General features: G+C 46.9%; 1 gene segment (V, D, J or C); it reads left to right on the forward strand.

The window, feature by feature from the left end:
* Nucleotides 1–16,070: 16,070 nt before the first annotated feature.
* Nucleotides 16,071–88,911, forward strand: LOC141253255 (T cell receptor delta constant-like). The segment is given in 3 exon segments: nucleotides 16,071–16,172; nucleotides 87,159–87,416; nucleotides 88,844–88,911. Coding segments are annotated over 3 exon segments (369 nt in total).
* Nucleotides 88,912–144,179: the final 55,268 nt, after the last annotated feature.

The raw sequence follows: 144,179 nt of genomic DNA on the forward strand, positions 1-144,179 counted from the left end.
ATGATGACAGAAGTTAGCATCTGCTATGTTTTCTTTTAATGCAAGTGTAAGTGTGCAGCCTGCCACCCACCCCCAGACTGCAATTCCATACTGCTAGCTTGCACTTGAAATGGGGCCTTTTAGTTTGGAGGAGGCCGAAGCTGGCCACTACCTCATGGCTGCTTCGGCAGCAAGGTATCCATACTCAGTCCCCAGCCGCCCATATTTGTCCTGGTGTGCCTTATACATAAGATTAAGCGTGTATACCAAAACATTACCTGTGCCCTCCCCAGTGCATTTAGTGGGAAGGAGAGCCTATTCCGCTGTAGTGTGTGCATGCCAAACCCCTGTTCATGGTACATGCGAAGATGCCTCCCACCTTGCACCTGTCGTTGCAGACTTGCAACTATCCCCAATCAAGTCCTTGTCCCAGGGAAGTGTTCACTTGTACCTCTCCCATTCCTTGCAATGCAAGCGCAAGTATGCAGCCTGCCACCCACCCACCCCCAGGCTGCAATACCATACTGCTTGCTTGCTTGCACTTTAAATTGGGCCTTTTAGGCATGTGGAGGCGGAATCTGGCCACCACGCCATGGCTGTGTCGGCGGCCTGGTATCCATACTCAGTCACCAGCCTCCTGGTGGCCGGGTGTCCCCGCTTGCTCCCCAGCCTTCAGGGGGTGGCCGGGTGTCCATACTCGGTCCCCAACCACCCCTATTTGTCCCGGTAACCTTTCCCACACTTTTCTTAGCCTGGCCTGCTTTAGGGCAGCATTGGCCGAGCCCACCGGACTATCAGACTCCTCCGGTGGGCCCTGGCTTCTCCATCAGGGGAGTTGAGAGTGCCAAGGTGAGGAGCATGATGAGGATGATAGAAGTTAGCATCTGCTTTGCTTTGTTGTAATGCAAGCGCATGTATGTAGTAGCGGCTAGACCTGAGGTGGTCAGCGTTTAGACGCATATCCTACCTCCTCCGAGGATTGCTGGATGTTTTCCTGTTACTATCCAAGTTCTATGACTCCCGTTAAAACAAAGCTTCAGGTGATAAATGATGGATGAGGTAGTGGCAAAGGAGAAAGAGCAGGAGGAACAGGGACAATTCACATCAATATCAGGCCAGTCAACCAGATATGTCTTGTAGGATATGTTTCTGTAACAAAAGGAGCGGTTCGGCTACACAGTTATAGGGCATACAGTGAGTGCAATGCCTACCAAAAATTTCGAGCCACTCCAATGCCCCTTGGAAATGACATGGAGGTCAGAGGGCGTTAACTAAACCTTTTTTTCCATTTATAGCAACTGGGTCTCCCGTGCACTGTTGGCCTAAGCAGTGAATGGAAGGCTTTCCAAAAATTATGAGGAACTGCATTGCCCCTTACAAGAGCCATGTGTGGCACCCAAGGGGTCTGGTCACCACAGTAATAGAGATATTACGTCGGAGAGCAAGTGGGAGGTTTCCTGGTCAGGATCCCTTAAACATGCAACATCCTCCTGCCCCAATCCTGGGAGGGGAGAATTCTGCCCTTATAAACTGGATCTGGGGCGGGGTTGAGTGAGTCAGAGAACAGTCAGAGTCAGAGTGAGAGCAAGGGAAAGTAACAGCAAGGAGCTCTGTAGGAGCTAGGAGCTAAAGACCAGGGGCTGGAAGCTGAGCAGAGCTCGCCCTGGCAGAAGACAATAGGAACCGGACACAGGAGTCCGAAGCTGTGAGGACTTATATATCCAGCAGCAGAAACCAGCCGGCAGGGGATTTCAGGTCCTCTGGCCATAGAAGCCCGGAGGCTCAGTCACAAGCAAGGGACCAGCACCGCCGTCGTGGAGCAGAGGCTAACAGAAGGCCCCAAGTCACCAGCCATACGGGTGAGCACTACACGGTACACTCAGGGACGTGGGCTACTTCTACCCGCTTACAGCAAGGTAGCCAGGAAGAGTGCAGACAGATGGGGAGGCCTACAACTCCACCTGGCCAGGGGAACTCCTGCTTGCTCACAGACTGACCAGGCCTCTTATGCTAGCCAGTACTCCCGGGAGGGTCTACCTTATAATCATCAGTAAAGACCCTGAACTGCACTGCAAAGACTCTGAGTCGTTCCTGCTGCGCTCGTGCACCATCATCCCCATCATCCACACTCACTGCCCTGAGGCTATACTCCTCCCGAGGGGAGTTATCCCATTCTATGCTGCGCACACAACACCAGCCTCAGCGGTCTGCCTCGCAGCGGTGGTACTCCCTGACCGCAATCCACGGGTGGCGCAGTCGGACAATTAACCTCAAAACCTAAGAAAGACTGCCACTGGTTTGACCAGCCTGAGCCACGGGACCGGGTCACCGCCACGGAGACTACAGACCCCAGAGACCCGGCACTGGGTATCCCACACACGTGTACACACGGCCCAGGGGGCGCGTCACATGCAGTACAGCATATTACAAACATAAGTCCCATTATTGGGGAGTGGGTGTCCCATGGTATTTGCTTATGCTTTCCAAGCAAAAGCTGACAAAAATTAGGACGGAGCAACTTGCAATGCCCCTTACAAGAGCCATGCAGTACAGCATATTACAAACATAAGTCCCATTATTGGGGAGTGGGTGTCCCATAGTATTTGCTTATGCTTTCCCAGCAAAAGCTGCCAAAAATTAGGACGGAGAAACTTGCAATGCCCCTTACAAGAGCCATGCAGTACAGCATATTACAAACATAAGTCCCATTATTTGGGAGTGGGTGTCCCATAGTATTTGCTTATGCTTTCCAAGCAAAAGCTGCCAAAAATTAGGACGGAGCAACTTGCAATGCCCCTTACAAGAGCCATGCAGTACAGCATATTACAAACATAAGTCCCATAATTGGGGAGTGGGTGTCCCATAGTATTTGCTCATGCTTTCCCAGCAAAAGCTGCCAAAAATTAGGACGGAGCAACTTTCAATGCCCCTTACAAGAGCCATGCAGTACAGCATATTACAAACATAAGTCCCATTATTGGGGAGTGGGTGTCCCATAGTATTTGCTTATGCTTTCCCAGCAAAAGCTGCCAAAAATTAGGACGGAGCAACTTGCAATGCCCCTTACAAGAGCCATGCAGTACAGCATATTACAAACATTAGTCCCATTATTGGGGAGTGGGTGTCCCATAGTATTTGCTTATGCTTTCCCAGCAAAAGCTGCCAAAAATTAGGACGGAGCAACTTGCAATGCCCCTTACAAGAGCCATGCAGTACAGCATATTACAAACAAGTCCCATTATTGGGGAGTGGGTGTCCCATAGTATTTGCTTATGCTTTCCCAGCAAAAGCTGCCAAAAATTAGGACGGAGCAACTTGCAATGCTCCTTACAAGAGCCATGCAGTACAGCATATTACAAACATAAGTCCCATTATTGGGGAGTGGGTGTCCCATGGTATTTGCTTATGCTTTCCCAGCAAAAGCTGCCAAAAATTAGGACGGAGCAACTTGCAATGCCCCTTACAAGAGCCATGCAGTACAGCATATTACAAACATAAGTCCCATTATTGGGGAGTGGGTGTCCCATAGTATTTGCTTATGCTTTCCAAGCAAAAGCTGCCAAAAATTAGGACGGAGCAACTTGCAATGCCCCTTACAAGAGCCATGCAGTACAGCATATTACAAACATAAGTCCCATTATTGGGGAGTGGGTGTCCCATAGTATTTGCTTATGCCTTGCAAGCAAAAGCTGCCAAAAATAAGGACGGAGGAACTTGCAATGCTGGCACCCTGGTGGTATAGTGGTGGTGGAGGCTGAGGATAAGGAGAAGAAAAGCACGCTCCGATAACACGCTAGCGGCAGGGCAGGCCAGGACCTCCAAGGCGTACAGAGCGAGTTCATTCCAGGTGTCCAGCTTGGATACCCAATAATTAAAAGGCACAGAGGAATCACGGAGGACGCTGGTACGATCGGCAAGGTACTCCCTCACCATCTTTTGAAACTTTCCACTCCTTGTGAGAGTACCCCGCGCCTCAGGGCCTGTAAGCTGGGCGGGTGTCAGAAAACTGTCCCAGAACGTTGACAGTGTTCCCCTGCCTCTGCTGGATTGGAGTTGCATCTCTCTCGCCTGTACGCCTTGGTTGGGCAATGAACTGTGACCTCTGCCGCTAGCGTGTTCAGATGGGAATTTTTTTAAGAGTTCTGCAGCAAGGGCCTTCTAGTATTGCCCCATTTTTGTAGACCTCTCCACCTCAGGAATAAGAGAGTGAAAGTTCTCCTTGTAGCGGGGGTCTACAAGTGTCACCAACCAGTAATGACTGTCACCCAACATTTTGACAACGCGAGGGTCACGGTTAAGGCAACGTAACATAAAGTCAGCCATGCGTGCCAGACTGGTAACGGGCAAGATTTCCGTGTCCTCACCAAGATGACGACTGACCATGCTCTCCTCCTCCTCTTCCTCCTCCCCCCTGTCCTCAGGCCACCCACGCTGAACCGACGGTATGACACTTGTACAGGTACTACCGTCTACAACGCATGATAGCAGCTCCTGTTCTTCCTCCTCCTCCTCCTCCTCCTCCTCCTCTCCCTCATTGTCCCCCAATGCACGTTGGGATGAGATGAGGCTGGGCTGTGTGTAATCGCCCGCTACGGCTTCTTGATCCATCTCATCATACTCTGGCTGCAATGCCTCCTCTTTAATTCTCTGCAGAGAGCGTTGCAAAAGACAGACAAGTGGGATGCTGACACTAATGATGGCATCATCGCCACTCACCATCTTGGTGTCCTCCTCAAATTTTGTCAGGATGGTACATATGTCAGACATCCAGGTCCACTCCTGAGGTCTTATGTTTGGAGTCTGACCTGAATATCGGCCTTGTTGCAGCTGGTACTCCACAACTGCTCTCTTCTGCTCACAAATCCTTTGCAACATGTGGAGGGTAGAGTTCAAACGTGTGGGGACATAACACACCAGTCGGTGTGCCGGAAGCTGCAAGCGCTGCTGCAACACAGCAAGGGCGGCGGAAGCTGTAGCCGACTTGCGAAAATGAGCTGACAGGCGGCGTACTTTCACGAGCAGATCTGGCAACTCGGGGTACGATTTAAGAAACCACTGAACCACGAGGTTAAGCACATGAGCCAGGCATGGTACGTGTGTGATCTCACCTCGCCTCAGAGCCGCCATCAGGTTACGGCCATTGTCACACACGACCATGCCGGGATGTAGGTTCAGCGGTCTCAGCCACAGATCTGCCTGCTCTTTCACAGCTGTCCACAACTCACAAGCAGTGTGAGGTTTATCACCTAAGCTTATGAGTTTCAGCACAGCCTGCTGCCGCTTGGCGGAGGCAGTACTGCAATGCTTCCAGCTTGTAACTGATGTGGTGATATCTGAGATGGAGGCTGAACATGAGGAGGAGGAGGAGGAGGATGCTCAGGAGCTGTACACTGTGGGGGCAACTCTGACTGACATAGGGCCCGCAATCCTCGGTGTGGGGAGGATGTGTTCCGTCCCAAGGTCTGACTGGGTCCCGGCTTCCACTATGTTTACCCAGTGTGCCGTCAGAGAGATGTACCGTCCCTGGCCACAAGCACTTGTCCACGTGTCCTTTGTCAGGTGGACTCTCCCAGTAACTGCGTTGTTGAGGGCATGGCAGATGCTTTGGGACACGTGCTTGTGTAGTGCGGGGATGGCACACCGGGCAAAATAGTGTCGGCTGGGGACCGAGTACCAAGGGACGGCCACCACCATAAGATTGCGGAAGGATTCCGTCTCCACCAGCCTAAAAGGCAGCATTTCCAATGCAAGCAGTCGTGAAATGTGCGAATTTAGGACTGTGGCCTGTGGGGCGTTAGCTGCGAATTTCCGCTTTCGTTCAAAGGTCTGGGATATGGACAATTGAACGCTGCGGTGGGACGTGGACATTGACGTTGATGCTGTTTCTTGAGAAACTGCCATAACAAGTGAAGACAGAGAGGAGGGGGCATCTTTACATGCAGTATGGACAGGTGATTGCCTTGCACACACAACAGGGGGTTCTATTGCACGCACAACAGTGGAAGAAGCAGTGGTGACACCCGCTGACACTGGTCGTGGACCCTGGGTTTCGCCCCACAAAGTCGGGTGCTTTGCTGCCATGTGCCTGATCATGCTGGTGGTAGTCAGGCTGGTAGTTTTGTCACCCCTGCTGATTCTGGCATGGCATGTGGAACATATGGCCTTTTTGGGGTTATCAGCAGAGTCTTTAAAAAAATTCCAGACTCTGGAAGACCTACCGCTTGTACTGGCAACGTCCCTCGTGTTGGTGTTACGGGGAACGGTTGCCTGCCTTCTGTCTGCGGCCACCACACTGCTTCTTCCTGCCTGTTGGGGTACTCTGCCTCCCTCCCCCTATGTGCTGCTGGCCTCACTCTGCATGTCCTCCTTCCACGTTGGGTTAGTTACTAGATCATCCACCACCTCCTCCTCTTCCACTTGCGCACCACGATCCTCCTCCTCACTTCCTGGCAATTGTGTCTCGTCATCGTCCACCTCTTGTGAAAGATTGCCAACGTCGACTTCCTGTGGCCGTGGCTGTTCAAATATTTGGGCATCGCAACATGGGATCTCCTCTTCCACCACTTCAAGCGTATCAGGCGAGGGGCCCAAATATGGAAATGGACCAGTGAACAGCTCTTCAGAGTGTCCAAGTGTGGGATCAGTTGCTGTCTGACGACACTCGGCATGGTGGGAGGAAGGAGCATCAGGGTGAGGAGGAGTATGCGGTCGAGACTCACGGCTACTAAGAGTTGACCGTGTGGAAGACAGACCGGAGGTGGTGGTGCCCAGGTAACTGGAAGTATTATCTGCTATCCAATTAATAACCTGTTCACACTGATTAGTTCTCAATACTGGTGTTGTTCTGTGCTTCCCTAGTAATTCGGTCAAGAAGTGGGAGCGAGAAGATGTGGCTGTTGGTTGTGGCACATTTTCACCTTGGCCACGGCCCCGTCCTCTGCACGAACCATCACCAGAACGTCCACTTCCACGTCCCTTGCCATGCGCCTTGCCCATTGTAAATGAAGTAAAATAGCTTACACTTGCACTAGTAGATTAGAACCGTGGAAGAGGAAAACCACAGTTATTGTTTACTGGGGTATACCACACTTTTTTAAATAGAGATATTTGCGGCTGAACAGTGAGCGACACACTCAAACTGCTTTTTTTTTAGATACCAAAGGCCCAAAACTGGATAGTACAGCGATTTGACCCGTGGAACTGCGAAACCACACTGGGATGTCGGGCCTACACAAGACTATTTTCAACAGATATATTTTTGTGTCACAACAGTCAGGAGACACTACTGTTTTTCTTTACGGAAAAAACTACCAAAAGCTGAATAATAGAGATTTTTTACCGTGGGATGGCAAAACCACAGTTATTGTTTACTGGGGTATACCACACTTTTTTAAATAGAGATATTTGCGGCTGAACAGTGAGCGACACACTCAAACTGCTTTTTTTTTAGATACCAAAGGCCCAAAATTGGATAGTACAGCGATTTGACCCGTGGAGCTGTGAAACCACACTGGGATGTCGGGCCTACACAAGACTATTTTCAAAAGATATATTTTTGTGTCACAACAGTCAGGAGACACTACTGTTTTTCTTTATGGAAAAAACTACCAAAACCTGAATAATAGAGATTTTTTACCGTGGGATGGCAAAACCACAGTTATTGTTTACTGGGGTATACCACACTTTTTTAAATAGAGATATTTGCGGCTGAACAGTGAGCGACACACTCAAACTGCTTTTTTTTTAGATACCAAAGGCCCAAAACTGGATAGTACAGCGATTTGACCTGTGGAACTGCGAAACCACACTGGGATGTCGGGCCTACACAAGACTATTTTCAACAGATATATTTTTGTGTCACAACAGTCAGGAGACACTACTGTTTTTCTTTACGGAAAAAGCTACCAAAACCTGAATAATAGAGATTTTTTACCGTGGGATGGCAAAACCACAGTTATTGTTTACTGGGGTATACCACACTTTTTTAAATAGAGATATTTGCGGCTGAACAGTGAGCGACACACTCAAACTGCTTTTTTTTAGATACCAAAGGCCCAAAACTGGATAGTACAGCGATTTGACCCGTGGAACTGCGAAACCACTCTGGGATGTCGGGCCTACACAAGACTATTTTCAACAGATATATTTTTGTGTCACAACAGTCAGGAGACACTGCTGTTTTTCTTTACGGAAAAAGCTACCAAAAGCTGAATAATAGAGATTTTTTACCGTGGGATGGCAAAACCACAGTTATTGTTTACTGGGGTATACCACACTTTTTTAAATAGAGATATTTGCGGCTGAACAGTGAGCGACACACTCAAACTGCTTTTTTTTAGATACCAAAGGCCCAAAACTGGATAGTACAGCGATTTGACCCGTGGAACTGCGAAACCACACTGGGATGTCGGGCCTACACAAGACTATTTTCAACAGATATATTTTTGTGTCACAACAGTCAGGAGACACTACTGTTTTTCTTTACGGAAAAAACTACCAAAACCTGAATAATAGAGATTTTTTACCGTGGGATGGCAAAACCACAGTTATTGTTTACTGAGGTATACCACACTTTTTTAAATAGAGATATTTGCGGCTGAACAGTGAGCGACACACTCAAACTGCTTTTTTTTTAGATACCAAAGGCCCAAAACTGGATAGTACAGCGATTTGACCCGTGGAACTGTGAAACCACACTGGGATGTCGGGCCTACACAAGACTATTTTCAACAGATATATTTTTGTGTCACAACAGTCAGGAGACACTACTGTTTTTCTTTAAGGAAAAAACGACCAAAAGCTGAATAATAGAGATTTTTTACCGTGGGATGGCAAAACCACAGTTATTGTTTACTGGGGTATACCACACTTTTTTAAATAGAGATATTTGCGGCTGAACAGTGAGCGACACACTCAAACTGCTTTTTTTAGATACCAAAGGCCCAAAACTGGATAGTACAGCGATTTGACCCGTGGAACTGCGAAACCACACTGGGATGTCGGGCCTACACAAGACTATTTTCAACAGATATATTTTTGTGTCACAACAGTCAGGAGACACTACTGTTTTTCTTTACGGAAAAAACGACCAAAAGCTGAATAATAGAGATTTTTTACCGTGGGATGGCAAAACCACAGTTATTGTTTACTGGGGTATACCACACTTTTTTAAATAGAGATATTTGCGGCTGAACAGTGAGCGACACACTCAAACTGCTTTTTTTTTAGATACCAAAGGCCCAAAACTGGATAGTACAGCGATTTGACCCGTGGAACTGCGAAACCACACTGGGATGTCGGGCCTACACAAGACTATTTTCAACAGATATATTTTTGTGTCACAACAGTCAGGAGACACTACTGTTTTTCTTTACGGAAAAAACTACCAAAAGCTGAATAATAGAGATTTTTTACCGTGGGATGGCAAAACCACAGTTATTGTTTACTGGGGTATACCACACTTTTTTAAATAGAGATATTTGCGGCTGAACAGTGAGCGACACACTCAAACTGCTTTTTTTTAGATACCAAAGGCCCAAAACTGGATAGTACAGCGATTTGACCCGTGGAACTGCGAAACCACACTGGGATGTTGGGCCTACACAAGACTATTTTCAACAGATATATTTTTGTGTCACAACAGTCAGGAGACACTACTGTTTTTCTTTACGGAAAAAATGACCAAAAGCTGAATAATAGAGATTTTTTTACCGTGGGATGGCAAAACCACAGTTATTGTTTACTGGGGTATACCACACTTTTTTAAATAGAGATATTTGCGGCTGAACAGTGAGCGACACACTCAAACTGCTTTTTTTTTAGATACCAAAGGCCCAAAACTGGATAGTACAGCGATTTGACCCGTGGAACTGCGAAACCACACTGGGATGTCGGGCCTACACAAGACTATTTTCAACAGATATATTTTTGTGTCACAACAGTCAGGAGACACTACTGTTTTTCTTTACGGAAAAAACTACCAAAACCTGAATAATAGAGATTTTTTACCGTGGGATGGCAAAACCACAGTTATTGTTTACTGGGGTATACCACACTTTTTTAAATAGAGATATTTGCGGCTGAACAGTGAGCGACACACTCAAACTGTTTTTTTTTTAGATACAAATGGCCCAAAATGGATAATACAGAGGTTTGAACCGTGGAAGTGCAAAACAACACTTCTGTTTCTCTAGCCTACACCAGACTATTTTCAACAGTTATATTTGTGTCTGAAAAATCAGAGACACGCTTTTTTTTTGGGGGGGGGGGCGACACACCAAAAGGTTAATAATATGGGTATTTGTACAGTGTGGAGGAGGAAAAAAAAAGGAGGATTTAGATGAAAAGAAAAGGATTTTTCCTGGCCCCCGACACCTGGTGCTAAGTCCAGAAATTTCAGCAACAGGAGCACACAGGACTGTAATGCAGCATTTGCTGGTATAACCACTGTGTCTCCTATACAGCCTGCCTGCCTGGTATCTGGAATGGATATTAGTCCTGAAAAGGACTGTTTGTTTGTTCTGGCAGCCTTTACAGACCCTACACTAACTATTTCGCAGTTTATATCTCTCCCTAAATCAGCAGCGCTGTCCCTACACTGTCTAATCCGGAGCGACTGTGTCCAAGATGGCGGCGCCCCGGTTTAAATACTCGAGGTTACGCTGTGCGGCCAGCCAATCACTGTAATGCCCACAACCAACATGGCTGTAGCATTACAGTGACTGGCTGGTAATCCCTGCATGTTTATTGGCTCTGTAAAGAGCGCCAAACATGCAGGGCGGAGACCCGAGCTCCCGCCCGAGTAACCCGGAAATGCTCGGTGCTCGCCGAACATCCCGAGTAGCGTTGAGCATGTTCGCTCAACACTAATATTTATACTAAAACCCAAAACAGACAAACACACAAGTACCTAAGTTATTAAAACCAATCTGATACTGATACACATCAGCACTGTAATTGCTGCTGTATCACTTTTGTACCTAGTTGTGGATGCCATTTCATTTTTGGAAAGCCCCTGATGTGACTAAACAGTGGAAACCTCCCAAAAGTGACCCAATTTTGGAAACTTGACTCCACAAGGAATGTATGTGTGTTGAGCGCCTTGAAACCCCAGGTGCTTCACAGAAATTTATAACGTTGAGCCGTGAAAATAAAAAATCTAATTTTCTCCACAAAAATGTTCATTTAGCCCCAAATTTTATTATTTTCACAAGAGTAACAGGAGAAAATGGAAGCCAAAATTTGTTGTGCAATTTCTCCTGAGTATACTGATATCCCATATGTGGGGGAAAACTACTGTTTGGGCACACGGCAGGGCTTGGAAGAAGTGATGTGTTGGAATGCAGACTTTGATAGAATGATATGCGGGTGTCATGTCGAATTGGAGAGCTTCTGATGTGCCTAAACAGAGGAGAACCCCCATGTAGCCTCGGTGTCTGTGCCTCCTGTCCGGCAGAGACGCCGATCCCCTTATCGCCGCGGCCCCTTGCCAATTTCTCCCGCGTCGCCGGCTGCCTCTCATGATGGACCTGACCGGGGTGCGCGCTCCGTGTGCAGATCCCCGGGCACTGTGCTTAGGGGGCACGCGTGTTCCATGTTTCTTAAAGTGCCGTCCTAAGATGTCCCCGGCCAATGGCTGGTGGACAGGTATTATTTAAGGCACCTCCCCTAACATGGAGGTGCCTGTACAACATGTTAGTTTGGTTCCTAAACTTCCTGTCAGTTCTCAGGTCCCGCTGCTGTCCACCAGCTTGTCTGTCAGCCGTGCCCGCCAGCCTATCTATCAGCAGAGCCCGTCAGCCTGTCTATCAGCTGTGCCCACCTGCCTGTCTATCAGCCGTGCCCGCCTACCTGTCTATCAGCCGTGCCCGCCTGTCTGTCTACCAGCCGTGCCTGCCTGTCTACCATCCGAGCCCGCCCGCCTGTCTACCATCCAAGCCCGCCTGCCTGTCTTCCAGCCGTGCTCCTCTGCTCGCCTATCCGGCGTGCCAGTCAGCACCTGCCATCAGTCGCGTGGGAGTCGCCTGCTCTCACACGAGGTCAGTCCCGGAGTAGCACCTGGTCGACCTTCCCGGTTCTTCTTTGGTTCTCGGAGTTGACTAGCCGCAGTAGAGCCAGCGTCGGTCCAGGTGAGCCCTAGTTACCCCCCTCCGGTCCCTCCTTGTACCATGGTAACGTGGTTCCACCACCTGGATTCGTAGCACCCCACAAGCAACCCTATATTGGAATTAATCTAGTGTTTCCTGGCATGTGAATTTTTTATAATGTAGTAGCATTAATGAGTAGTGTAGTGTACATCAGGTTGGCATACGTGGGTTCTGTAGAGTGCATTAGGTTGGCATATCTGAGTATTGTTGAGTGCATCAGGTTGGCATACGTGAGTAGTGTAGAGTGCATCAGGCTAGCATACATGAGTTGTGTAGTGTATAATCAAAAGATTAGGGCCTTGATCACTACCTCCTGGAACAGAAGGTACATACCGGTCTTGCCTGCACATCTTGATAGCACATAAGCATTCTACATTACCATCTGTATGATGTGCAGGGCCAGCTTATTGTAACACTCCTTGGTTTTTCCCATGGCACTGAACGGCTGGAGGACTTGATCAGAGAGATCGACTCCTCCCATGTTCTTGTTGTACTCCAGTACACAGTCTCATTTTGGGACCTGTGTAGAGGTACCTCATACAGTGGTGGGGGTGCTGCCATCACCATGCACAGTGGTCAAGAAAAGGACATCCCTCTCTTACCCATTCTGCTCTTAACCATTCTGAGGAGCTACCCAATTAGCATCTTAGGGATTCCTCTCTGATTTTTGCATACAGTACCGCATGCTGTGGTAGCTCACGCAGGGAGGGACTTGAAGAGTGGGATGCTGGTATAAAAGTTATCTATATAGAGGTGATAACCTTAATCCAGCAATGGGTGCACCAAATTCCACACAATTTTCCCACTCAAACTCAAGACAGGGAAACATTCAGGGGATTGAATCCGATTGTTCTTCCAGTCATAAACTCTAAACCAGTGGGTGTACCCTAAGGTACCCTCGCACAGCTTGTGTAGCACCCCAAGGGCTCGGTTGCTACTGAGGTATTGCACCTCAACCAGAGGTGTGATATCTCACTCTCAGGTAAGGATGGAGTGTGGATCAGGACCCCGACACCGGCATGCATTACACCACATTTCCGGGGGGCAGGGCGACCGATATGCTCCAAGCAGAGCATGACAGTCCCTGTCCCTGGCTGGAGTGGGGGGAGGGAACACCGAGGAAGGGGGGACCCTGTAGTGCAGGAGCAGGGAGGAAGCAGTTCCTGGGTGCACCTAGAGGGAGGTATGAAAGGTGGGCACCACTTTAGATCAGAGTTCAGTCCAGCTCAGTCTGAGCAGAAGTGACCGGGAGCAGAGGCTCTGCATGAGCTCTGCTCAAAAGGCAGGCCTAGTAACTGAGGCCCAAGCCTGGAGAGGAAGAGAAAGGAAGAGGAACGGAGAAGGCTCCAGGAACAAGGAACGAAGGGACCCCAGGGGTGTGGACCGGCTGGTAGCCACCATACGCCCGAATCTACCTGCGTGGAGGGGTCAGGCCAAAAGGGGAGACCGGTCCCCGAAACTAGTGGAGGCGGGGAACTACCCTCAGCTAGAAACCGGAGGCTGTGACATTTTATGTGGCGCAGCCCCTTGCCATACCCGTTAGGAAGGCACCACATAGGGTCAGGGAAACGGAGGCCAACGTTTGCCCGCCAAGGCCCGAGGCAGCCGGACAGAAGCGTGGTCACTGGTGGGGTATGAACGGCCAGAGAAAGGACACACAAAGGGGGTCCTGTGAAGCGCTCCAAAGTTATCTGGGAGTTGGCCGAGCCCCTCACCTGGTGAACACAGTACGACGTGGGATGTTATGACCAGCTGAAGTAAGTTGGAAAAAGAACTGTGAGTAAAGACCTTGGACTGCATTACAGAGACTCTGAGTCATTATTCCCGCGCACCACCATCCCCCATCATCTGCACTCACTGCCCCGAGGCTATACTTCTCCCGTGGGGAGTTATACTACACTCTTCTGCACCCATAACACCAGCCTCAGCGGTCTGCCCTGCAGCGGCGGTTCATCCTGACTGCAATCCACGGGTGGCGTAGTCGGACATTAGTATATAGAATGCCATTTAGTTTGACCACCCTGAGCCACGGGACCGGGTCACCGCCACGGTGACTACAACCCCCAGCATCTACAAAAAGGCCCGGTTCCGGGTTCCTCACGCGGCCCAGGGGGCGCATCACTTGTAGAGTTTCATTCCGTACCCTGCCCTCTTACTGGCCAGGTTTTGCCAGAATTTGAGCCACCCCTTAAAAAATGTATTATAGACTCATGCACACAGATGTCCCTTAGGGGATCATACTCCTCAGAAAACTTGTTGCTGTAGGTGATCAATGATTGTCTGAACTTTGAAAGGGTCATCTTGGGAAGGACATTGTGTATTATGACAGTAATGCAAAAATTTGTGGATTGCCTCAAATTGTTTACGGGTCATAGCCATGTAGAACAGTGGAGTGTTATACAAATTGTCAACACTCCAATATTGCCAAAGCTTTTGCTTCTTCATCAACCCCATGTGAAGGACAAGGCCCAAAATGTCATCTTTTCTACTGCGTCTAATCTTCAGGGGGGGGTGAAGTCCATACGGGGTCAGTAATGGTGGGCACTGGTTCATTTTCTTTCCTGGGGCATCCGCATGGGGATTCAGTGTCAGAGGAGGAGGAGGATGAAAAATAAAGGAAGGTGGCGCTTGATTGCTATAGGATGCACGCACAGATATGGTGCAAAAAGGGGATAAAAAAAAAATAGGTAGTAAAAACAAAATCCTTGCCAAAAGCGAACAGGGGTGCCAATCAGTGATGTGCATCTGATCAACGGCTCAGCAGCTGTAGTACGCACACATGGAAGTGGTGCAAAGAGGAGGGGATAAACAGGGACAAAAAAATAACTAAGTATTGAGATGAACTTTTGTAACTGACCAAATACTTATTTTCCACCAAAATTTTAAAAAAATTTCTTTGATCAAAAATAGAATTAATTATCACATACGGTAAATGCAATCAAGAGGAAAAAAAAGTAAAAACCCCAGATTTGTTGTTTTTCGGTCATTGCACCACCCTCAAAATATAAAACAAAAAGCAATCATAAGATCATCTGTACCGCAAATAGATATCAATGAAAAATGTCGCCAAGTAAAAAAAAATCATCTTAGAGGTTCATTGATGGTTCTCAAAAATTGTCAACACAAACCAAAAATATATTTTTTTACAAAGTTTTGAATTTTTTTTAGTTACTAAAATATAAAAAAAAATACACATTATGGTATCACCATAATCAAGTTGACCTGGATGATCATGTTGCCAAGTCCTTTTTTACCACACAATGAGCAATATAAAATAGAGATCCAAAAATATAATGGCAGAATTGCGGGGGGAGGGGGGTTTCACCATTTCACTCCACTTGGAATTTTTCCCCATTTTTCAGTGCATTATCTGGTAAAATGAATGCTAGCATTCAAAACTACAAAACCTCCAATAAAAATCAAACTGTTATTGCTATGTTGATGGAACCCCCCCCCCCAAAAAAAAAGTAAACAAAAAAAAAACATTGCCCCAGATGGAAGGTATTCACGGAAAACACCTTGAGGTTAGCCACTGAAAAACAAAAAAATGCTATCTTTTGCGGCGTAATCAAACTGACCTGGATGACTGTAGTGTCAAGTCTTGTTTTTAAAAACAAAACCCAAAAAACAATGGTGGAATTGTGTTTTTTGCACCTTTTCAACCCACATTTTTACGTTTTTCAGTTCATTGTATGGTGTCATTCAATGCTGCAAAAAACTGTACAGATCAAGCTCTGATATGACTAAGTTGATGGAAAAATAAAAAAAAGTTTGTGCTCTTGGGAAAAATGGAGGGAAAAAGCACGAAAACAAAAAAAATTGGCCAGTAGGGAAGGGGTTAAAGAGACAACTCACATAACCTCACCGTATATGCAAGTGAGAAATATAGAAGAGCGATTTTAGTCATGTGACTGTACAGGTACAAACGCTAGAGGTCACATATATGTATATAGGGAGAGCGAGAGAGAGAAAGAGAGAGGCCATACTGTGTAGTGACAGAAGAGATGAAGCTTATTCTCGGCAGCTTTCTTCTGCTCCAGTACTTGGGTAAGAGAACATGTGATGGGAGATATGATTATTATACAATCATTATTTCTCTATTTCTCTGTGATTTCAGGAGTCAGAGCTGAGGTTCAGCTTCTTCAGCCACAATCAGTATCTGCACAATATGGAGGACAAGTCCGGTTATCATGTATTGCTTCTGGATATGAGTTTACTGATTATCGGATTGTTTGGCTCAAACAGGTCCCAAGAAATCAGCCAGTGTATATGGGATATATAAGACCTAGAGATGGATATACTTATTTCACAGAATCATTTAGAAGAAGATTTAGTATGAGGACAGATAATAATAAGAACATGGCTTACCTGGATATAAGTGACGTTCAGTTGGAAGATGCTGCTGTTTATTACTGTGCTCGAGGCCCACAGTGATCATATTACTCATCATCCCATACTATTATCTCCTGTACATTGTATTCATCACTGCCACAAGACATCTGTGATGAGACAACAGGTGCCTGCTGCTCCAACCTTAACCCATTACCAACATCTGCCAAACATGTTCACGGGGTGAGCCCGCTCCACACCCGGCAGGTAATGGCCGTGACAAGGTCTGGACTGATCATCTAGCAATTCTGGCAATCCTTGCTGTGAGCCACTCACTCTGGTGACTCCCCTTTGATATTGTGAGAGGATGGGAGTAGCTCAGGAGCAGAAAAAGGAGACATGGTCTGAATTCCTATTTATCTGTAGCAGCAGCAGAAGAAAGATCTCTCTGGTTCTACCAGTCATTTAGTGAATTGGCAGTCAGGAGGACGAGCTGACTGAACTGGAAGCTGTCCTTCTTGTTTCAATGGCCGGTGAGTGAGAGAGTTCAAATAGAGCTTAAATAAAAAATATTCCAAAAGTGCATTACACATCTCTACGTGCACATGACAACCAATAGTTAAAGGGGTTGTCCGGTCAAAACCGATAAGTCTGCAGTCACTCTGTGTAACTGCAGACTTATGAATCCCCCCAGTGCAGGCACTGTGCGCTGCAGGGATTCGCTGGTTTCAAACCCGGGACCGGAGGGTATGAATGAGTTATACATACACCCGGACAGAGGGCACGGCCTTGCTCTCCATACACTTGTATTGAGCAAAGCTGCGCCCTCTAGTCAGACACGCTTACTGGCCATCCACATCACTAGATGGACATGGCCTCACCCAATACAAGTGAGGCCGTGCCCACTGGCCGGGGATATGTATAATTCATGCATACCCTCCGGGCCCGGGTCTGAAACCCGGCGGATCCTTGCAGCACACAGTGCGTGCACTGGGGGGATTCATAAGTCTGCAGTCACACAGAGTGACTGCAGACTTTTCAGATTTGACTGGACAACCCCTTTAAAAACTCGCCTGTGTTGGTCCAGACCACGTTGTGGAAATGGCCTCACAGCATTCCAAGCTAATTGGAATGCCTCATCTCCAACAACAACATAAGTGTAGCGCCGGCGTCCCTGCCCTCTGCTAGGCAGGGACGCTGTTCCCCTCACCCCTCTGCTCCGAGCCCGGCGTCCTCCTCCCGCTCTGCTGGCAGCGCGCGCTCCTTCCCGGCCACTGTGCTTAGGGCGCGCGCACTCCCTCCCTCTTAAAGGGGCCGCGCGCGCCGTCCTAAGGAGTCCCCGGCCAATGGCCGGAGGACTTCACCATATATAAGGCACCTCCTCCAAAATGGAGGTGCCCGAGCAATGTTGTTGCACTGTTCACTACTCTGCTTCAGCCCTCAGGTCCCGTTGCCAGTTACCTGCTAGATTCCTGCCAGTTTGCTGTCTGATTCCTGCCTGATATTCTGCTTACCTGCCTGCTAGCCTGAGGTCCGACGGTCTGCCTACCGACTCCTGTCAGTCTGTCTAAGGACCAGCTTGCCCGCTCACCTGGGAGCGCTCCTCTGCTACCTGCCTGCTAGCCTGAGGTCCGACGGTCTGCCCTCCAACTCCTGTCAGTCTGTCTATGGACCAGCTTGCCCGCTCACCTGGGAGCGCACACCTGTTACCTGCCTGCTAGCCTACCTGGAGGCTCCGCCGTCACGTGCTGTGACCACCTGCCATTCCAGAGACTCTCGCTTGCTCACCTGGGAGCACACATCTACCATCTGCCTGCTAGCCTACCTGGAGGCTCTGCCATCACAGGTCGTACCTACCCTTTACCCAGAGACTGCCCCGGTCACTTGCCGTGACCTCCTGCCCGTTCATCCAGAGACTGCCCCGGTCACTTTCCATGACCTCCTGCCCGTTCATCCAGAGACTGCCCCGGTCACTTGCCGTGACCTCCTGCCCGTTCATCCAGAGACTGCCCCGGTCACTTGCCGTGACCTCCAGCCCGTTCACTCAGAGACTGTCCCGGTCACCTGCCGTGACTGCCTGCCCGTCTTCCCTGGTCGCCACCCGCTCCCTTACAAGGACCACCCCCTTGTATAGTAGCTCAGAGGTTCCGCCTCCCAGACCCATTACAGTTTGCTCGGGCCATGGAACCCGGTGGCACCCAAGCTCCCTCACTCTCGGACCTGTGTCATGAACTGTCCCGTCAGAGGTCCCAACAGGAGTCCATCCTGGGTCACCTGCGGAATGTCAATACTCGCCTGGACACTCTGACTGCTCCACCAGCAACCACCGCCAGAGCCATGACTCGCAATCCGGCAGCTCAGCTGCCCACCAATACTATGGTATCCTACCCTGGACCCCGGCTTTCTGCACCTCCTCGCTTCGGAGGCGACTCCGCTCAGGCTCGGGGCTTTATAAATCAGTGCACCCTGCACTTTGAACTCCTGTCCCACCAGTTTAACTCCGACCGGGCCAAAATTGCCTTCATCATGTCCCATCTCACCGGGGAGGCCCTGGCCTGGCTAAATCCTCTATGGGAGAGAGGAGACCCCCTGGTGTCCGACTTGCCTGCCTTTCTCACGGCTTTCCGGAAAGTCTTCGACGAACCTGGACGGAAGACCTCATCCGCATCATCTCTGCTACGCCTCCATCAGGGAAGTCTCACCGTGGGCCAATATGCCATACGGTTCCGTACCCTTGCCTCGGAGCAGGCCTGGGATAACGACGCTCTGGTATCTGTCTTCTGGGAGGGTCTGTCCGGCAGTATTAAAGATGAACTTGCCGGTCGAGACATTCCTACCACTCTCGATGACCTAATAACTCTTGCCACCCGGATTGACCTACGGTTCCAGGAGCGTGCCAAAGAAGTCACCCGTGAGAGGAGGTTTCCACGTCTAGCTCCTACTTTTCAGAAATCCGTCACTCCCTCCGTTTCTCCCCAGGTACACTCTCCTGAGCCTATGCAGGTCGACCAGACCAAGATGGTCAAAACCCGTCAGGACTTACGCCATGCCGAGGGGAGCTGCTTCTACTGTGGCAGTAAGGAGCACCGGATCCGTACCTGCCCGGAGAGGTCAGGAAACGCCTGTGTCTAGGTTCGCTCAGAGAGGTCGACCTAGACAAGAATAAATCCTCTCCATCTCTGCTGCTGTCAGTCTCAATTATCTGCGGGGAGAATCGTTATTACGAACTAGTCCAACTTGACTCTGGAGCGGCCGGGAATCTTATTTCACAGGCCCTGGTAGAAAAATACCGCATTCCCACCAAACCTCTGGCTATACCATTATCTGTCGCTGCTGTGGATGGGGGCCTCTTACCACGTCCCATCCAACTCATCACCGAATCCGTAACTCTGCAGGTGGGAATGCTGCATTCTGAGAGCATCTCTTTTCATGTTCTGCCTGGACTCTCTCACGCCCTCTTACTAGGTCTACCTTGGCTCCAGAGACATGCACCCGTGCTTGACTGGCAGACCGGAGAAGTCCTTCGCTGGGGACAGGACTGTCATAAGACTTGTTTGGTTCCTGTTCATCCCGCCCGTCCTTCTCCTACCCCAACTAATCTACCTGGACTTCCGATTCCCTATTGGTCATTTGCTGATGTCTTTAATAAAAAGGAGGCAGAGACATTACCCCCTCATAGACCATACGACTGTCCTATCGACCTGTTACCCGGTAATACGCCTCCCCGTGGGCGTATTTACCCATTGTCCGCTGCTGAGACCCGGTCGATGTCCGAATATATTGAGGAGAATTTGGCCAGGGGATTCATCCGGAAATCTACCTCCCCGGCGGGAGCAGGCTTCTTTTTCGTAAAAAAGAAGGACGGCTCTCTCCGTCCCTCTATAGACTATAGAGGCCTTAACCAGATCACGGTGAAGAATAGTACCCCCTTCCGCTCATTCCAGAATTATTTGATCGTCTGAGGGGGGCTAGAATCTTCACCAAACTGGACCTCCGTGGGGCGTACAACCTGGTCCGTATCCGTCAAGGGGATGAATGGAAGACTGCATTCAACACCCGGGACGGCCACTATGAATATCTGGTAATGCCCTTTGGTCTCTGTAACGCTCCTGCCGTCTTTCAAGAGTTGGTCAATGACATCTTCCGGGACCTTCTCTACTCCTGCGTAGTGGTGTACCTGGACGACATCTTGGTCTTCTCTCCGGATCTCCAGACTCACCGGAGAGACGTTCGTCAGGTCCTGCTCAGGCTCAGGCAGAATCACCTCTTCGCTAAATATGAGAAGTGCCTCTTTGAGCAGACCTCGCTTCCGTTTTTGGGCTACATTATTTCTCAGACCGGCCTTCGAATGGATCCAGAAAAGCTGTCTGCCATCGAGAAATGGCCCCGACCGGAGGGGTTGAAGGCCATCCAGCGGTTCCTGGGCTTCGCCAACTACTACCGCCTCTTCATACCGCACTTCTCTTCCCGGACTGCCCCAATTTCCGTGCTCACCCGTAAGGGCACTAATCCCAGAGAGTGGCCGCCCGAAGCAGAGGAGGCCTTTCTTTCCTTAAAACAGGCCTTCTCTTCCGCCCCGGTGCTGCATCGCCCAGATGGCAACAAGCAGTTCTTCCTGGAGGTTGACGCCTCCTCCTCTGGAGCCGGAGCGGTACTTACCCAAAAATCATCTTCCGGGAGAATGGTAACTTGTGGCTTCTTCTCCAAACTCTTCTCCTCTTCTGAGCGCAACTATTCCATAGGAGATCGAGAGTTATTGGCCATCAAGCTGGCATTGGAGGAGTGGCGTTACCTGCTCGAAGGGGCTCTTCACCCGGTAATAATTTACACTGACCACAAGAACTTGGCTTACCTCCAGCATGCCCAGAGACTTAACCCGCGCCAAGCTCGGTGGTCCTTGTTTTTTGCTCGCTTTGATTTTATTCTTCATTTTCGCCCGGCTGACAAAAACATCAAGGCGGACGCCTTGTCCCGATCCTTTCTGGTGTCTGATCTCGAGGAGGAACCGAAACACATCATCGATCCCGCCAGAGTAATGCAGGTGGCTCCCGTGAGTCTAAATCGTCTCCCTCCCGGTAAGACGTTCGTATCAGTACCTGATCGGGAGAAGATCCTACACTGGGGTCACTCGTCTAAACTAGCTGGCCACGCCGGTCAGAAAAAGACCCTCCAGCTTATTACCCGGCACTACTGGTGGCCTACCCTGCACAAGGACGTGATAGACTTTGTTTCTGCCTGTGTGTCCTGCGCCCGCAACAAGGTTCCGAGACATCTGCCAGCCGGTCGCCTCCTTCCGCTCCCAGTACCTGCTGCCCCCTGGCAGCATATAGCAATGGACTTTATAACTGATCTCCCCGTCTCTGCCGGTTGTACGGTCATTTGGGTGGTCGCTGACCGCTTTTCCAAGATGGCTCATTTCGTTCCCCTGCCAGGCCTCCCGTCTGCACCCGAGCTGGCTAAAGACTTTATCCGCCACATCTTCCGTCTTCATGGCCTGCCCCTCCACATCATGTCGGATCGTGGGGTACAGTTCACCTCACGCTTCTGGAGAGCCACTTGAAAACTGCTAGACGTCACCCTGGACTTCTCCTCCGCTTACCACCCACAGTCTAATGGTCAAGTGGAGCGGATCAATCAGAACCTGACCAGTTACCTCCGGCACTTCGTTAATGCCCACCATTCAGACTGGGTGGATCTCCTGCCATGGGCCGAATTTTCTTACAACAATCACGAGAGCGAATCTTCCTCCAAATCCCCGTTTTTTGTTGTCTTCGGTCAGCATCCTCGGATCCCATTTCCCGTCTCCACCTCGGTGGACAATCCGGCTGCGGAATCTCTTGTTAACAAATTTTCCTCCATATGGGAGAGTACCCGATCCGCACTCCTTCTGTCATCCGAGCGTATGAAAAGACATGCTGACAAAAAACGCCTGGATCCTCCTCAATTCCGTCCAGGGGATAAGGTCTGGCTCTCGTCCAAGTATGTCCGGCTCAAGATTCCTTCCTATAAGTTAGGGCCTCGGTTCATCGGTCCTCTGGAGGTCATCAGTCAGATCAACCCGGTGGCCTATAAATTGAAACTCCCGGCCAACTTGCGGATCCCTAACTCCTTCCATGTATCTCTCCTCAAACCTGTGGTACTTAACTCTTTTTCCAAGTCTACAGGTACGCCTCCTGCTCCGGTTTCCGCTGAAAACGAGTTTGAGGTAGAGAACATTCTGGCCACCAAAAGGGTAAGAGGGAAGACCTTTTTTCTAGTAGATTAGAAGGGGTTTGGTCCTGAGGAGAGAACGTGGGAGCCCCGGGAGAACATCCATGCCCCTCTCATCCTAGCTAAATTTCTCTCTGGCCTAAGAAAGGGGGGGCCTAAAGGGGGGGTACTGTAGCGCCGGCGTCCCTACCCTCTGCTAGGCAGGGACGCTGTTCCCCTCACCCCTCTGCTCCGAGCCCGGCGTCCTCCTCCCGCTCTGCTGGCAGCGCGCGCTCCTTCCCGGCCACTGTGCTTAGGGCTGAAACCCGGCGGATCCTTGCAGCACACAGTGTGTGCACTGGGGGGATTCATAAGTCCGCAGTCACACAGAGTGACTGCAGACTTTTCAGATTTGACTGGACAACCCCTTTAAAAACTCACCTGTGTTGGTCCAGACCACGTTGTGGAAATGGCCTCACAGCATTCCAAGCTAATTGGAATGCCTCATCTCCAACAACAACATAAGTGTAGCGCCGGCGTCCCTGCCCTCTGCTAGGCAGGGACGCTGTTCCCCTCACCCCTCTGCTCCGAGCCCGGCGTCCTCCTCCCGCTCTGCTGGCAGCGCGCGCTCCTTCCCGGTCACTGTGCTTAGGGCGCGCGCGCGCTCCCTCCCTCTTAAAGGGGCCGCGCGTGCCGTCCTAAGGAGTCCCCGGCCAATGGCCGGAGGACTTCACCATATATAAGGCACCTCCTCCAAAATGGAGGTGCCCGAGCAATGTTGTTGCACTGTTCACTACTCTGCTTCAGCCCTCAGGTCCCGTTGCCAGTTACCTGCCAGATTCCTGCCAGTTTGCTGTCTGATTCCTGCCTGATATTCTGCTTACCTGCCTGCTAGCCTGAGGTCCGACGGTCTGCCTACCGACTCCTGTCAGTCTGTCTAAGGACCAGCTTGCCCGCTCACCTGGGAGCGCTCCTCTGCTACCTGCCTGCTAGCCTGAGGTCCGACGGTCTGCCCTCCAACTCCTGTCAGTCTGTCTATGGACCAGCTTGCCCGCTCACCTGGGAGCGCACACCTGTTACCTGCCTGCTAGCCTACCTGGAGGCTCCGCCGTCACGTGCTGTGACCACCTGCCATTCCAGAGACTCTCGCTTGCTCACCTGGGAGCACACATCTACCATCTGCCTGCTAGCCTACCTGGAGGCTCTGCCATCACAGGTCGTACCTACCCTTTACCCAGAGACTGCCCCGGTCACTTGCCGTGACCTCCTGCCCGTTCATCCAGAGACTGCCCCGGTCACTTGCCGTGACCTCCTGCCCGTTCATCCAGAGACTGCCCCGGTCACTTGCCGTGACCTCCTGCCCGTTCATCCAGAGACTGCCCCGGTCACTTGCCGTGACCTCCAGCCCGTTCACTCAGAGACTGTCCCGGTCACCTGCTGTGACTGCCTGCCCGTCTTCCCTGGTCGCCACCCGCTCCCTTACAAGGACCGCCCCCTTGTATAGTAGCTCAGAGGTTCCACCTCCCAGACCCGTTACAATAAGGAACAGAATGTAATGTTGAGCCAGGTAAGCATCGTGAGGGTGGGACACCCAATTGCTTGTTCCGAAGCCGCCGACCCATTATGGAAGAACAGAAAATGTGGGAATCTCCAGTTCTTCCATGGGCCCCAATATCCACAATTACAAACCTGTATGTGCTGTCGACCAAGGCCAACAGCACAACAGAAAAATATATTTTGTAATTGTAATATATGACCCTGAGTTCGGCGGCTTTTTCACTCGCATGTGTTTCCCATCCAGGGCTCTTATGCAGTTTGCAAACTGGCATCTTTCCTCAAAACCACGAGAAATGCATTCCCAGTCTTGAGGCCCGGGCTCTGGCATCACAGTAAGTTATAATTTGCTCCTGATCTCCTCACATGTTCTTCTAAAGATTCCGGAAATGGTGGACTTGCCCAGGGGGAACTCCAGGTGTAAGGCAGCAATGGACATGCCTGTAGACAGAAACCTATAGACTTTAAAGCAAAAAAATATACAAAATATTCTATATATCATTTATAAAGCTTATTGATAAAAATCGAAAATTGAAAGCTATTACTCATTATACAATATCTGCAAAAAAATAATTAAAATAATATGGGTAAGGACACGGCCCCACTATCAGTATTTGGTCAGTATTCGGTCAGTATTTTTTCTCAGGAGTGGGAGACAAAACCAGGAGTTGGTGATAAATGCAGATTTGGTGCACTGGTTTCTATTATACATTTTCTCTGATTGTTCCTCACCTGGTTTTGGCTCCCACTCCTGAGAAAAAATACTGACTGAATACTGACCAAATACTGAAAATAGGGCCGTTGCCTTAGGCTTATAATAAAATATGGGTAAAGTTTAACAATATTTTTAAAATCAACGTTATTTGCTGGTGTGGTGTTATCAGTTTTTAAACTTGCTCTTCTAGAATTCATTCTCACCCATAACTTTTTCCTATTTGGTGATCTATTTTTCCTACTACTCCAGGGGACAGCTATGGAGGTTGTCTGTGCACCATCATATGCTAATTTGTTCCTTTAGGCTGTGGGAGAGAAAAATCTTTATAACTGCACCAGCACCCCTTGTGGAGAAAGTGCAATATTGGGGCTGATACATTGATGACATTCTATCAGGGGTCCATGGAAGATCTGGATTAGTGTTGAGCCACCCCCGTAGTGTTCGAGTTCGGTTCGGTTCGTCGAACACCCTTGTGTTCGCCAAACTGTTCGTCTAAATGTTCGTCGAACACCTTCGAACACCGTTAAAACCAATGGCAGGCAAACAAAAACACATAGAAACACATAGAAAGCACCTTCAAAGGTGTCCAAAAGCTGACAAACTGCTCAGAAGACATAACTAACACATGGAAAAGTGACAAGTACATAGTCATGCGAAAAGAAAAGAGGTGGAGGAGTAAAAGGAGGGGGAGACACAGATATAGGCATGTCATGCCCTTCTAAAATCCAAAAAGTGAGAAGCCGACACGGCCAGTCCGTTCCTGCCCGTGCCACCTCCGTGTCGACGGGTTTGTGCCAGAGCCGCGGTGGACCCTGACGGCCAGCCCCCCTCTCCCAATACTGGTGCCTGTCCGCTGGTGGGTCGAGCGAGCCCCCTGTGGTGGAGGCAGGTCTAAGCTTTTTAATTTAAATTGTCTCTCTAATTTGAATGAATACACTTTAAATCCTTTTACAAGGATCTATTGGAGGGCAAGTCTCATGCCAGCAGCCGAGTAATTCCAGCTCCAGTAGCGTCCACTAAAGCTGCTGCAGTTAAAAAGCTTTTATAAGGATCAAGCTCGGTGGTCCACCGCAAGGCGTCCTACCGCCAGTCCCAGCCTCTATGCCTTGGGGTGCCTCCTGATGCTCTTCACTGAGTATCCCGGGGTCCCGAAGCATTTCCTTTGAAAAAATTAAGTGTCCAAACTACAGGTGGTGTAGCTTGCTTAACAGCTGGGATAATCCGCTGACTAGCAGACACTGCTACTAGGCACAAAGTATTTCCCGGGCTAGATGCAGTTAAAAATTTGTAATTAGATACACTCGTCGGATGCTGAGAAAGCATTCCATAGAGTCTCCTGGCACGCCATATATTATTCTCTTAAAAAGCTTGGGGTAGGGGTCTAGGGGACCCTTTTATAGCCAAAATCACGGCCCTGTATCGCAATAAGTCACCTAGGCTGAAGATAAATGGAACTGTAGCACCCCGAGGGCTCGGTTGCTACAGAGGTATTGCACCTCACCCAGAGGTGTGATATCTCACTCTCAAGTAAGGATGGATTGTGGATCAGGACCCCGACACCTGCATGCATTACACCACATTGCCGTGGGGCAGGGCGACCAATATGCCTCTGAGATGGGCACGACAGTCCCTGTCCCTGGCTGGAGTGGGGGGAGGGAACACTGAGGAAGGGGAACCCTGTAGTGCAGGAGCAGGGAGGAAGCAGTTCCTGGGTGCATTGAGAAGGAAGTATAAAAGGTGGGCACCATCTTAGTTCAGTGCAGAGAAGTCTGAGCAGAAGTGACAGGGAGCAGGGGCTCTGCATGAGCTCTGCTCCGGAGGCGGGCCTAGTAACAGAGGCCCAGGCCTGGAAGAGGGAGAAGGAAGGAAGAGGAGCGGAGAAGGCTCCAGGAACGAGGAACGAAGGGATCCCAGGGGTGCGGACGGGCGAGTCGCCACCGCACGCCCGAATCCACCTGCGTGGAGTGGTCAGGCCAAAGGGGGAGACCGGTCCCCGAAACTAGTGGAGGCGGGAAACGACCCTCAACTAGAAACCGGAGGCTGTGACATTTTATGTGGCGCAGCCCCTCGCTCCACCCACTAGGAAGGCACCACATAGGGTCAGGGAAACTGGCGCCAAGTTTACCAAGAGGAGGCCCGAGGCAGCCGGACAGAAGCGTTGGTAAGAAAGGCCAGACAAAGGACACACAAAGGGGGTCCTGTGAAGCGCTCCAAAGTTATCTGGGAGTTGTCTGAGCCCCTCACCTGGTAAGCACAGTACGACGTGGGCAGCCGTTACCTGCAGAAGTGGTCTGGATAATAAGAACTGTGAGTAAAGGACCTGGACTGCATCACTGACTCCGTGTCGTTACTGCTGCTGCCCTGCACCATCACCCCCATCCTCCGCATACACTGCCCTGAGGCTATACTCCTCCCGTGGGGAGTTATGCTATGCTCTGCTGCACCCACAACACCAGCCTCAGCGGTCTGCCCTGCAGCGGCGGTTCACTCTCACCGCAATCCACGGGTGGCGTAGTCGGACATTTAAACATCAAAACCACATAAATAGTTCCGCCACTGGTTTGACCGCCCTGAGCCACGGAACCGGGTCGCCGCCACGGAGACTACAACCACCAGCATCCACCAAAAAGGGTCCGGCTCCGGGTGTCCCAAGGCCCAGGGGGCGCGTCAGAACATTTTCATCACCTTTCATAATCACCAATGGGACAAGGCAGGGGTGTCCTCTGTCCCCTCTCTTATACATCCTAGTGACGGAGCACCTGCTCTCATCAATTCGCCATAACCCCAATATTAGGTGGATTGAGGTGGGAGGCACCGAGTACAAGTGCTCTCTATTTGCTGATGATGTCCTAGTATATATCACTCAATCACATATATCCATCCCTGCTGTTATGGCTGAAATAGATCACTTTGTTACATGGTCAAATTTTAAAATCAATGCAGCAAAGTCTGAGGCCCTCGATGTCTCCCTCCCAAAATCCATACAGGATTCCATCCAGTCCAACTTTCCCTTTGCCTGGCCCTCACAGGGTATCAAATACTTAGGAATTCCTATTCATAGAGACCTCTCCCGTCTATGTTATCTTAATTTTGGGCCCTTTATTGAACAACTCCATACAGACCCCGGTTGGCAAGTTAGAACTGTAAGATTCACTACGTGAACCACTGGTGTTTTGTGGAAAAGCACATGTACACTGTGTTCCAAATTATTATGCAAAAAGTGTTTAGGAGTGATAAGGGAAGAATTTGTTTGTTTGTCAGTTAAACTCATTGATGGTGATGTGTGTCAGGGCTCTTTATATCACTGTAAGCAATTGCAGACACCTGTGCTAATTAGTTTGGCAGGTGTGTCCAATGAAAGGCAAGACTACTTAAGAAGGCTGTCCCACATTATTAACCAGCCTACATTTTCTGCCAAAATGGGAAAGAAAAAGGATGTGTCGGCTGCTGAGAAGCAACAAATTGTGGAGTGTTTAGGTCAAGGCATGACTACAATCAACATTGTGCGATGATCAGGATGAAGTGTCTTGGCAATCAAGAAGTATGTAGCTGATTCACAGTACACACATGTGCGTGCTGATAAGGGCAAATTGAGGACTCTTTCCTACAGGCAATTACGTCAGGTTAAAAGAGCAGCGGCAAAAAAGCCTTGTCATAGCAGCAGACAAGTTTTTGAAGCTGCTGGTGCCTCCAACGTCCCCCGAACAACAAGATGCAGGGTCCTTCAGAGTTTTGCAGCTGTGCGTACGCCATCCTGTCGACCTCCTCTATCCACTTCACACAAGCAGAAACGGCTCCAGTGGGCCAAACATTACATGAAGACTGATTCAAACCTGTTTTGTTCACGGATGAGTGCCGTGCAACGCTCGATGGTCCAGATGGATGGAGTGGAGGATGGCTGGTTGATGGACACCCCACGCAAACACGGCTACAGCGCCAACAAGGAGGAGGTGGAGTAATGTTTTGGGCTGGAATCATGGGGAGAGAGATTGTCGGCCCCTTTAGGATCCCTGAAGGGGTAAAGATGAACTCCATAATGTATGTGGAGTTTCTCAAACAGCACTTCCTGCCATGGTTCAAGAAGAAGAACCGTGTATTCCACAGCAAGATCATTTTTATGCATGATAATGCACCGTCTCATGCTGCACATAACACATCTGCATCTCTGGCTGATATGGGCATAAAAGGGGACAAACTTATGCTGTGACCCCCATGCTCCCCTGACCTCTATCCCATTCAGAACCTCTGGAGCATCATCAAAAGCAGTGTCTATGATGGCGGGAGGCAGTTCACATCTAAGCAACAGCTCTGGGAGGGTATTCTGTCCTCATGCAAAACAATTGAAGCAGAAACCATCCAAAACCTGACAAATTCAATGGACGAGAGAGTTCAGAAGCTCCTTTCGAACAAGGGGTCCTATGTGCAAATGTAACATCACCTAGAATAAAGTTTTGAGTTGAAAACTGTTTGATTTCAGTTTCTAATAACCTGCTAATGCTTATAATTTCAAAAATGACCATTTTTTTGGTCTTTATTAAAATGAAAAGGTTGATCGAAGAGTGTGGGGGATCTAAGAGTGTGGCAACCCAGTAGTCAGGATTACTTCAAATTCTGACAATCTGAGGGTCATGTTGCTGGTAGTGCAGCAAGAAGGCACTTATGTGTCTTGCGCATCTCGGAGCCCCAAAATTATTTTCTGGGCTAGATGCAGCTAAAAATTATTATTAATTTTAAATCTGGTGGAGCTTAGTATAGATGGCCTAATAGAATCAGTACTGCACACTGCTGCAAAGCCGAAATTATTTTAAAGCCAAGATACAGATAAACATGATTAGTAATTTTAAATCTGGTGGAGCTTAGTATAGATGGCCTATTAGAATCAGTGCTGCACACTGCTACAAAGCCCAAATTATTTTCCAGCCAAGATACAGATAAACATGATTAGTAATTTGAAAGCTTAAAACGGTTGGTGAGGTGATTTTAACCAATCATCAAGCTTTAACTCTCCCCAGGATGACACAGGGGTAGAAAAGTCGTTTCGGATCCATGATTTCTTCATCTTTATGAACGTGAGTCTGTCTACATTATCAGTGGAGAGCCGCGTGCGCTTATCTGTCAGCACACCACCAGCAGCGCTGAACACACGTTCAGACAGAACGCTGGCTGCGGGGCATGACAAAATCTCCAAGGCGTAAGTGGCTAGCTCCGGCCATTTATCCAGATTGGAATCCCAAAAAGAGCAAGGGTCCAGTGACACAGTCATGGCTTCAATGTTTACTTGGAGATACTCCTGTACCATCGTCTCTAGGCGTTGACTATGTGTCAGACTTCTTGTCTCCTGTGGCCTTGCAAAGGATGGGCTAAAAAAGTGGTGAAATGATTCCGCAAAATTGATGTTACCAGCAGATACTGTGTTTCTGTTACGGTTTGAGTGCCGAACACTCGACGGTCCCACGGTTGGCAAGTTGGAACTGTGAGATTCACTACGTGCACCACTGGTGTTTTGTGGAAAAGCACATGTAAAATTCTGCAACAGTCTCTGCTGATACTCCTGCATGCGTGCATCCCTTTCTATGGCAGGAATAATTTCTGCAAATTTACTTTTGTACCGGGGATCTAACAGTGTGGCAACCCAGTAGTCAGGATTATTTCTAATTCTCACAATTCGAGGGTCATGTTGCAGGTAGTGCAGCAAGAAGGCACTCATGTGTCTTGCGCATCCAGGAGCACCAAGTCCCTGTTGTGTTGGTGGCGAGGTAACAATCATGCTTCCTTCCTCTGTCCTCTCCCCCCAACCTCGCACAACAGAAATGTGATCAAGGTCTCCCTCATCTGATGAGTCTTCCATCAGTTCGTCCTCCACTTCTTCCTGGGCTTCCGCACCTTCCTCACTAGTTTGGCTGCTACCATGCGCCCTGGTAAAACCATCTCCTCCACCCTCACATGCCTGCCGCCTTGGTGCTGCCGACCGTCTGGACCTTGCAGATGTTAGCCCTTCCGCATACAACTCCTCCTCCTCTACTTCCTCCACCTCCTCTTGTGCCACCACCTGACTCCGAATTCTGTTTAACATGTGCTCCAGCATGTAAATCACCGGAATAGTCATGCTGATAATGGCATCGTCAGCACTAAACATCTTCGTCGCCATTTCAAAACTGTGCAGAAGGGTGCATAGGTCCCTGATCTGAGACCACTCCTCCAGCGTGATTTGCCCCACCTCTGGATCTCGTTGGCCCAGGCTATACATCAGAACATATTGCACCAGGGCTTGTCGGTGCTGCCACCATCGCTGCAACATGTGCAGAGTTGAATTCCACCGGGTAGGCACATCGCATTTTAGCCGGTGAAGTGGCAGGCCCAATGACTTCTGTAGAGATGTAAGTCGCTGAGCTGTGGGATGCGAACGGCGGAAGGGAGCACACAGTGACCGTGCCCTCTGCAGAAGGCCATCTAGTCCGGGATAGTGGTCTAAAAATTGCTGGACAACCAGGTTCAACACGTGAGCCATACAAGGCACGTGTGTGACATTGCCCCGGCGAAGGGCCGCACCCAGGTTTGCAGCATTGTCACACACGGCCTTCCCTGGTTTCAGGTCCAGTGGAGACAACCATTCATGAAATTGGTTCTCCAGAGCTGACCACAACTCCTCAGCTGTGTGACTCACATTTCCCAGACATTTCAAAGTAAAAACCGCCTGATGACGTTGAGCCCTACTGCCAGCATAGTAAGGAGGTGTGCAGGATCCCTTCTGCGCAGTTAGAAAGCTTGTGGCATGACCAGACAGGCTTTGGGTGCAGGTGGAGGACCGAGAGGAGGTTGAGGAGGCAGAAGCAGTGGAGGAACTTTGAGATAAAGAGGATTGACGCACAACTTGTGGGGACGGCAAGACTAGGACAGCAGCCGCTTGTCCTGCTGTCACCATAGTTACCCAGTGCCCAATCAGCGACATGTAACGCCCCTGTCCATGCCTACTCGTCCAAGTGTCTGTGGTGAAATGCACCCTGTCACACACAGAGTTTCTCAAAGAAGCGGTGATGTTGTGTGCGACACGCTGGTGGAGCGCAGGCACACCTTTCTTTGAGAAGTAGTGCCGACTGGGCATCTGGTACTGGGGCACTGCGACGGACATAAGGTCTCGAAAATCCTCTGTGTCCACCAGGTGGTAAGGCAGCATTTCTGTAGCCAAGAGCTTGCAGATGGTGAAATTCAACCTCTTAGCTTTCTCATGGCTAGGAGGAAATGGTCTTTTACTTGTCCACATCTGAGGGACCAAGGGCTGGCTATTGTGCTTAGACGGGGTTGATAAGGGTGTCCCCGGCAAACTGCCGGTCTGTGAGGAAGATGCAGGCGGACATGTTAGGTTGCCTTGATCCAAAGGTGGTGCTATCGATGTCGGACAGCGCTCAGCACCAGCTGGTGTTACCACCTCCAAAGAAAATGATGACCTGCCAATCACGCTGGCTGTTGCGGGTAAAGAGGTGGCAGGTCTGCGTCCCAAAACAGGTGTGACTGCTGTCCCCCCAGTCACAGAGGATGAAGAGGCCGCAGATGCACAAGATATGGCAGACGGTGGTTGGCCCGGTCGGCTAGGCCGCATTGTAGCACAGTGAGCTTCCCACTGCAACTTATGCTTCATGTCCTTGTGCCGGTTCATGCATGAAGTACTCAAACTATGTATTTTTTGGCCTCTACTTAGCTTTTGCTGATAAATGTTACAGATAACACGAGTTGGGTCATCTTTATCGATCTGAAAAAATGCCCAGGCTATGCAAGGCTTAGCACCCATGCGACCTGAAGAGCCACCACGACTTGTGGTGAGAGGCAGAGTTGTGTTTGAGGATGCAGTTGTTGACGTGCTTCCAGTACTACGTCTCTGTCCAGGAAGGCGCAACCTGACCTTGTCATCACTAGCATTCTCCTCCACCTCCTCTGCTGACCTCATCTCTTGGCTGACTGTGGGTTGACAGTAAGTGGGATCTCCAACCTCATCATCATCACCCTGTGCGTTATCACACCCGTCGTCCTCAGAGCCAACCTGTTCCTGCCCTGACAAAAAACTAAAGTTGTCGCTCCAATCAGGTATTTGAGTCTCATCATCGTCTTCCTCATTGTCTCCACCAACATGAGTTACAGTTTGGGAATGAGGGTCTACATTATGGTCAGAACCTTCAGCGTCTGGTCCTGGATCCGACTCATAAAGATTCTGGGCATCAGTGCAGATCATTTCCTCGTCTGGATTCACAGAAGCACTGGAGCCGACCTCTGATTCCCAGGCTATAGTATGAGTAAACAGCTCTGCAGACTCAACCATCTGTTCTACCCAGGGGCGGACACAGACTGTAGTGGGCCCCTGTGCAAGAAATTTTGGGGGGCCCCCCCTGCCCTTCATAAGGCAACAAAGTTATGTAAACATAACCCCCCATGTGCATCTCTCACCCCCCCATGTGCAGCTCTCATCCCACCCATGTGCAGCTCTCACCCCCCGTGCATCTCTCATCCCCCCCATGTGCATCTCTCATCCCCCCCATGTGCATCTCTCATCCCCCTCCGTGCATCTCTCATCCCCCCCATGTGCATCTCTCATCCCCCCCATGTGCATCTCTCATCCCCCCCCATGTGCATCTCTCATCCCCCCCCATGTGCATCTCTCATCCCCCCCCATGTGCATCTCTCATCCCCCCCCATGTGCATCTCTCATCCCCCCCCATGTGCATCTCTGATTCCCCCCACTCCTAGTTAATTAATTGTATTTAAAAAAAATAAAACTTGTTATACTTACCCCCATGCAATCCCTGCAGAATCCTGGCGCTCGTCCACGTCGCTGCCACCAGGTTCTCCTGACGTTCGGCCATGTGACGGCGCCACATACATAGCCATCAGCTTTTGTTTTGGCCAAAAGATTTTTAAAGCCGCCACCACGATAAGGTAGACTCTTCTGGGCGGGCCCTACTCTAACCTATTAAAATTTTCTTAAAATATCCAATACTCTTTTTAGATATATTTTTATTTAGTTTTCTTTAAGGGAATGTGTCATATACATTTTTTTTTTAAATGACCAATAATACCACATACAGGGAATACCGCCACACCATGACCAGACCACATATTACCACAACATAGTGACCGAATAATACCACACAGAAGGGAGAAAAACTGCCACACCATGACCAGACCACATATTACCACTACATTACTAATATTACCACCACATTACTAATATTACCATAAGTGTCATTATACACGGGAGCTCTATACATGGTATGTATAACGTAAGTGTCCAGGTAATCTAGTGATCACCAGTGAAATTATACACAGGAGCTCTGTATATAGTGTCAGTGTACAGGTAATACAGTGACATTATACACAGGAGCTCTGTATATAGTGTACAGGTAATACAGTGATCATCAGTGACATTATACACAGGAGCTCTGTATATAGTGTCAGTGTACAGGTAATACAGGGATCACCAGTGACATTATACACAGGAGCTCTGTATATAGTGTCAGTGTACAGGTAATACAGTGATCACCAGTGAAATTATACACAGGAGCTCTGTATATAGTGTCAGTGTACAGGTAATACAGTGATCACCAGTGACATTATACACAGGAGCTCTGTATATAGTGTCAGTGTACAGGTAATACAGTGATCACCAGTGACATTATACACAGTGTACATGTAATAGACTGACTCACCGGTGACGTCTCTAGGTGAAGTCCTTCATCTTCGCTTTTCTCCTTCATCCAGCACAGACCGCCATCACTCGTCTCTGCATAAAATAACACAGTTATCTAGAGCACATTCCCCAACTTCTACATTACGCAGCTGAATACAGACGTGCATCCACCATCAATATATGGTTAGTTATTAGGCAACCTACCATTCCAAATATAAATTGTAATCCACCACTGTGCCCCCATTAACTGTAAATAGGCACTTAATATATAATTTAATTAGAACCTCTACTCTTTCCGCCAATTTGTTACCAGTCACACTCCTGCATCCGCAACGCCCCCTACTCTATACTTCCTGCTCCCCGCATTCAATATTTACATGCACCCCCTGCCCCAATTCATTATATCATGTCCGTGCTCTCCCCACCCCATCATCATTTATCATTTACTCTCCCCCACCCCACATTCGTTATGTGCCCCTCTCTCATCCCCCTCCCCCACATGTGCCCCTCTCTCATCCCCCTCCCCCACATGTGCCCCTCTCTCATCCCCCTCCCCCACATGTGCCCCTCTCTCATCCCCCTCCCCCACATGTGCCCCTCTCTCATCCCCCTCCCCCACATGTGCCCCTCTCTCATCCCCCTCCCCCACATGTGCCCCTCTCTCATCCCCCTCCCCCACATGTGCCCCTCTCTCATCCCCCTCCCCCACATGTGCCCCTCTCTCATCCCCCTCCCCCACATGTGCCCCTCTCTCATCCCCCTCCCCCACATGTGCCCCTCTCTCATCCCCCTCCCCCACATGTGCCCCTCTCTCATCCCCCTCCCCCACATGTGCCCCTCTCTCATCCCCCTCCCCCACATGTGCCCCTCTCTCATCCCCCTCCCCCACATGTGCCCCTCTCTCATCCCCCTCCACCACATGTGCATCTCCCATCTCATCCCCCTCCACCACATGTGCATCTCCCATCTCCCCTCCCCCACACACATGTGCATCTCCCATCTCCCCCCCCACCACACACATGTGCATCTCCCATCTCCCCCCCACACACACATGTGCATCTCCCATCTCCCCCCCACACACACATGTGCATCTCCCATCTCCCCCCCACACACACATGTGCATCTCCCATCTCCCCCCCACACACATGTGCATCTCCCATCTCCCCCCCACACACATGTGCATCTCCCATCTCCCCCCCCACACACATGTGCATCTCCCATCTCCCCCCCACACACACACGTGCATCTCCCATCTCCCCCCCCCACACACACACGTGCATCTCCCATCTCCCCCCCCCACACACACACATGTGCATCTCCCATCTCCCCCCCCACACACACACATGTGCATCTCCCATCTCCCCCCCCCACACACACACATGTGCATCTCCCATCTCCCCCCCCACACACACACATGTGCATCTCCCATCTCCCCCCCCCCACACACACACATGTGCATCTCCCATCTCCCCCCCCACACACACACATGTGCATCTCCCATCTCCCCCCCCACACACACACATGTGCATCTCCCATCTCCCCCCCCACACACACACATGTGCATCTCCCATCTCCCCCCCCACACACACACATGTGCATCTCCCATCTCCCCCCCCACACACACACACATGTGCATCTCCCATCTCCCCCCCCCACACACACACACACATGTGCATCTCCCATCTCCCCCCCCACACACACATACACACACACACACACACATGTGCTTCTCCCATCTCTCCACTCCTAGTTAATTGTATTTTAAAAAAAATAAAACTTGTTATACTTACCCCCATGCGATCCCTGCAGAATCCTGGCGCTCGTCCAAATCGCTGACAGCAGGTTCTCCTGACTTCCGGCCATGTGACGGCACCGTCACATGACCGGAAGTCAGGGGAATCATCAAGGCGCTGCTGCAACAGCGCAGCTCAGCGCTGAAATGTCCCGGACCCGGCGCATAGCATGGGGCCCCGGAGAGAGACGCACAAGAGGGGGGCCCCCGAGGGGGCCCCTACCGGCCGGGCCCCATACTGGAGTCAGGGCAGTCATGCCCTGATGGCGGCCCTGCTGGAGGCTGGAGGGGCCCCCTCTCCCTCGGGGCCCCCGTTCAATGAACCGGCTGCACGGGCGGTAGTTCCGCCCCTGGTTCTACCTCATACTCAGACGGGCAGCTGGAGATTTGGGAGCTGTGAGGAAGCAAGTGCGATTGGGGTGACACCTTTGAGGACTGGAGTATTTGTGATGTTAAAGTTGATGTGGAGGAGAGCCCACTTAAAGGAGCACTTGATATCCGTTGAAGCACCTGCTGTTTTTGTGCCTCATCTGGAATTTGTAGCGATTGGCGTGGCCGTAAGAAAGGGATCTTATCACATTGTCCGCTAAAAGAAGTAGACATTTTAGTTTGGCTGGAAGATGGTCTTTCTTCTGCAGATGTTACAGTTGCTTTAACACCTACCCCACGGACACAACCATTTTTCCCCTTCCCAACACGCCTATTCCCCTTTCCACCAGCAGCAGGCCCTTTTCCACTCTTTTTGGTGGTTAACTAATTCACAACTCTGGAGTTGTTTGCACAAAAAAACAATGGATGGGAACCGAGCAGAGCTGAGTGGCCAAACTGTGGTATTAGGCCAAAACTATTAGCTGGGTTAGATGCAGAAAAAAATTATATTCAATTTGCAACCTGATGGAGGTCAGTATAGATGGACTAATAGACTAAGTCCCACACACTGCTAGAAGCCCAAATATTTTTTCAGAGCTAGATGCAGAAAAAAAAATTTAATTTGCAACCTGATGGAGATCAGTATAGATGGACTAATAGACCAAGTCCCACACACTGCTAGAAGGCCAAATATTTTTTCAGAGCTAGATGCAGAAAAAAATTATATTCAATTTGCAACCTGATGGAGGTCAGTATAGATGGACTAATAGAACAAGTCCCACACACTGCTAGAAGCCCAAATATTTTTTCAGAGCTAGATGAAGAAAAAAATTATTTTTAATTTGCAACCTGATGGAGGTCAGTATAGATGGACTAATAGACCAAGTCCCACACACTGCTAGAAGCCCAAATATTTTTTCAGAGCTAGATGCAGAAAAAAAATATATTCAATTTGCAACCTGATGGAGGTCAGTATAGATGGACTAATAGACCAAGTCCCACACACTGCTAGAAGCCCAAATATTTTTTCAGAGCTAGATGCAGAAAAAAATTATATTCAATTTGCAACCTGATGGAGGTCAGTATAGATGGACTAATAGACCAAGTCCCACACACTGCTAGAAGCCCAAATATTTTTTCAGAGCTAGATGCAGAAAAAAATGATATTCAATTTGCAACCTGATGGAGGTCAGTATAGATGGACTAATAGAACAAGTCCCACACACTGCTAGAAGCCCAAATATTTTTTCAGAGCTAGATGCAGATAAAAATTATTTTTAATTTGCAACCTGATGGAGGTCAGTATAGATGGACTAATAGACCAAGTCCCACACACTGCTAGAAGCCCAAATATTTTTTCAGAGCTAGATGCAGATAAAAATTATTTTTAATTTGCAACCTGATGGAGGTCAGTATAGATGGACTAATAGAACAAGTCCCACACACTGTTAGAAGCCCAAATATTTTTTCAGAGCTAGATGCAGAAAAAAAATATATTCAATTTGCAACCTTATGGAGGTCAGTATAGATGGACTAATAGAATGATGCTATCTATGCCCAAAAGGTTTTACTTCACTAGGTGCAGTAAAAAAATTGGTATTCTATACACAGGTGGTGTAGCTTGCAACATAGATAGGCTACTCCACTGACTAACACACTCTGCAATAGGCCAAAAAGGATTAGCTTTGCTAGATTTAGCCAAATGCTGTGAAAAAAACTTGCACAGCACTGGCACAGACCTGCCTGGCAAAAGCTGATAGGAACTGATGTAACTTAGTCCTGAAAAGGACTGCAATTACAATTAGTCTTTACTCCCAACCTATCTATTTAAGAGCACAGACCTGCCTGATAAAAGTCGTAGGAAATGCTGTAACCTAGTCCTTAAAAGGACTGCAATCAGAACTCTTCCCTACTCCCAAGCTATCTGTAGATTTGTGCGAAAATTGGCTTTAAATTAACAAGGTATAGCGCACACAGCAACAGCGGTGCCGTCTAACACGCAGCTGCAGCAGTGAGAAAATGGTGGCGACGGGGAAAATGGCTGGGTCTTATAGGGCAAGGACATGTGACATACACTGCCAATGACACATGCCCTTGCTTGTGTGAAAAAAAGCAGTTCGCTCCGTGTGTGCTCTGCTGATAGGCTGACAGATTGCATCTCCCCACTATAAATGCGGGAAAGAGAAAAAAAAATGGAGATCTTCATTATTCCTGCAGAGATCCATCCCCTGCCCCTCCCCCCGCCCCGCTGAACACTCAAACTGCGTATTAACATTAATTTTCAGCATTACTGAGAAAAAATCCAGTTATGATTTTGGTGCACGAACAGTTATCAAACATAGCCTCGAACAGCCAAATTTTTTTCAAATTGTTCGTGTTCGCCGAACGGCTCGAACACCGCCCAAAACAGCTCGAATTTGAGATTGGCGAACAGTTCGAGTCGAACAACGCTCATCTCTAATCTGGATACCTTCATGAAAAATGTAAATGATAATACATCGATCTCTGACTTACATACAAAGCTGGAAGATCTAACATGGAATTCCTTGACAAAAGACTATCAACCTGGGTTCAATCCATACAGATGTTTTTCGTAAACCCACATCGACCAATACCCTGTTACATGCCTCATCGGCACACCAACATAGTTTCATTAGAGGCATCCCAGTGGAACAATTTCTGTGGATGCACAGAATTTGCTTGGACAAAAGGTTCTTTGAAAAACAGTATAGTGACCTCAAGAGAAGATTCCAAGAAAGAGGGTACTCATCAAGGACTATTTAAGGAGGTTACTTGAGAGCGAAGAACACGAATAGACAACAGGCTCTAACTACTAAGAGATTTCAAATACCTAAGAAAGACAAAGTAAGATTTATCTGACTCGCCCTAGTTAAACTCAGCACTCCCGGGCTGAAGTACATTTTATAAAACAGTAACAATAGGAAATATAAGCAATACTAAAACAATCTTCCCTTTATGGGAGGCACCAATCTTAAACGTTACATTACAAAACAGTTACAGAGTGTCCTCAGAATCCAAGTCTCTTATGGTGAGGTTCCCAAGAAGGATGTCCATCTCACAAAGTAGAGTACTTTGTTGGTTTTGAGGGACCTGTCCTAAACCCTCTACGCAGGCCCTGGGGTGGCTGCAGGGCATGAAGATCCCGAGTTGGACCTCCAAGAGAGCCACTCCAGACAGGTTTTCCTTCTGAGATCACCTAAAGGGCACTCCAGGGAGCGCAATTATATACAATAAAAGTTTTTGGGCTGCACACAGTCCTCAGACAATTAATTCAGTAGATTTCAAGTTAAAATGATTCAATTTAATACCCCAGGGGTAACTATCTACACTTTCAGCAATTTTGATCATCTACTGTGTGTACCTAGCAGGAGGTTTACCTCTTGTGCTGCGTACTGATCTGCGTAGTGCTGTGGTTGGTGGAGTGTCAGTGTCTGTATCCTCAGTTACTCTATCAGTGCTACGTGTAAGCATGTTGTAAAACTGCCTTAACCTCTCTCTTGGACTGGCAAGTCTACCATTGGCTGGGCCTTCTTGCTCTGCTCCTGCCAGGGATCCTTCATCCAGGGATACTTCTTGAGCTGGCTCTTCTGCAGCACTTACAGGTACAACTTGCTGTGGAGGGTTTTCTGGCTGTTCATAGAATTGGAGTACTGGAATGATTATTGCACCTCCTATTTGAGGCCAATCCGCTGGGATGTCTCCTAGGTCAGTGTGGATCACTGTTTCTTTAGGTTCTTCCTGGTTTGTGAGAGGCACTTTTTCTTGGGTTTTCAGTAAGTCTGGACACAACTTTAGGTGGTCCCTGGACACTGTTGTAGATGTTTTTTCTCCATCTCGACTGATTATACAAGTCTTTTTGTTGTCAAACCTTGACAGTAACACAGTGTAGGGGTCTTTTTCACACTGGTCATCAAGTTTGTGGTTGCGTCTTTTCCTTTTTAGTACTATTTCCCCTGGTGTGAAAGGTTCTGCTCGTGCATTTTTGTTGCAGTGCATTTCCTGTTTTTCTCTCACCCGAGCAAGACTGTCCTTGACACAAGCTTGTACCCTTCTGTACTGCTCTTGTCTGGTCTTGTCCCAGTCCTCAGTGGTCATATCAGCTTCAGGTTCAACAACACCAAGCTCCAGATCCATGGCCAGCTTTCCTGGCCTTGCCCGCATGAGATATACAGGAGTGCAATTGGTGGAACTGACTGGTATATGATTGTACAGATCCACTAGGTCTGGTAGTAGGTCTGGCCACTGGTTTCTCTCCTCAAGTGGTATGGTCTTTAGCAGGTCGATGATGATGTTGTTCATCTTTTCGCAGAGACCGTTTGTTTGTGGGTGGTAAGGCGTAGTTCTTATCTTTTTACACCCGTAGAGATGGCAGAACTCCTTGAACAACTCAGCCTCAAAGGCCGGGCCCTGGTCCGTCAGCACCTGCTCAGGGTAGCCATGGGGTCTGCAGAAATACGCTTGGAACGTTTTTGCTACTGTCTCTGCCGTCAGGTCTTTGACGGGGGCGACCACCAGAAAACGTGAGTAGTGATCTACCATGGTCAGAGCATAGGAGTACCCTGACCTGCTGGGGGAGAGCTTGACATGGTCCAGGGCCACGATCTCCAGGGGCCGAGTCATCTTGATGGGCTGCAGAGGTGCCTTCTGGCTGCTGAAGTCTTTCCTTCTTAGGCCGCAGGTTCCACAGTCCCGGCACCACCTTTCAATGGAGCTGCACATTCCTACCCAGTAGAATCGACATTTCAGCAGGGTCTCTAGCTTTTTCCAGCCAAAGTGCCCTGCTTGATCGTGGTAAGCTTCTAATACCATCTGGATTTCTGTCTTCGGGACCACTATCTGCCATACCATCTCATGGGTTCTTGGATTAACGTACCTCCGGCACAGCTTCTCACGGTAGATAAACAGCCGGCTTCTCTCGTTCCACAGCTGCTTTGCTTGCAGAGACGTATCTTTCTCCAAGGAGGCACCTTCTTGGGTTATCAGCTGTTTGATGCGGCTGACAACCGGGTCACTGTCCTGGGTCTCTTTCCAGCTGTGGTGAGGAAGGGGGTTTAATGTCTTTCCACGCTGCTTCCTGGAGGCTCGTTGCTCGTGGATCATCCCACTCCGGTGAAAGGCAGGTAGCTCTATCTCTTCCAGGTCATCCACTTCTTCTTCTGTGTCTGACTGGTGAGGCATCCTAGACAGGGCATCGGCGTTGGCGTTCTTGCGGCCTGCCCGGTGTTTGATTGTAAATTGGTAGTTTGACAGCCGAGCCATCCATCGTTGTTCCAGAGCCCCCAACTTAGTTGTTTCAAGATGGGTCAAGGGGTTGTTATCAGTAAAGGCAGTGAACTTGCTGGAAGCCAGATAGTGCTTGAATCTTTCAGTGATGGCCCAGACTAAGGCCAGGAACTCCAACTTGAAACTGCTATAGTTCTCTGGGTTCCTCTCAGTCGGACGGAGCTTCCTGCTTGTGTATGCGATGACTTTCTCTTGCCCATTCTGCTTCTGACTTAAGACAGCGCCCAGGCCTTCGTTGCTGGCATCCATATATGGCAGGATCTCCTTCATCTCCTGAAATGACTCTGCTTGCTCCTTACCCCAGTGGAATGGAGGGTTTTTGCCTTTGGGGGACTGCCCTACCAGGAGGTCTTGCAGAGGAGCTGCTTTCTTTGTGCAGTCCTTTACGAACCTCCAGTAGTATCCTACTAGTCCCAAGAACTGACGCACCTCCTTGAGGTTCTTCGGCTCCGGCCACTTCTGGATGGCTGTGACTTTCTCCGGGTCTGGTGCTACGCCTTCAGGACTGAAAATGTGCCCCAGGTACTGTACCTTTCTCTTGAGCAGGTGGCACTTTGAGGGCTTCAACTTCATCCCGTACCGGGACAGTGACTCAAATACCTCAGCCAGGTGTTTCAAGTGGTCCTCGTACGTTCTGGAGTACACAATTACATCGTCCAGGTAAAGTAACACAGTCTCGAAGTTGCGGTGTCCCAGGCAGCACTCCATCAATCTCTGGAACGTTCCGGGGGCATTGCAGAGTCCAAACGGCATACTATTGAACTCGCAGAGTCCCATCGGGGTGGTGAAGGCCGTCTTCTCCCGATCCTCCTCAGCCACAGCTACTTGCCAGTATTCACTAGTGAGGTCAAGGGTGGAAAAGTAATTTGCAGACTTCAAGGCAGCTAGGGACTCCTCTATGCGTGGTAAAGGGTACGCATCTTTATGTGTAATGCGATTTACTTGACGGTAATCTACACACATTCTCATGCTCCCATCCTTTTTCATAACCAGCACTAGGGGAGCCGCCCAGGGACTACAACTATCCCTTATCACTCCCGCCTTCCTCATGTCATGCAGCATTTCTTTTGCCTTCTGGTAGTGAGTTGGGGGTATAGGCCTATAACGTTCTTTGATTGGGGAATGGTTGCCTGTGGGGATATGATGTTGAACCCCCTTAACCCTCCCGAAATCTAGTGGATGTTTACTGAACACCTGCGAGTACTCTTGAACCACCCGGTGTACACCCTGTTTTTGATGGGCAGGAGTGGTGTCTGTCCCAACATGGAGCTGTTGACACCAATCCTCCACCTGGGTTGCAGGGTCATTATCCTCTACTTCATCTGGTGAGGTTAAGGACTCCGCCTCATGGATGCAGTTATTATTGACAGCATGTAATTTTGCAACAGTGGCATAACGTGGCAGTCTGACCTCATCTTCCCCTAAGTTGAGAAGACGGACGGGCACCCTCCCATTACGTACATCTACCACTCCCCTGGCGGTTAAGAGCGTGGGTCTCTGCTCGGAGCAAAGGGGTTCTACTACCGCCAGGTAGCTATGTCCTCTAAGACCTATGGCAGCTCTACACCAGATGAGCATTTCACTCATTGGGGGGATGGCAATGGGTGTGGGGTCTGTTACCCTCACGTTACCGATTTCACCATCTGTTAGCCTTACTTGCAGTTGATACATCAGGACTCGGATCTCCCTTTGCAGTGCCCTTCTCTATCCTGGTCTGGCAGTGTCAGCTACCTGTTGGAGTAAGAACACAACCTCTCCCAAACAGTTACCAACAATGTTAGTGCCAAGTACCATATACGGATTAGTGTCATCAGGATTGGTCTCTACTACAATTAGTCCCTGGTCCTTCAGCTCCACTCTCCCCACCTTTACAGTCACATTCTTAACCCCGATTAGGTTAAGGGGGAGTCCATTTGAGGCATATACAGTCAAATTTGGAGCTGGCGGACGTAGGTCGTCCATGGACCAGAACCTCTTGTAGAGAACGTCAGGCATGATGGTTACCTGAGATCCTGTGTCCAGCAGGGCATGCGTCGGGATCCCGTCCAGTACAATGGACAGGAAAGGTCTTCCTCCGACGAACCTGTTGTACCAGTCTGATGGGCCTGGTGAGTCTACTCCTGGGTGTCGGCCCTCGGACCCAGGGTTTTCTCGTTTAAAGGACACTTCTGGGCGAGGTGTCCGATCTTGCGGCAGCGGTAGCAGGTCGGGTCCCTCGGTGGACGGCGCTGGTCACTGGTCCTCGACGAGGGCGGTCTTGGCCTCCTCCTCCTGCGCATCCAGGGGACATCCTCAGGGCTATCGGCTAGCAGGATCTTCCCTCCTTCCTCGGGCTCCGTCCGCAGCTGCAGGGCACGCAGCACGGTGGTCAGAGTTTTGCTCAACTGACGCACCTCAGAGCGCAGACTGTCCAGTTCTTTAGGGGACGTTGATGGGACTTTAACTTCAGCAGCCACTGGGGATAAGGTGGGTGTAGCAGGCACTGGAGTAGCCCCACCCTGGTAACGTTGGATGGCAGTCCTTTTACAGCCATGTCCTTAAGATTGTCAAAGGTGTCATCCGGATGATCCAGGGACCACCAACGCACAGTCCTGCTCTCCTCTGGAGACTTCAGTCCCCGGACAAACTATTCCTTCAGCATTTTGTTCTCATTCTCAATGCTGGTTGGACTAACCTGGTTCAGAGCCCGCAGGGCCCCTTGGAGACGCCAGGCGTAGTCCCGAACATTGTCCTCTGGTTGCTGGGAGCAGCTGAAGAACCTCATCCGGAGGTCCGCCTCAGTAAGGTCCTCAAATACAGTCTGTAGTTTTTGGAATATTGCGGACACTGACTCCTGGTCTGCGGCCGACCATGTTTCCACTTCCTGTTCCGCAGCACCGGTCAGTTGTCCTAATACAACGGTGACTCTTTGTTTGCCTGTCATGGAGTACATGTCTAAGATACCACATATCTTCCGTTTGAATCCAGACAGGGTATCTGGTTTGCCGTCGTACTGGGGGAGCCACTTTGCTCCAGGAATGTATGGTAGTCATGGGAATGACGGGTGTTACAGGCGCTGCTGGTGGAGCAGCGGCTTCGGCCTGCTCATCATCGGGCGCGGGTTGAATTTCAGGGACGTTGACCGGTAGGTCGGCGTTCTGCTGTTCGTCGGACATCCTAGCACCCCCTAGTTAACCGTGGCCTACCTTCTGGTTTTTCTTCCGGTAGGCTGCAGCTCCGCAGGCGACGGTCATCTTCAGGACCTTGCGTCGCTTGCGTCCTACGTCAGCGCGTTCAGCGACGCTCCTTACAGGACCTGGTTCTTCTTGGTTTGACGTCGAAGCGTGGGGCGTGTCCGGGACTTCGCGCTCTTTTGCAGGTATGCCCCTAATTTTCCCGCAGTTACGCCCTTCTTCTCGCTCAGCGCCCAACAATGGCGGCAACCTTCACCACAACTTTATGTACACAGTTCAGAATAAAGGTGCACAGTACCCGGTGGCAACGGGCATAACACGGCGTCGTTGCAGCGGGCACGCAATCCTGTTCGTGACGCCAAGTAGGAGATGACTCACCCAGGGGAATGGGGATGGCTCGGTACCCGGGCCTTTAGCCTGGCCTTTAGGGATGTCGCGGTGGTCGGCTCCCGGGCCTGTACCCTGGGCCGCTCCTTTAAAAGGGGTTAATAGGTATTTGTGAAATTAGTTAAAGTTATAAGAGTTCGTGACGCCACCTGTGGCTTCTGGTGAGAATCACCAGCGCTGCGCAGTCCACTGAGGCCGGTGATAAGGCAGCTGGATGGTATAGCTCCCCACAGGTGGAGCTAGGCCTCAGGGCAGTGTATGAACGGGGAAAGCAGGACGAAGAGACCCCGCCGGGTCAGAGCAAGAACAGGGACAGACACGATAGTCACTTCAGTACCTTTTACTGATGGAAATTCAGGCACTCCCCGGAGCACTGTAGGGTGAAGGGTGTATGTCCGGATCCTCCCCAATGAGCGGGTTTTGGTCCTTCTGTTTCTTGATTCTGCGTAGTAAGTTTCTGACCTGCCTGGAGCTAGGCTTAACTTTGTCTCTGTCCTGCGCTGGCTGACCTTGTGGTAGGGCCTTCTGTTGGATTACACGCTCCCGACTTACGGGGCCTATGTGCCTCCTGGCTCTGATACGTATCAGCACTTTAGCGATCCTGGGACTTGTAGTTCTCCAGGGATTCCGGTTTTATCTTACTGGGTCATGGAGATCCCGGTAAGCTTCGGACCCGGTGTCCGGTAACTGCTTCTTCGGGGTGAGCTAGTTAAGCTCCTCTGGCCCCTATGAACTAACTCTACTCGCCTTCGGCCTACTTGGGCCCTCAATAGGCTACTCACACTAACGGCAGCTTGCCGCACTTCACCGATCTTATGGCGCCGGCACACCTAAAGCTCACTTCACTGAGCTGCGACTCAACCGGGCTCAACTCTGTATTCAGGCTTGCACTAACTGAACTCTCCAGAGGAATTGCTGAGTCACGGAGCTCCACTGCAGACTGACCTGTTTCTGCATCTTGCTCTGCAGGAACTAAACTGCCTGGCTCCACCTTCCCTATTTAAATCCCTAACGGGCTCCCTCTGGTGGTCTGAGGTGGTTATGGTGAATGGTTATGGGGACCTCTTGTGGAGGAATCCATCAATACACCCTTCTAGGATTTGTGATACCAAGCACAGCTGGGCTTCACATATCTATTTATATAACTCCAGATGGAAGGAGGTACAAGAGATTTTATCTCGACATTGGATGGTGTTGCAATTGGATCAGGTTATATCAAATTACCTATCCTCATGACCGGCCATCACCTATAGACGCTCACAGAATTGCTGTGACATTCTGGTTCACAGTCATTACCAAAAGAAAACCTCTAACACCTTTGGTTCCAAGGGCCCTACATTAAGATGTCGATCTTGCGGTACTTGCATAGCATGTCCAAATATTGAAAGGAGTACCACATTTACGGACTCAACAGGACAAAAGACGTATAAAATTCTTCATACTGTCACATGCACAACAACGGCAGTAATATACTGTGTAGCCTGCCCTTGTAATCTACAATACATCGGACTCACCTCAAGAGAAGTACGACGCACAATAAGAGAACATGTTTTGGATATTAAAGCAGCCCGATCAACATGCCTACATATAACTAGTTGCACTATGGCAGTTTCTTTTAGTTACAGAGCTATACATTCATGTATTGAATGCAGTATGTAGTGTTGAGCGAGCATGCTCGACACTGCTTGGTACTCGCCCGAGCATCTCACAACTCGGGATGCTCGGCGAGCACCGAGCATTTCCGGGTTAATAGGGCGGGAGCTCGGGTCTCCGCCCAGCATGTTTGGCGCTCTTTTCAAAGCCAATGAACATGCAGGGATTGCGAGCCAGTCACTGTAATGCCGCAGCCTTGTTGATTGTGGGCATTACAGTGATTGGCTGGCCGCACAGCGTCACCTCGAGTATTTAAAACCTGGCGCCGCCATCTTGGACACAGTCGCTCCGGATCAGACGGTGTAGGGAGAGTGCTGCTGAGTGAGGGAGAGATTTATACTGCGAAATAGGTAGTGTAGGGTCTCTAACGCCTGCAAAATCAAACAAACAGTCCTTCTCAGGACTAATATCCATCCCAGATATCAGGCAGGCAGGCAGGCTGTAAAGGAGACGCAGTGGTTATACCAACAAACACTGCATTACAGTTCTGTGTGCTGCTTTTCAAATTGCGAGACTTAGCCCCAGGTCTCAGGGGCCAGGAAAAATCCTTTTTTTTTCATCTAAATCCTCTTTTTTTTTTTCTTTCCCTCAGTCAGACTGTACTAATACCCATCTTATTAACCTTTTGGTATTCCCCCCCCAGAAAAACTGAGTGTGTCTGTGAGTGTTCAGACACAAATATATCGGTTTAAAAGATTCTGGTGTAGGCCAGATAACTAGAACTGTGGTTTTGCAGTTCCACGGTTTAAATCTCTGCATTATCCACTTTTTTGCCTTTTTTCAATAAAAAAAACATTTTGAGTGCCTCGCTGACTGTTCAGACACAAATATATCTGTTTAAAAGATTCTGGTGTAGGCCAGATAACTAGAACTGTGGTTTTCCTCTTCCACGGTTCACATCTGGGTGTAATCCACCTTTTTGCATAAAAAAAACATTTTGAGTGTCTCGCTGACTGTTCAGACACAAATCGATCTGATTAAAAGAGTCTGGTCTAGTCCAGATAACTAGAACTGTGGTTTTGCAGTTCCACGGTTCAAATCTCTGTATTATCCACTTATTTGCCTTTTTTCAATAAAAAAAAACATTTTGAGTGTCTCGCTGACTGTTCAGACACAAATATATCTGTTTAAAAGATTCTGGTGTAGGCCAGATAACTAGAACTGTGGTTTTCCTCTTCCACGGTTCACATCTGGGTGTAATCCACCTTTTTGCATAAAAAAAACATTTTGAGTGTGTCACTGACTGTTCAGACCCAAATCTATCTGTTTAAAAGAGTCTGGTGTAGGCCAGATAACTAGAAATGTGGTTTTGCAGTTCCACGGTTCAAATCTCTGTATTATCCACTTTTTTGCCTTTTTTCAATAAAAAAAAACATTTTGAGCGTCTCGCTGACTGTTCAGACATAAATTTATCTGTTTAAAAGAGTCTGGTGTAGGCCAGATAACTAGAACTGTGGTTTTCCTCTTCCACAGTTCAAATCTCTGTATTATCCACTTATTTGCCTTTTTTCAATAAAAAAAAACATTTTGAGTGTCTCGCTGACTGTTCAGACACAAATATATCTGTTTAAAAGATTCTGGTCTAGGCCAGATAACTAGAACTGTGGTTTTCCTCTTCCACGGTTCAAATCTGGGTGTAATCCATCTTTTTGCATAAAAAAAACATTTTGAGTGTCTCGCTGACTGTTCAGACACAAACATATCTGTTTAAAAGAGTCTGGTGTAGACCAGATAACTAGAACTGTGGTTTTGCAGTTCCACGGTTCAGATCTCTGTATTATCCACTTTTTTACCTTTTTTCAATAAAGAAAAACATTTTGAGTGTCTCGCTGACTGTTCAGACACAAATATATCTGTTTAAAAGATTCTGGTGTAGGCCAGATAACTAAAACTGTGGTTTTCCTCTTCCACGGTTCAAATCTGGGTGTAATACACCTTTTTGCATAAAAAAAACATTTTGAGTGTCTCGCTGACTGTTCAGACACAAATATATCTGTTTAATAGAGTCTGGTGTAGGCCAGATAACTAAAACTGTGGTTTTCCTCTTCCACGGTTCAAATCTGGGTGTAATCCACCTTTTTGCATAAAAAAAAGCATTTTGAGTGTCTCGCTGACTGTTCAGACACAAATATTTCTGTTTAAAAGAGTCTGGTGAAGGCCAGATAACTAGAACTGTGGTTTTCCTCTTCCACAGTTCAAATCTGTGTATTATCCACTTTTTTTGCCTTTTTTCAATAAAAAAAAACATTTTGAGTGTCTCGCTGACTGTTCAGACACAAATATATCTGTTTAAAAGATTCTGGTGTAGGCCAGATAACTAGAACTGTGGTTTTCCTCTTCCACGGTTAAAATCTCTGTGTAATCCACCTTTTTGCATAAAAAAAAACATTTTGAGTGTCTCACTGACTATTCAGACACAAATATATCTGTTTAAAAGATTCTGGTGTAGGCCAGATAACTAGAACTGTGGTTTTCCTCTTCCACGGTTCAAATCTCTGTGTAATCCACCTTTTTGCATAAAAAAAAAAACATTTTGAGTGTCTTGCTGACTGTTCAGACACAAATATATCTGTTTAAAAGAGTCTGGTGTAGGCCAGATAACTAGAACTGTGGTTTTGTAGTTCCACGGTTCAAATCTCTGTATTATCCACGTTATTGCCTTTTTGCATAAAAAAAAAACATTTTGAGTGTCTTGCTGACTGTTCAGACACAAATATATCTGTTTAAAAGAGTCTGGTGTAGGCCAGATAACTAGAACTGTGGTTTTGTAGTTCCACGGTTCAAATCTCTGTATTATCCACGTTATTGCCTTTTTTCAATAAAAAAAAACATTTTGAGTGTCTCGCTGACTGTTCAGACACAAATACAGTACAGACCAAAAGTTTGGATTCACCTTCTCATTTAAAGTTTTTTCTGTATTTTCATGACTATGAAAATTGTACATTCACACTGAAGGCATCAAAACTATGAATTAACACATATGGAATTATATACTTAGCAAAAAAGTGTGAAACAACTGAAAATATGTCTTATATTCTAGGTTCTTCAAAGTAGCCACCTTTTGCTTTGATGACTGCTTTGCACACTCTTGGCATTCTCTTGATGAGCTTCAAGAGGTAGTCACTGGAAATGGTTTTCACTTCACAGGTGTGCCCTGTCAGCTTTAATATGTGGGATTTCTTGCCTTATAATTGGGGTTGGGACCATCAGTTGTGTTGTGCAGAAGTCTGGTGGATTCACAGCTGATAGTCCTACTGAATAGACTGTTAGAATTTGTATTATGGCAAGAGAAAAGCATCTAAGTAAAGAAAAACGAGTGGCCATCATTACTTTAAGAAATGAAGGTCAGTCAGTCTGAAAAAATTGGGCAAACTTTGAAAGTGTCCCCAAGTGCAGTTGCAAAAACCATCAAGCGCTACAAAGAAACTGGCTCACATGAGGACCACCCCAGGAAAGGAAGACCAAGAGTCACCTCTGCTTCTGAGGATAAGTTTATCCGAGTCACCAGCCTCAGAAATCGCAGGTTAACAGCAGCTCAGATTAGAGACCAGGTCAATGCCACACAGAGTTCTAGCAGCAGACTCATCTCTTCAACAACTGTTAAGAGGAGACTTTGTGCAGCAGGCCTTCATGGTAAAATGGCTGCTAGGAAACCACTGCTAAGGACAGGCAACAAGCAGAAGAGACTTGTTTGGGCTAAAGAACACAAGGAATGGACATTAGACCAGTGGAAATCTGTGCTTTGGTCTGATGAGTCCAAATTTGAGATCTTTGGTTCCAACCACCATGTCTTTGTGCGACGCAGAAAAGGTGAACGGATGGACTCTACATGCCTGGTTCCCACCGTGAAGCAAGGAGAAGGAGGTGTGATGGTGTGGGGGTGCTTTGCTGGTGACACTGTTGGGGATATATTCAAAATTGAAGGCATACTGAACCAGCATGGCTACCACAGCATCTTGCAGCAGCATGCTATTCTATCCGGTTTGCGTTTAGTTGGACCATCATTTATTTTTCAACAGGACAATGACCCCAAACACACCTCCAGGCTGTGTAAGGGCTATTTGATCAAGAAGGAGAGTGATGGGTTGCTACGCCAGATGACCTGGCCTCCACAGTCACCAGACCTGAACCCAATCGAGATGGTTTGGCGTGAGCTGGACCGCAGAGTGAAGGCAAAAGGGTCAACAAGTGCTAAGCATCTCTGAGAACTACTTCAAGATTGTTGGAAGACCATTTCTGGTGACTACTTCTTGAAGCTCATCAAGAGAATGCCAAGAGTGTGCAAAGCAGTCATCAAAGCAAAAGGTGGCTACTTTGATGAACCTAGAATATAAGACATATTGTCAGTTGTTTCACACTTTTTTGTTAAGTATATAATTCCACATGTGTTAATTCATAGTTTTGATGCCTTCAGTGTGAATGTACAATTTTCTTAGTCATGAAAATACAGAAAAATCTTTAAATGAGAAGGTGTGTCCAAACTTTTGGTCTGAACTATATATATATATATATATATATATATATACAGTTATATGAAAAAGTTTGGGCACCCCTATTAATCTTAAGCTTAATGTTTTATAAAAATTGGTGGTTTTGCAACAGCTATTTCAGTTTGATATATGTAATAACTGTTGGACACAGTAATGTTTCTGCCTTGAAATGAGGTTTATTGTACTAACAGAAAATGTGCAATCTGCATTCAAACAAAATTTGACAGGTGCATAAGTATGGGCACCTCACCAGAAAAGTGACATTAATATTTAGTAGTTCCTCCTTTTGCAAAAATAACAGCCTCTAGTCGCTTCCTGTAGCTTTTAATGATTTCCTGGATCCTGGATGAAGGTATTTTTGACCATTCCACTTTGCAAAACAATTCCAGTTCAGTTAAGTTTGATGGTCGCCGAGCATGGACAGCACTCTTCAAATGATCCCACAGATGTTCAATGATATTGAGGTCTGGGGACTGGGATGGCCATTCCAGAACATTGTAATTGTTCCTCTGCATGAATGCCAGAGTAGATTTGGAGCGGTGTTTTGGATCATTGTCTTGCTGAAAGATCCATCCCCTGCGTAACTTCAACTTTGTCACTGATTCTTGAACATTATTGTCAAGAATCTGCTGATACTGAGGGAATCCATGTGCCCCTCAACTTTAACAAGATTCCCGGCGCCGGCATTGGCCACACAGCCCCAAAGCATGATGGAACCTCCACCAAATTTTACTGTGGGTAGCAAGTGTTTTTCTTGGAATGCTGTTTATTTGCCGCCATGCATAACGCCTTTTTGTATGATCAAACAACTCAATCTTGGTTTCATCAGTCCACAGGACCTTCTTCCAAAAAGAAATTGGCTTCTCCAAATGTGCTTTCGCATACCTCAGCCGACTCTGTTTGTGGCGTGCTTGCAGAAACGGCTTCTTTCGCATCACTCTCCCATACAGCTTCTCCTTGTGCAAAGTGCATTGTATAGTTGACCGATGCACAGTGACACCATCTGCAGCAAGTTGATGCTGCAGCTCTCTGGAGGTGGTCTGAGGATTGTCCTTGATTGATCTCACCATTCTTCTTCTCTGCCTTTCTGATGTTTTTCTTGGCCTGCCACTTCTGGCCTTGACAAGAACTGTCCCTGTGTTCTTCCATTTCCTTACTATGTTCCTCACAGTGGAAACTGACAGGTTAAATCTCTGAGACAGCTTTTTGTTTCCTTCCCCTGAACAACTATGTTGAATAATCTTTGTTTTCAGATCATTTGACAGTTGTTTTGAGGAGCCCATGATGCCACTCTTCAGAGGAGATTCAAACAGGAGAACAACTTGCAAGTGGCCACTTTAAGTAGATTTTCTCATGATTGCATACACCTGGCTATGAAGTTCAAAGCTCAATGAGGTTACAAAACCAAAAAAAGTGCTTTAGTAAGTCAGTAAAAAGTAGGTAGGAGTATTTAAAACAAGAAAATGATAAGGGTGCCCATACTTATGCACCTGTCAAATTTTGTTTGAATGCAGATTGCACATTTTCAGTTAGTACAATAAATCTCATTTCAAGGCAGAAACATTACTGTGTCCAACAGTTATTACATATATCAAACTGAAATAGCTGTTGCAAAAACACCAATTTTAATAAAACATTAAACTTAAGATTAATAGGGGTGCCCAAACTTTTTCATATAACTGTATATATATATATATATATATATAATATTCTATATCCTGTTCCAGTGTTGTATATTAAAAGTTTTAAACTTTGTTTGGTGTGGGTATTTCAAAAATATGTGACATTGTTTCATGATGTAGCCCTTAAAACATTGCAAAAATTAAGGGATTAAAAGAGCACAATAGTGCTCAATTTTAATGATTTAAAGAGTATTGCAAAGAAAACAGAGACAGAAACATTGTGAAATAAATGATACTACAAAATACAAGACGAGGATACACAGATAGAAAAACAGACAAAGTAAAATATAATTTGCAAAAGCAAACATACCTTAGGATGACGAGAAGACGTTCTTCAGCAGAAATACATTTCGGCATTTTGGTATTGGTGTATGTAAGCCCAGGTCATAGGTCCTCTGACAGAATGATAAATGTGGGGATGGTTATGCAACAATGGCAAAAAAATTGTTAGAATGTAACGGGGGGCAGGGTGGTAGTCAGTGGCGAGGGATGCTAGGTTTTCTTCACCCCGGCCCGCTACAGAAATATGAGGACTTACTTGTCCCTCGGTTTGTGTAGTGTGCTGTACTCTGTGGGAGTCTTTACTCACTTTCATCCTTGGTTTCTACAGATCCAGTTCTTCTGACCCCTTTTAGTGAGAGACGACACAGTTCTTAAAAACATCAGAGTCACTTTACTTGCACGGCCTTGGGAACACAGGATTAGTGTTGAGCCACCCCCGTAGTGTTCGGGTTCGGTTCAGTTCGTCGAACACCGGGATATTCGTGGAACTGTTCGTCGAACACCTTAGAACACTGTCGAACACCATTAAAACCAATGGCAGGCAAACAAAAACACATAGAAAACACCTTCAAAGGTGTCCAAAAGCTGACAAACTGCTCAGAAGACACTGTCTTTAAAAAAGCTGGCCGGCAATTCAGCATCCGTTCCCGACAATTTAGAACAGAAAGAATAGAGCATCACACATAGATTAGATAGATAGAAACATGTCAGTTACATATATAAGAAGTACAGTGACAGTGTTGGTTACTGTACTTGTCATTTAGTGTTAAAGAATTTATTAAAAAAAATAATAGTGTTTTCATGCACCGTCTCTTTAAAAAAGCCGGTCGGCAATTCAGCATCTGTACCCGACAATTTATAACAGACAGAATAGAGCTTCACACGTAGATTAGATAGATAGAAACATGTCAGTTACATATATAAGAAGTACAGTGACAGTGTTGTTCAATATACAATCGCTGAAAGTGTCCTCTTGTGTGTTTTTGTGAGATGAGTGGATGAACCCACAATCTGCGCCGCCTCCTCGGATCCATTATTATTGGGTACCATTCACCAAATTGGCGAGACAGCAGCCAATGTACACTGCTCAAAAAAATAAAGGGAATACTTAAACAACAGAATATAACGCCAAGTAAATCAAACTTCTGTGAAATCAAACTGTCCACTTAGGAAGCAACACTGATTGACAATCAATTTCACATGCTGTTGTGCAAATGGAATAGACAATAGATGGAAATTATTGGCAATTATCAAGACACTCTCAATAAAGAAGTGGTTCTGCAGGTGAGGACCACAGACCACATCTCAGTACCAATGCTTTCTGGCTGATGTTTTGGTCACTTTTGAATGTTGGTTGTACGTTCACACTCTTGGTAGCGTGAGATGGACTCTACAACCCACAGAAGTTGCTCGGGTAGTGCAGCTCATCCAGGATGGCACATCAATGCGAGCTGTGGCAAGAAGGTTTGCTGTGTCTGTCAGCGTAGTGTTCAGAGGCTGGAGGCGCTACCAGGAGACAGGCCAGTACACCAGGAGACGTGGAGGGGGCCGTAGGAGAGCAACAACCCAGCAGCTGGACCACTACCTCCGCCTTTGTGCAAGGAGGAACAGGTGGAACACTGCCAGAGCCCTGCAAAATGACCTCCAGCGGGTCACAAATGTGCATGTGTCTGCACAAACGGTTAGAAACCGACTCCATGAGGGTGGTATAAGGGCCCAACGTCCACAGATGGGGGTTGTGCTCACAGCCCAACACCGGGCAGGACGCTTGGCATTTGCCACAGAACACCAGGATTGGCAAAGTCGCCACTGGCGCCCTGTGCTCTTCACAGATGAAAGCAGGTTCACACTGAGCACATGTGACAGACGTGACAGAGTCTGGAGATGCCGTGGAGAGCGATCTGCTGCCTGCAACATCCTTCAGCATGACCGGTTTGGCAGTGGGTCAGTAATGGTGTGGGATGGCATTCTTTGGAGGGCCGCACAGCCCTCCATGTGCTCGCCAGAGGTAGCCTGACTGCCATTAGGTACCGAGATGAGATCCTCAGACCCCTTGTGAGAACATATGCTGCTGCGGTTGGCCCTGGGTTCCTCCTAATGCAGGACAATGCCAGACCTTATGTGGCTGGAGTGTGTCAGCAGTTCCTGCAAGATGAAGGCATTGAAGCTATGGACTGGCCCGCCCATTCCCCAGACCTGAATTCGATTGAGCACATCTGGGACATCATGTCTCGCTCCATCCACCAACGTCACGTTGCACCACAGACTGTCCAGGAGTTGGAGGATGCTTTAGTCCAGGTCTGGGAGGAGCTCGCTCAGACTGGTGTTTAGTCAATGTATAACTCGGACGAGTGTAATCCGATGTTTCATCAGATAGCACTCCCTCCAATGTTATACTATGGAACTATGCCAACTAGCGTTTATTTTCTGATGCCGAGTCGGCATGCAAAAAAAATCGCTGCATGCTGTGATTGGCAGCATATCTCACACAGCGCACACCCATTCAAGTCAATGGGTGCATGCAAAACATCAGACTGCACTCGGATGTCATCCGAGAGCAGTCCAATATATGCTGAAACAGGTAATGGAGAAGTTGGAGAAATTTCTTTCTCAATCTCCTCTGCACCTGTGCAGCAATTGTCTCATGCGAGAGGATCGGAGCACAGTGTACTGACACTCGGCTCACGCTTGTAGCAGCGTTTAAACCGAGTGTCATAAAAAAAGTGTTTTTTATGTATTATAAATAAAGCTTTTTTTATTTTTATATATCTTGTAAGCTGAATATTTTGCGTTTTCAGACAGACATGCAGTGGCATGTTTTCTGAGCTTACCCACTGAGTAAATCAACTTTGGAAAGGGTGAGCTGGGTTATTCTGTTTATTTGAACTTTTAGTACTCGTGTATTGCAGTGCATGTGACCTGTCCGTTGCTCAATGACAGTCTGTTAGACTCTGTTTATAGCAGGGTCTAACAGGCCACCGTACCCTGGGGTCATCAGATGACTTTGAGGAGCAATGGCAACTATCGGCACCCACGATGATGATCGCAGGGGTGATAGTCTTAAAGGGGATGTTTTACCCCCCATTTAACCACATGAAAGCTACTGTCACTAATGACAGCAGTATTTATGGGGTTAATCGGCCTCAACTGGTTCAAAAAACAGTCGGGGCCAATGCCACAGGATGTTAGCTGTCATATACAGCTGTCTCCCACAGGACTTTCACCCTTTTGGGGCACTATACAATTTTATCTTAGTGCTATGAAAAAGCGGCACTGAAGAATAAGGCTCCTTACCGAAAAGGTGTATCAGCGGTCATTAAGGTAATAAATATGGTATCAAGATGTTTTACAACTGTTTTTTAACATCCCGAAATTTTGCTTGTTTTTCCTGCACTTCCACCAAAGTCTGGGTAAATGGAGACGATGGAGATGACGAGCATTTCACTGGATACATTCTCTGCTCTTAAAATTGAGTAGTTTGATAACAAATGGTCTATGTGGAGCCCCTAGTGGCACAGTGCAGGTGGGGACTCCATGCACCTGTAATATAGGAAAGAGACAGAATAGCATGTCCTGGGTATGTTGTTTCTGGGAAAGGAACACCTTATTGAGCTATTTTGAAAACAAAGGACACCAGAAAGTTTGGTGACATTTTTCTTCAAAACTAGGGAAGAAATGTCTGTTGGTAAATTTTATAAAAGGTTTGCAGTCTCAATAAACAGAATTGCCATGCTCACATCAGTGTACATATCTATTCTCTGAGCTCACCTTTAAGAAAAAAAAAACACTCCCCTAATTTGGCGTACCTGCTGATCCTGTAGTCTGACTCCGAGTTAGAACCGATTCGCAAGTAGCTAATGGAGTTGAAGAAAGTAAAACTAAAAGACTGGTCATGTATGCTGGGAAACAGTGGAACAAGGGAAGAGAAATAAGACCTGTGGACCCAGAAACACTGCAGTGTTGGAACTGTGGGGTGAATGAACATCACGCCAGACAGTGAGACATCGCCAAAAAGGAGTGGACTGATTTTCTGCCCCCCAAGCCAGAGAAAATCGTCAATCCAGTAACAAATGTACATCCTGTTTTTGTCCACGCGGGCGCTATCTTACCTTTTCCACGATCATAACAATGCCGGTAGAAAACGGAAAAGCTGACGTAGGGCGACTCCCTGTCCCTCGGGTAATGATTAAAGATGGAACCACCCCTCAGTGTTTAGTATCCCCTAAACCCAATTATGACAACACAGCATTTAATCTTAATTATCCAGACATCTATTTTCAGTAGGTCAGGAGACATTGTCATATTCTCTGAATGTTGACACATGAGTTGATGTTTGTTGTAACTTATTGTCTGTTATCTCTGGAGGACAGGGACGCAGGGTCATTGAACAATGATGTTTGCTAATATGCTGATTACATTTTGTACCAGGCCAGCTAGTTTGTTGACCTGCAGATCAGAGGAGGACAAACTATAGGTAGATAGATTTAATACTCAGACAGTGAAAGTTAAACTCATCTCGCCTGCCCCCTGACCTGCGGATGATGACATGAAGCACAGGTGTGGACACTCTCTTTCTGAGAGAGAGACTCTTCAGAACAGCAGCTAGGACCCATGGTTCCATAAAGAGGGACACAGATTGGGATTCTATAGGATACCAGCTTAAGTTACCATGGCCCTGGCTGGAGGAATACAGATTTGCTCCATTGACTATTACAGAACTCATGGATATGTTCAAAGAAGCCAGGTTGGGATCATCTGGTCACCTGGCCCCATGGAAATGTTTGGGGAAGCCATGTTCAGATCTTCTAGTCTCCTGGTCCCATGGATATGTTTTGGGTAGCCAGGTTGGGATCCTCCGGTCTCGTGGCCCCATGGATATGCTCGGTGAAGCCAGGTTGGGACCATCTGGTCACCTGGTCACGTGATTCAATGGACTGTCAGCTTCCTAAGATTGTTGTTACCTCCTTTCGATGGCTACCCGCCAAAATTGGGGTGCCACTGGTGGGGGTAGTCAGCCCTGGAAGCCACGGGTGTATGAGAAGTGACAGACAGTCGCCCTGCAGTTGGTTGCTGGAGATCTTTACGTTTGGCATTACAGACATCTTCTTAGATGAGAGGCTGTCTCTAGGACCTAGCGGCTACCTCCCTCTGGTAATTAGCTCCCTGGCCTGGGTGTATATATACCTGGTGTGTCTGAGAGGGAGGTGATGGCTATATTCATTTCTACTTTTGAAGGCTTAGCAAGAGTAGTACTTTTTCCTCTCTGGAGCTTGAGACTGAGTTCGCATTTGTCTGGAGTCGTCTAAAGCTAAGCATTCTCCCCCTGTTTGTCTACCCTTGTTGTCTATAGAGTTTAGTGGTTTAGTGGAAATCGACTAGTGTTCATCTCCTCCCATCCCTAGCCTTAGCCATACGCCAGGGAAAGACAGGGCGAGGCACGCGTGCGGCGATTGCTGAAGAGGCAATATAGGGAAGGTAGTTGAGACAGGGTGACACTAGACCATTAGACCAGACTAGGAGGTCTCCACTTCCCCCTTTCCCTAGTGTCTGGGCTCCCTTCCCCTCTTCCCTCTGTGTTGCACTAAGTCTTTCCCACACCTGGCTTGACAGCCCGAGAGTCACAGCTGCTCATTAGCTGCTGCCTGGTGAGTAAGCGGAAGAGAGTGAGACTCTGTAATTCTGCATCATCTTGGGTATTTGCTGGTACTGTTCTATAAGTTATTGTATGCTGGTGGTTCAATAAATTATTGCCACACTGTTTTACCCTCACCCTGCGTTGCCTGAGTAGTGTTCTGCCCACGGGAAAAGAGAGCGGATGTTCAGTGGTATGAGCCCTGGTCCATGTGTTTTTTTGAAAGACAGCTGGGCCAGCGGATGAGAGCAACCACTGACCCCTGTGTCGCCATGCCAATCAAGTCAATGGCCCTGGCTGAGGATATGAGTGAATATATCCAGACAAGAGCCCTGACAGAAAAGACATCCCCTTGTAACAACCTCTTGTACCCAGTTAAGATAAAAGCACCCAAAGGTTCGCCTGATACTTACCAAGTTACAAATTATACTCTATCAAAAGTACCCGCAGCAATACCTAGTTTGGAGCTCTGGAACCCTGAAAATGGGACATGGCTGCCTAGTCTTGAATATATGAAACAGGGAGGGAAAGAGAGGGAGAGTCAGCTCACCGGAATGCAGTCTGTAATTCCTCTGTCCAGAGATCCTTGCAGGGAGTCGCCCTGGCTCGGGTAGGTGCAATGAAGAGAAAAGTTGAAAATCTCCAGCGTAGGATAAAATTAAAACATAGTAATTTATTGAGTCCAAATTAAAAAAAAATTCTTTGAGTTCATCCGAGAAATACAAGCATCACATAAATCTGCTCCAATGAGGAATTACATCAGTCAAATCGACGCGTTTCAACACAGACGAGTCTTATTCATGATCTATAGTCAAAAAGAGGCAACTCGCATTTATAAGGTGTTACGCTCGCACCCAGAAAACTGGCGTGAGTGTGATTAGTGATCCCACTGTACCATGAACCGAGGATTGCCTGGAGGGGCGTAACTAAGTATCAACCCGATCCGACCAAGGTCGCATGGCGACTCAGTCGACTCCGTGAACCAAGGAGGAACCGAGCAGAGGGACCAGGTGCTACTCCAGGTCAGACCCCGGTCACAGCTGTTGACCCACACCGGGGAATGCAGGAACAGGCAGGTTACACTGGCATACAGGCAGGTGGGTATTGGCAGGCACGGCTGGTATGCAGACAGGTGGGTACTGGCTAGTACGACTGGTATGCAGACAGGTGGGTACTGGCAAGTACGGCTGGTATGCAGACAGGTGGGCACTGGCAAGCACGGCTGGTATGCAGACAGGTGGGCACTGGCAAGCACGGCTGGTATGCAGACAGGTGGCCACTGGCAAGCACGGCTGGTGTGCAGACAGGGAGGTACTAGCAGGTTGGAGCGCAGGCTGGATAGGGTCCATAGGGTCCAGTACAGACTGGGAGACAGGTACAGAGCCGCAGATGCGGTAGACAAGCAGAGTAAAGTGAAACCGCCGGAGCGGAGGAGAAGGCAGAGCAGAGAGGAACTGCTGGTGCGCTGAGCAAGCAGAGCGGAGCAAAAACCGCAGGTGCGGTGGGCAAGGTAGAGCAGAGCGGAACCGCCGGAGCGGTGGACAAGGTAGAGCAGAGAGGAACCGCCGGAGCGGTGGACAAGGCAGTGCAGAGCGAAACCGCAGGTGTGGTGGACAAGGCAGAGCAGAGCGAAACCACAGGTGCGGTGGACAAGGCAGAGCAGAGCGAAACTGCAGGTGCGGTGGACAAGGCAGAGAAGAGCGAAACCGCAGGTGCGGTGGACAAGGCAGAGCAGAGCGGAACCACCGGAGTGGTAGGCAAGGCAGAGCAGAGAGAAGCCGCCGGAGTGGTGGGTAAGGCAGAGCAGAGGGAAGCCGCCGGAGCGGTGGGCAAGTCAGAGCAGAGAGAAACCGCTGGCGCGGTGAGCAAGGCAGAGCAGAGAGAAGCCGCTGGAGCGGTGGGCAAGTCAGAGCAGAGAGAAGCCGCCGGAGCGGTGGGTAAGGAAGAGCAGAGGGAAGCTGCCGGAGCGGTGGGCAAGTCAGAGCAGAGAGAAACCGCTGGCGCGGTGAGCAAGCACAGCCGAACAGGGCTGAAGGTGCAGGCAGAGAGGACAGGGCTCTGTTCACATGGAACAGACTGGAAAATACAGGAAGATGGCTAGAACACAGGAGGAAGATACGGAGGAAGGGAAAAGGGACAAGCAGAACCAGATACACACAAGATACTTACTATGAAGTAGCGAGTGGACACAAAACTCACAAACAGAAGTACAGAGACAACGAGTTGGAGTTAGGTGCAGGTTCAGATACTGCAGGAAAAGGGAAGGTACGGACATAGAGACAAACAGGTAACAGGCTAGGATACAATTCAGACAGGAACTGCTACTGCAATGAGATACAAGAACGAGCCTGGGTATGCAGCCCCCAGGGTGGCAGAAACAGACAAGATAACAGGCCTGGGTATGCGGTCCCCAGGGTGTCAGAAACAGACAAGATACAAGACAAGACCTGGCAACTCAGAGGCAGAGAGCACACTGATAGTTAGTGTTGCTCAGGCACCTCCTTCTGGGTGGAGGGGGTTTAAATATCGAGTGACTCACAGCAATAGGCTGGAGACGCATTAGGGGTGTGCCCACAGCAGCTATAAGAATCAGGAAGTAACCGGGCCACCACCCTAAGCAGTCAGTCAAGAGACATGCACACAGCATGAACTGGAGCAAGGTTTGCAGGCTGGACTGACAGGTAAGATTGCGGTCTTGCATAGTGGGAGGTGGTGCACTATGCAAGCACGCCGCCAGGGATGTTACATAAGGTTAGTAAGTCACCATCCAGAAACAGGTGCCCTCATTAGTGAATGAAATAACAAGCTGTCTAAATGGGAGGAAAAGGGTTAAAATCAGCAACACAGTTAGAAGGAAATGTAAGGAATGTGAGCTCCATAAGAAAAGAGAACTGATAAAAACAATTGCCAGAAAACCAAATCATGAATTAACTAACATCAATTGTACTGTAGAATTAAATCCTGGCGAGTGTTTAAACCATAAGGGATACGGGTTTGTAATTTAAAAATTCAAAAACTCTGTCTATTCAGAATTTTTCTCTTGAGGTCACCACCTCTGACGGGTCTAAAAACTTTTTCTATACCCATGTATTTTAGATATCGACTATCTCCCCCATGTTTAGCGGCAAAGTGCTTTGAAACCGCAGAGATATTAGTCGCAGAGGTGCTAGTAGTGTCAGAAATATGTCTACGAATGCATTTTTTAAGAGGACCTGTAGTACATCCTACATATTGGATTTTACATATCACACATTCTATTAAATAAACCGCAGAAGTTTATTGCAGTTTAGGAAACTCTTAATAGAATATTCACGCCCATTGGTTGAAGATACGAAGGCTGGGGAAACATTTGCATAATTGCAGGACTTACAAATATCATGACCACATCTAAAAAAGCCTTTTGTAGATAACCATGTGCCTGTATTATTGGCAGGTAATGATTTATCCACATAATGCTGGGTGAAAGAATATTACCCAAAGTACAGGCTTTTTTAGCTACAAATCTTATATCCGTGTTCTGTAAAATTTGTGCCAGTTTAATATCATGATTCAGCATAGGAAGGAATCTTTTTTAATAATCGAAACTATTTTATGGAATTCAGTACTATATTGTGTGGAGAATGTAATATAATCATGTTATACTCCATAAGTTCTGCTCCATTCTTATTTTTCTTGTTATTTTTATATTTATCCTTGTTCTTATTAATAGTTCTATTAGTATTCAAAAGATCATCCCTTTTCATGTTATCCACAATTGCCTCAGCTCGTAGGAGAGTCCATTCTGGGTAACCATGTTCTCTCAGTCTGTTTTTCGTGGTGTGGAGTTCAGCTTCATATAAATCTCTAGTTGTGCAGTTTCTCTTCATCCTGACCAGTTCGCCGACGGGGATGTTCTTAATTGTCTGCATGGGATGACAGGAATGTGCTTCCAAAATAGAGTTAGATTCTGATGGTTTTCTATAGGTCATTGTAAAAACCTTGTTGTAGTAATTATCACCTCTCAGGGTTATATCCAAAAAAATAATTGTTGTTTCAGCAGAGAAATGAGTGAATTTTAAGTTAGAATTGTTGTCATTGATGTAAGACATAAAATTAATTATTTCTGTTTCCCCTCCGTTCCAAATCAGTATTGTATCGTCTATGTAGCGTCCATAAAAAACTATATGCTCTGAAAAACGATTGCTATCAGTAAAAATATATTCTTCTTCCCATATGGCCACTTCTATATTAGCTAAAGAGGGGGAGAATTTCCCCCCCATACTCACACCTTGCTTTTGTAGATAAAATAATTTATCAAAAGTAAAATAATTATGATTTAACAGAAAAGTGACAGCCATAGTAATAAATTGTTCAATAGCAATCGAATATGTACTGTATTTATATAGAAACATTTCTAAGCATTTGGTCGCTATATTATGTGGAATTGTAGGATATAAACTGACAATATCACAGCTAGGCCATCTATATTGGGATTTCCATGATTGATTAGAAAGCGCATTGAGAATTGATTTGGTATCCTTCATGTGACCGGGGATAAAACTAATAAGAGGCTGTAGATAATGATCTACCCATTTTCCCAGCCTTTCCAACATTGAGCCTATGCCTGATATAATTGGCCTAAAAAGTGGGGGAAAGACCCCCTTATGGACTTTCGGAAGAGCATGGTAAATAGGGATTATGTATATATTTAGGCGCAACAGACACCAAACTTTCTGAATATCTTTACGTGGAAAATACAATAATCCCTATTTACCATGCTCTTCCGAAAGCGGCCGCCCCACCAGCAGGGGTCGTGACTCCTTTACTACCCATGGCCCTGCCGTATATCCCTGGAGCGAAATGACTTCCCCAGTATGATGGCAAACCAGACACCCTGTCTGGGTTCAAGAGAAAAATATGCGGTGTACTGGACATGTATTCTATAACTGGCAAGCAGAGAGCCACTGTTGTAATAGGAAAATTGACTGGTGCTGCAGAGCGGGAAGCTAAAGCTTGGCCGGCCGCAGATCAGGAGTCAGTATCCATCATATTTAAGAAGCTCCAAGCTGTCTTTGAGGACCGCACTGAGACAGACCTCCGGATGAGGTTCTACCATTGCTCTCAGAAACCTGAGGACAGTGTCCGGGACTAGGCGCTGCGGGCCCTGAAACAGGTTAGTCCAGCCAGCATACATGATGAAAATAAAATGCTGATGGAGCAATTCATCCGGGGGTTGAGGTCCCAGGAGGAGAGCAGAACTGTACGGTGGTGGGCCTTAGATCATCCAGATGCCACCTTTGACACCCTTAAGGACATGGCTATAAAGGGTCTGCAGCCCCTGGAAACAACAGATACTGCTATCCAACGTTACCAGGGTGGGGCCACACCAGTGCCCGCAGCACCCACTGCTCCTTCATTGACGGCTGAAACAAAGATGCAAACAGTGTCCCCTAGCGAGCTGGACAGCCTGCGCTCTGAAGTGCGTCAGCTGAGTAAAACCTTGGCCACTGTCCTGAGCACCCTGCAGCTGCAAACGGAGCCTGAGCCGGAGGGAAGGATCCTACTCGCCGATAGCCCTGAGGATGTCCCCTGGATGAGGAGAAGGAGGACAATGCCACCCCATAGGAGGACAATGCCACCCCGGAGGAGGACAACGCCACCCCGTGGGAGGACCAACGACCAACGTCGCCCTCTAGGAGACTTCATCTGCCACCGTTGCCACAAGGCAGGCCACACAGCGCGGAACTGCCCTTTAAACGAGAAAACCCTGGGGCCGAGGGCCGACACCCAGGAGTAGACCAACCAGGCCCATCAAACTGGTACCATCGGTTCGTGGGCAGAAGACCTTTCCTGTCCATTGTGCCGGATGGCATCGCAACACCTGCCCTGCTGGACACTGGATCTCAGGTAACCATCATGCCTGATGTCCTCTACAAAAGGTTCTGGTCCAGAGACAAACTTCACCCGCCAGATCCAAACCTTTCCATGTATGCCTCCAATAGCCTTCCCCTTAACCTAGTCGGGGTTAAGAATGTGGCAGTAAAGGTGGGAAGAGTGGAACTGAAGGACCAGGGACTAATTGTAGTAGAGACTAACCCTGGTGATACAGACTTGTACATGATACTTGGTACTAATGTTGTTGGTAACTGTTTGGGAGAAGTGTTATTCTTGCTTCAACAGATGGCTGACACCGCCAAGCCAGGGCAGAGGAGGGTGCTCCAGAAAGAGATCCGAGCCCTTATGTACCAGCAACAGGTAAAGCTATCAGGTGGAGAAATTGGTAATGTACGGGTGACAGACCCAATACCCATTGTGATTCCCCCAATGAGTGAAATGCTGATTTGGTGTAGAGCAGTAATAGGTCTAAGAGGACAGTAGAGCCCATTAGCTCAGAGCACAGACCTACACTCTTAACTGCCAGAGGGGTAGTTGATGTACGCAATGGGAGGGTACCCGTCCGTCTCCTAAATTACGGGGAGGAAGAGGTTAAGCTGCCATGATACGCCACGGTTGCCAGATTGTATTCTGTGGATAACAACGCCATACACACAGTAGAGTCCTCGACCTCGTCAGACACAGTGGAGGGTAATGACTCAGAAACCCAGGTGGGGGATTGGTGTCAACAGCTCCATGTGGGGACTGACGCCACTCCTATCCATCAAAAACAAGGTGTACACAGGATGGTCCAGGAATATGAACAGGTATTCAGCAAACACCCACTTGATTTTGGGAGGATTAAAGGGGTACAACACCATATACCCACAGGTGACCATCCACCCATCAAAGAACGTTACAGGCCCATACCACCAGCACACAACCAGAAAGCTAAGGAAATGTTGCAGGACATGAAGAAAGCAGGGGTAATAAGAGATAGCTGTAGCCCCTGGGCAGCTCCCTTGGTCCTGGTCAGGAAAAAGGATGGGAGCATGAGGATGTGTGTAGATTACAGACAGGTAAATCGCATAACACATAAAGATGCATACCCTTTTCCCCGTATAGAGGAATCCCTGGCTGCACTAAAGTCTGCAAATTACTTCTCTACCCTTGACCTCACTAGTGGGTACTGGCAAGTAGCAGTTGCTGAGGAGGACCGGGAGAAGACAGCCTTCACTACCCCGATGGGACTCTGCGAGTTCAACAGTATGCCTTTCGGACTCTGCAATGCCCCTGGAACGTTCCAGAGATTGATGGAGTGCTGTTTGGGACACCGTAATTTCCGAGACCGAGCTGCTATACCTGGATGACATGATAGTGTACTACAAGACGTATGAGGACCATTTGAAGCACCTGGCGGAGGTATTTGATTTGTTATCCCGGTATGGAATGAAATTGAAGCCTTCCAAGTGCCACCTGCTCAAACAGAAGGTTCACTACCTGGGGCACATCGTCAATCCAGAAGGAGTAGCACCAGACACGGAGAAGGTCACTGCCACCCAGAAATGGCCAGAACCGAAGAATCTCAAGGAGGTGCATCAGTTCCTGGGACTGGTCGGGTATTACCGGAGATTTGTCAAGGACTACACCAAGAAGGTAGCGCCTTTGCAAAATCTCCTGGTAGGACAGTCCAACAGAGGCAAACCCCCCCCCCTTCCAGTGGGGTAAAGAACAGGCTGAGTCCTTTGCAGTGATGAAAGAGATCCTGACTTGCGAAGAAATCCTGGCCTACCCTGACTACAGCCAACCTTTCCTGCTGTACACTGATGCCAGCAACAAGGGGCTAGGAGCTGTGTTGAGTCAGAAGCAGCATGGCAAAGAGAAGGTGATAGCCTATGCCAGCAGGAAGCTTCATCCTACCGAGAGGAATCCAGAAAACTATAGCTCCTTCAAGTTGGAGCTCCTGGCCTTGGTCTGGGCCATTACTGAACGATTCAAGCACTACCTAGCTTCCACTAAGTTCACAGCCTATACTGACAACAACCCCTTGACACATCTAGAGACAGCCAAATTGGGAGCCTTCGAACAGCGTACTATCAGTTCACCATCAAGTACCGGGCAGGCCACAAGAATGCCAACACTGATGCCCTATCCAGAATGCCTCACCAGTCTGACACTGAAGAAGAAGTGGATGACCTGGAGGAGATTGAGCTACCTGCCTTCCACAGAAATGGGATGGTCCACGAGCAGCGCACCTCCAGGAGGTATCGTGGTAAGACACTAAACCCTTTACCTCATCACAGTTGGAAGGAGACCCAGGACAGTGACCCGGTTGTCAGCCGTATCAATGAACTGATAACCCAGGAAGGTTCCTCCCTGGAGAAGGACGCTCCTCCACAAGCCAAGCAACTGTGGAATGAGAGAAGCCGGCTGTTCATCTATAGGGAGAAGCTGTGCCGGAGGTATGTCAACCCTAGGACCCATGAGATGGTATGGCAGATCATAGTACACAGGACAGACATCCAGATGGTGTTGGAGGCCTACCACGATCAAGCAGGGCACTTTGGCTGCAAGAAACTGGAAACCCTCCTGAAGAGTCGGTTTTATTGGGTTGGAATGCAGAGTTCCATAGAGAGGTGGTGCCGGGATTGCGGACCCTGTAGCCTTAGAAGAAAAGACTACAGCAGCCAGAAGGCACCCCTGCAGCCCATTAAGACAACTCGACCCTTAGAGATCATTGCCCTGGATCACGTCAAGCTGTCACCCAGCAGGTCAGGATACTCCTATTCCCTGACCATGGTGGATCACTACTCCCGATTCCTGGTGGTGGCTCCCGTCAAGGATCTGACGGCAGAAACTGCAGCAAGGACGTTTCAACCATACTTCTGCAGGCCCCAAGGATACCCGGATAAGGTGCTGACAGATCAAGGCCCTGCCTTTGAAGCCGAGCTGTTCAAAGAGTTTTGCCATCTGTACGGGTGTAAGAAGATTCGGACTACGCCGTACCACCCTCAAACCAATGGTCTATGTGAAAAGATGAACAATATCGTCATAGACCTGCTGAAGACCTTACCTCTCGAAGAAAGGAATCAGTGGCCAGACAAATTACCTGACCTGGTAGATCTGTACAATCACATACCTGTGAATGCCACCAATTGTACTCCAGCGTACCTCATTAGAGCAAGACCTGGAAAGTTGCCCATGGACCTGGAGAATGGAGTGGTAGAGCCAGAAGCAGATATGTCCACTGAAGACTGGGATACAAATCGACAGGAGCAGTACAAGAGAGTACAGGCCTGTGTGGAAGATAGTCTAAATAGGGCGAGGGATAAGCAGGAAGCACAGTACAAGAGTGCACCAGCAGAACCCTTAACACCTGGAGAAGTTGTGCTGAAGAGAAAGAGAAGAAGTCACAAGCTCGATGACCAGTGGGAAAGAGAGCCTTACACTGTGTTGGATTCCAGGTTCGACAATAGAAAAACCTGTTTAATCAGTAAAGATGGAGGTAAGACAACTGTAACAGTCTCAAGAGACCACTTGAAGTTGTGCCCAGGTCTGTTGAAGCCACAGGAAGAAGTACCTCTTATAGTGCCTGAAGAACCCAAAGAAGATGTACTCCATACTGTCTTAGGAGATTTCCCGGCAGATTGGCCTCAACTGGATGGAGCTGTAATAATACCTGTGATACACTTCTACCAACAGCCAGAAGACCCTCCACTGCAAGTAAGACCTGTAAGTGCCCCAGAAGAGCCTGCTCAGGAAGAATCCCCGGAAGAAGGATCACCGGAAGAAGCAGAGCCGGAAGGCCCAGTAAACAGTGTACTTGCCAGTCCCATCGAGAGGTTAAGACAGTTCTACAATTTGCCCACACGTAGATCTGACAGGGTAGCAGAAAGTGCAAACACAGACATCAACAACACCCCAATACTACGTAGATCAACACGCAGTACAAAAGGTCAGATCCCTGCCAGGTACAAGGAATAAGTTAGAAATGCCTGCGGTGTAAATAGTTACCCAGTTGGGTATTGCATGTTGTCATTATTAACTATGTAAACTGAAAATATATGTGCATTTAGTTACCTGTCAGGGTACAAAGACTTATAGGCTGAGGACTGTGAGCAGCCAAAAACTGTCTTGTAAATAGTTGCACTCATAAGAAGTGCCCCCGTGATTAGACCACAGAACAAAAACCCGTTTGGCGTGGCCAAAGACTTGGTCCAGCACCTGGATCACTTATGCCCTGTAGCCACGCCCAGGGCCTACGTTGAGGGTTTTCAGGCGGGTCCCTCATGTTCTTTCTTCGGTGAAATGGACACCAGGTTATGGGACTTACTGTAACTTTATTATTATTATTATTATTGTTATTATACTTGTTATTATTGTTATTGTTGTTAACCTGTTACAAAATGCTTTAGTCCAGGAGTACTGAATTGTACTAGGGGGGAATGTGGAGCCCTGCTGCAAACGGGTGCCACAGAACCCAGAAGGGTGCATGGATGGACTTCTCCACAAGAGGCCCTCACACATTCACAATTCTCCACCCTACTACCTCATACCAGCAGAGGGAGCCCGTTAGGGACATATATATGGAGGGTGGAGTTAGGCAGGAGAGATTAGTCAGATAGTGTGCTGGCACTTAGACCAGTGAAGACGCAGCACGCTGGCTGCTGTGCTTAGGCGAGCCAAAGCCTACAGCACGAGTTGAGTATTGAGGGCCCTGAGTGTGGCCGAAGGCGAGAGGAAAGAAGAAGTAACGAGGGGGCAGAGGAGCGTAGCAGGCTCACCCCGAACTATACACCGGACACCGGGTCCGCGCCTACAGGGTCCCTTTATACCCAGTAGGGACCACCGGATACGTGGAGGACTACAAGTCCCAGGTCTACCAACGCTGACTACAGTACCAGGGTTAGGAGTCACGGAGGGCCCAGCATCCAGGGAGAGTGATCTCCAAGAGAAGGCCCTACCACCAGGTCAGCAGGTGCAAGAGAGAGGGAGACAGTAATCAAGCCAGGCCTAGCTCCAGGCAGGTCAGAAGCTTAGCAAGTGAAGGCAACGGATCAGGAGGCCCTACACCCGCTCACTGGGGAGAAGTTCAGAAGTGCACCCTTCGTACCGAGTACCATGGACCATACCTGCAACTACATCAGTAAAGGTACCAAAGCGAACCCCCGTGTGAGTGTCTGTCATTTCTCCCTGAACCGTTCTGGCCGTCTCTCGCTTGTTCCACCATCTTTCCCCCCTGCACTACAACGCCCAGCGCAACCAACATCCCTACACTGCCCTGGAGCTAGCTCTTCCTGTGGAGAGCCATACCATCCCTGCAGCAGTAACATCAGCTTCAGAGGACTGCTCCGCAGTGGCGGCGGATCCATATAGCCGCATACCACAGGTGGCGTCACAAACTCTTATAATCTCCTGTAAATATTTCCCCTTTTGTTGACCGCCCTGGGCCACGGACCGGGCCAGCCACCGTGACATCGCCCGTCAGAATACATAGGCCCGGCTGCCGAGTACCCCACGGCTCTGGGGGCGCGTCATATGTAAAATCCAATATGTAGGATGTACTACAGGTCCTCTTAAAAAACGCATTCGCAGACATATTTCTGACACTACTAGCACCTCTGCGACTAATATCTCTGCGGTTTCAAAGCATTTTGCCGCTAAACACGGGGGAGATACTCGATATCTAAAATACATGGGTATAGAAAAAGTTTTTAAACCCGTCAGAGGTGATGACCTCAGGAGAAAAATTCTGAATAGACAGAGTTTTTGGATTTTTAAATTACAAACCCGTATCCCTTATGGTTTAAACACTCAGCAGGATTTAATTCTACAGTACAATTGATGTTAGTGAATTCATGATTTGGTTTTCTGGCTATTGTTCTTATCAGTTCTCTTTTCCTATGGAGCTCACATTCCTTACATTTCCTTCTAGCTGTGTTGTTGATTTTAACCCTTTTCCTCCCATTTAGACAGCTTGTTATTTCATTCACTAATGAGGGCACCTGTTTCTGGATGGTGGCTTACTAACCTTATATATGTGAGTTGCCTCTTTTTGACTATAGATCATGAGTAAGACTCGTCTGAGTTGAAACGCGTCGATTTGACTGATGTAATTCCTCACTGGAGCAGATTGATGTGATGCTTGTATTTCTCGGATGAACTCAAAGAATTTTTTTTTATCTTGGACTCAATAAATTACTATGTTTTAACTTTATCCTACGCTGGAGATTTTCCTCTTTTCCCTTGTCTTGAATGGAGCAGAGATTCTCATGTTCAACCTCTGCTCCATTCATTGTCCATGAAACTGCGTAGCAATTAGACCAGCTTGGTTATTTCCCACAATCCCATTAACAATAAATGGAGTAGAGCCTGAGCATGTGCACTTCCATTCCATTTAAGATGGGGAAGAAGAGCCCCTTTCTTGGCTTTCCTGAGAGAATAACTTGTGATTTGGGGAACAACACTTTAATTATTTTGTTATTTCTTCATAAATAAGATCCTGTATGCCCCTTATTAAGTTAGCAGCTGTTTGTACCATTTATAACACCAGGAAATTTTTTCTATGAACTGGTGTCCAGAACGGAACTGTAGGTTCCACGTCACACTAACACTTTGTAAAGTGGTAATATTACATCCATTTCCTGCAAGTCCTCTCCTCTTTTAATACCTGACAATATCCTACTAGCCTTGGAAATTCTTGATGGACATTATATGCCATAATTAAGCCTGTGAGTGACAAGAACATCCAGTTCCTTCTCTACAAGTGGATCTATGTTTTGCTTCCTTAAAACATGAATTCTGCAGATTATTAATAACCAAATGCAGAACTTTACATTTATATATGTTGAATCTATTTTTATAAGTGGATTCCCAAACACCTGATGTGTCCAAAAGCCTATTAACATCCACTAGACAATACTGTACCAGAGAGCTTTGTCTCATCTGGAAAAATATAAAAAGTGATGATAATCCTGTCTTTCTTATTATAGGAGGATGTCCAACCCAGTGCAATTTTTCAGCAAGCACCATTAGGATCCAGACTTCTTGGCTGTACGGGACCCAGAAATTCATGATAGTTGCCTTGTTCACAGGCACCCCTCTGTCTACTCCTCTTATCCCCTTTTCTTATGAATCAGGTTAATTCCACAACTTCTCCATGGCACTGGCTATCACTCATAAAATTATTTTCTAAGGAAAATGAAAAGGAGGACAAAAGTGCTAAGGTAGCATTATTAGTCAATAGGATATTTCCATGGGATGATATATCATATTTTATTATTCAAAACTAACTGATTTTGTTGGTTTTATTACTATCGGGACTAGATTTATGAGATTCGATGTTGATCCATGGATTTAGTCTCCTAATATGGGACAATCAGCATCTGCCTCAAAGAGGTCTTTGACTTTCTCTTGACCAACATGGTTAAATTATAGGCTGTACTTGAAGGACATGTGTCTTTTTTCAACCTTTTCAACCATGTATCTATGTGTCTAATATTCAGAAACCTACAAATGACATTACTGGGATGATACATCATGACTACATGAATTCACATGAAAGACTCTGGATGTACTGGAGTTTCCCTTTATTGGTTAATACAGTAAGACTGTGGTTTCTTTACATTGCTGAATGTGTAAGAGAGTTCGAACTATTCAATTATTATAAAGCCTGAAAGTAAACACAAAATACTCTTCTATCAGATGCCGGATCACTTTAGGTAAGTTATTTAGATTCTATATAAGAAACTGTGTTCAGTGGTTCTCTGCTTTCATCATTGTGGGATATTGGTAGTTATATATGTAAAAGTAAGTTGTTAGGTGATTAAAAGGAAACATTTTGCTATTTTTTATTAAGGCACCTGTATGTGGTTTGTAATTTAACATATGTAGGTGTCTTACAGTGCAGCTAATATAGTAGGAAGAAAGACACAGGGCATTTAGTCCAACATTGTAGCTGTGCTTCCTTCTACTATCGAGGCCAAGTAATGCCGTCATCTCCATCAGTCCGGCATTGAACATTAGTTGGATGCATCCACAGATGCAAGCAGCAGACTCTCCTGTATCTGTGTATATGCTGAATGCATTCTAGTGTTGTTCTTCACATGTCCAAACATAGATGGAAAGCGTAAAATTGATAAATCACGTGACTGTCGCCATCTTGCATCCTATGAATGCAGAAACTGCCAGTGCTTACGTTGCTGATACCTGGGCAGCAGAGAGACTTCCATTTCAGAGCTAAAGTGAGGTATAAAGTCTGTGTTAGTGGTCTAATTTTTCAATATGTATTATACATTATATTAAATTATTTTTTTAAAGACTAAATATATTTTGGATAAATTTTATAGTCTAAAAATCCTATAAACAGTCAATATATATGAGCTTTCTAGGAAGAAGTTTCTGAATGGGTTTATTTCACAGTGTATTTGGGACCCCACAGTGATTAAAACATAGCTGTCACCTGTACAAAAATTATGAACTTCAAATGTCCCAAAATGAAAAAAATGTAATTAAATATAAAATACCCAGATAATCAGATCACTTACAGTATATATGTTCTATCCATCATAGAATGATATTAATTACCAAAGCTGAAAGAAATTACATAAAAATTATTCTATTCATAACTATAAGGCTGAGTTCACACGATGCGTTTTTCATGCGTTTCCGCGGCGTTTTTGCAGTTGCGGAAACGCCGCGGAAACGCATGGTAGAAGGGCAGCAATGTTCCCCAATTGAAATCCGCATGTGCTGTGCCCATGATGCGGATTTTTCTGCAGCGTAAACGCTGCGGTCAAAAATCCGCAGCATGTCAATTAATTTTGCGGAAACGCTGCTCTTTTGCCGCCATTGACTTGCATTAGACCGCATGGAATCCGCATCACTGTATATGTTGATGCGCTTTTCATGCGGTCTAATGTGCGGATGGTACCCGGGTGTGGATGAGAGGACTCTCATTCAGACCCAGGTACCATTAAAAAAAAAAGAATAAAATAAAAAATATATATATTCTCACCTTCTGACGGCCCGCGCTGCGTCCTGCTGGCTTCCCGGGCACTTCGCGGTTGAATGAAGGACCTTCGCTGACGTCAGAGTCATGTGACCGGGTCACGTGACGCTGACGTCGGAAGGTCCTAAAGTCTTCACTGCCGGCAGCCGGGACCGATGAAGCAGGACACCGGGGGCCATCAGAGGGTAAAGTATAGATTTATTTTTTATTTTTTGACATTCACACACTATATAAATCCATGCCGGTTGCATGGATTTATATAGTGTAAAGTTGACAAGCACTTTCCAAGTGATGCTAAAATCGCTTGGGAAGCGCTTGTCAACCCGCATGCGGAAATGAAAGTGAAGACCGCTTCATTTCCGCATGTCCCTGGCAGGAAACCGCATGTACAATCCGCATGCGTTTTTTCCTGCCAGAGAGATGCAGAAACGCTCAGGAAAAAATCCTGAGCATTTCTGCATCGTGTGCACAAACCCTAAAGATTATATTTTAAGAGGCACGTATATCATTATATAATGTTGTTTTTGCCGTAGTTACAGTAAATGTTGTCATTTCTATTCACGCTCATTGTACACTTTTCCCACACAAGAAAATGCCGATCTTTATGTATTAATTTTTCTCTAGAAGTAATGTAGGTTTTATTACAGTGAATGTACACTGTGTATAATTATTATTGGGAACGAGAAGGTCTAATTTTTGGATCTGGAACAAGACTTGATGTCCTGACTAGAGATGAGCGGTGTTCGACTAGAACTGTTCGCCAATCTCAAATTCGAGCTGTTTTGGGTGGTGTTCGAGTTGTTCGACGAACCCGAACGATTTGCAAAAAATTCGGCTGTTCGAGGTTATGTTCGATAACTGTTCGTGCACCAAAAGCGTGTCCTGCATGTCTGGCGCTATTTAGAGCACCAATCATGCAGGGATTGTCTGCCACTCACTGTAATGCCACAGCCATGGTGGTTGTGGCATTACAGTGATTGCCCAAAACGATGGGAACAGTGCTCACAGTGAAACATGAAAAGCCGGCAATTCAGCAGCGGCATACACCGGTACCCGACAATTTAGAACCGAAAGAATAGAGCTTCACACATAGATTAGATAGATAGAAACATGTCAGTCACACATATAAGAAGCACAGTGACAGTGTTGCTTACTGTACTTGTCATTTAGTGTAAAGGATTTATCAAAAAAAATAATAGTGTTTTCATGCACCGTCTCTTTAAAAAAGCCGGCTGGCAATTCAGCATCTGTACCCGACAATTTAGAATAGAAGGAATAGAGAATCACACATAGATTAGATAGATATAAACATGTCAGCCACATATATATGAAGTACTGTGACAGTGTTGCTTACTGTACTTGTCATTTACTGCAAAGGATTTATTAAAAAAAATAATAGTGTTTTCATGCACCGTCTCTTTAAAAAAGCCGGCCGGCAATTCAGCATCTGTACCCGACAATTTATAACAGACAGAATAGAGCTTCACACATAGATTAGATAGATAGAAACATGTCAGTCACATATATAATAAGTACAGTGAAAGTGTTGGTTACTGTACTTGTCATTTAGTATTAAAATAAAGGATTTATTATTAAAAAAAATTGGCGTGGGGTTCCCCGTAATTTTAGTCTCTAGCGGAGGTTAAGCAGACAGCTGGGGCAGATGTTTGAAGCCTGGGAAGGGGGTAATACCCACGGAGCTTCCCAGGCTACTAATATCAGCCCCCAGCTGAATACCTAGCCTTTACTAGCTATTAAAATGGAGGACCCCCCCCAAAAAAATGACGTGGGGTCCCCCCTAATTTAATAGCTAGCAAAGGCTAGGCAGACAGCTGGGGGCTGATATTAATAGCCCAGGAAGGGAGCCATGAATATTGGCCCCCTCCCAGGCTAGAAACACCAGCCGTCAGCCGCCCCAGAAATGGCGCATCCATAGGATGCGCCAATTCTGGCACTTAGCCTCGCTCTTCCACGCTGCCCTGGTGCGGTGGCAGGGGGTAATAGGGTTGGGGTTGATGTCAGCTTATAATGCCAGCTGACATCAAGCCCAGGTTAGTAATGGAGAGGCGTCTATAAGACACCCCCATTACTAACCCCATAGTCAAAGTTAAAAGAAAACACAAACACCCAGAATAAAGTCCTTTAATTGAAATAAAGACACATTCCTTTATTGTTATAAATTAAACCATACTTACTGTCACGCCCATTCCAGCTGAAGCCAACGATCTCCTGCAATAAAAGAAAAATAATAAAGCAACCTCATCCTTACCTTTCCATGGTTCCCACGACAGCTTCAGCTCTGCTACATCGAGATAACAGGCTGGACCGCAGCAGAACGCTGCCATCCAGCCTGTCATCCCGCAGACACTGAGAAGCGCAGGCATGCTTGCGCTCTGCAGTGTCTGGCTGTGACGGCATAAAGATGAGACGAGTTCATGTCCAATGAACTCGGCGCACCTCATGCACGTCACTGACAGCGTGGGAGAATTCTCCTGCACTCAGCACTTCAGCGTGAGAATTCTCCCACGCTGTCAGTGACGTGCATGAGGTCAGCTGAGTTCATTGGACATGAATGAGCTCACCTCATGCACGTCACTGACAGCGTGGGAGAATTCTCACGCTGTAGCGCTGAGTGCAGGAGAATTTTCCCACGCTGTCAGTGACGTGCATGAGGTGAGCTGAGATCATTGGACATGAATGAGCTCACCTCATGCACGTCACTGACAGCGTGGGAAAATTCTCCTGCACTCAGCGCTTCAGCGTGAGAATTTTCCCACGCTGTCAGTGACGTGCATGAGGTGAGCTCATTCATGTCCAATGAACTCAGCTGACCTCATGTACGTCACTGACAGCGTGGGAGAATTTTCACGCTGAAGTGCTGAGAGCAGGAGAATTCTCCCACGCTGTCAGTGACGTGCATGAGGTGCGCCGAGTTCATTGGACATGAGCTTGTCTCATCTTTATGCCGTCACAGCGAGACACTGAGGAGCGCAAGCATGCCTGCGCTTCTGAGTGTCCGCGGGATGACAGGCTGGATGGCAGCGTTCTGCTGCGGTCCAGCCTGTCATCTCGATGTAGCAGAGCTGAAGCTGTCGTGGGAACCATGGAAAGGTAAGGATGAGGTTGCTTAATTATTTTACTTTTATTGCAGAAGACATTGGCTTCAGCTGGAATGGGCGTGACGGTAAGTATGGTTTAATTTAGAACAATAAAGAATTGTGTGTTTATTTCAATTAAAGGACTTTATTCTGGGTGTTGTGTTTTTTTAAATACTTTACTAGAAATTCATGGTGGTCATGTCTAATATTGGCGTGACCCCATGAATTTCGGGCTTAGGGCCAGCTGATAATGCCAAGCTGGCCTTAACCCCTTTATTACCCAGTGAGCCACCGCACCAGGGCCCTGGATGAGTTGGGTACAGCGCCAGAAGATGGCGCTTCTATGAACGCGCCATTTTCTGGGGCGGCTGCGGACTGCAATTTGCAGCGGGTGGGGCCCAGAAAGCTTGGGCCTCCCTGCGCTGCGGATTCCAGCTCCCAGCTGCCTAGTTGTACCTGGCTGGGCACAAAAATAGGGCGAAGCCCCACGCATTTTTTTTTTAAATTATTTCATGAAATTCATGGAATAATTAAGAAAAAAAGGGCTTCCCTATATTGTTGTGTCCAACCAGGTACAAATAGGCAGCTGGTGGTTGGGGGCAGCCCGTCCCTGCCTGCTGTACCTGGCTGGACACAAATATAGTGCGAAGCCCCACGTCAATTTTTTTTTAATTATTTCATGAAATAATTTTTTTAAAAAAGGGCTTCCCTATATTGTTGTGTCTGGCCAGGTACAAATAGGCAGCTGGTGGTTGGGGGCAGCCCGTTCCTGCCTGCTGTACCTGACTGGACACAAATATAGGGCGAAGCCCCACGTCAATTTTTTTTTAATTATTTCAGGAAATTCATGAAATAATGAAAAAAAAATTGATGTGGGGCTTCGCCCTATATTTGTGTCCAGTCAGGTACAGCAGGCAGGAACGGGCTGCTCCCAACCACCAGCTGCCTATTTGTACCTAGCCGGACACAACAATATAGGGAAGCCCTTTTTTTCTTAATTATTCCATGAATTTCATGAATTTAAAAAAAAAATACGTGGAGCTTCGCCCTATTTTTGTGTCCAGCCAGGTACAACTAGGCAGCTGGGGGCTGGAATCTGCAGCGCAGGGAGGCCCAAGCTTTCTGGGCCCCACCCGCTGCAAATTGCAGTCCGCAGCCGTCCCGGAAAATGGCGCGTTCATAGAAGCGCCATCTTCTGGCGCTGTACCCAACTCATCCAGGGCCCTGGTGCGGTGGCTCACTGGGTAATAAAGGGGTTAAGGCCAGCTTGGCATTATCAGCTGGCCCTAAGCCCGAAATTCATGGGGTCACGCCAATATTAGACATGACCACCATGAATTTCTAGTAAAGTATTTAAAAAAAACACAAACACCCAGAAAAAAGTCCTTTAATTGAAATAAACACACAATTCTTTATTGTTCTAAATTAAACCATACTTACCGCCACGCCCATTCCAGCTGAAGCCAATGATCTCCTGCAATAAAAGTAAAATAATAAAGCAACATCATCCTTACCTTTCCATGGCTCCCACGACAGCTTCAGCTCTGCTACATCGAGATGACAGGCTGGACCGCAGCAGAACGCTGCCATCCAGCCTGTCATCCCGCAGACACTGAGAAGCGCAGGCTTGCTTGCGCTACTCAGTGTCTGGCTGTGACGGCATCCAGATGAGCCGAGGTCATGTCCAATGAACTCGGCTCACCTCATGCACGTCACTGACAGCGTGGGAAAATTCTCACGCTGAAGCGCTGAGTGCAGGAGAATTTTCCCACGCTGTCAGTGACGTACATGAGGTGAGCCGAGTTCATTGGACATGACCTCGGCTCATCTGGATGCCGTCACAGCCAGACACTGAGTAGCGCAAGCATGCCTGCGCTTCTCAGTGTCTGCGGGATGACAGGCTGGATGGCAGCGTTCTGCAGGTCCAGCCTGTCATCTCGATGTAGCAGAGCTGAAGCTGTCCTGGGAACCATGGAAAGGTAAGGATGAGGTTGCTTTATTATTTTTCTTTTATTGCAGGAGATCGTTGGCTTCAGCTGGAATGGGCGTGATGGTAAGTATGGTTTAATTTAGAACAATAAAGAATTGTGTCTTTATTTCAATTAAAGGACTTTATTCTGGGTGTTTGTGGTTTTTTTTTTAACTTTGACTATGGGGTTAGTAATGGGGGTGTCTTATAGACGCCTCTCCATTACTAACCTGGGCTTGATGTCAGCTGGCATTATAAGCTGACATCAACCCCAACCCTATTACCCCCTGCCACCACACCAGGGCAGCGTGGAAGAGTGAGGCTAAGTGCCAGAATTGGCGCATCCTATGGATGCGCCATTTCTGGGGCGGCTGACGGCTGGTGTTTCTAGCCTGGGAGGGGGCCAATATTCATGGCTCCCTTCCTGGGCTATTAATATCAGCCCCCAGCTGTCTGCCTAGCCTTTGCTAGCTATTAAATTAGGGGGGACCCCACGTCATTTTTTGGGGGGGGTCCTCCATTTTAATAGCTAGTAAAGGCTAGGTATTCAGCTGGGGGCTGATATTAGTAGCCTGGGAAGCTCCGTGGGTATTACACCCTTCCCAGGCTTCAAACATCTGCCCCAGCTGTCTGCTTAACCTCCGCTAGAGACTAAAATTACGGGGAACCCCACGCCAATTTTTTTTAATAATAAATCCTTTATTTTAATACTAAATGACAAGTACAGTAACCAACACTGTCACTGTACTTATTATATATGTGACTGACATGTTTCTATCTATCTAATCTATGTGTGATTCTCTATTCCTTCTATTCTAAATTGTCGGGTACAGATGCTGAATTGCCGGCCGGCTTTTTTAAAGAGACGGTGCATGAAAACACTATTATTTTTTTTAATAAATCCTTTGCAGTAAATGACAAGTACAGTAAGCAACACTGTCACAGTACTTCATATATATGTGACTGACATGTTTCTATCTATCTAATCTATGTGTGAAGCTCTATTCTGTCTGTTATAAATTGTCGGGTACCGCTGCTGAATTGCCGGCCGGCTTTTTTAAAGAGACGGTGCACGAAAACACTATTATATTTTTTAATAAATCCTTTACACTAAATGACAAGTACAGTAAGCAACACTGTCACTGTATTTCGTATATATGTGGCTGACATGTTTCTATCTATCTAATCTATGTGTGATTCTCTATTCCTTCTATTCTAAATTGTCGGGTACAGATGCTGAATTGCCAGCCGGCTTTTTTAAAGAGACGGTGCATGAAAACACTATTATTTTTTTTAATAAATCCTTTGCAGTAAATGACAAGTACAGTAAGCAACACTGTCACAGTACTTCATATATATGTGACTGACATGTTTCTATCTATCTAATCTATGTGTGAAGCTCTATTCTGTCTGTTATAAATTGTCGGGTACCGCTGCTGAATTGCCGGCCGGCTTTTTTAAAGAGACGGTGCACCAAAACACTATTATATTTTTTAATAAATCCTTTACACTAAATGACAAGTACAGTAAGCAACACTGTCACTGTACTTCATATATATGTGACTGACATGTTTCTATCTATCTAATCTATGTGTGATTCTCTATTCCTTCTATTCTAAATTGTCGGGTACCGGTGTATGCCGCTGCTGAATTGCCGGCCGGCTTTTTTAAAGAAAGCGTCTTCTGAGCAGTTTGTCAGCTTTTGGACACCTTTGAAGGTGTTTTCTATGTGTTCCTATGTGTTTTTGTTTGCCTGCCATTGGTTTTAACCGTGTTCGACGGTGTTCTAAGGTGTTCGACGAACAGTTCGACGAACAGTTCCTCGAACATCCCGGTGTTCGACGAACCGAACCGAACCCGAACACTACGGGGGTGGCTCAACACTAGTCCTGACAAGTAAGTTTAGAAAACAAACATTATGCGCATACAGATTTATCTTCTATGTCCATCGCTTTCAGAACATTTTTGGAAAATCTGGGAAGATTTTATTTACTACAAGTTTTTCAGTAGTTGAGTGATTGAGGTTTACATCCATTTTGAATGTTATAAGCAGTAATCGACTTTAGTAGACCTAATTATGAGTCTTTAATATAGATTTTATTAGGAATATTTGTTGTTTAAGTTGAACTATTAACATTTTTAGGTATAATTTTAATATTATTAAACTATAAATATGCTACAAATTACATAAAAATGTCGGCTACAGGAAAGAAAATGTATTCATTATTTAAAAAAAATATTATAAATGTCTAATTTTTCATGACCCACAACCCCTCATTAATGTGCCAACTTTTGTAGAATATGTTACGTTTTTATAGCGCATTCAGAGAGCCATAACTTTTTGATCTTTCCATCAACATAGCTCTTTGAGGGCTTGTGTTTGTTAGATGAGTGATATTTTTAAATGACACCATATTGGGTGCATGTAACATCTAAATTAACTTTTATTAACTTTTTGGGGAATGGAATTAAAACACCGCATTTTGGCCATTCCGTTTTGATTTTTAAATTTACACCTTTTACCATTTAGAATGAATAATGTGAATAATTAAAGCTATACAGTATGAATAGTTGCACAGTTTATTAATGTTTTATTACTTTTGCATAATAACACCACAGTTCAAGAAAAAATTGATTTTATGATGCGACATCATTGTAAATGTATGTGGGTTCGTCATTTGCAGGGTGAGTTATAATATTTAATAAAACCATTTTGATAAATATAGAAGTTTTTTTTCTATTTCAAGGGGGAAAAATGTAATTTTACTGATTTTTTCTTCTACTTTGCCCATGCTTAAATGTAATGTTAAAGGTATTAAATGGGTCATAACATTAACCCCTTCCCGTCATGGTGAATTTAAATTTTCCAGTTTTGTTTTTTCTTCCGCCTCCTCCAAGAACCATAACTTTTTTATGGGAAAAAAAAATCAAAGTGCTGTGAAATTGCAAAAATAAATTCTGCAATTGTTTTCATGGCATTCATTCATTCTATGGTTAAAATTATGTAGTAATTTGATTCTTCAGGTCAGTGCGATTATGGTGATATACCAAACATGCATTTTTAGTGGGGGGTTTTTTGAGGGTTTTTTTTCAGTTGTTTTTTTTTAAAAAATTGGAAATTCATAAAAAAAAAATTACTTGTGTTGCCATTTTCTGAGACCCACAACATTTTCATTTTTCAGTCACTGAAGCTGAGTGAGGTCTTATTTTTTTGCCCTAAATTGACCGTTTTATTGTTATTTTTTAATTTCCTTCATGTTTTTAAAAATGTTATTTTTTACTTTATAGTCCCCTAAAGGAACTTGAAAACTACAATTGGCTGATAGTTTGTACAACAATCACAGCTTCATTTGAAGACCAGGAAGGTCGTGACAGGCATGGAAGCAATCCGCAGATGAACGTCTGTCATGGAAACTTATCGGCATCTTGTGATCATATCAAAGGGGTGCTAATAGACAGTTAGAACAGCGCACCTCCAGACCATGCTCTGTAAATGCCAATGTCAGAGATTGACAGCAGCATTTAACAGGTTAACAGCAGCGGGCAGAGCTCTACTCCACTCGCAATTGATAGAGCCAGATGATGACTGAGAAATACAGCCATCATCTGCCAGGATAGATTCAAGCTAAGTTTCAGTACACCATAAGTCAGGAAGTGGTTAACAAAGCAGAAAATGGATTTATCTTCTTTTTACTATTGATTCTTTAAAATATTTTTTTATAATCTTTCATTTAACCCCTTCCTGAAGTAGATAATTTTTCATTTTCACCTTCCATTCATCCATAAGTCACAACTTTTCTATTTTTGCATCTGCATAGCCATATCAGGGCTTGTTTTTTTGTAGAGCCAGTTGTGGTTTTGAATGACACCATTTGTTTGCTATGTAGTGTTCTGAAAAAAAGGGAAAAAAATTCAAGTGCACACAACTGGTGAAAACATAACACAATTTTTTTTTGGGGGGATGGGGTTCATATTTACAGTAGTCATTATGCAATAAATATGCCCTGGAAACATGATTTTTCAAGATAGAACTTGTATGTTTTTGTGTTTTTTTTTCATATTTTAGTAGTTAAAAAAATCAGAACTTTGAAAAAAAAATAATTTGGTTTCTGTCACTACTTTCTGAAACCTGTAACGGTTCATATTTCCGTCAATGTACAAGGGTTTATTTTTTGCATGGTAAGCTGTTATTTTTATAGGTATCATTTTTAGAAATCACTTTGATCACTTTTTATTGCATTTTTGGAGGGAGCAGCGGTGACCGAGAAATAGAAATTCTGGCGTTTCTGTTTTATTTTTTTCAATTAATTTTATATTTTCATAGATCAGACTTTTATGGACAAGTACAATTATGTTTTTTTTAATTCTTTATTTTTTGGATTTGGAAAAGGAGGGTGATTCAAACATTTATGTTACTATTTTTTTAAATATTTTTTAATTATTTTTTATTTTATTACTTTACACTATTTTTTAGGATTTGAGCCTGCGATCATTTAATCACTTGCACAATATACTGCAACACTTCAGTATGGACTTCATGGAACTATAAAGATGGTGGTGATGTGCTCAATAGACCTACATGACAACCCATCGGCACCTCGTAACTGGACTGTGGGGGATGATGGGCAGCGGAACAGAAGTCCCACTGGCACCGACCCACTTTAATGCCCTGTAAAAAACTTACAGTAGTATTTAAGTGGTTAAACAGCAGCGATCAGAGCTGACTTGGAGGCAGGCGTTGACTGTATAACATTGCACTGTATGGAGCCACAAACCCGTAGCTAATGTAGGATGCACATAAACGTCCTAAGTCGGGATGGGGTAAAATGTTTTTTTAATAGCCTCAGTACAGAACTTCACAATGTGCTATGCTGATCATATGTATAATGGTTTTGTATACTCAGGTTACCAAAGTATTAGTGCCTGTAAGTGGCAATCTGTTAGGCTATGCATTATTTTACGGGACATTTTTTAGACACCCATAGCTGCCATAGCAATTTTCAATCTTTCATAGGGTAACAGAACCCCCTCCATCACCATCTAAGGGGCTAATTCGGCACTGGCATCCTACTGGGTGCTGCTATGACTTTTTTACAAGACTCAGCAGCACTAACAGGCTCAGACACACTGGATATTGAGTCATCATTTATAAATATGGATGAAGAATTGTCAGGAGACTTCCTCAATATTTAGAGTCATTGAGCAGTCCACAAGTGGTTAGTATTCATATTATTTTTAATTTCAGTCAATGATACATATACATTGATCTGCAATATTGATACTAGCAAGTATAGTAAATAGTATGAGAAATATGGGGTGGGATATACAGCAATCTGAACAACATTGACAAGGTTCAAATTGTGATGGCCAAATGACATAGTGAGAACTTCTCCATAATTACAGTTCTTGTAGGTTCTCAGCATGCAGTGGTGGGTAGAGACCAAAGTGGTCCAACCAGTGCTAAGGTCATGGACATTATTGAGCATAGAGAGTGAAGACTGGTATGTTTGGTCATATTCCACACATGGTTTTCATGTTATGTCTGATCTGTATATATAGCTGTATACTTTGGCAATATACAAGGAATTACATATTCATTCCACTGTAAATTAGGAGAATGGCAAAAAAAGATTTCATATTTCACTGACATTTTCTTACATTCTTGCAAACAGACAATTAAGTTTTTACATGATATGTATCTGTCTTCCAATATGACACTAAATATAATTTGAATAAAAGCTAAGCAGCCACTTTATAGGAAGTCTCAGACGGCCATAACACGACTGCAACACCCAGAGAGGGGTATGGGAATTGTAGCAATAATATGGTCTATAACGACAGCAATATCAAGGCATCAGAATAGGTCTATTGTATAATTTCATGCACAGTACAGTTTCAAAAGTCTACAAAAAAAAAAAATTGTAAGCTGACTTTATTTTCTAATCTAAATTCATAAAAATGAATTTTGCTAAGCTATTTTGCAGCATACTAATGGTGCATTTTCTCCTGCCTACTGCAGCAGTTAAATGATCAATGATCGGCTATACGCAAGCTGATCGGTGATCAGTTGCTAGCCTGTTTAGACAGACTGATCAGAATTTTATGCACACAGAATGATTGTTAATATGATCGTTCTGTGCGCATAGAATTATTACTATTTATTATTATAGCACCATTTATTCCATGGCGATATACATGTGAAAAAGGGGGTATACATAGCAAAAACAATTACAATAATCTTGAACAATACAAGTCAACGACTGGTACAGGAGGAGAGAGGACCCTGCTCGCGAGGGCTCGCAATCTACAAGAATATTATAATTTTCGGCAGCACATCTCTTGTTTAAACAGGATGATGTGCTACTGACGCGCCCCTGGGCCTGTGTCGCGCTGCGTTGCGCACGCGGGAGCTTACCCGGAGCCGGATCTCTTGAGGGTTGTAGTCTCGTGGCGGTGATCCGGTCCGTGCCCAGGGAGTCAGACTAAGTGGCGGTCTATGGCAGTAGATGTTAACTTGATCGACTACGCCACCCGTTGAGTGCGGCTTTGAAGCCGCCGCTGCAGAACAGTCCACTGAGGCCAGGTGTATGAGAATGTGCAGCGTGGTGGTATAACCCCCAACGGGAGGGGTATGGCCTCAGGGCAGCAGGGATAGATGATGGGGGTGATGGTGGTACACGAGCGCAACAAAGACAACTCGGAGTCTTGGTGGTGCAGTTCAGGGTCTTTACTCACGGTTACTCGGTTACTGCTCCAGGCCACCGCTGCAGAGGTGGCCGCCTGTGTCGCGCTGTGCTCACCAGGTGAGGGGCTCGGTTAACTCCCAGGTCTTTCTGGAGTGCTTTGCAGGACCCCCTTTATGTCCCCTGTCTCTGGTCTTCAACCCTAGTGACCACGCTTATGTCCAGCTGCCTCGGACCTTCTTGGTGGGCAAACGTTGGCCTGCGTTTCCCAGGTCCTAGGTGGTGCCTTTCTAGCGGGTGTGGTGAGGGGCTGCTCCACATGTAATGTCGCAGCCTCCGGTTCTTAGTTGAGGGTAGTTTCTCTCCTCCACTAATTTGGGATCCGGTTCCCATCTTCTTGACCTGACCCCCCTACTCAGGTAGCGGCGGGCGTGTGGTGGCTACCAGCCAGTCCACACCCCTGGGGTCCCCTCTGTCCTTCCTGGAGCCCAGTCTGCTCCTCTTCCTCCTCCAGGCTCAGGCCTCCTGACAGGGCCTGCCTGTGGAGCAGAACCCATAAAGCAGCTCTGCTCCCTGTCTTCTCCTCTCTCAACTCACTCCCTTTCCAAGATGGTGCCTCCCTTTATACTCCTGTACAGAGTGCACCCAGGATCTACTTCCCCCACGCACACACTACCGGGTTCCCTTCTCTAGGTGTTCCCTCCCCCCACTCCAGCCAGGGACATGCTCACTCGTGCCTGCATAACTAATGGGAGCACCGTCGAGCTGTCCCCCGGAAATGTGGTGTAGTGCATGTGGGTGTTAGGGTCCTGAGCCACACTCCATCCTTACCTGGAAGTGAGATATCGCACATCTGGGTGAGATGCAATACCTCTGTAGCAACCGAACCCTCGGGGTGCTACATTACCAATAATGATGACTGTAATGCTGGCATAAACAATTTAATCATCCAATGAATGAGCATTTTTTACATTTGTCAATTGAATGCCTCCTAGTTTACATAAGTTAATCAGTAAACGAGTGTTCTGACAAATGTTCTGACCATTATCAGCTCATCTAAAGAAGCCTTAGGTTGTCAGATTGTTTCTGGGTGACCATAGGGAATAAGGCATGCTGTAGTTAGTGTACATCCATGTTGTTTTGTATGTTACTAAAATTATTATTGTCCAACTTTGATGTTTCTGATATTCCAGGTAACAAGCCTACTACTCCTCCTGAAGAAGTGTTTGAGCTAAAAGCTAAAGGAGATGTCTCCTCCATCGCCTGCTTGGCAAAAGATTTCTACCCCAAGGATATTGAATTTTATGTTAATAAAACCAAACAAGAAAATGTTCACACAATCTTATCCAAGGATGGATTGTACAGTGCGGTCAGTGTTCAGAATGGGAAGTATGAGGACTTTACATGTGAGGTCAAACAGCCTCAAAACTTGACAACTGTAAAGGCAAAAGGTGATAATATGTTTTACTCTTTTTTTGACATGGTTTTCAGAGTAACTGGAATTATTCATATTCTTTGATATGTTTTAGTCTGCATTTACATTTCTTTGCTGTTTTTGAAGGCAAAAATAATTTGCTCTTTGAATCAAAAATACTGAAGCCTCCACAAAAATTTAACAAACTTCATTCTAAGTCAATGTACACTGTTAGGTCCATTGTAAGTGAAAAAAAATTACAAATTTTACAAATTTTACAAATTGTAAAGCAATTCCTGTCTAGTCTATATTGAACATCTTTGAATAGGTCTGCACAGTTTGATGCTGCAAGTTTTCCTTCTCTACTATGCTATAAAATGGGACATAGCTACAAATACAATTTTCAGGTCCAGTCAATAACAATATCATTGTTTTTTTACATTGTACACCATGCTGGAAAATTAGTATAAATTTTGTAAAAAAAAAAAAATTCAAATGTATATAGGTCCATTTGAATGGATGTGAGGTTACTTTGCTCTAAGAAACAATGCAGCACCTTTTCACTTAACTATTACCAACAAGGAGAAAAAGGCGATCAAAAAAGTCCTTATGAACTATATCATATAAAAATAGAAACTTTATTAAATAGACAAAAGGTTCAAAAGTGTATGTTACAAGTGTAGAGACAAATGACACGGAACCCATGTACAGATGCAAACAGGACCTGCGGTCCACCCAGAAAGTGCCTGGTTATGTCAAACTACAAGTAAAAAGACAATTAGAGTTAATAATTTTAAGCACCCATGATCCAAACCTCTGCATACTTGCACCTATTAAAAACAGTACACCTGTGAATAATATTAGCATAATGTGCAGGGTCCATATATACCTTTAGTAAGGGGATCTTGGGATAATGCAGCTTGCTGGGTTGGTGCATGTCCGCCCCAACGCACGTTTCGGCGAGCCTTCGTCATTATACTAACTTTTCACTTAACTGTACTTCAAAGAGTATTATATAACTTGGACATTTTCTACAACTCAAATATTCTATTACTTCACTCCATCCCACTTTTGCCATAAGGTGAGATGAACATCTCGCCTCAGGCAGCGGTTTGAGGTGACTCTCAGAGGATGGCGTTTTGTTGCCCTCTGGGAGCAGGACCTTCAGCTCCATAACATGCTGCCTTTACATCAGACGCCATGTCCATCATTACAGATTCCCTTTAAAATGGGACAGCTTCAAATGCAACAGAACTTATCAACCTAATACAGAGACCATCTCTTAGGGAAGAAAATGTAGCATGGTTTTCCAACAATATGCTTCCATACTGTTATACAATGCCTTTTATTTTAGATTCCTAACTACTATGTACAGTAAATGCTTGATAAATTATCACAAATTACAAGACAATAGTCACAGAAACACTAAAATAAAAGATCACTAAACTGTTTCCTTCAATGCAGGTACTAATAATCAAGCTGAAGAGGAGACAGACAGCAGATGTGAGAGAACAGATATCTCTCGTAAGTGATGTGTTTTAAGCAATATGTTACTTCTGTTCTGGGAACTATTGGGGAATACACTGAAGGCAGTAATAGCTGTTGCCTCAGTATGATGGCACTTGTCCATATGCTTTATTATCGTATACCGTCAATATGGTCATCATGGGGCACTCTGGTGGACTTTGTGTGTCCATGCATTATATGGATATTTCATGCGAATGACTGCCATCCCGTGCTACTTTGCCAATTGTGCATGCCCAGGATACAATTGTTCCTATAACACCATTAAAGGGTATATCCAGGACTTTAAAAAAAATGTGCCTAAGTGCTAACAGGCTGATAGTTGCTACCTACCTGCCTGTTGTGCCCAGCGCCATCCTCTGCCCGCACAGAGTGGTCACAGACTTCCACAGACGTCACATCAACGAAGCAGCAGTTTGTCTTCCTGTTGACAGGGTGGGACTACTGGTATCATGCTGATTGACAGCTGGCTCTCTGCCACCTAATTGGGGGAAGCCAGCTGTCAATCAGCATGATGCCAGTAGTCCCGCACTGTCAACAGGAAGAGAAACTGCTGCTCTGTTGACAGGGAGCAGCTGAATCTCTGGTAGGAGCAGTCAATGACTTTTTTTTTAAAGTACAAGATAGCCTCTTTAATGACACTCATGCTTTATTTAGTTAGTGTTTTTTTGTACTTAAAGGGAACCTGTCACCAGTTTAGTGACATAAAGTATCAAGCAAAAGGGTGAAATTGTCTTGAACTTTTGACTTTCAGGCTCCATATCTCACCTTCCACTACTGCTTTGAACGTAAGACTACCATCATTTTATAGACAATCATCTTGGCTATCTCATACATAAATTTGAGTTGCAACTATTTAGCATATAATTAGTTATGCAGATTCGTGTCATGTCACTGCATTGTTACTGTTTTGCTCCTAAAAATCTAAATTCACATTTTTATTATTTTGTTGGTATTTTGAAAATCCACCTTTGGCTTTCAACACTTCCTGAATCCTTTGGGGCATACTCTCGATCAGATTCAAGCATGTGTCAACCGACATCTGATCCCAGGTCTCTTTTATATGTTCCCAAAGTTGGTGCATACTGGTGAACTCACTTGGGTATGTATACAGTTTTTTCTTCAATTCTACGCACAAGTGTTCAATTCGGTGGAGGTCTGGGGACTGTGGAGGCCAATCCAGCACCTCTACTTCATTGTCATTGAACCATTTCTTCGCCAATCTTGACGTATGCTTTGGGTCGTTGTCCAGCTGGAAAACTATGTCGTCCTTTCCATACCCATAGTACTCGGAGTTTACAAAGTAATTTGTCTTGTAGGAAACTCACATATAGCTCAGCATTGAGACCGCCATATATCCTGGTCAAGTATCCAATGCCTTTGGCTGTGAAACAACCCCATATCATCAGGTTTCCTTCACCAAACTTGACAGTTCATTCAATTTCTCCATCCGTTAGCCCCTTTTTTCTTTGTTTCTTCCAGACTCATTTGCACCCATCAGAGCCTAGTCTATTGACGTTTGTCTCATCGCTCCAAATCACTCGTTTCCAATCTTCTACTGTCCACTTTTTGTACTTTTTTGCAAACTCGAGTCGACACTTGTTATGACGATATTGAAGTCGAGGCTTCTTCACCTTTTTTTGAGCCACCATTCAAGACTTGTGTAACATGCATTGCATGGTGCTTGCTTGGATGTCTGTGATCTCACTATTACAATGCATACGAGTCACCTCCACTACTGTGCTGGTCGCACCAGAACTAATAAACCTTGTGATGAGCCAACTTGTTGGCTCTAATATTTTGCCTGGATATCCACCTCTTGGTTTTTGAATGGATGGACGGACTTCATTTCATATTATTCCAACTGTCATGGCACTCACGTGATGCAGTTTGGCAATTTTTGGGGCCGAGAGACCCCTATCGACCCCCCTTCTTCATGGCTGCTCCTTCATTCAAACAAGTAACTTTTTGCTTGGGAATCAACCTAATACACATTGAGCTATTAGAAAATGTGAAAACAGGTTGTAATTTCTAGTATACAGAAAGAAAAAGATTTTTCCATCATCAGGAGAAAAATAGTAACAATACAGTGACATGACAAGAATCTGAATAACTAATCATATGCTAAATAATTGTAAGTCAAATTTATGTATGAGATAGCCAAGATGAAGATCAATAAAATGATGGTAGTCTCACGTTCAAAGCAGTAGTGGATGATGAGATATGGAGCCTGAAAGTCAAAAGTTCAAAACATTGTTACCCTTTTGCTCTTCACTGTAGCAGCTAAAAATATCACCTTATTTAGCGTCTGCGCTGCATTCCCTAAATCCTTATATAACCTCTAACTCTCCCTGTATAACCCCAAAAAAAACATTTTAATGTCTCCCCCTGCTGTATGGCTGCTTTGATTTACATGGGTGATGCCTCCTGCATCATCCAAATAGCCGGGTGAAATCCCACGCTTGCGCAAAGAAATCGCCGACTCCTGCCTGCACACTATGCTCTGACCTACTGCCCTTCTGCGGGCAGAGCAAGAAACATCGGTGCACATGCGCTCAGGAATGGGCGCAAAATACTTCCGGTACGTGAGCCGGAAAGACATGTGCCAGAACATGTGCACTTCTGTTTTTCGGCTTTACCCGCAGTTGGGCAAAGCATACTGCGCAGGGACGAGCCAGCTATTTCTCTGTGAAAGCGCGGGATTCTTATTATGATCTGCTACAAGAACTAAGGAAAGATAGGAAAACTGTCCCTACAATAGGACTAAGCTGATTCCCTACGATGCAGCGGGCAACCTGTTCCTTGTGAACAGACTTGCCTTCGTCCTCAGCTAGTCTGAACGCAGACCTATAGATATAAGGGAGGGGTCCTTAAAAGTAGTAAAGACTGGGACAAAATTGGACACATCCTAGCAGAAGTTGTAGTGGAGCAAAAAGACAAACAGACAAAAATACTTAGAGGTCCAAGGACCAAGCAAACTATAGGGATAGGTACAAAGCACCTGGCTAGATTAAGAGTCAAAGTAACACTGAAGTCCAGCAAAGACAGAAGGGTGGAGCTGAAATAAATATGCAGCAGATCACGTGACCACAAAATAGAAAAAAAAACTAACAGGAGGGTTCTAACAGTACCCCCTCTTCTCTGAGGATCCTCCGGATCCTCCAGGCCCAGGCCTATCAGGAAACCTCCTGTGAAATGCTCTGATAAGTCTAGGAGCAGAGACATCATCTGCCCTTACCCAGGAGTTATCCTCAGGACCGAAACCTTTCCAAGCGACGAGATACTGCAATCTCCCTCTATACCTTCTGGAATTCAGGATACGAGAAATTTCATATTCACCGTCTTTCATCACCGGAGGAACTGTGACAGTGCCATCCCTATCCGATACATCAGCTTTTTTCAACAAGGAAACATGAAACACCGGATTAATCTTCCAGGAGGAGGGAACCTCCAGAGGGCAAAGCAATCCCGCAGCAGGAGCATGTGAAGCCTTTGATCTAGCACACACCGTACATTGACGTACCCATTTAATGATTTCCTTCTGCCACCCAGGCCACCAAAAACTGCGACCTACCAGTCTCTTAGTCTCAGAAATTCCTGGATGACCTGCCAACCAAGACTCATGATACTCCACAAACAACTCTCTCCTAAAGGTTCTAGGTACAAACAACCTCCCATGGGGAGTGTTAGATGGGGCATCCTCCTGGGCTTTCAGAATCCCATCTTCCAAAACGGAGTCTAATGCTGCTATCACAACTCCTTCCTGTAAAATGCTCTCCTCCTCCTCGGTACCAACCATGGGAGAAAAGCTGCAAGATAAAGCATCAGCTTTAACATTCTTAGTACCCGGGATGTAAGTAACAGAAAAATTAAACCGCGAAAAAAAAAGTGCCCACCTAGCCTGACGGGCATTCAAGCACTTGGCAGCATCTAGATAGATCAGATTCTTATGATCAGTGAAAACCTGAACGGGAAATTTAGCACCCTCCAAGAAATGACGCCAATGTTCAAATGCGAGTTTGATAGCCAGCAATTCCCGATTACCAACATCGTAATTAAGTTCGGTTTCAGAAAATTTTTTCGAAAAAAAAGCACAGGGATGAACCCCATCATTGTTCTCCTGAGACAAAACCGCACCGACCCCCACCGAAGAAGCATCAACCTCGATCAAAAAAGGCTTGGTCTCATCATGCTGCATAAGGATGAGGGCAGAACTGAACCTCTCCTTGAGATACACAAAAGCTTCAATGGCCTCAGTAGTCCACTGGACCGTATTCGCACCTTTCCTGGTGAGATCGGTCAGCGGCTTAACAATTATAGAAAAATTCTTAATGAATTTTCTGTAATAATTGGCAAAACCCAAAAATCTCTGTATCGATTTTAAACCAATAGGCCTAGGCCATTCCTGCACAGCCTGAACCTTCACCGGGTCCATCTCAAAGCCCTCGCTGGAGATAATGTAGCCCAAAAAACTAATTCTCTGCACAGCGAACTCACATTTCTCCAGCTTAGCAAAAAGTGAATTGTCACTTAATAACTGCAATACCGCACGTACGCTCTGCCAATGAGACTCCAGATCTGGCGAAAAAATCAAAATGTCATCCAAATATACCACCACATTCTTACCAATCAAAGGTCTCAGGATGTCATTAATAAGGTTCTGAAAAAATGCTGGTGCATTGGTAAGACCAAAAGGCATAACCAGATTCTCAAAATGACCCACCGGAGTGTTAAAAGCAGTCTTCCATTCATCACCCTCCTTCATTCGCAACAAATTGTATGCCCCCCGGAGATCAATTTTAGAGAACCACTTGGCCCCCACTAACTGGTTAAACAAGTCAGGAATTAACGGCAGTGGGTAGGAATTGCGTACAGTAATTTTATGAATTTCGCGAAAGTCCAGACATGGACGTAAACCGCCGTCCTTTTTTTTTACAAAAAAAAATCCAACAGCCACAGGTGACTTAGAAGGTCTAATGTGACCAGCAGCCAAGCTCGTCTGTATGTATTCCTCCAAGGCCTTTCTTTCAGGGATAGTAAGATTAAATAAGCGACTCTTGGGAAGAGTAGCTCCAGGAACAAACTCAATGGTGCAATCATAGTCCCTATGAGGAGGTAGAATTTGCGACTCCTCCTCCGAAAAAAACTTCCAAAAATCCTGAATAGGTACAGGTAATTCCCCTTTTTCCACAGCAGCAATGCGACCGTTACAACATTTATCATAACACTTAGGACTCCAAGATTTAATCTCATTAGTAGACCAGTCCAGTAAAGGATTGTGCAGTTTTAACCAAGGCAAACCTAAAACTACTGGAGAAGGTAAATTATTTAATACCACTAAATCCAAATTCTCTTTGTGAATACCATTAATAGTGAGGGGAAATTCAAAAACCTTGTGAGTAACACATTTCAAAGGAGTGTTATCAACAGCAACCACAGAAATAGGAGATGACAAAGGTTTGGGTTCCAATTTAAGTTTTTCCAAAAATCCCTTATCAATCACATTCAGTGTAGAACCACAATCCACAAATACCTGAAATTCAATCAACTCCTCCTGCAATGAGGTGCTCCCTGAAATAAATACTCCCTTAGAGTTTAAACAAGCAATACGGGCATAACTGACCTTTTTTTTTTTTTTTGTTTAACAGAAGCTCACAGTTCTTAACAAAATGGTCAGATTTACCACAATAAAAACACAATCCCTTGGAAAACCTGTGGTCTTTTTCCTGAGAGCGGAGTGACATTGCCCCAATCTCCATTGGTTCTCCGTCGTCTGAGCAGACCCTCTGATGACTAGGAGCTGCCATAGCAGGAGTTTTCTCCTCATTAACCCTAGCATGCAGTCTCCTGTCCACCCGTATAGCTAATTGCATGGCTTCTTGCAAGGTTCCAGGTGCAGGAAAAGCAATCAGCAGATCCTTAACCCTTTCACTTAAACCAGCAAGAAACGAACATTTTAATGTCGAATCATTCCATTCCACTTCAGAAGACCACCTTCTGAAGTGTGTACAATAATTTTCAACATCACCTGACCCCTGCTTTAAACGTCTCAGATGTGTCTCAGCAGATGAGACTTGATCAGGATCTTCATACAACAACCCCATAGCAGAAAAAAAATCTTCCACTGATCTAAAACACGGATCATTAGGTTGGAGAGAAAAGGCCCATCCCTGTGGTTCCTTGCGCAAAAGTGACATGATAAACCCAATGCGCTGTGATTCATTCCCAGAGGACCTGGGTCTCAAACGAAAATATTATAAACAAGCATTTTTAAAGGAAAAAAAATCTTGTTGTTTACCATCAAATATATCAGGGAGTCCTACCTTCGGTTCCACAAAATGCGCTCCAAGACAGCTACACACGTGTTGCTGGAGCTCGGCCACCTCTAGAGACAATCCCTGCAGGCGCTGAGCCAAATCTTGAACAGAATCCATTCTGATCCCCGGAATTCTTTGCTTGAAGTTTTTTAGTTTTGGCTGGACTTACTGTTATGATCTGCTACAAGAACTAAGGAAAGATAGGAAAACTGTCCCTACAATAGGACTAAGCTGATTCCCTACGATGCAGCGGGCAACCTGTTCCTTGTGAACAGACCCGCCTTCGTCCTCAGCTAGTCTGAACGCAGACCTATAGATATAAGGGAGGGGTCCCTAAAAGTACTAAGGACTGGGACAAAATTGGACACCTCCTAGCAGAAGTTGTAGCGGAGCAAAAATACAAACAGACAAAAATACTTAGAGGTCCAAGGACCAAGCAAACTATAGAGATAGGTACAAAGCACCTGGCTAGATTACGAGTCAAAGTAACACTGAAGTCCAGCAAAGCCAGAAGGGTGGAGCTGGAATAAATAGGCAGCAGGTCACGTGACCACAAAATAGAAAAAAAACTAACAGGAGGGTTCTAACAATTCTACTCTGGTATTTGGGTGACGCAGCAGGCGTCACCCATGTAAATCAAAGTAGGTTGACGGCAAGCAGCAGCCGGGAGCAGCCTTTACAGAGAACCTGTCATCAGGATCAGGCATGTTAAACCAAAGGTATGGGCATAAAGACGTTATTCTACTGATTTGATAGGTACCTTCACTGTAGAAATCCACAGCTTGATTATTCTTTAGTCATCATTAGAAATTAGGATGCAATAAATTGTTAATGCATGGGGGTGGGCCTGTGAGGCGAGACTGTGGGTAGGTACTGTGGGTAGGGTCTTCACCTCTGCCACGGCCTCTCAGCTGCCACGAGTGTTCGTATCTTCAATCTGTTTAAAATCTCACGCCGGAACCGTCCAAGCAGCTGGCGGTGCTTAGGCAGATTGATCTGGTTGCAGGCTTTAATGCAATAGCGCCATGTCGGCGCATGCGCATATTGACCTCTTGGCGGTCTTCTGTAAAACAGTGCCGCCATGCTTTTGCACAGATTGAGATCTGGGCTAATCATTGAGTCGAGATCTAAATCAGCACATGCGCCAACACCATTTTACTGAAGCCTGCAACCAGATCAATGTGTGCAAGCGCCGCTCATGGCTAGAATGGCGCTGGTGTGAAATTTTAAACGGATTGGAGATACGAACACTCAAAGCAGTTGAGAGATGGTGGCAGAGCTGAAGACCCTACCCACAGTCCCGCCCCACAGACCCACCCTGATGCACGAACAACTTATTGCACCCAAATTTCTAATGATGATTAAAGAATAACCAGGATTTCTACGGCAAAGGTACCTATTAAATCACTATAACAGTGCCTTTATGGCCATACCTTTAGTTTAATATGCCTGATCCTGACGACAGCTTCTCTTTAAGTTGTATAATTAATTATGTGCTGGTTAGCAGTGTGTCCCAGATTTCATCTTCAATATGTACGATATCCACTAGATATATATAATTGTTTAGGAAATGCTTGATGCTTTACCTGTTGTTATAATTCCATGAACTTAATGGATTTGCATATATATTCTAATGTCTGCTATTTTCCAGTTCACATAATGGAAGAAATCAATATGCTCTCCTTAACTGTAATGGGGATGAGGGCATTGTTTGCCAAAACTCTGGTCTTTAATCTGATCTTGAGTGCAAAGATCTTCTTAATGTAAGGTGAGCACCTAATATAAGTTCATCAAAGTTCTAAAAACTCCATAAAAATAAATAGCAATACAGATATATCTAGTAATAGATATTTATAACAATGTGGATATTTAAAATAATGAATGGATTTTGGGGTCTGTGGAGCAAATCAGTGGAAGATATGGTAAACTATACTGACCCTAAAAAAGTACTATACTGACTCTAAAAAGGTAAGATTTTTTAGCCTGTTAGATGAAAATTATTTCTAATTTTAATATGCAAAAAAGATCTTAAACAGCACAAAACAAGCAAAGCCCTATTGCAAATATGTTATTCTCTGGGAAAAAGAGCAGTAAATGCTGAAGAAATAGCATTATAAGGCTCCATGTTTAAGTTTCACGTACATGTACTATCGTTTTTTTTGCAGATAGAAAATAGCCAAAATAACAGACGCAGACTAAATATAGTGTGAACTAAAAGAAAGACGAAAAGGAGCCGAAAAGACAAAAACACCCATAAAGTACCTTGTATTCTGTATTAATGGAATACTCTCTAAACACATAACCAATAAATCAATATAATATCTGGGAATATAAGGCTCTGTTTACATCTACACTGTGACTTTCACTTATGATGGAAACCACAATGCTGTGAATGTTCTGGCACGTGACAGACACCAGTGCCCTTCAGACCCTATTAATTAATAGGTTTCAGTAGTGGTGACTGGTGACAGATATGTTAACTGGAAATATAGAGCTGCCTGAAACTGCACACGTGGTCAAAATTGTTGGTACCCCTCGTTTAATGAAAGAAAATCCCACAATGGTCACAGAAATAACTTGAATTTGACAAAAGTAATAATAAATTAAAAATCTTTGAAAATGAACAAATGAAAGTCAGACATTGCTTTTCAACCCTCCCTGCTTCCACAGAATTTTTAAAAAACTTAAACTGATGAAATAGGCCTGGACAGAAATGATGGTACTCTTAACTTAATATTTTGTTGAACAATCTTTTGAGGCAATCACTGCAATCTAACGATTCCTGTAACTGTCAATGAGACTTCTGCATCTCTCGACAGGTATTTTGGCCCACTCCTCATGAGTAAACTGCTCCAGTTGTCTTGTGTTTGAAGGTTGCCTTTTCCAGACGACATGTTTCAGCTCTTTCCAAAGATGCTCAATAGGATTTAGGTCAGGGCTCATAGAAGGCCACTTCAGAATAGTCCAATGTTTTCCTCTTAGCCATTCTTGGATGTTTTTAGCTGTGTGCTTTGGGTCATTATCCTGTTGAAAGACCCATGACCTGAGACTGAGACCAAGCTTTCTGACACTGGGCAACACATTTCCCTCTAGAATCCCTTGATAGTCTTGAGATTTCATTGTACCCTGCACAGATTCAAGACACCCTGTGCCAGATGCAGCAAAGCAGCCCCAGAACATAACAGAGCCTCCTCCATGTTTCACAGTAGGGACAGTGTTATTTTCTTGATATGCTTCATGTTTCCATCTGTGAACATAGAGGTGATGTGCCTTGCCAAAATCTTCCATTTTTGTCTCATCTGTCCATAGGACGTTCTCCCAGAAGCTTTGTGGCTTGTCAACATGTAGTTTGGCAAATTCCAGTCTTGCTTTTTTAAGATTTTTTTTTCAACAATGGTGTTCTCTTTGGTCGTCTCCCATGAAGTCCACTTTGGATCAAACAACGACGGATGGTGCGATCTGACACTGATATTCCTTTAGCTTGAAGTTCACCTTTAATCTCTTTAGAAGTTATCCTGGGCTCTTTTGTTACCATTCGTATTATCCGTCTCTTTGATTTGTCATCAATTTTCCTCCTGCGGCCATGTCCAGGGAGGTTGGCTACAGTCCCATGGATCATAAATTTCTGAATAATATGTGCAACTGTAGTCACAGGAACATCAAGCTGCTTGGAGATGGTCTTATAACCTTTACCTTTAACATGCTTGTCTATAATTTTCTTTCTAATCTCCTGAGACAACTCTTTCCTTTGCTTCCTCTGGTCCATGTTGAGGGTGGTATACACCATGTCACCAAACAGCACAGTGAGTATCTGTAGCCCTATATACAGGCCCACTGACTGATTACAAGATTGTAGACACTAGTGATGAGCGAGTACCATAATATTCATAATCGCTATACTCGTAACGAGTACTTTGTAATAATCGCATAGCGAGTACAATGTAAGTCAATTGGAAATGCAAGTAATTTTCTGTTGAACCCTACAAAGGGGTCTGGGGTCCTGAGGAAAAGGCTGAAATGGATGGGAAAGTAATGAAACAGAATGGGAAGAGCCTGGAGAATATGCCTGCATGCATTTCTGACTCACATATGGTTTCTGGGAATAAGTTTGTCGCAGTATTACGCCACCTTTACAGACACACAAGAGCAACTACCAAACCTAACCTAAATTGCATTTAACAGGCCAAAAAACAAAAAGGTTAAGAAACAGTTTTTCCTGCATAATCACTTGTATATAAGGCTAAATAAACCAGAGGAACCAAAAAAATATCCCTTTTAGCGTTTGTTCACACATACTGTTGTGGCTTTTTTTCGCCTTTTACAATTGGGAGGGCCCTGACTTATATATTTTGTAGGTCCCTCTGTCATACATCATTTTTAGTTTGCTATTCCCCAGCACTTTACAAGCACAGCTAGAACGCACCAGTAGGTATGTTGATCTTTGACCTGAGAGGCCTCAGGTGGCTCTGTAACATGTGTTTTGGAGGGACAGCTGTTACTTAGACATTTGGGTGGTCCCTCCATCATTGACACTCAGATAGTCGAATACATATTCCATAGCAGTTTACAATGTGCCCATTGTAGCGTTGGGCTTGATCCTCCTCCTTCTCCTCCTCCTCCACCACCTTGTGATACTGCGGCCCTAAATTCAAATGTTCAGAGGGCCTGCAGTAGGCAGCAAAGCTGAGTTTTGTGAGAGCCTCCATGTGGCCCTGTAACATACATTTTGAAGTACCCTCCTCTAGAAATTTTGGAGGCGCCTCATGTGTACTTATTTATATTGTAGGGCCCTCACTCTTTTATTTAACTCATTTAAGGGCAGAGACTACAGAGAAAAAGGCCAAGAGACATGGAGTACTAGAAGGTAGCAGTGAATGCGGCCTGCGACCCTCAGGTTTGGCTTAACTCTGGGAACTGGAAAAATAAAGCTGGACTAGTCAACTGGATGACGAGCTCAAATATATCACTTGTGCAAGTCAATGGACAAAGGATATATGGTGCCCCACCTCCAGGATGGGTTGGAGAAGCTTCTCTAAAAGCTCAGATATTTTGATTGTCAATATTCCTCAGATTATATAGGAAAAGAAGACTTCTTGATACTGTACTACTTGGTCCAGTGCAGAATGTGCATAATATTTCCAAAAATTACTCCTGGGGGCTTTGTCATAGGTGCAGGAAGATTCCATGACAAGGGTCTCCCTTGTCAAACATTAGCTACGATGGAGTACTGTAGTAGTTGTGGCCCTCAATTCAAGTTTTCAGAGGGCCATCAGTCGGTCATGAACAGTCAGTGTAAATTTCTATTGAATATGGCACGAGCCAGGCATGTTTTTTTGCCAAATAGGGTGACTGACAGTACACTTCTATTGAATATGTATCCCCTATCTCAGTCACAATGTGGCACAACCTGTGACAAGGGCCTCCAATGACAAATATTAGTTTGGTAGGACCACTGTACATTCCAGATTTGTCCACTGCACAATGTGCATAGGGTTTGTAAAAATTAGCCCTATGGCAGAATCATGGTTGACTGTGTGGTCGTGGAAGATTTGTTGCTGCTTGGCAAATGCGTAGAGGCCTTGTCTGCTATCCAAGACAGAATTTGCTCTCGCTCTTCTGGCTTCCACACACGTTTACATTCCAGACTGGGAAATTTTTCCAGGAACATAGTGGATGCATCAAGCTTCTTCTGACCTGACACAGACTAAGTGCCTTCTCGTGCACCACTGACAACACGACATCCACGTCCCTTAACAGCAGGCTTTTTGGTTTTTGTTGACAGATTTTCAGATGTTGATGGCACAAGCCAAGCTAACTGTCACAGCCAAAATAGTGGGTAAAATGGCCTGGTGCGTGCTTGGTAGCAGACAGTAGAAAATGTTTGGACTACTGCTTTGCGTAGGGCACTAAACGCCTTTTTAAGTGGTCTAATGTGGACAGAAAGCAGGCTGTCACCCCAAAAACAGCAGGAAAAATGGCCTGGTGCGTGCTTGGTAACAGGCAGTAGGAAATGTTTGGACTACTGCTTTGCGTAGGGCACTAAACGCCATTTTAAGTGGACTAATGGGGACAGAAGGCAGGCTGTCACCCCAAAAACAGAGGGGAAAATGGGCTGGTGCGTGCTTTGCAGCAGTCAGTAGGAAATGTTTGGACTACTGCTTCGCATAGTGCACTAACCGCCTTTTTAAGTGGACTAATGTGGACAGCAGATGCCAGGCTGTGACCCTTAAAACAGCGGGAAAATAGACCGGTGCTTTTAAAAAGAAAGGCAGCACAAAATGCTACTACTCTGTGTGCTGGAAAAATATTGCTTTGCCTCTGACAAGAGCTGTTTTAAGATGGACACTGGAAGAACACTTTAACCTCTCCCTAGCTAATACACAATCTCTCTCTCCCTGTACTCTGATTTTGTTGTGTGTCTTCAGCTCTGAAAAGAGCTATTTTTTGGTGGTATTATGGAGCAAGTGAGCGGCTCCTTTAAACTGTCCCTGCTCAAGTATCTCTCCCTCCCTACTCTACACTGAACTAGTATACACTGCAGGCAGCCCTGAAAAGGGCTTTTCTTTTATCAAGAGGCCTAAACACTCTCCCTAGTGACTCGTCCAGGGGGATGGGGATGACTCGGTACCCGGGCCTTTGCCTGGCCTTGGGGGTGTCGCGGTGGTCGGCTCCCGGGCCCGTACCCTGGGGTCAGCTTTTAAAAGGGGAATGTTTGTTAATTTTATGAAAGTTCGAGACGCCACCTGTGGTTTCTGGTGAGAATTACCAGCGTTCCGGCAGTCCACTGAGGCCGGTGATAAGGCAGCTCGATGGTGTAGCTCCCCACAGGTGGAGCTAGGCCTCAGGGCAGCGTACGGAGAGGGGGATGCAGGACAGGCGAGACCCAGCTGGGTCAGAACAAGAACAGGGACAGACACGATGATCACTTCAGTACCTTTTACTGATGGAAATTCAGGCATGTCCCGGGGCACTGTAGGGTGAAGGGTGCATATCAGAATCCTCCCCAATGAGCGGGTGTAGGGCCTCCTGTTACTTGCCTCTGCGTAGTAAGTTTCTGACCTGCCTGAAGCTTGGCCTAACTTTATCTCTGTCCTGCACCGGCTGACGTTGTGGTAGGGCCTTCTCTTGGAGTGCATACTCCCAGCTTATGGGGCCTATGTGTCTCCTGGCTCTGTTACGTATCAGCTCTCTGGTGAACCTGGGACCTGTAGTTCTCCAGGGATTCCGGTTATGCCTTACTGGGTCGTAGAGATCCCATTAAGCTTGGACCCGGTGTCCGGTATATGTTTCGGGGTGAGCTGGGTAAGCTCCTCTGCCCCCCACTGCTACTCACTTTCCACTCACCTTCGGCCACGCTCGGACCCTCACTAGGCTACTCACACTAACGGCAGCTTGCCGCTCTTCACCGATCTTATGGCGCCGGCACACCTAAAGCTCACTATTCTGAGCTACTACTGAGTCTGAACTATGCTCCACTGCAGGCTGACCTCGCTCAGGCTTCTCTACTGCAGGAACTCTCTCAACAGACTTGGCTCTCTGTCGACTCCAGACTAAACTGCCTAGCTCCACCTTCTCTATTTATATCCCTAACGGGCTCCCTCTGCCGGTCTGAGGTGGAAGGTGGAGATGTGTGAATGTTTATGGGGGCCTCTTGTGGAGGAATCCGGTAATACACCCTTCTAGAATCTGTGGTACCAAGCGCAGCTGGGCGCCACACTAGCAGCTCAGCAATCTCTCCCTATGCTTATAGAACACAGGCTCCAGATGCAATGTGCACAAAATGGTGGTCGCAGGGCTTAAATAGACCCTATGACGCTGGGCGGCAAGCCAATCACAGTAATGCCACAACCAAGATGTTTGCGGCATTACTGTGATTGGTTAAGAAGCCCAGCATGTTTAGTGGCTGCAAAGGAAGCGCCAAAACTGCAGGGCGGGACATCCGAATATAGCGAGGTGAGTACACAAATACTCGCAATATACTGAGTAACCCGTATCCCATACTATCCATGCGAATAGTAACGAATACACTCGCTCATCACTAGTGAACAAAACTTGATTTAACATGTCCCTTTTGTCACATTATTTTTAGGGGTACCATCATTTCTGCCCAGGCCTATTTCAAGAGTTTATTGTTTTTTTAATTCTGTGGAAGCAGGGTTGAAAAGCAATGTCTGACTTTCATTTGTTAATTTTCATAGATTTTGAATTTATTATTACTTTTGCCAGATTCAAGTTAATTCTGTGACCATTTTGGGTTTTTCTTTAATTAAACGAGGAGTACCAACAATTTTGACCACTTGTTTATCTGAGGATAGGCCATCAATAGCAAAGTCCTGAAAATCTCATTTAATTTATGAAAATAAAAGAGTTTGGCTATGGTCACAAATAATGTATATGATTGTGTTTAAACTGAAAGATTCTAGAATAGCTTGATCATTGATATTTTTTTTCTATTTTTGCAGACTCCACTGTGGTGACAAGTGAAGATGTAACTTTTCTCGCTTTATTGATGATTGCATACATGGATCCAATCAGCAGCTTTCTCTGAACTGTTCTATTAAATACAGATTACACCTAGAAAACATGTCCAGCAAATCAGTCTGCTTTCTAATAAAACAAAAATGACACCGGCATACTTTTAATTTGGGCCAACTGTCCCACCTGTGAACACCCCAAACCCACCCAGAAAAAAACACAAACTTAGTGGTACCATAATGCTTTCTTCTTGGGGAGGACCTAGCATCTGCCTCATCCTAAAATTGAACTACTGGCAACTGCAATACCAAACACAACCCATTGGGAGGCTATGGTGCTGTTTCTGGAAGAAAGAAGTCATGTTTTTAAATCCTGGACAATGTCTTTAGCTTGCTTGCCAATATATCATTCAACTTGCTTCATATATTATAAGTAGGGTTGAGCGAGTATGTTCTGTCCGAGTATGCTCGGGACGAGCTCCGAGTATTTACAGCTGCTCAGTGATATGGTTAAATCGCTCTCGTGTGCATGATTTGCAACTGTTTGACAGCTTTATTATATGTGAGGAATGTGTAAGAAATAGACATTCCTCACATGTAGTAGAACTGTCAAACAGTTGTAAATCATGCACATGGGAGCGATTTAACCTTATCACCGAGCAGCTGTAAATACTCGGAGCTCGGCCCGAGCATACTCGGCGAAAGGGTTAATAGAACATACTCGCTCAACACTAATTATAAGACAGATACTGTATATCATAATTAACACGCATTTCAGCCTTATCCTTGAACCTTATAAAAATATTTCATTACACTTTTCATATATTCATTATATGTAATATTTTTGTTACACGCACGCCGCCTAAGTTCAGATAGGGGCGAGACCGGTTGCATGAATTCGTTGGAATCCTGGGGAAACCATTACTCAGGGCGACCATAGGCTGCAGCTTCTCTCAGGCACAGGACAGATTCAGTTGCTGACCAGACACATTTGACAAGAGTCCTCATAAACGGTAGAACAGTAACATTTAATGAGGCGCGGCCAGTGCAATGTAAATGTCTCTTTGAGCAACAGGCTCCAGTAATAACAGTACAATCTCCTTTGCAGCACAGCAGTACACAGTCTATTATCCTGTAGCATAGTACAGCACAGTTTTAATGCATACACAACCACAGGCTTTTCCTTCACAAGGACTCAATTGTACACAGCATTCTTTATCCTGCATGAGATGGAGGGTGGGAGGGTTTGATGAGGGAGATGATCTCTGTGACACAATTCATTCCAGTCCTTATCTTCCTGCCCGATGATAGACTTCCTGAACTAACAGTGCAGGGTATCTTACCTGTGTTGAGCTTCACCTTGGACTTGAATTCTCTTCTCTTTCCTGCACTTCTGTGAGATATAGATCACACACACCACTTCTCCCTTTGGCTGCAGCCAGAATAGTAAACAAGTTCCCCTGGGGCTCTGCTAACCACTCCCTGTCTCTTGTGACTGTGTTAACTGTTATAATTGCTGGATGCTTTTGAAGCAACAGCACTACTTGAAGCAATATCTTCGTAGCTAGTACTTTAAGAAAACGTACTTTAAGCATTGTATTCAACAGGTTTCCATTACAAAATGTATTTTAAAGGGAACCTGTCACCATTTTTTTCATGTATGAACCAATACCACCACCTTCCTCAGCTACTGTGCTGCATTCCAGAAAGTTGTATACTATGTCCTGACTCCCCTGTATATCCCCAAAAAACCTTTTCAAGTGCTCCAGCTAGGTATGCAAATTCGGATGGTCCGGTCCAATGGGTGTCAGTGCAGCGGTGCCAGTCCTTCCTCTCCCCTGCTAAATGCCCACCTCCCGCTGTGATTGATGTCGATGACATGTCCTGCATCATCCATATAGCTAAATGAAATCTCGCACCTGCGCAGGGCCAACATCAGCTCGGAGGTGCACTTTGCTCTGCTCTACTGCGGGCAGAGCCTAGAACCTAACTGCGCATGCACCGGCACACTTCTCTCCGGCTCCTGCTTACCACTGTTTGGTTCTTGGGAGATATTTCTTGTTCCATTTCTTTTTGGTACTCCTTAACCTTCACCCCTTCACCTTATTTGAATGTGTCTTAGTTTCTCACCTTGGATTCTTGTATGTCTCCTCACACTTTCCTTTCCCCTTGTTGGTAGTGTGTTGCAGTCTCCCCTCTGGTTCGTCAGGAGGTAAGAGAAACCACTTGACTGCCTTTTAGGGAGCCAGGTCTGAGGTGGTGTTTTTTTATTGTGCTGCTAGGGCCTTTCTAGTTTTTACAGGGGCCAATTGGGTATAGGTGTGGTTTTCACTGGTCTGAGTGTGATCACGTTCATAACAATACTATTAGCATCCTCCATATCAGCTCTTTTATATTGAGCTCTTAGGAACTACTTTGAAGCTGGCCAGTATAATTGTAGTGCAGTGTTATCTCCTTATCTTGGTCAGCTTCAATCCAGTGCTTACAAGCTAGACAGCAGCAGAGGTCGGTCTCCTAGGCAGCGAACTGTAAACAAAAGAAAGATATAAGTTATTCCTCCAAAGTACCCTACACATGCACAGTATGATGACCTTACTGTACCTCTCCGTAGCAAAGTATGGTGACCCCAACACAGTATGATGTTCCAACTGTAACCCCCACACAGCCCTTCATACAGTATAATCACCCCCATCATAGCCTTGCAAACAGTATAATGGCCCCCCACATAGCCTTACAAACAGTATAATGGCCCCACACATAGCCCTGCAAACAATATTATGGCCCCCAGCATAGTCCTGAAAACAGTATAATGTCCCCCTACATAGCCCAGCAGACAGTATAATGGCCACCCACATTGCCTTCCACATAGTATAATGCACCCCACATTGCCTTCCCCATAGTATAATGCGCCTCATATTGCCTTCCACATAGTATAATGTACCCCACATTGCCTTCCACATATTATAAAGCGCCCCACATAGCCCTTTAAATATTATACTCGCCCCCACACAGCCCTTCAAATAGTATAATGGCCCTCACATAGGTCCTCCATATAGTATAATGGGCCACTCATATCTTTCTATATAGTATAATGGGCCCCACATTGCCATCCATATAGTATAATGGGCTCCACATAGCCCACCATCTATAATATAACCGGGGATGCGTTTCTCTGTCTGAAGCCTTTATAGATTGCGCATGTGCGACACGCAGTCTGGCTTCAGACAGAAGACCGCATCCAGCCGTTACAGGTAAGAGGAGTGTATGGTGCCGGAGATCGCGGTATGCGTAGACACTGAATGCATACCGAGATCTCTGGCGCCATACTTACCTGATCGGGAGAAGCGTTGCCGCGGCGCCTATCTTCGCCGGAGACCAGGGCAGGAGTGAGGCATCCGGCGACATTTGCAGTGTGTCTTCAGCAAAATGGTGCCGGACAGCGTGGTGCTCCAGCACCACACTCCTCCCCCAGCCTCCGGCAGAACAGGACGCAGCAGTGCTGGAGCACAGAGAAGAAAGGTGAGTATAACTGTTTATTTTTTTGTATGTGTGTACAGCGTGAAAGGGAAGAGGGGGCCACACATAACAGGATTGTGGGGTGAGGGGACCATGCATACCAGGATTGGGGGGTGAGGGGACCATACATACCAGGATGAGGGGTACCACACATACCAGGATTTGAGGGTGAGGGGACCATGCATACCAAGATTGCGAGGTGAGGGGACCATGCATACCTAGATTGGGGGGTGAGGGGTACCACACATACCAGGATTGGGGCGTGAGGGGACCATGCATACCAGGATGATGGGTACCACACATACCATTATTGGGGGATGAGGCGACCATGCATACCAGGATTGGGGGGTGAGGGGACCATGCATACCAGGATTTGGGATTGAGGGGACCATGCATACCAGGATTGGGGGGTGAGGGGACCATGCATACCAGGATTGGGGAGTGAGGGGTGCCATGCATACCAGAATAGGGATGAGGGGTACCATACATACCAGGATAGGAATGTGGGGTGCCATGCATACCAGGATGAGGGATGGGGTGCCATGCATACCAGGATGAGGGGTACCATGCATACCAGGATAAGGATGAGGGGTGCCATGCATACTAGGATGAGGGATTGGGTGCCATGCATACCAGGTTTCTGGGATGAGGAGGCCATACATTCCAGAATTGGGATGAGGGGTGCCATGCATACAAGGATGATGGGCACCATACATACCAGAATAGGGATGAGGGGTGCCATGCATACCAGGATGAGGGATACCATACATACCAAGAAACTGATGAGGGGTACCATATATACCAGGATTGGGGATGAGGGGCCCATGCATACCAGGATAGGGATGAGGAGTGCCATGCATACCAGGATATGGATGAGGAGTGCCATGCATATCAGGATGGGGGTGTAATGCACACGCCCGGACTGACTGGCGTGTGCGTGTTTATGTAGTGATTCCACTGTGCCATGAACCGGAGAGTGCCTGGAGGGGCGTAACTAAGTATCTGCCCGATCCGACCAAGGTCGCACGACGGCATACGACGCCAGTGCACCAGGGAGGAACCGAGCAGAGGAACCAGGGTCTACTCCAGGTCAGACTCCGGACACGGCTGTTGACCCACACCGGGGAATACAGGAACAGGCAGACTAGAGCACAAGCTGGGTAGGGTCCAGTACAGACTGGGAGACAAATTCGAAACCGCAGACGCGGTGGACAGAGCTGAACAAAGCGAAAACCGCAGACGCGGTGGACAGAGCTGAGCAAAGCGAAAACCGCAGACGCGGTGGACAGAGCTGAGCAAAGCGAAAACCGCAGACGCGGTGGACAGAGCTGAGCAAAGCGAAAACCGCAGACGCGGTGGACAGAGCTGAGCAAAGCGAAAACCGCAGACGCGGTGGACAGAGCTGAGCAAAGCGAAAACCGCAGACGCGGTGGACAGAGCTGAGCAAAGCGAAAACCGCAGACGCGGTGGACAGAGCTGAGCAAAGCGAAAACCGCAGACGCGGTGGACAGAGCTGAGCAAAGCGAAAACCGCAGACGCGGTGGACAGAGCTGAGCAAAGCGAAAACCGCAGACGTGGTGGACAGAGCTGAGCAAAGCGAAAACCGCAGACGCGGTGGACAGAGCTGAGCAAAGAGAAAACCGCAGACGCGGTGGACAGAGCTGAGCAAAGCGAAAACCGCAGACGCGGTGGACAGAGCTGAGCAAAGCGAAAACCGCAGACGCGGTGGACAGAGCTGAGCAAAGCGAAAACCGCAGACGCGGTGGACAGAGCTGAGCAAAGCGAAAACCGCAGACGCGGTGGACAGAGCTGAGCAAAGCGAAAACCGCAGATGCGGTGGACAGAGCTGAGCAAAGCGAAAACCGCAGACGCGGTGGACAGAGCTGAGCAAAGCGAAAACCGCAAACGCGGCGGACAGAACTGAGCAAAGCGAAAACCGCAGACGCGGCGGACAGAGCTGAGCAAAGCGAAAACCGCAGACGCGGCGGACAGAGCTAAGCAAAGCGAAAACCGCAGACGCGGCGGACAGAGCTGAGCAAAGCGAAAACCGCAGACGCGGCGGACAGAGCTGAGCAAAGCGAAAACCGCAGACGCGGTGGACAGAGCAGAGCAAAGCAAAAACCGCAGACGCGGAAGGAACAGGCCTCTGTTCACACGGAACAGACTAGAAGGGAAAGGCAGAACCAGATACCCACAGGGTACTTGCAGAGAAGTAGCGAGTGGACCACAAACTCACAAACGGAAGTACAGTGACAACGAGCAGGAGTAGGTACGAGTTCAGACTCTGCAGAAAAAGGAAAGGAACGGACATAGAGAAAAAACAGGTAAAAGATAGGAGAGAGTTCAGACTGGAACTGAGTGTACGGAGGAGACCGACACTGCAGCGGGATACAGGAGCGGGTCTGGGAATACGGCCCCCAGAGAGGCGGGACGAACAGGCAAGGAGCGTGTTCAGACTGGCCTGGAAATACAGCCTCCAGGAAGGCGGAACGAACAGGCAAGGAACGAGTACAGACTGCAGGTTAAGGTACACAGATAGAACACAGTACAGACATGGAAACAGATACTGCAAGACAGGTAACATAGACAGGACCTGGCATATCAGAGACAAAAGCCAACTGACAGGGCAAGATGCTCAGGCATGGGTTAATGGGGCAGCTGGTTTAAATACCAGGTGACAGACAGCAATAGGCTGAGGACGCACAAAGGGTGTGCCTGCAGCAGGTACAAAAAGCAGGAAGTGATCGGGCGCCGCCCATAAGCAGCAGACACAGAAGCAAACAGACAGCATGGAGGGAAGCCAGAGAGACACCCTGGACTGGAGATCAAGTGCGCGCTCTTGCACAGTGGGAGATGGACCACTATGCAAGGACGCCGCCAGGTATGTTACAGGGGGTGAGGGAGCCATGCATACCAGAATTGGGGATGAGGGGTGCCATGCATATCAGGATTGGGGATGAGGGAGCCATGCATACCAGGATTGAGGATGAGGGGTGCCATGCATACCAGGATTGGGGATGAGGGGTACCATGTATACCAGGATTGGGGATGAAGGGTGCCATGCATACCAGGATTGGGGATGAGGGAGCCATGCATACCAGGATAGGGATGAGGGAGCCATGCATATCAGGATTGGGAATTAGGGGTGCCATGCATACCAGGATTGGGAATGAGGGGTGCCATACATACTGGGATTGGGGATGAGGGGTGCCATACATACCGGGATTGGGGATGAGGGGTGCCATACATACCGGGATTGGGGATGAGGGGTGCCATGCATACCAGGATTCGGATAAGGGGCCATGCATACCAGGATAGGGGTGAGGGGTGCCATGCATACGAGGATGTGGGTGAGGGGCCCATGCATACCAGGATGAGGGATACCATACATACCAGGATAGGGATGAGGGATGGGGTACCATGCATAAAAGGATAGGGATGAGGAGTACCACACATACCAGGATTGAAAATGAGGGGTGCCACGCATACCAGGATTGGGGATGAGGGGTGCCATGCCATCCAGGATTGGGGTTGAGGGTTGCCATGCATACCAGGATTGGGGGTGAGGGGTGCCATGCATACCAGGATTGGGGGTGTGGGGTACCATGCATACCAGGATTGGGGGTGAGGGGTGCCATGCATACCAGGATTGGGGGTGAGGGATGCCATGCATACCAGGATTGGGGGTGAGGGGTGCCATGCATACCAGGATTGGGGATGAGGGTTGCCATGCATACCAGGATTGGGGATAAGGGAGCCATGCATACCAGGATAGGGATGAGGGAGCCATGCATATCAGGATTGGGAATGAGGGGTGCCATGCATACCAGGATTGGGAATGAGGAGTGCCATACATACCGGGATTGGGGATGAGGGGTGCCATACATACCGGGATTGGGGATGAGGGGTGCCATGCATACCAGGATTGGGGATGAGGGGTGCCATGCATACCGGGATTGGGGATGAGGGGTGCCATGCATACCGGGATTGGGGATGAGGGGTGCCATGCATACCAGGATTGGGGATGAGGGGTGCCATGCATACCAGGATTCGGATGAGGGGCCATGCATACCAGGATAGGGGTGAGGGGTGCCATGCATACCAGAATGGGGGTGAGGGGTACCATGCATACCAGGATGTGGGTGAGGGGCCCACGCATACCAGGATGAGGGATACCATACATACCAGGATAGGGATGAGGGATGGGGTACCATGCATAAAAGGATAGGGATGAGGAGTACCACGCATGCCAGGATTGGAGATGAGGGGTGCCATGCTTTCCAGGATTGGGGTTGAGAGGTGCCATGCATACCAGGATTGGGGGTGAGGGGTTGCATGCATACCAGGATAGGGGTGAGGGGTGCCATGCATACCAGAATGGGGGTGAGGGGTGCCATGCAAACCAGGATAGGATGGTGGGGACAGGATGGGGGCAGCACAAATACCAGGAGGGGGGCAGCACATACCAGTATGGGAGACCATATACCAATAAAAATGCTTGCCACCTGGGCGTAGAATGTCTTCAATAGCTAGTATAGTATATTGGACCCTACTTTGCCTTCTATGTAGTATAATGTGCCTCACAATGCCTTCCATATAGTGTAATGCACCCCACATTGCCTTCCATGTAATATAATGGGCCCCACATTGCCTTCCATGCAATATAATGGGCCCCACATAGCCCTTCAAATATTATAATGGTCCCCACATAGCCCTCTATATAGTCTAATGGGCCCCACATAACCCACCATATAGTATAATTGCCTTCCACATAGTATAATGCATCCCACATTGTCTCCCATAGTATAATGCACCCACATTGCTTTCCACATAGTATAATGAGCCACACATTGCCTTCCACATTTTACTGTATGAAGCCCCACATATTGCCTTCCACATAGTATAGTGTGCCCCACATTGCCTTCAACATAGTATAATGCACCCTACATTGCCTTCTTTGTAGAATAATGGGCCCCACCGAGCCTTCCATGAAGTGTAATGGGCCTCACATTGCCTTCCATGCAATATAATGAGCCCCACATAGCCCTTCAGATATTATAATGGTCACCACATAGCCCTTCATATAGTCTAATGGGCCCCACATAACCCACCATATAGTATAATGCACACCACATTGCCTTCCACATCGTATAATGGGCTGCACATTCCCTTTCACATAGTATAATGCATCCCATATTGCCTTCCACAGACTAATGCGCCCCACATTGCTTTCCACATAGTATAACGCACCCCACATTGTGTTCCACATAGTATAATGAGCCGCACATTGCCTTCTACATAGTATAATGCACCCAACATTGCCTTCCACATAGTATAATGCGCCCCACATTGACCTCCACATAGTATAATGCACCCCACATTTCCTTCCACATAGTATAATGCAACCAACATTGCCTTCCATATAGTATAATGGGCCCCACATTGCCTTCTTTGTAGTATAATGAGCCCCACAGAGCCTTCCATATAGTGTAATGGTCCTCACATTGCCTATTATGTAATATAATGGGCCCCACATTGTCTTCCACATAGTATAATTGGCCCCATCTTGCCTTCCATGTAGTATAATGCACCCTGACCCCCCATAGGCCCTCCAAACAGTATAATGCCCCCACAATATGCTCAATCATTAAAAAAAAAAAAAAATACTCACTTCTTATCGTTCCCCCACTGCTCTGGTCTCTGCAGCATGTGTACTGAAGCACTAAACATCTTGGTGTAGCGGGCATGATATAGTGAAAAAAAGAAAGTACAAAAACATATAACTGACAATGAGAAAAGGGGTTAAAGGGGTACAACTCGAGTAATGTCACCCTATATGCAAGTCAGAAGTATAGAAGAGTGCTACTGGTCATGTGACCTCGTACCAGCGCAACCTCTAAAAGTTACATATATAGAGAGGGAGGAAATACTGTGTGGTAACAGAAGAGATGGAGCTTATTCTCGGCAGCTTTCTTCTGCTCCATTACTTGGGTAAGAGAACATGTGATGGGAGATATGATTATTATACAATCATTATTTCTCTATTTCTCTGTGATTTCAGGAGTCAGAGCTGAGGTTCAGCTTCTTCAGCCACAACCAGTACCTGCACAATATGGGGGACAAGTCCGGTTATCATGTATTGCTTCTGGATATGAGTTTACTGATTATTGGATTGCTTGGCTCAAACAGGTTCCAAGAAATCAGCCTGTGTATATGGGATATATAAGACCTAGAGATGGAGATACTTATTTCACAGAATCATTTAGAGGAAGATTTAATAGTAGGACAGATAATAAGAAAATGGTTTACCTGGATATAAGTGACGTTCAGTTGGAAGATGCTGCTGTTTATTACTGTGCTCGAGGCCCCAGACCCACAGTGATCATATTACTCATCATCCCATACTATTATCTCCTGTACACATTGGGTCTCATTCCTTAAGACTGGCATTTTGTATGCCAGTCTGAACAGAACAGCTGAAGTGAGATGCACCTAATTCACAGAGGCGCACACCACTTTATAACTCCACCAGAAATATTACTCCAGAGATTGGAGTACATCTTTGGCTAAGTTTACACCATTAAATTGGCATACATTTTGATGAATTAGAGCTCATGTAGACAATTGTGGATCTTTGTCCGATTTCGAACCTCAATGCACGTAATGGCTGCGGGTCTCCCAACCCGAGTGTGACAGCCTCATAGAAATACATAAAGCTGTCCTGCTCCATTCGGGAGAGCCATGGCCAGTCCGTGCATTAGCGTTTTGTGCTTGGATTGATTTGCACAGACATCTGCATGAGCCTTTAGACTAGGAATGTCAAACTGAAATACACAGATGGTCAAAATTAAAAGCTTGGACAAAGTCGAGGGCTAACCTTGATATTTATGTAAAAAAAAGTTTACAATTGAGGACGTTTTTCCTTATAATCAAATATAATGAACTTTTTCATATGGAAACAAACTTAAAGGGGTTGTCACATGAACAAAGTACATTTTAATTAATAGATATTAGAATAAAATATTGGAATAATATAATGTTATATAACAGTAAAAAGCATATGGCCCAATGGCCTAATTTAAATATATAGTAGCAAAGGTTAAAAAACCTTGAATAATACAGATAATAAAGTATGATGCCAACACTAGTGCCCCCAAACACAGAAATGATACACAGTATGATGACCCTACTGTACCCTTCCCTCCCTAAGTCCCCCTAATGGTGACCCCATCACAGTATGATTCTCCAACTGTAATCCCCACACAGCCCTCCATACAGTGTAATGGCCACAAAAAGGGGTCCATACAGTATAATGGCCCCATATACTTCTCCATACAGTATAATGGCCAAAAAAAAGGGTTCCATACAGTATAATGGCCTCACATAGTGCTCCATACAGCATAATGGCCCCACATAGTGCTCCATACAGTATAATGGCCCCACATAGTCCTCCATACAGTATAAAGGCATCATATAGTGCTCCATACAGCATAATGGCCCCACATAGTGCTTCATACAGTATAATGGCCCCACATAGTTCTTCATACAGTATAATGTCCACAAAAAGGGCTCCATCCAGTATAATAGTCCCATATAGTGATCTATACAGTATAATGGGCATCACATAGTCCTCCATACAGCCTAATGGCCCCACATAGTGATCCATACAGTATAATGGGCCCCACATAGTGATCCATACAGTATAAAGTGTCCCACATAGTGATCCATACAGTATAATGGCCACAAAAAGGGTTCCATACAGTATAATGGCCCCACATAGTGCTCCTACAGTATAATGGCCCCACATAGTGCTCCATACAGTATAATGGCCCCACATAGTTCTTAATACAGTATAATGTCCACAAAAAGGGTTCCATCCAGTATAATAGCCCCATATAGTGCTCCATTCAGTATAATGGGCCTAACATAGTCCTCCATACAGCCTAATGGCCCCACATAGTGATCCATACAGTATAATGGGCCCCACATAGTGATCCATACAGTATAAAGTGTCCCACATAGTGATCCATACAGTATAATGGTCCCACATGGTGCTCCATACAGTATAATGGCCACAAAAAGGGTTCCATACAGTATAATGGCCCCACATAGTGCTCCTACAGTATAATGGCCTCACATAGAGCTCCAGACAGTATAATGGCCCCACAGTTCTTCAGACAGTATAATGACCCCACATAGTGCCCCATACAGTATAAAGGCCACATCCAGAATGCCAATATAGTTGAAAGTGTAATGCCAGGTCAGGGACCCGTCCAGTGTCGCGGGCCAAATATGCTCACACTGAGGGACAGATTTGTGCTTTAGACGAACATGCTTAGACACACCCTGTTCTACCACAGCTCTGCCCACTTTAGCGAAGGTGCTCAGGACTTGCATAAAAACAGCAGGGGGCCTGAGGAAAAGGCTGAAATGGATGGGAAAGTGATGAAACAGAATGGGAAGAGCCTGGAGGATATGCCTGCATGCATTTCTGACTCACATATGGTTTGTGGGAATGTTTGTCGCAGTGTTTTACAGACACACAAGAACAACTACCAAACATAACCTGAAATTGCATTTAACAGGCCAAAACGGTTAAGAAACAGCTTTTCCTGCATAATCATTTTTATATCAGGCTAAATAAACCAGAGAAACCAAAAAAATATCCCTTTTAGCGTTTGTTCACACATACTGTTGTGGCTTTTTTTCACCTTTTACAATTGGGAGGGCCCTGACTTATACATTTTGTAGTTCCCTCTGTCATACATCATTTTTAGCTCGCTATTCCCCAGCACTTTACAAGCACAGCTAGAACGCACCAGTAGGTATGTTGATCTTTGACCTGAGAGGCCTCAGGTGGCTCTGTAACATGCGTTTTGGAGCGACAGCTGTTACTTAGACATTTGGGCGGTCCCTCCATCATTGACACTCAGATAGTGGAATACATATTCCATAGCAGTTTACAATGTGCCCATTGTAGCTTTGGGCTTTACCCTATTCCTCCTCCTCCACCACCATGTGATACCGCGGCCCTAAATTCAAATGTTCAGAGGGCCTGGAGTAGGCAGGAAAGCTGAGTTTTGTGAGAGCCCTCGTGTGGTCCGGTAACATACATTTTGAAGTGCCCTTCCCTAGAGATTTTGGAGGTCCCTCTTGTGTACAATATATTTGAGAGTGGCCTCACTTATTCATATTGTAGGGCCCTCACTCTATTATTTAACTCATTTAAGGGCAGAGACTACAGAGAAAAAGGCCAAGAGACATGAAGTACTAGAAGGTAGCAGTGAGTGCGGCCTGTGATCCTCAGGTATTGCTGAACTTAGTGAACAGGAAAAATAAAGCTGCACTAGTCAACTGGATGACGAGCTCAAATATATCACTTGTGCAAGTCAATGGACAAAGGATATGTGGCGCCCCTGAGGGTTCGACCGTCACAGGGATGCTGCACTTCTTTAATGGAGTGTAGTGTTCCTCCTCTGAGGTAAGAACAGTGATGGTCTGGACCCAACCTCCACATCCAATACCACATTTCTCCACCAGAGGGAGCTAGAATGCACTAGGTGCTGCCCTCCTGGTTACAGGGAGACTGGGGAACCAAGAGTTAGGGGAACCAAGTAGTGGGTGAGGGTGGAGGACTCACATTTTAGTGACACTTTAGATTTCATATTTAATAAAAGGCCATTTTTGGTTCTTGGTCTTTTAGCTGTCAATTACTGTGATCTCCCACCCTGAGCGTGGATCCTGTGTGGGCCTGCAGAGGACGGAGACACAGCCCTCGTACCTTAGCCTTGGGTCGAGGGGCAGGCTGCAGATAATGGATGTTTCAACCCGGTCAAGGACCATGACCAAGAAGGCCCGGAGCTTAAGAGTGTAGCTCTACAGCAAATGGATCCCGGGGAGGATGCAGACGGAGCAGTGTACGCCACCTGTCCTCGCCTACCTGATATATTCAGAGGGAGTCCGGCTGCAAGAGGGGTACCGGCCCCCGACACCCGACCTTGCTACTCCACGTCCTGGTCGGGAAAGCCCGGTAGGCCCTGAGGATCCCACCGGGTATCGGAAGGAGCAGAGCTGCCACCCGTGCCCTTTTTCTGAGAGGAGTTCAGAGGGAGACCCAGCCTATCTACACACACAGACAGGAAAGCACTCGGTCTGTAGTTTAGGAACACTCCGGTGAGTCCTGATTGAACGCTGGACTTACTCGGAGGTTGTCGGACCCCCGTCCCTGGAGTCGCCTTCCTTCTGCCATCTCTCATGTGAGTAAAGCCTTGGAAGTTCACCCCTATGGCTTCCGGACTCTTTATTCTGCGCTACACCGCACCATGCAGACTTTCTAGACTACAACCCCCGCCATCCTGTCTCTCTGCCGTGAGGCCTTGCTCCGCCTGTGGGGAGTAGTTACATCATCGGCTGCCCTAACACCAGGCCTCAGCGGACAGCGGCAGCGCTGGTGGCCTTCACCAGGTACCACAGGTGGCGTAGTCGTAACCAGCCACTCAACCCGGATAAGCCCGTACCATCCTTTTAAATTGTGACGGCCCTCGGCACGGAGCGGGTCCGGGCCATGGCTGCACCCCATCTCTCCATCTTAGGACCCGACTCCGAGTCCCCCATCTCCCAGGGTAAACAAGGGGCTTCCGAGAAGAGGCGTCACAGATATATGGTGCCTCCCCTCCAGGATGGGTTGGAGAAGCGTCTGACGCAACCCCTAGGACCATGGGGTACTCGCCACCGGGTCGGTCAGTTCCTTGGGATTGTCCGGGGCCCTAGGCGGTCAACAAAAAAGAAGGACAGTTTGTTTAGGGGAAAAGTTTTGTGACGCCACCCGTGGTGTGCGGCTATAGGGGGCCGCCGCTGCTATTCAGATCCACTGGGGCTGATGATGACGCAGCTGAGATAGTGCAGCTCTCCACGGACAGAGCTAGGCCCCAGGGCAGTATATTAGATGGATGTTGGGGTGCAGGACTGAGTGTGCAGATAATGACCAGACAACACAAGAATGGCGGTTTCCTCTACCTTTACATGAGGTTTGCTGGAGAGCTTGAGAGCTTGAGGAAGGTGAGTCACAATGCTCCTTTCATGTGGTGTTGGTGCAGTGTGTCGGCCATTGTTGCTGTGGTTTTGTGCTTGTTGGACGGCGCGGCCTGGAGTAATGGGGACTCGGTCTTGCAGCATGGGTGCTGTGAGGCACCAAGCCGCCCGCTCTGCTGGTGCATTGTCGCTGCGGAGGTGGTTGGCACACGGCTCCGCTCCTGTTCAGGCAGGAAATGTTAGGACCCATTAAGAGGTTTTCCGTGACGTGGCAGTGGGCTTAATACAGTCTGATCAGAATGTTAAACTAAGAACCTCATGTTCATTTTTTTATATTTTTGCCGAGAGGCATTAGATCAAGGTATGTTTTTGGAGGTGCTGTCCATTCTCTTTTTCAGCTTATTTGGAGATCTCCTTGATTTTCATGGTGTTGTTTGATTAGTGGTGCCTCTTGCAGCCACTGTCAAGTGTAAGGTAGTCCACAGCACAAATTCGTTGCTAATGACCACTCACCCTTATATGAACAGAAATGGTTTGTGGCTTTATGGTGGTGCAGGGCAAGAAAGACAAAATTGTTCATCTGGGAAAAGAAGAAAAGCAGCACTCACCATTAGCAATTATTGAGTCCTTTATTGCAGTGAGCAAGACATGCTGGCGGCGTGCAGGTGGTATGGGGGAATTAAAGGATGACGGCTGTTCAGACGTAAAAGCAGATGAGAAGCGGACGTCGTCCTTTGCTCACTGCAATAAAGGACTCAATAATTGGCAATGGTGAGTGCTGCTTTTCTTCTCCCAGATGAACAATATTGCAGCCACTGTGGACATAGTAGATTGAAATGTAGCAAAATAGGTAAAAAGCCAAGGGGATGAATACTTTCGAAAGCCAATGTATATTTAGTATTAAGCATAAGGCCACATAAAGCTGCTAAAAATAGCTCATAGCCTCCCCAATATGTTTCCCCTAGATAAGCATCATCAGGGGACTAAGTCTATAATGATCCGATTTTCCTTTTACTCAGCCCAATATTCTACAATTCTGTGATTATATTGAGGGTTAAAAATATTCACTACACCTCTAGATGAATTCCTCAAGAGGTGTAGTTTCCAAAATGGGGTCACTTGTGCGGATTTCTGCTGTTTTGGCATGTTAGGAGATCTTCAAAGGTGACATGGCATCCACAATCTAATCCAGCCAAAATTGCACTCCAGAATTCAATTGGTGCTCCTTTTCTTTCGAGCCCAAATAGTAGTTTTCCACCACATATGGGGTATTGATGTATTGAGGAGAATTTGCTCAACAAATTGTATGCTTCATTTTCTTCTGTTATCCTTGTGAAAACCTTGTGAAAATGACAAATTTGGGGCTTATGCAACATTTTTGTGGAAAAAATTAATTTTTTCATTTTCACGGCTCAATGTTATAATATTCTGTGAAGTATCTGTGGGTTCAAGGTGCTCACCACACCTCTAGATACATTCCTTGAGGGGTGTAGTTTCCAAAATGGTGTCACTTGTGGGGGGTTTCCACTGTTTAGGAACATCAGGGGCTCTGCAAACACTACATGACACCCGCTATCAATTCCAACTAATTATGCACTCCAAAAGTCAAATGGCGCTCCTTCCCTTCCGAGCCGTGCCATGCGGCCAGACAGTAGTTTTCCACCACATATGGGGTATTGGCGTACTCAGGAGAAATTGCACAACAAATTGTATAGTCCATTTTCTCCTGTTACCCTAGTGAAAATTAATTATTTGGGCAAAACAACATTTTTGTGGGAAAAATTTAAATGTTCATTTTTTTCTACCATATTGCTTCCATTTCTATAAAACACCTAAAGAGTTAATGAACTATTTGAATGTGGTTTTGAGCACCTTGAGGGGAGCAGTTTTTAAATAGTGTAACTTTTTGTTATTTTCTGTCACGTAGGCCACTCAATGTCACTTCAAATATACTGTGGTCCCTAAAAAAAAATGATTTTGTAAATTTTGTTGGAAAATCGAAAAATTGCTTTGTAACAAAAAAGAATTATGTTTCAAAAATGATGCTGATGTAAGGTAGACATGTGGTAAATGTTATCTATTATCCAGTTTGTGTGGTATATCTGTCTGGTTTAAGGACATACAAATCTAAAGTTTGAAAAATGTGACATTTTCACAATATTTTTCAAATGTTTGATATTGTCATAAATAAATCATATTGACCAAAATTTACCACTAACATGAAGTACAATGTGTCACGAAAAAACAACCTCTGAATCACTGGAATATGTTGAATCATTCCAGAGTTATTACTTCATAAAGTGAGGATGATCAGAATTGTAAAAATTTGGCCTGGTCAGGAAAGTGAAAACAGGCTTAGGGGGGAAGGGGTTAAATAGTAAAAAAAAAAAAAAACAAGCCATTCCGCTATTGCTTTTTGGAATTTGTTTTACAATGTTCAATGTACAGTAAAAATAACCTAACAGTATGATTTTCCAGGTCAGCACAATTACAGCAATACCAATCTTAGAAAGTTGCTTTTATATTTTAGTGATTAAAAAAATTCTGAACTTTGTAAAAATAAAATTTCAGAGACCCATAACTTTTTCATTTTCCTATCATTGCAGCTGTGTAAGGGCTTGTTCTTTGCATACTGAGGGTGAGGTGTAGTTTTTATGGATACCATTTTGAGGTGTATGTGATGTTTTGATCTCTTTTTAGTGCTTTTTTGGAGGGAGTGTATCAACCAAAAATGCTAATTCTGGCTTTTCAATATTTTATTCTTTTTCAGGGTGCTATACCTCTTTAGAATCAGACTGAATTTCACCTTTCTAATTCCAGCATTCACAACTTTTTTATTCTTTTGTAGACATAGCTGTATGAAAGCTTATTTTTTGTGGAAAGAGTTGTATTTGTCAATGACACCATGACATAGTACACACAACCTAATGCCAAACTTTTATTAATTCTTTATGGGAAGAAATAAAAAAAAAACACCAATTCTTCTATGTTTTTTTGACATGTTATATTTTAAGGAAATCATTTGCTGCAGAAAGGCCCCAACTCAGCAAGACCAACATTTTTCACGCTGGTCTTAATGAGGGGGTGAGGAGGAGTGCGAGGCACTTGATTCATTAGGAGGTGCACATCTCTTAATGAATCAGGCAAAGCACCTGCCCACAAATATTACTCCAGTCAGCAACTAGAGCAAGATTTGTGACCCAACATACAAGTATGAATTTGGCGAGCAGGGGTCGTCACACTCCTGTCTCACCCCAACTCCATCCATTTTTTAGGAGCTGGGCGAAAATGATGTGGAAATTACAAAAGCTGCTAAATTTTTGAGCATCCTTCTATGGCAACCTGGTAAAAAGACTGACTCTTTATCTTTTTCAATAAAGCCTGCTCTGAGGTGCTGTGTGTTGCGGGTCTAAGAGGCAGAACACTGTACTCAGATGACTTGGAGCTGGAGGAAATGGAGGGCACGATTCTAGTATCTAGCTGTGTGTTACGCTCGCGCATGGACTGTTAAGCACACACACCTGGATTGTGGACCCACTGTGCCATGGACCAAGGAGAGTCTGGAGGGACGTGGCTAAGTGAACACCCAACTCTTGGCTAGAGCCCCTGATGGTGGGGTTAGACTTAGCTCCGGGTGGACGTCAGGTGCTACTCCAGGACAGACCACGGATGCAAGGCACCTGACTCCCAAAGGGCCAGGAAGCTAGAATGACAGGTGCTGGCAGGAACGACAGGGATACTGGCAGGCACGACAGGTTCAGGTGGACATGGCTGGTATACAGGCAGGCAGGTGCTGGCGGGCACGGCTGATATACAGGCAGGCAGATGCTGGCAGGCACGGCTGATATAAAGGCACGGACAGGACCCAGTTCAGACTGCATGGAGTGGAACAGCTTCAGGAAGAAAAGGGTCACTGGCAGGAGAGATACTGGACCGCAGTTGCGAGACAGACAGGGAACCACAGGAGTGGATTGGAACAGAACAGCAGGCGCAGACAGGCAGAGAACCGCAGGCGCGGCCAGATATGGAACCGCAGATGCGAACGGGCAGGGAAACACAGATGCGGATAGGTATGGAACCGCAGATGCGGACAGGCAGGGAAGCGCAGTTGTGGGCAGGCAGGGAACTGCAGGTGCGGACAGGCAGGGAACTGCAGGTGGGGATAGGCAGGGAACCACAGATACGGCCAGGTACGGAACTGCAGGTGCGGACAGGCAGACAGAGCCAAGTACACACAGGACAAATACAAGGACAGGTACACACATGTCAGACAGAGCCAAGTTCACACAGGGTACTTACAATGAAGTAGCAAGTGTACACACTAATCACTAATATTGCACAGTGACAACAGTTTAGAAATAGGTATTGATTCAGGCACAGCTGGTTTAGGAAAGGTACAGGTTCTAACAGCAGATTTGAAGATAGGCACAGATTCAGACAAAGCAGATTTAGGAAAGGGAACTGCTACAGCGAGTTTAGGGTAGGGACCGATTCAGACAACAGATTTGGAGGGAGGAACTGATTCAGAAACAGCTGGTGTGGACACAAGTGCTGATTCAGACAGGTTCAGATTCTGACACAGCAGGTTCAGGGAAAGATACAGATACAGACGTAGATACAAACAGGTCTTAATTCACACAAGATCAGACACAGGTACAGGTTCAGGGTTCAGGCCTGGGTATACAGACCCAAAGAAGCAGGTTTAGACAATATCAGACACTGGTACAGGTTCAGAGTTCAGTCCTGGGCATACAGACCCAGGTAAACAGGTTCGAGCAAAGAGTGGACATGACAACGGACTTAGCAGCTTACAGACAAGTTAGACACTAAAGTCCTTGATGTTGAACAGGCACCTCCTAATGGGGGAGGGTGCCTTAAAGAGGCTATCCACTACAATACAGAATCCCCCCATCTATTTAAACAATGGAAAGAATATTTTTTGCATACTCTGTATTCATTGGGAAAGCACGCTCAGGATACTGGGCTGTGATGTGCAGTGAAACCCTGCCCACAGCCCATCAATTAGAGGAGTGCGTGGCACTGGGTCACGCCTGTCTGCAGCCAGAACTTGACGTGACATCAGCAGATGTCAGAGCAGGCGGCAGCCGGGGTCACATAATGCCTAGTGAGCGGTCAGCGATAGCGCTGCTCAAAGGCAACAATGACAATGGAAGGTAATTACAAAAAATCTTCTTTCCACTGTTTAAATCGATGGGACATTCTGTATTGTATTGGACAACCTCTTTAAGTACCAGATGCCTCCCAGGTATTGGCTGGGTACATCTAAGGAGCACACACGCTACCCCTTTAAGAAAGAGGGAGTGCGCACGCGCGCGCAATAGGCAAAATGTCTGCAACAGGAGCGCGCCCAGGATGATGAGTATGCCGGCGTCCATGCCAGGGGAGAAGTAGGCACGCAGGGACGCAGGCAACACACCGTGTTAGTGGCTCTGTGAGCTGTAATGATAGGGGAATTGGCAGTGGTATTGGCACTTTCAGCTAGAACAATAAGAAACAAGTAGGAGGGCAATAAGCTTATGATATTTTTCAAACCGAGGCAACTGTCACCTGATTCGTGGATGATAATGATTTTGTGGTGGACAAGACTTGGTGGAACTAGATGGCAGTGGAGATAATGTAATCATCGGAGGAGATTGTTTACCTTGACATTATATATAGCGAAGGCAAGATGTATAGTAGTGTTGAAAATAATAGCAATCCAATATGAATTACCAGATTAATCACTGTTTTTGGTATAAATTATATTGCTACATTTCAAACAATTTGCCAGTTGGTGCAGTGGATTCTAAGAAAACCAACATACTCAGCTTTCATGATCTGCATGTTTTTGACTCTGTGTATTTGATTAATTAATTGAAAGGGGGTGTGTTTAAAATAATAGCAGTGTGGAGTTCAGTTAGTGAGGTCAATCATTCTGCAAAGAAACAGTTGTGAATCAGGTGGCCCTTATGTAAGGGTGAAGCAAGCACATGTTGTACTTGCATCTCTTCTAGAAAACCTGAGAAATATGGGTCGTTCGAGACATTGTTGTCAAGACACAGCTGTGGAAAGATCCGGGACCAGGGGCACCTACCTTGTCTCTAACGCTAAGGGGTGCCATAGCTTGCCCTACTAGCCGGGATACTTCTAAAGGTGAAGATGCCGGGGACTCTGCCCTCGGCCTACCTCCTCACTAACCCGACGAACAGGACAACACAGACAAGGGTAAACAGAAAACTCCAGGCACACAAAATATTCACTCACATATAACAGAGGAATGCACCGGGGTGTGAAGGCAAGGGATAAACCATTTTTGAGAAGGTTAAGGAATAATCACGCATGCAAACCAAACAACAGTCACTAATCACTCCTCCAACACTCCTTCTCATAACAACTCCTCTCCGTCCGTTAGCCATGCAGCAAGAGCTAGCTCTGACAAGGATTAGTACCTGAGCCCAGATTATAAATGGAAAATGAGTGGCTAACCGAGCTCAGCTGTGTGGGATTTCCAACATGGCCGTTTAACCCCTGTTCTGCCAGAAGAAAATAAACACATTTAAAGTGACGGAGAAGTGCTTCTTCTCAGAGCTGGAGAAGGAGCCATCCGATGCTGTGGCCTTCTGGCTCTACACTGTCACTGTAAACCCATGACAATTGTTCAGAAGAACCGCGTACTTTGAATAAAAAGTTGATTGGCGAGGGTAAAAGTTATAAAATAGTGCAGACAATGATAGGCTGTTCATCTAAAATTATCTCCAATGCTTTAAAATGGAAAGCCAAACCAGAGAGGCGTGGAAGAAAACGGAAGACTACCATTTAAATGGATCGAAGAATAGCAAAGAGTGAATTATCACTCAATAACTGCAAAATTTCACGTACACTCTGCCAATGGGACTCTAGATCTGGTGAATAAATCAAAATGTCAACCAAATTCACAACCACATTCTTACCAATCAAAGGTCTCAGGATGTCATTAATAAGGTTCTGAAAAAATGCAGGTGCATTGGTAAGACCAAAAGGCATCACCAGATTCTCAAAATGACCTACCAGAGTGTTAAAAGCAGTTTTCCATTCATCACCCTCCTTCACTCGTAACAAATTGTATGCCCCCCTGAGATCAATTTTAGAGAACCACTTGGCCCCCATTAACTGGTTAAACAAGTCAGGAATTAACGGCAATGGGTAGGAATTGCGTACGGTAATTTTATTAATTTCACGAAAATCCAGACATGGACGTAAACCCCCGTCTTTTTTTTTTTAATAAAGAAAAATCCAACTGCCACAGGCGACTTAGAAGGTCTAATGTGACCAGCAGCCAGGCTAGTCTGTATGTATTCCTCCAAGGCCTTTCTTTCAGGGATAGTCAAATTAAACAAGCGACTCTTGGGAACAAACTCAATTGCGCAATCATAATCCCTATGAGGAGGTAAAACTTGCGACTCCTCCTCCGAAAAAACCCTTCAAAAATCTTGAATAGGTACAGGTAATTCCCCTTTTTCCACAGCCGCAATGCGACCATTACAACATTTATCATAGCACTTCGGACTCCAAGACTTAATCACATTAGTAGACCAGTCCAGCAAAGGATTGTGCAGTTTTAACCAAGACAATCCTAGAACGACTGGAGAGGGTAAATTATCTAAAACAACCAAGTCCAAAATTTCTTGGTGAACTCCATTGATAGTGAGGGGAAATGCAGCAACCTTGTGAGTAATACATTTCAAGGGAGTGTTATCAATTGCAATCACAGAAATAGGTGATGACAAAGGTTTGGATTTCAATTTAAGGTTTTCCAAAAACCCTTTATCAATCACATTAAGTGTTGAACCACAATCCACAAATACCTGAAATTCAATCAAATCTCCCTGCAAAGTAGTACTCCCAGAAAGAAATACTCCTGCAGAGCGTAAACAAGCTATACGGCCATACCTGACCTTTTTTTTTTCTTTACTTAAACGAAGCTCACAATACTTAATCAAATGGTCAGCTTTACCACAATAAAGACACAATCCCTCGGCGAACCTCCGGTCTCTTTCCTGAGAGCGGAGTTACATCGCCCCAAACTCCATCGGCTCTCCGCCGTCTGAGCAGATTTTCTGAGGACTAGGAACTGACATTACAGGAGTCTTTACCTCATTCAGCCTGAACCTCAGCATCTTGTCCACACAAACAGCTAATTGCATGGCATCCTGCAAAGTCTCAGGTGCAGGGAATGCAATTAGCAGATCCTTAACCCTTTCACTCAGACCAGCAATAAATAAACATTTCAGCGCAGGATCATTCCATTTAAATTCTGAGGCCCATCTCCTGAAGTATGTGCAATAATTTTCAACATCACCTGACCCCTGATTCAAACACCTGAGTTCTGCCTCAGCAGATGAGATTCGATCAGGATCGTCATATAATAGCCCCATAGCAGAAAAAAATTCTTCAACAGACCTTAAACACAGATCATTAGGTTGGAGAGAAAAGGCCCACCCCTGTGGTTCAGTGCGCAACAGTTACATAATAAAACCAATGCGCTGTGATTCATTCCCAGAGGACCTTGGTCTCAAACGAAAATGTAACAAACAAGCATTTTTAAATGAAAAAAAATCTTGCTGTTTACCATAAAAAACATCAGGCAGTCCTACCTTGGGTTCGACAAAATGCGCTCCAGAACAGCTACTCACATGTTTCTGAAGCTCGACTACCTCCAGAGACAATCCCTGCAGGCGTTGAGCCAAATCCTGGACGGAAACCATACTGATCCCTGAATTTCTTTCCTTTTAGTTTTTTGGGCTGGACTTACTGTTATGATCCGCAACATGAACTAAGGAAAGATAAGGGAAAACTGTCCCTGCAGTTAGACTAAGCTGAATCCCTACGATGTAGCGGGCTGCCTGTTCCTAGCGAACAGACCCGCCTTAGTCCTCAGCTAGTCTGAACGAAGACCTATAGCATAAAGGGAGGGGTCCCTAAAAGAACTAAGGACTGGGACAAAAAATGGGACACCTCCTAAACAGAGAAGTAGTTGCAGAACACAAAAAGACAAACTGACAAAAAGGTACTAGAAGTCCCAGAAGGACCAAGCAAACTGACAGAGAAAGGCACAGAAGCACCTGGCTAGGGAAACAGTCAAACACTGAAGTCCAGCACAGCCAAAAGGGCGGAGCTCGAATATAAAGACAGAAGGTCACGTGACCGCAAAACACAAGATGGAAAAAACAAACAGGAGGGATCTAACAGTGAAAGTATTTGGCCCTCTTGAACTTTTCTACCTTTTGCCACATTTCTGGCTTCAAACATAAAGATATAAAATTCTAACTTTTTTGGAAAGAATCAACAAGAAGTGGGACACAATCGTGAAGTGGAACGAAATTTATTGGATATTTTAAACTTTTTTAACAAATTAAAAACTGAAAAGTGGGGCGTGCAATATTATTCGGCCCCCTTGAGTTAATACTTTGTAGCGTCACCTTTTGCTGCGATTACAGCTGCAAGTCGCTTGAGATATATCAGTTTTGCTCATCGAGAGGCTGAAATTCTTGCCCATTCTTCCTTGCAAAACAGCTCGAGCTCAGTGAGGTTGGATGGAGAGCATTTGTGAACAGCAGTTTTAAGCTCTTTCCACAGATTCTCGATTGGATTCAGGTCTGGACTTTGACTTGGCCATTCTAACACCTGAATATGTTTATTTTTGAACCATTCCATTGTAGATTTTGCTTTATGTTTGGGATCATTTTCTTGTTGGAAGATAAATCTCCGTCCCAGTCTCAGGTCTTTTGCAGACAGGTTTTCTTCCAGAATGGTCCTGTATTTGGCTCCGTCCATCTTCCCATTAATTTTAACCATCTTCCCTCTCCCTGCTGAAGAAAAGCAGGCCCAAACCATGATGCTGCCACCACCATGTTTGACAGTGGGGATGGTGTTTTGAGGGTGATGAGCTGTGTTGCTTTTACGCCAAATATATCGCTTTGCATTGTGGCCAAAAAGTTCGATTTTGGTTTCATCTGACCAGGGCACCTTATTCCACATGTTTGGTGTGTCTCCCAGGTGGCTTGTGGCAAACTTAAAACAAGACTTTTTATGGATATCTTTGAGAAATGGCTTTCTTCTTGCCACTCTTACATAAAGGCCAGATTTGTACAGTGTACGACTGATTGTTGTCCTATGAACAGACTCTCCCACCTCAGCTGTAGATCTCTGCAGTTCATCCAGAGTGATCATGGGCCTTTTGGCTGCATCTCTGATCACTCTTCTCCTTGTTCGAGATTAAAGTTTAGAGGGACGGCCTGGTCTTGGTAGATTTGCAGTGGTCTGATACTCCTTCCATTTCAATATGATCGCTTGCACAGTGCTCCTTGAGAGGTTAAAAACTTGGGAAATCTTTTTGAATCCAAATCTGGCTTTAAACTTCGCCACAACAGTATCTCGGACCTGCCTGGTGTGTTCCTTGGTCTTTATGATGCTCTCTGCACTTGAAACAGAACCCTGAGACTATCACAGAGCAGGTGCATTTATACGGAGACTTGATTACACACAGGTGGATTCTATTTATCATTACCAGTCATTTAGGACAACATTGGATCATTCAGAGATCCTCACTGAACTTCTGGAGTGAATTTGCTGCACTGAAAGTAAAGGGGCCGAATAATATTGCACGCCCCACTTTTCAGTTTTTAATTTGTTAAAAAAGTTTAAAATATCCAATAAATTTCGTTCCACTTCACGATTGTGTCCCACTTGTTGTTGATTCTTCCCCAAAAAATTAGAATTTTATATATTTATGTTTGAAGCCTGAAATGTGGCAAAAGTTAGAAGAGTTCAAGGGGGCCAAATACTTTCACAAGACACTGTACATGTGTCTCCCCTACACTGCGCCCCTGACTACAGATATGTACCCCCCCATTAATATACTATTAGCGACGCAGCAATCAAAATATAAAATGATAAGCAGCACTGTGCCTCCCATTAACTATAATGTCCGCCGGTCAATAAATATAAATTATTCAGTGTCTGTGACTCTCCCCAATTAACTGTAAGGCTATGTGCACACAGAAAATATACAAGGCTTTACAGTACAAGCAAAGTGAAACCCCATCATTGCTCTCTCCCAGCACCCCCATCATTGCTTTCTCCCAGCACCCCCATCATTGCTCTCTCCAGCCACATCATTGCTCACTCCAGCCCCATCATTGCTCTCCCCAGCCCCATCATTGCTCTCCCCAGCCCCATCATTGCTCTCTCCAGCCCCATCATTGCTCTCTCGAGCGCCATCATTGCTCTCCCCATCGCCATCATTGCTCTCCCCATCCCCATCATTGCTCTCCCCATCCCCATCATTGCTCTCTCCAGCCCCATCATTGCTCACTCCAGCCCCATCATTACTCGCCCCAGCCCCATCATTGCTCTCTCCAGCCCCATCATTGCTCTCCCCATCCCCATCATTACTCTCTCCAGCTCCATCATTGCTCTCACCAGTCCCATCATTGCTCTCTCCAGCCCCATCATTGCTCTCTCCAGCCCCATCATTGCTCTCCCCATTGCCACCATTGCTCTCCCCCACCTCCCCTCATTCTCATGTTCCTCTCCCCAGCATTTCAGTATAAAAAAAAACACCAATTACCTCTCAGATCGCTCCCCTGCAGCTTCCTCCTCGTTGCCTGAAATTTTCGCTCTGACCCAGGCGCGCGCTGCATGATGACTTCATCAAGCATCGTGGGCCTGTGTCAGGGAGGAAGCGCCGGGCAGGAAGCAAAGGTGAGGACGGACGCCTCCAGCTCCGCTGCTATTTTCCTCCTGTCAGCAGCAGAGCTGGAGGGATCGCTCCCTGCCCCCGTATATGATGAGGGAAATCGGGCCATGGGGCTCTGAGAAGCAGGCCAGATTGTCCTCAATATTAGCCGCCCGGCAAGGGCCCCCCTGCACCACTGGGCCCCAGTGCAGTTGCACCGGCTGCATCTGCGGTAGGTACACCGCTAGTATTTAGAAGCCAAAACCAGGAGTGGGTGTAAAATGCAGAATTGGTGATGTGTTTCTATTATACTTTTCCTCTGATTGTTCCACTTCTGATTTTGCTACTCTCAGGGCTGAAAGTGCTGGACTTATACTTCCAGATGTCTCCTTCCCTGGCCTGTCCTATTCTATGCAGTGAGGTTGACGCTGCTACCACTTCTGCTGTCACTGCTGCTTGATTTCCACAGACATCTCCTGTGCTTGTCCTGTGTGTTGTCTGGCTATATTGTTCTGCTGCTTGGAAATGTATCCTCTCCAGGGTACACAAACATGAATCTACTCCCAAAATAGAGATTTTTTTTTCATAGCTTGCTGACAAGCCATTGCTTCTTTATTTTAAAAGCAGGTAACCTGTTCCTGCTCTCTAAATATTCTTAAGATGGCCTGACAAAAAGCAAAGAGAGAAACTCTTGATACTCCCCAAACAAGGAAGATTTGCGTGCCACTCCTTGTGAAAAAAACTCAGTTTCTTCTTATAGCACCACCTGTGTATAAATACCAGCAAGACATGCATCTGACCAATAAAGCAGGGGTGAAGAACCTTCTTTCTGCCAAGGACCATTTGGATATTTATACCATCCTTTGGGGGCCGTACAAATTGTGTGCTAACTCTGCCCACAATGTACGTCCTGACATTGGCACTGGTGACAGGACGTAATCTTTCATTGCACGCACCTCAGTGTTCAGTAGTGAACATAGTGTGCACGTGTACACAGAGCAATAAGACATAATAAGAAAGCCGTCACATTACAGCTGATAGCCCCAGCACTGTATTTCCCGGGAATCTGCCCGGGGGCCGAATAAAAGGTCATCGAGGGCCATACATGGCCCCAGGGTCTGAGGTTCCCCACTCCTTTATTGAATAAAGGGATAATGTTTGAACTGTTTTTACAAATTAAAAAGCCTAAAATTCTGTTAGTGCGTTGTATTGTTAAACAGGCTGTTGGTCACCATCCGTTTTTCCCTAACAAGATATTCTGAGTTCACTTTGACAGTTAACGTTCTCAGAAGGGGTTTAATATAGTCCTAGGATATCTTAGTTTAATATAGTCCTTACACATCTTTCTGGGCAACCATAGGCTTAGCAACACTAAATTCAAGAAATTCAAAGTAAATGAATTTCAAAATGTTATGTGCCCACAAAAATGTCAGTTTAATTCTTCTCCTAAGTGACTTTTTGTGATGTGGTTTTTCAAGAAGCTAACTGTAATGATCAGTTTTTGCTGCATTAGGTATCACTGTGATATATACAGACCACAGTGGTTAACATGTACAGACACCCTGTAAAAATCCTAGCAGATGTATTAAATTAATAACTAAATCATCTACTTTAATCATAAGTCTAGCACTTATCAACGGATATTAATACTGTCTCATCAGACAGTAAATATAGCCTATATTATTCACATCAATCAATCTAGTGATTTATCTTCAATGTGAATCGATTTGAACCAAATTCATGAAAAATTTTTGGGCATTCACTTAGCCCAGCAAATTCGAACAATTTGCAATTCAATTTGTCACATAAGGAGGCCATCAACATTTTACACATTGCAAAAGATTGTATCAGCTAGAGAAGGCTCACATGACCTTAGAATCAATTAGGCAGACTTCCCCATTATGCCTTGCGGCTAGCACATCACATACTATAGTACAGCCAATCAGGTGGAACTATCATAGCCTGAATAAAAGCAAAGGCAAAGAATGCAGCAGCCATTTTGTGGTGAATCTGAAAAGGAAGTCTTAGAAGACAGCACACCTCACAGTAGCAGTAGAAAAAAAAGATAAATATTGAAAAATCATTACAAATAGTGGGTTCACAGTAATAAAGAACAGTTAACTTCTGTTTTTCCGCAGTTATATAATGTATGCTCAGGTGTTCTTGATAATACTTAGGCTGTGTTTGTATTAGGCCATTTGAAATGAGTTGGATACAGTCTTACAAGACCTCAGAATGTTATACATATCTTTTCAGGGTAATTGAAGTATTTGCAATTCAGTGCAAATTGAATTTTTGGGAAAATTAGTTGAAGCTGGCAAATTTTACTTTCAAAAGATTTGCTCATCTCTACCATTAACAGATTTAAGGATTTAACTTGCCAACATTTCTGACTACACAGAAGTCTCTCCAAACATATCATATAAGGCTACAAAATTAAAATATTATTTTGTCGATTAAACATAGACTTTACCTTACACTTAGAAAATGTGAAAACCCTATCTAAACTCTGTACTGTAAATTACTGCACTTTTGCTATTTGAAATATTGATTGCAAATCAGAATTGCCACATGTAAAATGAAGTTAACAATCAAGGGGCACAGATTTGAAATTATATTAAACTCTGCAAGGAAATTAATGAAGGTGGGGATAATTTTATAATACAGAGGGATTTATATAAACTGAAGACTTGGTCCAAGAAATGACAATCGAATTTTAACAAAGATAAATGTAAGGTCATGTGTCACTGAAAAAGACTTAGGGGTATTGGGGTAAACTCAACTTTAGTGACCAGTGCCAGGCAGCTGTTGCCAAGGTAAATAAAATCATGGCAAACATGGGCAACCTTTCAAAAAACCTCACAGAAAAAGATAAAGCCTTACCAACACCAGGTCAGATTACCAATGCACTAGCAGGATGCAGTAGACCTCCATGATAAAGGCGGTTGGTAGGATAGTGAGTGCCTGTCACATCAGTATTTTGCACATGTGTTGCCCCGGCCTTTATCATGAAGGCCTGCTGTGTCCATATGTGAAAAATACAGATGCAGAAAAAACTGACCGGCACTTCCAAAACAAGAAATAGGTGTGTACAGGTGCTTACTAGGAGCAGCTACCGCCATATATAACTAACAAACAAAGTATCACACTGCAACGCTAAGTATGCGAACATGACATATGAATAGCATTACTGCTCTAGAAAATAGAAATAAATTAGAAATCTTAGCACATAAATTGGCCAATTCATCTGTACCTGGTAGCCACGTTAAGGCATTTCTCGTCATACCAGGAACCTGCCTGTGTGAACTCCTCTCTAAGAGACATAAGTCTGCTTATGTGTGGGAACGCAAGATCCTCCTGCAATTAAAACCGCCTGTGACCTAGAGGCGGAGTGCTCAGTCAAAGCTTATACATACTGTAGAAACAGAAAAAACTGACCGGCACTTCCAAAACAAGAAATAGGTGTGTACAGGTACTTACTAGGAGCAGCTACATCCATATATAACTAACAAACAAAGTAGCACACTGCAACGCTAAGTATGCGAACATGAAATATGAATAGCATTACTGCTCTAGAAAATAGAAATAAATTAGATATCTTAGCGCATAAATTGGCCAATTCATGTGTACCTGGTAGTCACGTTAAGGCATAAGCACCTGTACACACCTATTTCTTATTTTGGAAGTGCCGGTCAGTTTTTTCTGTTTCTATATTTAAGCTTTGACTGAGCACTCCGCTTCTAGGTCACAGGCGGTTTTAATTGCAGCAGGATCTTGCATTCCCACACATAAGCAGACTTATGTCTCTTAGAGAGGAGTTCACACAGGTCCCTGGTATGATGAGAAATGCCTTAACGTGACTAACAGGTACAGATGAATTGGCCAATTTATGTGCTAAGATTTCTCATTTATTTCCATTTTCTAGAGCAGTAATGCTATTCAAATTTCATATATGTCATGTTCGCATACTTAGCGTTGCAGTGTGATACTTTGTTTGTTAGTTATATATGGAGGTGTGTGATGTGTGATACACAGTGTCTGGTTTACAGCCAGATGACACCCATACTATTATATCAGGCGGGCTGGCCAGCACTATATAAGCGCACCCCACAGGACAGACGCCCCAAATTCACCCAGCCAACACTAAAGGGGCCTGGACGCATCCTGCATAAAAATGTGCAAAAAAGATGAAAAATAATGTATAAAATACACCACATGAGGTATTGGTTGATATTTTGGCCAAAATACGCAAGCTCGCAAGCTGCATCAAGGGTCCTCAAACTTGCAAGTCCTAACAATAAACTTAAAAATTGCGAACATTGGACAAACTTTCAAAAAACATTGCAGAAAAAGATAAAGCCTTACCAACACCAGGTCAGATTACCAATGCACTAGCAGGGAGCAGCAGGCCTCCATGATAAAGGCGGTTGGTAGGTTAGTGAGTGGCTGTCGCATTAGTATTTTGCACATGTGCTGCCACCGCCTTTATAATGGAGGCTTGCTGCATCCTGCTAGTGCATTGGTAATCTGACCTGGTGTTGATGAATTGACTGGCTGGCTAGGTATTCTGTTCATCCTAATCACATATTTAAATTGTCTGTTATATGTATTTTCTGTTTGCTTGTTACATGTTGGTTCTATTAATAAAGACTTTTTCTATGTGTGGGGCATTAAACTGTTTGGAGGGCTATGTGGGGAAATTATACTGTTTGGAGGGCTATGTAGGGGCCATTATACTGTTTGCAGGACTTTGTGGGGGCATTATACCATTTGGAGTGCTATGTGGGGGCCAATGTACTGTTTGGAGGGCTATGTGGGGGCGATCATACTGTTTGGAGGGCTATGCGGGACCCATTAGACTGCTTGGAGGGCTATTAATAACCAAGAACCCAGAATCATTTTTTATGGGGGGGGGGTTCATTTGTACATTAGTGTGAAAGTGAACCACAGCCAAAAACAACACTCCAAAAGTACAGTATACCACAAGAGAAGATGGAGTTTTATGGTATAAATATAGAAAAAGTCTTTATTAATAGAACCAACAGGTAACAAGCAAATAGTAAATACAAATAACAGACTATTAAAATATGTGAATAGGATTAACAGAATACTTAGCCAGCCAGTCAATTCATCAAAAGTAAGTTTCTATATAAACTAGATGGTGGCCCTATTCTAACGCATCGGGTATTCTAGAATATGTATGCGTCCGACCGGGCGCGACTAATCAGCGAAGCAGTGTTTAAATGGGTTGTGCACTACTTTAAATTAACTGCCAAATGTATCCCCCCGGGGCCCCTAATGAATTTTGGAGGACCGGGGAGCGAGGTCGCCGGTCGGGGTACTTCTGCTGCGAGCAGCCGGGAGATGACCGGCTAGCACAGGGTGAGCGTGTGAGGGAGCTGACCGGCTAGCACAGGGTGAGCGTGTGAGTGTGAGCGTGGGAGCGTGTGAGGGTGAGCGTGGGAGCGGGTGAGGGAGAGCGTGGGAGCGTGTGAGGGTGAGCGTGGGAGTGTGTGAGGGTGAGCGTGGGAGCGTGTGACGGTGAGCGTGGGAGCGTGAGTATGTGAGCGTGAGAAGGTGAGCATGTGAGGGTGAGCGTGTGAGGGTGAGCGTCTGAGGGTGAGCGTCTGAGGGTGAGCGGGTGAGGGTGAGCGTCCGAGGGTGAGCATCAAAGCATGAGCGTCCGAGAGTGAGCGTCTGAGCGTGAGCGTCCGAGCGTGAGTGTCAGAGCATGAGCGTCCGAATGTGAGCGTCAGAGCGTGAGCGTGAGTGTCGAAGCGTGAGCGTCAGAGCGTGAGCGTCCGAGCGTGAGCGTCAGAGCGTGAGCGTTAGAGCGTGAGCGTCAGAGCCTGAGCGTCAGAGCGTGAGCCTGAGCATCCGAGCATGAGCATCAGAGTGTGAGCATCGGAGCGTGAGCGTCAGAGCGTGAGCGTCAGAGCGTGAGCGTCTGAGCAAGAGTGTCTGAGCATGAGTGTCAGAGCGTGACCGTGAGCGTCAGAGCGTGAGCGTCAGAGCGTGAGCATCAGAGCGTGAGCGTCCGAGCATGAGCGTCAGAGCGTGAGCCTGAGCATCCGAGCATGAGCATCAGAGTGTGAGCGTCGGAGCGTGAGCGTCAGAGCGTGAGCCTCAGAGCGTGAGCGTCAGAGTGTGAGCGTGAGCGTCCGAGCATGAGCATCAGAGCGTGAGCGTCTGAGCGTGAGCGTCAGAGCGTGAGCGTGAGCGTACGAGCGTGAGCGTACGAGCGTGAGCGTCAGAGCGTGAGCGTCAGAGCGTGAGCGTCAGAGCCTGAGCGTCAGAGCCTGAGCGTGAGCGTCAGAGCATGAGTGTCAGAGCGTGAGCGTGAGCGTCAGAATGTGAGCGTCAGAGCGTGAGCGTGAGAATCGGAGCGTGAGCGTCAGAGCGTGAGCGTCTGAGCGTGAGCGTCAGAGCATGAGCGTGAGCGTCCGAGCGTGAGTGTCAGAGCGTGAGCGTCAGAGCATGAGTGTGAGCGTCCGAGCGTAAGCGTCAGAACGTGAGCGTGAGCGTCCGAGCGTGAGCGTCAGAACATGAGCGTGAGCATCCGAGCGTGAGCGTCAGAGCGGGAGCATGAGAATGTGAGCATGTGAGGGTGTGCGTGTGAGGGTGAGCGTGTTAGGGTGAGCGTCTGAGGGTGAGCGGGTGAGGGTGAACGTCCGAGGGTGAGCGTCAAAGCGTGAGCGTCCGAGCGTGAGCGTCAGAGCGTGAGCATCCGAGCGTGAGCGTTGCAGCGTGAGCCTCCGAGCGTGAGCGTCAGAGCGTGAGCGTCCGAGCGTGAGCGTCCGAGGGTGAGCATCAGAGCGTGAGCGTCCGAGCGTGAGCGTCCGAGCGTGAGCGTCAGAGCGTGAGCATCAGAGCATGAGTGTGAGCGTCCGAGCGTGAGCGTCAGAACGTGAGCGTCCGAGCGTGAGCGTCAGAACGTGAGCGTGAGCGTCCGAGCGTGAGCGTCATAGAGTGAGCGTGGGAGAATGAGAATGTGAGCGTGTGAGGGTGAGCGTGTGAGGGTGAGCGTGTGAGGGTGAGCGGGTGAGGGTGAGCGTCCGAGGGTGAGCGTCCGAGGGTGAGCGTCAAAGCGTGAGCGTCCGAGCGTGAGCGTCAGAGCGTGAGCATCCAAGCGTGAGCATTACAGCGTGAGCCTCCGAGCGTGAGCGTCAGAGCGTGAGCGTCCGAGCGTGAGCGTCCGAGGGTGAGCATCAAAGCGTGAGCGTCCGAGCGTGAGCGTCAGAGCGTGAGCGTGAGCGTCCGAGCGTGAGCGTCAGAGCGTGAGCGTGAGCGTCAGAGCGTGAGCGTCAGAGCGTGAGCGTTAGCGTCCGAGCGTGAGCGTCAGAGCGTGAGCCTCCGAGCGTGAGCGTCAGAGCGTGAGCATCCGAGCGTGAGCGTGAGCGTCCGAGGGTGAGCATCAAAGCGTGAGTGTCCGAGCGTGAGCGTCAGAGCGTGAGCGTCAGAGCCTGAGAGTCAGAGCGTGAGCTTCAGAGCGTGAGCTTCAGAGCCTGAGCGTCAGAGAGTGAGCGTCAGAGCGTGAGCGTTAGCCTCTGAGCGTGAGCGTCCGAGTGTGAGCTTGTGAGCGTGAGCGTCAGAGCCTGAGCGTGAGCGTCAGAGCATGAGCGTCAAAGCGTGAGCGTGAGCGTCCGAACGTGAGCGTCAGAGCGTGAGCGTCAGAGCATGAGCGTGAGCGTCCGAGCGTGAGCGTCACAGCGTGAGCATGAGCGTCAGAGCATGAGCGTGAGCGTCCGAGCGTGAGCATCAGAGCATGAGCGTGAGCATCTGAGCGTGAGCGTCAGAGCGTGAACGTGAGTGTCTGAGCGTGAGCGTCAGAGCATGAGTGTGAGCGTCCGAGCGTGAGCATCAGAGCATCAGCGTGAGCATCCGAGCGTGAGCGTCAGAGCGTGAGCGTGAGAGTCCGAGCGTGAGCGTCAGAGCATCAGCGTGAGCATCCGAGCGTGAGCGTCAGAGCGTGAGTGTGAGAGTCAGAGCGTGAGTGTCCGAGCGTGAACGTTAGCGTCAGAGCGTGAGCCTCCGAACATGAGCGTCAGAGCGTGAGCGTCCGAGCGTGAGCGTCCGAGGGTGAGCATCAAAGCGTGAGCGTCAGAGCGTGAGCGTGAGCATCAGAGCCTGAGCGTCAGAGCCTGAGCGTCAGAGCGTGAGCGTCAGAGCCTGAGCGTCAGAGCCTGAGCGTCAGAGCGTGAGCGTTAGCCTCTGAGCGTGAGCGTCCGAACGTGAGCTTCAGAGCGTGAGCGTTAGCGTCAGAGCCTGAGCGTGAGCATCAGAGCATGAGCTTCAGAGCGTGAACGTGAGCGTCCGAACGTGAGCGTCAGAGCGTGAGCGTCTGAGCGTGAGCGTCAGAGCATGAGCGTGAGTGTCAGCGTCAGAGCGTGAGCATCCGAGCGTGAGCGTCTGAGCGTGAGCGTCAGAGCGTGCGCGTCTGAGGGTGAGCGTCCGAGCGTGAGCGTCTGAGCGTGAGCGTCTGAGGGTGAGCGTCTGAGGGTGAGCGTCTGAGGGTGAGCGTCTGAGGGTGAGCGCCTGAGCGTGAGCGTCAGAGCGTGAACTTCCGAGCGTGAGCGTCAGAGCGTGAGCATGAGCGTCCGAGCGTGAGCGTCCGAGCGTGAGTGTCAGAGCGTGAGCGTCTGAGCGTGAGCGTCAGAGCGTGAGCATGAGCGTCTGAGCGTGAGCGTGTGAGCGTGAGCATCACAGCGTGAGCATGAGCGTCAGAGCATGAGCGTGAGCGTCCGAGCGTGAGCATCGGAGCATGAGCGTGAGCATCTGAGCATGAGAGTCAGAGCGTGAACGTGAGCGTCTGAGCGTGAGCGTCAGAGCATGAGTGTGAGCGTCCGAGCATGAGCATCAGAGCATCAGCGTGAGCATCCGAGCGTGAGCGTCAGAGCGTGAGCGTGAGAGTCAGAGCTTGAGTGTCCAAGCGTGAACGTGAGCGTCAGAGCCTGAGTGTGAGCGTCAGAGCGTGAGCGTCCAAGCATGAGCTTCAGAGCCTCTGAGCGTGAGCGTCCAAGTGTGAGCGTCCAAGCGTGAGCATCAGAGCGTGAGCGTCAGAGCATGAGTGTGAGCATCAGAGCCTGAGCGTCAGAGTGTCAGCGTCAGAGCGTGAGCATCCGAGCGTGAGCGTCTGAGCGTGAGCGTCAGAGCGTGAGCATGAGCGTCCGAGCGTGAGCGTCAGAGCGTGAGCGTCAGAGCATGAGTGTCAGAGCGTGAGCATCTGAGCGTGAGCGTCAGAGCGTGAGCATGAGCGTCTAAGCGTGAGCGTCAGAGCGTGCGTGTGACGTCTGAGCGTGAGCGTCTGAGGGTGAGCATCTGAGGGTGAGCGTCCAAGCGTGAACGTCAGAGCGTGAGCGTCAGAGCGTGAGCGTGAGCATCAGAGCCTGAGCGTGAGCGTCATAGTGTCAGCGTCCGAGCGTGAGCGTCCGAGCGTGAGCGTCTGAGCGTGAGCGTCAGAGCGTGAGCGTCCGAGCGTGAGCATCTGAGCGTGAGCGTCAGAGCGTGAGCGTCCGAGCGTGAGCGTCAGAGCCTGAGTGTGAGCGTCAGGGCGTGAGCGTCAGAGCGTGAGAGTCAGAGCGCGAGCATGAGCGTCAGAGCATGAGCGTCCGAGCGTCAGAGCATGAGCGTGAGCGTCCGAGCGTGAGCGTCAGAGCATGAGCGTGAGCGTCCGAGCGTGAGTGTCAGAGCATCAGCGTGAGCGTCAGAGCGTGAGCGTCCGAGCGTGAATGTCCGAGCCTGAGCGTGAGCGTCAGAGGGTGAGCGTCAGAGGGTGAGCGTCCGAGCGTGAGCGTCCGAGCGTGAGCGTCAGAGCATGAGCGTGAGCATCAGAGAGTGAGCGTCAGAGCGTGAGTGTCCGAGCGTGAGCGTCAGAGCCTGAGCGTGAGCGTCCGAGCGTGAGCGTCAGAGCGTGAGCGTCAGAGCGTGAGCGTCCGAGCATGAGCGTCCGAGCGTTAGCGTCAGAGCGTGAGCGTCAGAGCGTGAGTGTCAGAGCGTTAGCTACTAACCCACAGTTTTTTTGTGGTAGTTACTTAAGGTAATTTTGATTCAGAGGTAATATTTATCCCTTGACAGATTGATTATGTTATACTCACATGTATTATAAAGCTTCAAAAAGCAACATATATGTATCAGATATCTGTCATGTTAATGATATTTAATGTGATCACATATACCATGTTAACTGTGTTTCCAATGGAGCTTTTTCCTCCACTGTGCGCGCCATTTTAACACACTGTGTGTTTTCCATGTATGTGCATTCATCCCAGTTGTAATTTTCCAAGAAAATTTATACTATTTGTTATAATATTTGTGACAGATCATCAGCGTGTGAGGGTGAGCGTGGGAGCGTGAGTATGTGAGAGTGAGAAGGTGAGCATGTGAGGGTGAGCATGTGAGGGTGAGCGTCTGAGGGTGAGCGTCTGAGGGTGAGCGGGTGAGGGTGAGCGTCCGAAGGTGAGCATCAAAGCATGAGCGTCCGAGAGTGAGCGTCTGAGCGTGAGCGTCCGAGCGTGAGCGTCAGAGCATGAGCGTCCGAGCGTGAGCGTCAGAGCATGAGCGTTAGAGCGTGAGCGTCAGAGCCTGAGCGTGAGCGTCAGAGCGTGAGCGTCAGAGCGTCTGAGCGTGAGCGTCTGAGCAAGAGTGTCTGAGCATGAGTGTCAGAGCGTGACCGTGAGCGTCAGAGCGTGAGCGTCCGAGCATGAGCGTCAGAGCGTGAGCCTGAGCATCCGAACATGAGCATCAGAGCGTGAGCGTCAGAGCCTGAGCGTCAGAGCGTGAGCGTCAGAGCGTGAGCGTCCGAGCGTGAGCGTCCGAGCGCGAGCGTCAGAGTGTGAGCGTGAGCGTCCGAGCGTGAGCATCAGAGCGTGAGCGTCTGAGCGTGAGCGTCCGAGCGTGAGTGTCAGAGCGTGAGCGTCCGAGCGTGAGCGTCAGAGCGTGAGCATCAGAGCGTGAGCGTCAGAGCCTGAGCGTGAGCGTCAGAGCATGAGTGTCAGAGCGTGAGCGTGAGCGTCAGAACGTGAGCGTCAGAGCATGAGCGTGAGAATCAGCGTGAGAATCAGAGCGTGAGCGTCAGAGCGTGAGCGTCTGAGCGTGAGCGTCAGAGCATGAGCGTGAGCGTCCGAGCGTGAGTGTCAGAGCGTGAGCGTCAGAGCATGAGTGTGAGCGTCCGAGCGTAAGCGTCAGAACGTGAGCGTGAGCGTCCGAGCGTGAGCGTCAGAACATGAGCGTGAGCATCCGAGCGTGAGCGTCAGAGCGTGAGCGTCAGAGCGTGAGCGTCAGAGCGTGAGCGTGGGAGCATGAGAATGTGAGCATGTGAGGGTGTGCGTGTGAGGGTGAGCGTGTGAGGGTGAGCGTCTGAGGGTGAGCGGGTGAGGGTGAACGTCCGAGGGTGAGCGTCAAAGCGTGAGCGTCCGAGCGTGATCGTCAGAGCGTGAGCGTCCGAGCGTGAGTGTCAGAGCGTGAGCGTCTGAGCGTGAGCGTCAGAGCATGAGTGTGAGCGTCCGAGCGTGAGCGTCAGAACGTGAGCGTGAGCGTCCGAGCGTGAGCGTCAGAACGTGAGCGTGAGCGTCCGAGCGTGAGCGTCAGAGCATGAGCGTGGGAGAATGAGAATGTGACTGTGTGAGGGTGAGCGTGTGAGGGTGAGCGTGTGAGGGTGAGCGGGTGAGGGTGAGCGTCCGAGGGTGAGCGTCCGAGGGTGAGCGTCAAAGCGTGAGCGTCAGAGCGTGAGCATCCGAGCGTGAGCGTTGCAGCGTGAGCCTCCGAGCCTGAGCGTCAGAGCATGAGCGTCCGAGCGTGAGCGTCCGAGGGTGAGCATCAAAGCGTGAGCGTCCGAGCGTGAGCATCAGAGCGTGAGCGTGAGCGTCCGAGCGTGAGCGTCCGAGCGTGAGCATCAGAGCGTGAGCGTGAGCGTCCGAGCGTGAGCGTCCGAGGGTGAGCATCAAAGCGTGAGTGTCCGAGCGTGAGCGTCAGAGCGTGAGCGTCAGAGCCTGAGCGTCAGAGCGTGAGCGTCAGAGCCTGAGCGTCAGAGCCTGAGCGTCAGAGCGTGAGCGTCCGAGCGTGAGTGTCAGAGCGTGAGCGTCTGAGCGTGAGCGTCAGAGCATGAGTGTGAGCGTCCGAGCGTGAGCGTCAGAACGTGAGCGTGAGCATCCGAGCGTGAGCGTCCGAGCGTGAGCGTCAGAACGTGAGCGTGAGCGTCAGAGCGTGAGCGTGGGAGAATGAGAATGTGAGCGTGTGAGGGTGAGCGTGTGAGGGTGAGCGTGTGAGGGTGAGCGGGTGAGGGTGAGCGTCCGAGGGTGAGCGTCCGAGGGTGAGCGTCAAAGCGTGAGCGTCCGAGCGTGAGCGTCCGAGCGTGAGCGTCAGAGCGTGAGCATCCAAGCGTGAGCGTTACAGCGTGAGCCTCCGAGCGTGAGCGTCAGAGCGTGAGCGTCAGAGCGTGAGCGTCCGAGGGTGAGCATCAAAGCGTGAGCGTCCGAGCGTGAGCGTCCGAGCGTGAGCGTCAGAGCGTGAGCGTGAGCGTCAGAGCGTGAGCGTCAGAGCGTCCGAGCGTGAGCGTCAGAGCGTGAGCCTCCGAGCGTGAGCGTCAGAGCGTGAGCATCCGAGCGTGAGCGTGAGCGTCCGAGGGTGAGCATCAAAGCGTGAGTGTCCGAGCGTGAGCGTCAGAGCGTGAGCATCAGAGCCTGAGAGTCAGAGCGTGAGCGTCAGAGCCTGAGCGTCAGAGCATGAGCGTTAGCCTCTGAGCGTGAGCGTCCGAGCGTGAGCTTGTGAGCGTCAGAGCCTGAGCGTGAGCGTCTGAGCATGAGCATCAGAGCGTGAGCGTGAGCGTCCGAACGTGAGCGTCAGAGCGTGAGCATCAGAGCGTGAGCGTCTGAGCGTGAGCGTCAGAGCATGAGCGTGAGCGTCCGAGCGTGAGCGTCAGAGCCTGAGCGTGAGCGTCACAGCGTGAGCATGAGCGTCAGAGCATGAGCGTGAGCGTCCGAGCGTGAGCATCAGAGCATGAGCGTGAGCATCTGAGCGTGAGCGTCAGAGCGTGAACGTGAGTGTCTGAGCGTGAGCGTCAGAGCATGAGTGTGAGCGTCCGAGCGTGAGCGTCAGAGCATCAGCGTGAGCATCCGAGCGTGAGCGTCAGAGCGTGAGCGTGAGAGTCAGAGCGTGAGCATCAGAGCGTGAGCGTGAGAGTCAGAGCGTGAGTGTCCGAGCGTGAATGTTAGCGTCAGAGCGTGAGCGTCCGAGGGTGAGCATCAAAGCGTGAGCGTCAGAGCGTGAGCGTGAGCGTCAGAGCGTGAGCGTCAGAGCCTGAGCGTCAGAGCGTGAGCGTCAGGGCCTGAGCGTCAGAGCGTGAGCGTCAGAGCGTGAGCGTTAGCCTCTGAGCGTGAGCGTCCGAGCGTGAGCTTCAGAGCGTGAGCGTTAGCGTCAGAGCCTGAGCGTGAGCGTCAGAGCATGAGCTTCAGAGCGTGAGCGTGAGCGTCCGAACGTGAGCGTCAGAGCGTGAGCGTCAGAGCGTGAGCGTCTGAGCGTGAGCGTCAGAGCATGAGCGTGAGTGTCAGCGTCAGAACGTGAGCATCCGAGCGTGAGCGTCTGAGCGTGAGCGTCTGAGCGTGAGCGTCAGAGCGTGAGCGTCTGAGCGTGAGCGTCTGAGGGTGAGCGTCTGAGGGTGAGCGTCCGAGCGTGAGCGTCTGAGCGTGAGCGTCTGAGGGTGAGCGTCTGAGCGTGAGCGTCTGAGGGTGAGCGTCAGAGCGTGAGCGTCAGAGCGTGAGCATGAGCGTCCGAGCGTGAGCGTCAGAGCGTGAGTGTCAGAGCGTGAGCGTCTGAGCGTGAGCGTCAGAGCGTGAGCATGAGCATCTGAGCGTGAGCGTCAGAGCATGAGCGTGAGCGTCACAGCGTGAGCATGAGCGTCAGAGCATGAGCGTGAGCGTCCGAGCGTGAGCATCGGAGCATGAGCGTGAGCATCTGAGCGTGAGCGTCAGAGCGTGAACGTGAGCGTCTGAGCGTGAGCGTCAGAGCATGAGTGTGAGCGTCCGAGCATGAGCATCAGCATGAGCATCCGAGCGTGAGCATCCGAGCGTGAGCGTCAGAGCGTGAGCGTGAGAGTCAGAGCGTGAGTGTCCGAGCGTGAACGTGAGCGTCAGAGCGTGAGCGTCAGAGCCTGAGTGTGAGCGTCAGAGCGTGAGCGTCCGAGCGTGAGCTTCAGAGCCTCTGAGCGTGAGCGTCCAAGTGTGAGCGTC

The sequence above is a fragment of the Phyllobates terribilis genome, unplaced genomic scaffold, assembly GCF_046119375.1.
Source record: "Phyllobates terribilis strain yellow unplaced genomic scaffold, ASM4611937v1 Scaffold_1__5_contigs__length_1240528914, whole genome shotgun sequence".
NCBI classification, from domain to species: domain Eukaryota; kingdom Metazoa; phylum Chordata; class Amphibia; order Anura; family Dendrobatidae; genus Phyllobates; species Phyllobates terribilis.